The sequence below is a fragment of the Patella vulgata genome, chromosome 5, assembly GCF_932274485.2.
Source record: "Patella vulgata chromosome 5, xgPatVulg1.2, whole genome shotgun sequence".
Classification (NCBI taxonomy): domain Eukaryota; kingdom Metazoa; phylum Mollusca; class Gastropoda; family Patellidae; genus Patella; species Patella vulgata.
Window position 1 is genome coordinate 49,094,266 of NC_065883.2, and position 143,955 is coordinate 49,238,220.

General features: G+C 34.6%; 2 protein-coding genes across 2 annotated transcripts; one reads left to right on the forward strand and one right to left on the reverse strand.

Annotated features, from left to right (window-relative positions):
- Nucleotides 1-3,492: 3,492 nt before the first annotated feature.
- LOC130012897 (uncharacterized) lies at nt 3,493-6,270 on the reverse strand (the record flags this gene model as incomplete). The annotated part of the gene is made up of 2 exons (XM_056101002.1): nt 6,029-6,270; nt 3,493-5,225 (listed from the first exon to the last, which is right to left on the reverse strand). A coding segment is annotated over exon 2 (1,713 nt), but the record flags the coding sequence as incomplete, so codon positions are not given.
- A 2,311-nt stretch (nt 6,271-8,581) lies between these two features.
- LOC126821174 (dihydrolipoyllysine-residue succinyltransferase component of 2-oxoglutarate dehydrogenase complex, mitochondrial) lies at nt 8,582-79,138 on the forward strand. Its single transcript, XM_050549560.2, has 13 exons — nt 8,582-8,693; nt 28,012-28,042; nt 45,533-45,575; nt 56,490-56,560; nt 56,929-57,000; nt 62,067-62,122; nt 64,877-64,985; nt 73,776-74,011; nt 74,580-74,677; nt 76,584-76,782; nt 76,997-77,080; nt 77,288-77,455; nt 77,965-79,138. The coding sequence occupies exons 1-13, from the start codon at nt 8,613-8,615 to the stop codon at nt 78,097-78,099; spliced, it is 1,383 nt and encodes a 460-aa protein (XP_050405517.1). The 5' UTR covers nt 8,582-8,612; the 3' UTR covers nt 78,100-79,138.
- The last annotated feature ends 64,817 nt before the right edge of the window (nt 79,139-143,955 follow it).

Genomic DNA, 143,955 nt, shown 5'->3' on the forward strand with positions numbered 1-143,955 from the left:
ACACGATTCCTCTATCGACTTTCAGAAAAATCTTTGCTTTTAAGTAACTGAAAGCATAGCTTTGGCAATATGTACCTAATCAATAGTCAACATGGTAAAACCATAATTTTAAAATAACATGTCTCGATTTCTTAGTAATCTTAAAATAGAACTAATATTTTAAGTGATAATATTAGTGTAAAATATCTTTTGTGTCAATCTAGTATGCAGCTTTCATGTCCACTATCATCAACAACATAAACTGTTTGACAACCGAAAACCTTCCCTATTTTGAACAGTAAATATATTGCAATTTTAAGTAAAATTCTGTTTAACATTCAATAAATTCAGGATTTTTTTCATAAAAGTAAATTAAAGGCACAATGTGCCTGATCATTTACAAATCTCAAAAGTCAAAAATATATGTACCATTTTAATGAAAATATAGCAGAATTATTATTCCAGTATTTGTCTAAGACATATCATTAGGAAACAGTTTAAACTTTCAATGGCAATAATTGTTAGAATTTATCAACTTGAATAATTTTTAATTATGGTACGTTTGTTTAGGCTGTAAGACAATAAATAATCAATACATAAACTTCACAGATTCTTAAAATTACCACTTCATATCAATTTGATTCTGGAGAAAGTGGCACTATCACTTTAAGTCAAATATCAGTAGCCTATATTATTTAAGTATAATAGTCATTATTGATAACATGTAAATATGACATATTATCTAATTAAATATAGGACTTTACACACTATGACAGGTGTAATGCGGGTGTAGAAAAGATCTTTGAACTGATTGAATATCTTTATCAAGCTTTTGAGAAAATCTAAGGTCACATGTCAGTTAACAAAATACAGTTCTTTTTACATCTTCTAGTAAGCTCTATTTATAGTTAATCTAATCAGAAATTGATATGTTATTTTAAAGAAACACCAAGTAGGTAATATTACTAGCTTATCAAACGCTACTTTCATTTTTCTACCAACTATTAGGTAAGTACATACATGTATTAAATCATAATCTAACATCAAGAATTTGGCAAGCTTTCTTACTTTTATCTTTATTGATGATGATAAGTGAGAATTGATGATTGAAATGTTGACTTTGTACATTAAAGACATTAGTATTATTAACCTATTTATATCATAAGTTAAACCTTGATATACTGTGTAGGTGTGTAATTTAACATGTACCTGGTACTCAGTTTGACTTATCACAAGTTTCAAATATTTCCTATAAAATATAAGTCTATCTATAATTTATCAACAATTACAGATTTTCCAAAAAATTCTTAAATTTTTCCTTTTTTTTTTTTAGAGAGTGTTATTCTATAGAGTAGTGTTTCACAATATTTGAATGTTCCTCTCCAGATGGCCTTTCAAAGAAAGAGATATGAGGGTAGATTTTAAAAGGAGAAATTTTAAACCATCATTTAATTAATATGTGGTGAATCTGGGACCACTATTTACACACAATATAAGAGCCATTAGTCCATCAAAAGAAACAAACACTTCTGCAGAAAAATCAATGTCTGGCATATTTGTTTAACAATACTGCTACAAAGTCTTCTTTCTGAATAAAAAACCCTTTACTATTAATTCACATTTCTCAATTAAACTTTTCAACAATAAAAACCTGTATTTTTATTAAATAAGAAACTGAACTGATGAAACTCTTAACATAAATTAATAAATTTACTTTTGAATTCAGATAAATACAATTTCAAAATAAAAAAAACAACACTGAAATTTGTTCAGCTGGTTTTCAGAAAACTAAGTAAAACATTTGATTTCTAAGCATAAATTTTACCATAAAGTTCTGAATCTAACCACACATTTTACCATTAACATTGGCATAATTTTAATAATTTTAATTATTATACAAGTTTATAGTACATGTATGTGTCAACCTTCATTTTTTTTTTATTTGGTTAATGACCAACAATTTGATCATCATTAACCAATAACAACATTTAATTAATAATGTTAGTTGAATAGTGCCTTTATAATAATTGTTATTATTTTCTTATTAAATTTATCATAATATAATTTATGATATTACAAGGGTAATTTTCTAAGAGTAAATGATTTCATTTTATCTTTGGAAAATGGCTAAAAGATTTGAGAGCCCTCATCAAACCATTTAAAGGCAAATAAAAAATGGGAATAAAATAACAATTTCCTTTGTCTTTCTACTAGCTTGAAATATTAATTATAGGGGGCAACTGTCTTCAAACTGTTCTATTGTCAATAACTATTATAGGGCTATTTATTTATTGTTTCCATCCAAATACCGACAAGAATAGAAATGGTTCGATAAAGACCATCAAATCGTAACATAACTCATACAAAATCTATCAATACATCTTACCAATATATTTTTATATCACTTTCTTAACTGGTGAATCAAGTTCAAGTTTTGTATATAAAAAAATTAAAATCTAATCATAGGTAAATTTAATCTAAGGATTTCTTGAACTACCAATTTTATCATTGACCTTGCATACACAATACTAATAACCAATGACAAATAAAACCAGTGATACATGATTTTAAGGTTATTTACATTCATAAGTTTATTTAATATTATTTTAATGATCTTTTTAATTTGACAAGTTTTGAATTTTTCTTTAAATACATTTGGGTTACCAAGGTGAATACCCTTTCTGTTTAAATTGTTTGTGTATATCTCTATATAAGTAAGGTAAAAAAGAACTCTTTCATGGACTACTATAACTGATTAATACAGATTTTGATGAAGAATTTGATTTAAATTTCGATTTAAAAAAAGATATCACTGATATACATGTACCGAAAACAATGACCATCAAACACTATTTATATAAAACTGTCAATCAATATTTAATATAAATGTTCTGCTTGTTTTGAAATCGGATTAAAAGTCATTTGATTCTTGACACAAAAGCTATTAAATCTTTTTATGCTATCATTAAGAAAAATACACACATAAAAGTCAAATGATTAGAACCAAACTATTGCTTCAGGCTACAACTCTATCCAAATAAATAATAACAAAAAGGATAATTCCTCAGCAATGAAGTGTAATATCATCCATCTTCAAGAATTGAGAATTGTGGGGTTTTTTTTGTGACAGCTAAGGTTTAATTTTGAGATAAATTACAAATATTTTGCCAGTTAATAGAGCAAAGAATTTATTAATGATAGAACTTGATTCCTTTTGAGCCAAAACAACAATCATATTTGTTCTTACAAAACAAATGTTCTGGTATAGAATTTGTTACTTGATGCTACTAACACTAGTGATATTCCATCATTTCTTTTAATTAAAGTTTACAGATATTGGTTTCATGAAGTTGTATACATTATTTTAAAAATTGAATATATTGTGTGATGCATGAATATATAGTTGCATAAATATAGTTTGATGCATGAATATATTATAGTGTTATGTATGAATATAATACTAAAAATGTCTGAATAATATTCTTGAAAGAATATCTTTTTAAAGGATATTATTTGGCCTTGATGACTACCATCATTCATATCTTGCGAGTTGTCAAAAATATCACTCTTTCTGAAACTACTGTAGCTATCAGCTGGTGACTTGGGAGAAACTCTGTCAGAGTGAGGTGGTGACTGGTTCATCATTCTGGACTCCCAGAAGTTGTGTTCCCTCATGCCAAACGACATAATATCTGAGTGGGTTAGACTAGGATTGGGAATGGCAACACTTGTAGGCAGCATAGGTGGAAAAAGATGTGGAAATGAAGACATCATAGATGGACGATCGTGATCCAGAGAAAGTTGTGATGGCATGAAACTATCCTGGAGTAATGCCGATTTGGCACGTGGCGACAATCTGGTATCTGTTACCTTTGTTCGCTTCTTTTTGGGTGTGCTGACAATAAGAGGTAGTGCTTCCGTCTGTTCTGGCTCAGTAGCATACATTGGACCCATGACTTGGGCAGGCAGGTAGTATGGAAACGGATGATGGAATGGCAAGGTTGATTGATTACTCACGGAAATTCGAGGAAAGTCATTATCATTTCTGTGAAGAGGTTCAAAAGCACTTATTTTATCTGACAGGCGGCTAGATATACTATGTCTAAATTCAGATGACTGCTCACTCAATGAGGATGATGTCACTTCCGCTTTTCGTTCTAATTTAGCGGCGGACAATGTCTCTTTCACAGAATCGACTGATACACCATTAGTAATGGTGTCACTGACTTTGTTTTGAGGAAGTGTATTTTTTTCCAATAGTTTATTAACAGCATTATCTACCACTTTATTTATAGCCTCAACTATTTCAGTTTTTATAGAGTTAGCTAAAGCATGTATATCAGGAGATTGGGCAGTATCTGTTTTTTTACCCGAGCTCTTGCTTAAAACTTCTTGTTCTTGGACCAGTTTACTAGCCTGTCGAATGAAATGACTTGGATCCCATTCATTTCTACATGTGTTTCTTATGATATCGTATCCATTTTCTTTGACGCAGTTTTCCTTCTCAATTTTGCAGCCATGGCTGAGATGTTCATTATTTTCCGAATAACCATGAAGAAGTCCATCAGAATGAGCACTATGTAATTGTTGTTCATCTTCACATAGATCATCACATTTTTGTTTGACGACTCGTAGTTGATTTTGGAGTTGTTGAATGTGTTCTTGCAATGCTGCCCTCTCAACTTTACGATACTTTGTTTCGGGATCGCCGAAGTTTTTCACATCATGTTGTTGGGGCTGGTACTGTTTTCTTTTCTGGCGCTTGATTTCTGGCGATGACCGGTTAATTTCGTCACAATTAATTTGAGACATTGGTCTCATACTAGTGATAATGTTTTCTACCCTCGCCCTCTTTGCTTCCTTACTGTCCTGTTCTGTGTCGCCAGAAAGTCCATTTTGGATATCATCGTTTGCTTCCGGGGAACCTTGTGTGGTTGCTATCTCTGAGTTATTTATTTGTTCTTCTGTATCGACGTCAATGTCACTATCGTCTACCGAATAGTTGTCTGCATTCACAGACCAGTTATCATTGTCGGAATTAGCAGCACTAGTATTTGATTTAGCACGTAGCATGGAGGAAATCATTTCAGAATTTTCACGATCTTCTACTACGCAATAACTTTTAATGGTGTTGTTATTCTCTAACTCTTTCCTATCTTTACTTTGAAGTATATCTCTCAGCAATTGTGTTGTATCACCCGATAAGGTATCTTCTTCAGGCTTCATACTTTATTGTACATACACACCTGTAAAATATATCAGAAAAAATACTTAAACGGTCCCGTTATTGTTTTGTTGACACGTGACTAATATCCTTAAAAGAGTGAAGAGATATAAAATATTTAAGACAGAATGCCACCTGGGAATAGTTAGAAGAGATTTAATTTCAATATAGATTTAAATCCCAAGAGAAGAAATATATTTCATACATAACGTCGCACAGGAACTAAAGACCCAGAACAATAGCCCTCAATCTCCAGCTTCTCTGTGTGTATGATTTTACAAGATACAGAATATTTTCAAAAGATCAAAGAAAAATGACTTTTAAACAAATACAGTCTTCATTTAAGTGCAGTATAATGGCATCTTAGAAATTCTTAAAAAATTATAGGTATACTAATGTGTCTAACTACTGTAATATACGTTAAAATATATTAATAAATCAAAAGATAAGAATAAGTGACATCAATGGGACTATTTCTTGCATTGTATTATTGTTCTATACACTGTAACATGCATCATGCATATCACGTATCAATTACCTGTATAATGCAAAATGGACGTTAACTTACCGATATCAAAATCATAAATATATATATCGTTATGAAAACATCACATCCATACCAATTCAATCAATTTATCATGGAATTCAAAGCGATCAATATTGAAATATTTCGGCTACATTTACTTACAAGGAAGTTAATTTTAAAAAATACCAAGAATTGTAAGACAATAAAATATAATTTATGTAATAATAACATTACATGGCAAACCATTGAGTCTAACCATAAGAATACACTGTAAGTTTTAAAGTGTGTTGGCCCCTTACCGTTAAGTTTCGCCCGTCCTCTTACGGCGATGGCTCTTCAATAAATGACTTATCCTAAGGCGATACGGTACGATATAAGCTCTATATGGTTTAGTGCACCCTACGAAAGCAGCTGTTGCCTATCGTTTGGATGATCAAGGAATCAATCAAGCAGCGGAAACTTAATTTATAAAGTGACAAGTAAAGTAATGGTCAATGGCTATTCGACCACCTGTCTAGCACGAAGGGGCTGGCGCAAATACCTTTCTCCAAGTGTCATTGGCCGCTTCAAGACAATCTGACAGCAGCAGCTTGTGACAAGCTATAGCCGAACCCTTTTCGTCATCAAGTCGAGAAAGCTGCGGTGAACGACAGAAGAGTGGTGACATTGTTGCCATTGTTTATTGCACTCACCATGTTTCATGCCCACAAATTATTTTCAGTTTGTTTGCTGTGATGTTGACTCCTCCCACATTACCAAACAATTTGCGGAATTAATCTCCGTCCTTTTTGTTTACCTTAATGAATGTCATAAATCTGCGTTTTACTAATCTTAAGATATATATTTTCAGGTGTAATAATAAAACCAAAATCGATCATAAAAAAATATTTAAACAGTTTTGTTCGAATGAACAATACCCTTCACGCGTTGCTGGTTGATTCGTTCAAAATTGGATTCAAATGAAACTTTTAAACATGCTTTAATTACAATTTAAAATTCCAAATTCTGTTAATGTGTACCTAGACATTTAAACTTTCGAACAGAACAGTTTAGAAATATCAACTGTATAGTTTGAATTCCACTATAATATCTGAGAAATATAATAGTATTCGGCATAATATCTGGGAAAATAAATGAATCTGGCCCAAAGTATATTTCGTGATCTAGTTAAGTATGAGAATATGTTTTCAATTTCTTTATTTATAACTAATGAATGATATCGGTATTGTAAATAATGTGTGTTAAATAACGCCCATTATCATTCATTGATTAAAGCATCTAAAATAATATGAAGGTAAATTTATTTATTTCAAAATATCAAATAAAATTGGACCCGTTTACCTTTATATCGAGAAAAAATACGTCTTTACCGAATTTCAATTCAATAATTAAAAAGGAACTTGAAACGCAGCCCCTATCTCGTGTTTTATTAAATATATTGAAAAGATATTTTAATAAATACATGTAAAAAAGGTCATAAAACAATACTCGTTTATTGTTTCATAAAACAAAAGATATCACATATGGTTTAAGATTGCCAGTCAGTTTGAAATGCGGGTATGCAAAAATTGAAATAAAGCCTCGTAATAAATAAGATAAGGCTATTCAGAAAATATTCTGGTGTTAAATAAAGTTGAAAATGAAGAATTTTTAAAATGAAAACAAAATATACTTATCACTCTATATATACATATATTGTATTCAGCGCAACAATAATATATCCACTGATGCGTACGACACAATATCTTTACGAATCCGAATAAAATATTAAAATGCGGAAGAAATTAAAATTTAAGTACAAAACGATCTTGTCCCTATAATGATATTGTAACAAGTCAACGCGTGACAAGGAAGGAGGTGGTTAGATTATAACTATTTTCTAAAGTTGAATAATCGCTTAAGTTTCCCTCTTTTTCTTTGTACATATAATGATTTCCTTTAAAATATTAGCAGTTATAATATCATAATCGTGGCATTAAGCATCTTTATCGTCGGAGGGTACTAATATATATCGCACTAATCCCCCGACTTTCCTAAGGTGTTATCTTTTTATGTTTCATTTTCAACTTTTTAAAAAATATTGAAATGTTATTATTAATTTTTATCCTGTATAAGGACTTCAAAGCGCACTGCATTTGCACTTTCTTTTTTTCTTTTGGTGCATACATAATCAAAAGTTGGAAATAAAGAATAAGTCGATGTCCATACGAAGATGTTGTTTGAGATTCAGATAACTAGTTTAAATAATAATTAGCGCCCAGTCTTTTGTTCTAATACCGACCCCCACCCCCTTCATCTTTTCAAAACACATGTTTTGCCTTTAAATATCTACGAGATTTAGATGACGGAAAACATATTTCTTAATTAAAATGAGTCTTTGGGTTAAAATGGTCACCTATGACGAGGGCAGCGCTATAAATTATTTAGAAATATATGATCAAATCTTGCAATCTCGTCAAATTAATACTGAATATTAAATAGACCCTCATTAGGAATAGTTATACGGTGTCATTTATTATTATTTGGTGAACCTTTGGTGGCCCTCAACACGTTCCTGCCTCAGTTTATCTACCCTTAAATATCATAATATACACGCATCGGAATAGCAGACGACGTGAAATAATGGGCAGGTGCGGGTTTTACTTGAAATTCAGTGGTATCTTTTTAATCCTGCATCATTGCATAAGCGATTTATTCTAAACAAACTATTTATCAATTATAAAGATTGTCTTACCATTAATAAAGAATGTCAAAAAGTCCCTCTCGTCCGGACTAATCATAACCGTGTGAATCTCGATTTGGAATACATGAATAACATCTCTTGACCTCATTATATTCTGTGACCTTTTGCGCCTGCGCATTGCGTAATATCAATTGGCCGCCATGCTTTCGTCAAGACTTCGGTATCTACCTCGATGTTGCAGGTGGTTTCCTGCTTCTACGTTACAATTAGGACATCATAAGGCAAGTGACATGGATATTAAAACTGTTTGTTCCATGTGGAGCACAATTAGAGTGCAATGATTATACAATATGAGCAAAAATAAACCGAAAATATAAACCGGAAGTTGATATCTTGTCATGACTTTCGATTTTGTTTGCAATGACATTGAGGTTATAATAAATGAAATGTCGATTGATCAAATTATTCTTGACCAATGTTAAGCACACAGATCCTATCTGATATATTGCCACATTTTAAATCATATTTACTCTTTATGTACCTGCTATGTTAACTATTATTCAATGACTAGATAATAAATTCTTTGTTTTAATACCCAGCCTACCTTATCCTATAGATCTACTCACGCACTCCATTTAAAAACATTTTCTAACTAGGCTACCAATTAACTGAATAACCGTGAGATTTAAATGTGTGAAGAATGTTGTTTTTTTTTTTAAATTAAAGTTAGTGTTTCAGTTGTAATGGACACCTACAATTATGCCACTATAAATTATTTAGAATTATATATGATCAAATGAAGCTTAAGATTATTTCGTAACTTTGGGAATCTTTTTCTGATACAGAAACACTATCTTGTCAAATTACTACTGTCTAGAATATTAAATAGTCCCTAATTAAGAATGATTATACAGTGTTAATTGTTAGTAAAGGCCTCTACACATCTTCGTCTCGACGTGTCTTTGTCTTGCTTTAACTACGGATTGTACTTTGTAAGTAAAGGCCTCTACACATCTTCGTCTCGACGCGTCTTTGTCTTGCTTTAACTACGGATTGTACTTTGTAGGCTACCATATAGGGATAGCAGACGACAAAACATCGGCAGAAGTGCCTTTTTTTTTTTTTAAAAACCTGGGGGGTTGGATGGCTGAATGGTTAGCATGTGCGCACTGTATCATAAAGTCTGTCATTGAGTCAACTGGCGTGGTTTCGATTCCCCGGTTGTACGTGACAAGGGTTGAAGGGGTAGGGTCGCCTGTCCAACCTCAGGGGTTTTCTCCGAGTCCTCCAGTTTCCTCCCACTGCTAAAGACCCCTACGGACAAGCGTATAATGGAAATAAAATTGAACCATATGTTAGTCCCGAAATGACCTAGTTTAAACCCCATTGCTCTCGCTTTTTAAAACCTACATCATTGCATAAACCATCTTTTTAAAAGAAATTGTGCATTAATTTTAAAGATTGTCTTACCGTTGATAAAGAATGTTGTGTGCAAAGTCCCTCGTGTTCACGAATCTGTTGACAGAACTATGGAATCTAGATTTGGAATGCCGGTACACCTTATCTATTGCACCTACGCATTGAGAAAACTCCATTGGTCGTAATGCTTTGTCAAGAATTTGGTATCTGCTGCGATGCAGGGGTCGAAATACATTTTGCCGTTTGCCGACATGTAATTTTTTTTACGTCTGGCATGTAATAAGTATAACTATCTGTTGTGACAGGTGCAATAAATTTACTTAATATTCAGTAAATTGACTTCAGACCACAATACTCACAGAACACCTCACTCATATTTAATTATTCCTTTCCAAAATGAATGTGAGGTAAGAATTAACTATGAATAAATACTGCGAAAAGCCTCCATTTGCTCATACTACTACTCGCAATTTCTGTTCCAAATTATGACTGGTCAACAACCAATACATTACAGCGATTCTAATGACAAAACTTTCACGGTTAAACTCTTTGAACGTCATTTAAGAGATTACAACATTGTGAGAGATGAATGTCTGAAAGGAATACCAGTCGAAAAATTCTTCAATTCCTTCCAGATTATACAAAGATATGTCTGTAGACAATATAAATGGGATATGGTCGAAAGCCAATGCTACCTGTAATCTTTGCTAAAACATTTTGATGGGCCTCTTGATATTCCGATTGATTCCAAACCGGGATATTTTCTGCCGGGAGATTTTGATTGCGTTTTCTTACATATTAGATACTGAGTTTGAGTGCGGTACATTTTGGCATGGATTAAGCCATTGAAAATTTGATGTTTTCCAAACAATACAAATGACCAACAGAGAATTTAAATAAGGGATTATTTTAATTGTCTATTGATGGAAAAAAAATATATATAGTGCTAAAAAAAAGTAAAATCTAGTTCATTTATCCAACTGGGATAATGAAGACCGGCGTACGCCATACAGTGCGCAGTTAGGTAAATTTTTCCTGGACAGCGGCTCTATAGCCTACTCTTGTATCAAATTCCAACTGTCAAGGGTTCTGTTAGCTGCAAGCCAAATCATCAATGTGTACATATAGGACCTTAGTTTTTTGTCACATCTCAACGGAACCATGCCGGAAAATCCTGATGAACCTTTCCAGCCAACACCAATATCAAACATGGAACCTCTAGGTTAGCGAGCTAATGTCTTACTCACCAAGCCACAGCAGCTCCTCAGTGTGTATAAAGCACTGTGTATACTGATTAACCTTTTGGGTCAAATTTATCAACATTCGTTTGTGTCCGCTTCATGTCTGCCATATTGTCTCAATGTCGCACGCACCGAGAATAAGATTTAGGGTATAATTGTATAAGAGTTATACTACTTCCGGTTTCGGCCCTGGCTGTTCAACTCGAGGAAAACTTATAACTACAATACACAATAAAATGGTTAACCACTGATCAGTTGTTTTAAATATATTGAATTTTGTTATTAATGATCTTCTATATCTCTAAATTTAATGAAAAAAATTCATATATTGCTAAATCAAAGCAGAGATAATAAATAATATAGCAAGGTTTGATCCATTCCCAGTGATTTATGACATAAATTAATGCACAAATTTCACACAATGCCCAATAATGCTTTGTCAACAGAAAAATATGGTCAGAATCATCTATTAATATGCCCAAATATATGCACAACAAAAGGGTAAAACAGCACAAAAGGTTCAAATCACAGACTTTTGGACTTAAAATTTATTGGTGTTAACTTTTGTTTTTTGTTATTATAGGTCCACAGAGGCTAAAGTTAATATCTGATTGACTTTAAATTTATACACAGTGTTTAAGGTCGCGAGACGAAGAATCCGATTGAATTTCACCGATTTCCGATAAATACTGCCAAAGTTATGGCCCTTGATCACTTAGAAAAACCTTGTGGACGCTCTCGAGGCTAAAGTTAATATCCGATTGACTTTAAATTTATACACAGTGTTTAAGGTCATGAGACAAAAAAGCCTGTTGATTTTCAACGATTTCCGATAATTACTGCCAGAGTTTTGGCCCTTGATCACTTTAAAAATGTTGTGAACGCTCTAGACCCTAAAGTTAATATCCGATTGACATTAAATATATACACAGTGTTTAACTTAAGGTCATGAGACGGAGAAGCCTATTGATTTTCAATGATTTCCGACAATTACTGCCAGGGTTATGGCCCTTGATCACTTTAAAAAATATTGTGGATACTTTAGAGGCTAAAGTTAATATCCGATTGACTTTAAATTTATACAGAGTGTTTAAGGTCATAAGACGAAGAAACCTATTGATTTTCAGTGATTTTCGATAATTACTGCCACAGTTATGGCCCTTGATCAGTTTGAAAAATCTTGTGGAGGCTCTAGAGGCTAAAGTTAATATCCTATTGACTTTAAATTTATACACAGTATTTAAGGTCATGTGACGAAGAAGCCAATTGATTTTCAGTGATTTCAGATAATTACTGGGAGAGTTATGGCCCTTGATCACTTTGCAAAAAGTTGTGGATGCTTTATGACTATAGTTATCATCTGATTGATTTTATATTTATTATACACCTTGTTTATGCCCATATATAATTGTTTTGATTGACTTTGGCTTGATACAGAGTTTAAGGTGTTGAAACGAACAAGTATATTGATTTTCAATGGTTTTTGATAATTTGAACAGCTAAATCCATGATATTAAATGATGTATACTAAATGTTACCATGGGCCAAACAAATTCTAATGATTTTCTGATAATTACTTAATGAGTTGTTACTCTTAATCAGATTTTAGTGTATTATAAATGTTCCATTAACGACAAAAGTAAAAATATGCGACTACTCTTGTTGACTGCCTGGATGATTTAGCTTCTGTGGGCGTATGTTTTGTTGCCTGGCAACCTATCTTTATGTATGTAATGGCAACATTTTCATAATTCAAGAGGCCAATAAAACAATTATTGTACTTTCCATTGGTTATCTAAAACTACATGTGTATTATCAAACTAGTTTCAGTAGTATTTTTTGTTAAACTTGGAAGTGAGTGATCCATGGGAACATGAGCAATAACGTTTGGGTTATGCTATGTACTGGTATATGAATTTTTTTTTTTAACCTTGTACACTCTCTACTGGATACATGATATATTTTTGCAACTTGCTTGGTTATATTATGGTTATATTATACTGTATGTAAGCTCATTTGGATTTATTAAGACTAAGAGTCTTGCCTCTGTCAATAAATGAATTGTGATTACCCTTCCATTCCGAGTTTTTCAGATCATATGAGAACTAATAGAAGCAGAAAATTTAGGTAGAATATGCACAGCATGGAAATGTATCTTTGATTATTGAAATTTGATTAGGGGGAATCGCTATAGACAAGTCTTTATTCTGCTCTATTGCCTCACATTAATAGTTACAGGAAAACAAAATACGTTTTGGGCTTAATGCTTAACTCAGGTTTTACCCAAATGTCAATGCCTGTGTTCAGAAATCATCCATCAATCTTTTGCTAAAATATAAATAAATATGTTCTGATGTTGTAGTCATGAGCCCTTATTGGCAAGAATTTTTATCACAATTACAGTTCAGACCTTTCAAAATCAGGGCAGGAATTCCATGTCGAAACGCTACCTGAAGATTTTACTGGAGATTATCTCAAAAATATACAAAAGAGACTGTACAATTTACTTGTGTTAAATTCAAACCTTTCTTGATTATTTGTCAGTTTGAACTATTTTGTAATGTGAACACAGCTTTAAGATTGGTTTGGTGTAAAGTTATGAAAGTCTTTTATTTCTTTACTAGAGGTACTATATTTCAGGTGTTAATTGATATTTCTCATATTATGATAAACACCTGTAACCTGTTTTATTCTATAATGTTATGTCTCATCTTTTTCTGATCTATTGCTTGCATTCTTGTCTGTATTGTTATGACAGGACCAGGCTTGTCATCATGTTTGGAAGAAAACTGTCAAATGTTTTCATCACCAGTCATTGTTTTCACTTGAGGTCATCAATTCACAAGACCTTAGATTGTAAAGTCAGACAAACATGCAGGTCTGGTGACATCATATTTGGAATATTCTCTATGTGAAACATGATGATGGTTACTTTTCTAATACATCGTGTGACCTTTGTTCTTGTTTTACATCCATATTTACACCTGCTGAAGTTTATGTGCAGTGTGTATGCCCAAAATATTGCTGTCACCCTGTCTGCGGTCCTACATCTTGAAATCACATATGTATGTAGGTCAGATATTTTTAGCAGGGTTATTGGTTCTGTAATAGTTTTACAGGTTTCTTTGATTATACATGCATTGATTTAAGTTCAGATAGGTTTTTGCTATAGTCATATTCACTCTAATAGCCATAACAAATCTGAATCATGCATCTTTGTGTACAATAAATTTTAAACAGTTTAGTTTAAGGTTAGAAACAGACTATGGTCCTAATGTTTCTTCTTACTGGTTGGACAATTTGATCATAAGCTAAAGCTCAAATAACTATTATGGATCACTACTACATCAACACAATGGCTGCAACCATCATCATCTCATGATAAATATTCTTGATTGCTCAAATAAGTACTCTGATTTATTAGATCAAAGTATAGACCGGTGGTCCAGCAGATACAAATTCATACTAGATCTCCAAAGGAGAAGTGAAGGCTTTCACAACACCGAAAGTTCACGGTGAGATCAGATAGCATTCTTGACGACATTTTGTAATCGAGGTTAAGTTTGAAACCGAAGACGTAATTAGAGTTTACGCCGAAAATCTTAAGTTATGGTTGACACTGCTGAAAAGCAAAGTTGTTGTAATGAAATGAAATGGGGTTTAATGTCTAACTCATAAATGCTAACTGTTGACAACTTTCATGAGGAAAAATCTATCGCTTCTTACAGTTTCTGAGATCTATGCGTAATGGCAAAGAAAAGAAAGAATAGTTTTGTGAAAGGGATGAAAAGCAGTATTAATTTCCCATTGTCTTTAGCACTCAACATTAGTTTTTCTTTTCTATTTATTTCGGTTATAAATAGCTGCAGCGGAGCGCTTTTATTCATTGGTGTAAAGTGATGACGTCATCTAGGGAAAAAACCTGGGACATTAATTTCAGTGGAAACTATTACTTACTAAAATGACATATTTTCACTCTAGAATCACCAACCCAATATTTTGGTTGACAGTAAAACACTTGTACATCAAATATTGTCACTGTACATAAAAAAAGCTCTATATATAAATATCCTTTATACGTTGATAATACATACAGATTTTATCCCACTCCTACGGCACAAATACGCAGTTTTCAATTCTCGATCTCTTTTCTCCTACACTGATATTTCTGACTGTTGTTCAAAAATTTCATACACAAAAATACTGATTAAAGTCTCTACAGAGTCTTAAAGATTTACATCATTTCCGAGCTGCTCACATCTTTCACAATACTTACAAGTGTTAACTGTTAACAACTTACATGGGAAAACATCAGTATTCAGAACTCGATCACTTCTTACAGTTTCTGAGATCTACACGAAATGGAAAAGGAACAGTTTCGCGAATCGGGCGAAAAGCAGTGTCATGGTCCACAACAAAGTTACGGTAAAAACCGGAATCGCAATAGATATTAATATCAAAGTAAAAATTGTAGTCATAATTAAGAGTTTAGGTTGAAAATCAAGGTGTAATTAGAAACGTTCTGCTCAGAGTGGGCCATGAGGGAAGTTTTGCCCGTACAGCAGCACTAGTCTACTCTTATATAGAATTCCAACTGCCAAGAGATCTTTTACGGTCACACCAATGTGTACACGGGACCTCAGAATCGCGTTCATGTCAGCTACTTAAATATGTAACTGGTTCAAAAATTGATTGAATATTTAATGAATTATCGCCAATTTTCTGGTTTCGTGCTCGTGAAAGATTTGACGTCACTAACATGTAAAAACTTAATAATAATTACAGAGAGTCCATCCTTAAACATCAACAGGTTTACTGTCACAAGTACAGTATTCGATACTACTCCAAACACGTAATAAATTGGACTTGCTTATAAACACCTTGAGCCGTCGATTCGGTCTAGATGATTACGGTTATGAGATAATTTTGACAAAGAAGCAACCATATTAATTCAAAGACTAATTATTACACACAGAAATCAACTAATTCTGTTATATGATTTTATTTCAAATATCGTCAATGTGAAAGAAAAGGCACTCTTGAATATGCTCTATACGTTGACAAAACGTACAGATTGTATCTACCCTTACTGCATGTTTCGCTTAACAATGAAAGGTGTCGTTTTCAATTTTCGATCCCTGTGTTCTACTCCTGATATTTGGGACTGTTGTACAATGGCTTCATACTTAAGACTACCGATTAGACTCTCTGTAGAAGAAGTTCCCCAAAAATATTACGTTGACTTTTTGGGACACAATAACTCTCCTTCTAATTGACCTAGAATGTTCAAACTTGTTGTAGGTGTTTATTAGGTCAATGCCTTGATGAAGTTCGAAGATGAGCATTTTCTGCTTAGGGTAAGCAGAAGCAGGGGAATATTAAAATGGGTTCGTCTGTCTGTCTGTCCGTCCGTCCGTCTGTCCGTCACACTTTTTGGAACACAATAACTCTCCTTCTAATTGAGCTAGAATGTTCAAACTTGGTGTAGGTGTTTATGAGGTCAATGCCTTGATAGAGTGCGAAGATGAGCATTTTCTGCTTATGGTAAGTAGAGATAAGCAATTTGATTGGTTGATGCTTTGGGACATTGATAACTTTAGTTCTAATTAAGTGAGAGTGATGAAACTTGGTGAGAATTGTCTGCTTAGGCTAAGGAGCAATAAGCATTTTGATTGGTCAAGACTTTGGAACATAACAACTCTGCTTCTAACTTGATGTTCGTCTTGACCGAATTCAATGATTAACATATCGAGCTAAAGCTAAGCAGAGATAAGCAATTTCCTTGGTCGATGCTTTGGGACAAGATAACTTTGATTCTATCTGATAGAGAGTGATGAAACTTAGTGTATAGTTGATAATCAGTTTGATTGCTCGATACTTTTGAAAAAAATAGATGTGCGATTAATTAATATGTGTCATCTATTTATTTGGGGATTTCGGCGGGGGACATCAGCCTCACTGTTGGCTTGTTGGTTGATGCTTTGGGACATGATAACTTTAGTTCTAATTAAGTGAGAGTGATGAAACTTGGTGTATAGTTTCATTACATCAATACCTTGACTAAGTTCAATGATGAGAATTGTCTGCTTAGGCTAAGGAGCAATAAGCATTTTGATTGGTCAAAACTTTGGAACATAACAACTCTGCTTCTAATTGAGGTAGAATTTTTAAACTTGATGTAGATGTTCATCTTGACTGAGTTCAATGATTAACATATCGAGCTAAAGCTAAGCAGAGATAAGCAATTTCCTTGGTTGATGCTTTGGGACAAGATAACTTTGATTCTATCTGATAGAGAGTGATGAAACTTAGTGTATAGTTGATAATCAGTTTGATTGCTCGATACTTTTGAAAAAAATAGATGTGCGATTGATTAATATGTGTCATCTATTTATTTGGGGATTTCGGCGGGGGATATCAGCCTCACTGTTGGTTTGTTAAATTTCTGATAGAAACATGTCGCTTTACTACCATCTGATAGACAATTCAATTGGTTATTAAACGATATAAAACTTTTACTAAGCGGCAAAAACACAATTGATACATTGCATTTTCCGCACATTCACTTATTTTTCAGAATTTTGTCAATTTTCAATCTCTATTTTGGGCTACCCCAAATGATACGGACAGTTGTACAAAGGTTCCATAGACAAGAATATTGATTGAACTCTCCATATAAGGAGTTAGAAAAAAAATAGGTGGACTTTTTGAGAAATCAAATTAAAAAAAAAACCCACAAAAATCGACCAAAATCAAAATCAGAATTTCACAACAAAACTTACATCATTAGAATCTGATAGATGCCAGCTATCCAAAAATGTAATGAGAATTTAAAAATTCGAAGAAATAAAATTTTTAGAAAATTTTAATAATTTTCTCCAAAAAATGAAAGTTTCTAAATTCGACATTTTTGAACTGCTGTCCGCTCAGAAACGTCTCCAGCTGTCCAAAAATGTAAATATCAGAACAATTGGAGGAGAATTAACAGAATTATGGCCGATTTTTTTGCATGTTCAATATTTGACACATTTCCTATATGCGCACAAATTTCGTTTTACAGGTAAGCACTAACCACCACCCAGTTTCCCGAGAGAAAACCAAACTTCAGACCTCTATCTCTTATAGTTGCTGAGAAATAGGCTCCCCCAATAAAGAAAAATAATAATAATATTAATCTTAGTAACAACAATAGTATTTCACTGAAGGTGAATGCCCAACTAGACTTGCTGGCAAGGCTGAAGGCTTTCCCCATACCCAGACGTCACAAGTCAGCTATCCCAAAATGTAATCAGAATTTAAAAATTCCAAGAAATAAAAGTTTTAGAAAATTTTCCAATTTTCACTAAAAAAAATAAAAAGATCAGTTTTGTAACAGAGGCGAAAAGCACTTCAGCTTTATCTATGCTAGCAAGGCCTGCAGCAATCCGAACAGCACCTGTTTTTCTTTATGATTGAAAAGCATTTTGGCTAATAACGGCTGCAGAGGAGCGCTTTATTTTCACTGGTATCAAGTGATGACATCATGAAGACAAAAAATCTGGCACATTAATTTCAGGGCAAACTGTTACTTACTAAAATGACGTATTTTCACTCTAGAAGAACCAATTTCATATTTTGGTTAAAAGTAAAACACTCTTAGTTCAATAGGGGGGGTTGGATGGCCAAATGGTTACCACGTGCGCGCTGTATCATAAGGTCTGGCATTGAGTCAACTGGTGTGGTTTCGAATCCCCGGTTGTACGTGACAAGGAGTAGGGTCGCCTGTCCAACCTCGTGGGTTTTCTCCAGGTCCTCCGGTTTCCTCCCACTGCTAAAGACCCCTACACGCAAGTGAATTATTGAAATAAATACAAAAAAATAAACCATATGTTAGTCCCGAAATGACCTAGTTTGTGTCAAGTGGACCTCTCTGTATCTCTCTCTCTCTCTCTCTCTTTCTCTCTCCCTCTCTCTCTCTTAGTTCAATATTTGTAACAGTGAAAAAAAAAAGCTCTGTATATAAAAATGCTCTATAGGTTTGCATTACATTCCGATTTTATCCATTCTAACATCTCTATTCGGCTAAAAATGAAATACTCTGTTTCCAATTTCCGATCCCTTTGTACTCCTACGCATGATATTTGGGACTGTTGTACAATGGTTTCATACATAAGACTACCGATTAGACTCTCTGTAGAAGAAGTTCCCAAAAAATATTACGTTGACTTTTCGAGAAAAAGACCCCTAAACATATCCCAAATCATAAAAATACTCTGTTTTCAATTTTTATACGCCCACATTGAAATGTGGTCGTATATTGTCGTCGCCCCCGTCCGTCCGATTGACTTTAAATTTATACACAGTGTTTAAGGTCATGAGACGAAGAAGTCTATTAATTCCGGCGATTTCCGATAATCACTGCCAGAGTTATTGCCCTTGATCACTTTAAAATATCTTGTGGACGCACTAGAGGTCAAAGTTAATATCCGATTGACTTCAAATTTATACACATTGTTTAAGGTCATGAGACAAAGAAGCCTATTGATTTTCACCGATCTCCGATAATTACTGCCAGAGTTATGGCCCTTGATCACTTTCAAAAATCTTGTGGACGCTCTAGAGGTCAAAGTTTATATCCGATTGACTTTAAATTCATACACAGTGTTTAAGGTCATGAGATGATGAAGCCTATTGATTTTCAGTGATTTCCAATAAATACTTCCAGAGTTATGGCCCTTGATCACTTTGAAAAATCTTGTGGACACTCTAGAGGCTAAAGTTAATATCCGATTGACTTTAAATTTATGCACAGTGTTTAAGGTCATGAGACAGAGAAGCCTATTGATTTTCAGATTGGTACACAGAGTTTAAGGTCTTGAGACGAACAAGTATATTGATTTTCAATGAATCTTTATGACTTGAACAGCTAAGTCCATGATGTTAAAAGTTTTGTATACTAAACATTAGCATGGGACAGAACTTTATAAAAACCAAACAAATTCTAATGGTTTTCTGATAATTACTTAATGAGTTGTTACTCTTAATCAGATTTTAATGTATTATAAATGTTTCATTACCGAAAAAAGTAAAAATATGCGACAACTCTTGTTGACTGCCCAGACGATATAGCTGCTGTGGGCATATGTTTCGTTGCCTGGCAACCTATCTTTAATCTCTTTTTTCGTTTACCCTTGACATTAAGAAAAATTGTACAATGGTTTCACACAATAGACGACCCATCAGACTCTCAATAAAGTTAAAAAAAAAAAATAGGCGTCATTTTCGAGAAATTTGCTTTGAAACTTGCTCAAAATTGTAAAAAAAAAAACATACTTTTTAGTCACATAACATTTTTGATTTATAATAGGGGGGATCACGTGGGTAAGACGCTGGCTCGCTAGCCTGGAGGTCGGGTATTCGATCCCTGCATTGGCTGAGAAAGTTCATCCAGATTTTCCGGCGTGGTTCCCCCTTGTCAGTGATGCAGGACGGAGGGCCTGACAAGGACAGCTGTCTATAGTCCTTCGGATGAGATGAAAAACCGAGCTGCCTGGGCATAATTTCCCTCATAGCACACTGTATGGCGTATGCCCGTCTTCATTAGCCCAGTATAGGAGCAGAACAGTAGGACGTTAAACCCCATTTCATTTCATTTCATTTTTGATTTATAATAGAAATTTGTGGCTTTAGTACCATCTGATAGACAATTTAATTGGCTATTGCACGATATAACAATTTCACTACTTTGTAAACCATATTTTCCTCACAGACACCCATTTTTCAGAATTTTGTCAAAGTTTGGATACTTCTCTTGACCACTTCGGATGATAAGCGCATTTTCATTTATAGTTTATGCACTAGATTGGTCCTTTGTCTTCATATTCTTGAAGTTTCAGAAAAATCGTTGGAGTTGTTTTAAAACAAATAAAAACTCTACAATTTGACTAAAGTGCAAAAAAAAAAGCGAAAAATCAAAGTTAACATTTCAGAACGAAACTTATATTGTTGGAATCGGAGCGATCTCAGCTATCCAAAAATGTAAGTGAAATTTCAAAATTCAAAAAAATAAAAATTTTCCAATTTTCACCAAAGAAATGAGAACGACAAAGTTTCAAAATTTCACAGTTATGAACTGCTATCTGCTCGGAAATGTCTCAAGCTATCCAAAAATGTAAATATCGGAAAAATTGTTTCAGAATTAACAGAATTATGACCGATTTTCAATTTCTGTGCACCTTAAAGATTTAACACATTTCCGCTATGTGCACAAATCTCGAAATAGCTTTAAGGAGTAACTGCACACCACTTTTCCGGCAGAAAATCAAATTTCAGAGCTCTATCTCTAATAGTTGCTGAAAGATAAGCTCCCCCAATAAAAAATAATAATAATAACTAGATCTGCTACTGTCCCATGCAGATATGAAAGCTTTCATATTCATTATCACAGATTTTTACAAAATTTCACGTCAGGTGTTACTGACTTTATCAAAATGATGAAATTATTATTGACTAAAGTATAATGGTACTAAACATTTCAACGGGGTAAAATTTCCCGTTTTTAGATATTCACGGTCACTTTCTGTTACATGTCATGGGTTATATAAAGAATCTCAAAAAGGAAAAAGAATTATTAAAATCGGCAAAAAACTTGCTGAGTTATAATGAGAAAGATTTCAACCGGGCAAAATTTGCCATTATTTGTTACGAATTAAATCAGTCAAAAACTGCCTAAGTAATAAAAAACAGGCATCACTTCATATCCGATGTTATTGATCTTGTCAACAATCTTAAAGAGAACAGAATTTATTAAGTTGGTGATCAGGGTAAACATTTCAACCGGGCAAAATTTTCTGTTTTAAAGTATAATTTGCGCAGTGCCTGTGATTAGCAACCGATTTTTACAAAACTTGAAAAATAAGCTCCCACTTGACTGTCCAGCTTAATCATTTGCGATCAACGCTTGACCTGAATTTCTGCAGTTTTTTTAAAAAATAAATTGAATAACGGGTATTTAATACAAGCAAAATTGGATAAAATCTGACCGGGTTAAAAAGGGAAATGTTTCAACCAGACATCACTTCACGTCAGGTGTAACTGACTTTGTCAAAAAGATGAAAGTATTATTGTCTAATGTATAACGGTACTAAACATTTCAACGGGGTAAAATTTCTCGTTTTTACATATTTACGGTCACTTTCTGTCACATGTCATGGGTTATATAAAGAATATCAAAAAGGAAAAAGAATTAAAATCGGCAAAAGAGAGAGAAATGAGGTTTAACGTCCACTCAACACAAACTAGGTCATTTCGGGACTCGTAAACAACTTTGTCGGCACGAAAAACGTCAAAAGGGGAAATTCGAATTTTTGAAATATTCAAATACCAAAAATCGACCATGAGCAGTGGCGGCGCCAGCCGTCAGTGATTGGAGGGGCAAAGTCCAAGGTTAAGGGGCCAAAGGCACAAGCTTCAACATGGGGTAGGGGGCCTCCCCCAGAAAATTTTGAAAAACAGGTTGGTGGAAATGCAGCCTGGCAGTATTTCAGGTACTGATCGATGAGGTAAAGTGTCAAACGAACGGACTTGGGAATCACGACGAAGCCCACTCACGAGCATCAAAGCAGGGAGTCCTCCCCAGAAAATTTTGAAAAATAGACTGCCAGAAATGCTGTCTTACAGTATTCTGTCAGGCAGCGATCGTCGAGATAAATAGATCTGACCAGATACCGTCCGTCGCTTGATCACTAGTTTATCCGACTAGAGAACAAAATGTCAAACGAACGGACTTGCGAACCTCAACGAATTCCCCTTGTGAGCGCCAAATAGCGAGTCCATTGGGGACCTCGCCAAATAGCAAATCCATTGGGGACCTCGCCAAGAAAATTTTGAAAAATAGACTGTCGGAAATACTCTACAACATGCAAGTTTGTGACTGAGTTGGGATGTGGGATTTATTCACCGTAGAAGGCACTGATTACCAAAACGTATCACAAATACTTTTTTTTATTTTCTAAAATTATTTGGGGGGGGGGGGGCAAACAGAGGGCAGACCAGATTAATGGGGGGGCACTTGCCCGCCCCCTGGCGCCGCCACTGACCATGAGCCAGGCTACACAGAAATGTATTAATTTCACTTCAAAATGGCGACCATCGGTTGACCTAAATCAAATTTCTTCTCTGAACGTTTTTTAGGCATTCCTTCAAGGATTCAGAAAATGTAACTGCCATGTCTGTAAGTATAATATCTTAAACTTAGGGACTTTCCACGTTTCAAGATGGTGACACTTCCGGATTGAGCTACAAACTCCATTTTTTGTGTACGGATCAGTATTGTCGTAGCTAGTAGAGAAAAAATAATTCAAGGTGATCTGACCTATATTTCGTCGATTTTTTTGAAAATTTTATCCTTAATTTCTCCAAGGGGAGATAGTTAGAAAGTTTCTAATGACATTTTTCAAGTCGCATCGGTATGATCTACTTACATTCAGGAAAATTGTGCAACTATTAAAGAAGTTGTCAAATTGGTCCTAACTTCCTGAACTAAATCACAGCGACGAATTCTCGAAATTCGAAAATTTGAAATTGCAGGTGAAATTGCCTTTCGTCAAGGTACTCAAAGAGAGAGAGAGAGAGAAAGAGATGGGGTTTAACGTCCACACGACACAAACTAGGTCATTTCGGGACTATCCTATGGTTTAATTTTATTTCAATAATTCGCTTGCTCGTAGGGGTCTTTAGCAGTGGGAGGAAACCGGAAGGTACTCAAAGAAAAAAGAATTAGTAAAATAGGTCAATAAACAACACAGTTACGATTATGCAGTGTTAAATATTTTCGTTCGTAAAATTCGGTGATTTCGACTTCTTAAAACGTTTCCAAAATATATTTAAACAATACTCACCATCCATTTTTTTTTGGGGGGGGGGGTAGGTTCAAGTTTCAGAAACATTCTATGGTTCGATTCTGAGAAATCCGATTTGCAGAAAACACACACACACAAAATATAATAATAATCTTAACAGAAACAATAAGCTTTCATATGAAATATGAAAGCATAATAACTTTAACAAAAACAATAAGCTTTCATATGAAATATGAAAGCTTAATAATCTTAGTAATAACAATAGTCTTTCACCAGAGGTGAAAACCTAAAAAGTTCTAAAATATATGGAGAAATGCATATAAATTCTTATTAGATTTATGAATAGTTTCCAATTAAAAGACATATTTTCAATGGCTTTATGTGTTTGTTGTAGATTTCATTTGACAAATGTCTTGCCTGAGTTTGGTGATGAGCATTTTCTGCTTGGTTTATCAATGCAGAGTGATAAATGGTTTGATTGATCAATGCTTTATGAAAAGATAAATGTGCAAGTAATTAATGAGTATCATCTATTTATTATGGGATTGAGAAAGAGGACAGCACAGCCTTACTGTCGGCTTGTTCTATTTAGTATCACAGTCATACTACAGTACAACGATGCAGTTTAAATTTAGTATTAAAGATACATTATGGGAGATTCAATAATGAGTTGTCAGTTCTCACTATAATAGTTAAAAACTAGATAATGTAAAGGCAATTTGCTGAAAATTTCATTCAAATTGATCCACTAAGAACAGAGAACAAAGCGCTTGAATTTCCGCCTAGTCTTGATCATCATTACTAAAGTCAGTACGATAAACAGCATAATCTTGATTATCCATTTAATCGTTAAATCGTGAAGGAAAGTTATGCAGTAAATCGGCTCAGAATCCACTAAAGATCGCAGACTAGCGATGCCATCTAGAGTTGATTATGGTCTGGATAGGTTATTTAATGTCTAATTAATAATTTAGATAACATTTCAGGCCTAAAGAAAGACCTACAATAGACAGATTTAGCTCTTGCATAATGTATGTTTAATCTAGAATATAAAGAAACTATTTAACTCTGTTCTATATCACACTACATACAGAGAAATATTTTATTCTGTGTATTGATTTTGATTTAAAAGCATTATTTAGGGCGAGAACAATATGTTTCATCTTAATATCGTTTAGTCTAATTATTATCTTTATGGCCTGAATAAGGCTGAGTGCTTCATTATTTTCTCACAGCTGTAGGAAATATAATTGGAAGATTTTATATTAGAAGTTGGAATAATTTAGATGCATGAATGATAACTCAATGGTCCTACCATGATTATGTCATCTACAAGTAAAGTGAGAATTGTGCTGTAATTTATGAGAATATTAAAAGTATGTGAATGTTTTGTTGTAGATGATAATGATGGTATGGAGGCTATTAGTTACCAGTTCTTGAGAATATTATACTATATTAATGTGTTAGATCTTAATTCATATCAAATAAGAATATTTTATGATAGTTCTCCATATTACATTTACCTGCAATAATCCAATTTATAGATTGAGGCACTAATACTGTGGCAATTGTCACGAGTTGGCAAAAAAATAATTTTGAGATATATACCTGTCACCCGCAATTTAAAGGGGATGGGAATATGCATACAATATAATGCAGATCTGGTGTTCGGCAATCTGATTAAAATACAGATCTATATTTCGTTTCTTTTTTCATACTTTCGATGGCCTAGACTACATGAAGATCTGACCGGTTGTAGTGAGAGGTTGCATCAGGGGTCATACAAGCGGCTTTTGACCCTATGACATCAGATATTTTATCAACTGTGTATATCCCACCATGGACCATATAATATATACGGTCAATGGTGTGATATACACAGTTCTGTGCACCGTACGCCAAGAACTCGCCGTAACAGACCAGTTCATTGGCTAATCCCTTATTACAACAACCAGAATGAGAGTTATATAACAGCTCTTCCAGATCCTAGTGACAAGTAAAAAAACGAAATTTTGAACTAAAAAAACGAAACGAAACAGGATCTGTGTTTTAAATCAGATTGGGTATTCTGTTGTAATAATTGCATGGAGGTCAGTGAATGTTCCTGCAGACAGTATTGCTCAAAGAGACATTGCAAAAAATGAATCTATCACTGCTACAAGGTTGCTCAGTTATTTTGGGCAACTTCTTGTGTGGGCTCAACCTAATAGGTTCCATGCTATACAAGGTTACCAAGCTAGTACCATTATAGAAATAATAGAATAATAGGTTATTAGTAGTACCATTATACAAAGTTCTAACAATGAACTGAATGTTCTACATTTCTCAAAGATTCCAATGAGACATTCAAAATGTACCTATATTTTTGGAGATTTTACTCAATTAAATTTGTCCACGAATGTTGTCATAGTAGACATAGAGATATGTTAAAACCGAGGGGTACCTCTACTCCAGTAAACTTTGTTTAAAGTAACACCTTGTTGTTAGACAAGGTCACACTGGTGTACCGTAACTATTCTAAAGATCGTTTTAGCTTTCTTCTTACAGAATGTACAGTTTTCTTTAGTTGTATTGTGAAGATATCTTAATCTCTTGAGCATCTGATATGTTAATGACATGGAGATGACTCTGGTACAAATACACAAACTTCTAATTACACTAGGAATAAATCTCAAGTTGAATTGCAAATTAGTGTAAAGTTTAGAGACCACACAATTTGTTAAAATTTGTGTGGGTGTGAGGAGGAAGTATAGTATAAGCTATATGGTGTGTATGTTTTGGGTTGTTTGCTGGAGTGACAATTTCTATATTGACTAGAGACTTACTGTCCTAGTTTATCAAACTAAAGAACAGACGAAACATTTATATACTGGTGAATAGAGACTATACATAGCCACATTAATTTATTGTCAAATATGGGTAGATGAGGGTAGACCTAGTTGACAGAGTACTAGTCTCTAACTAGCCACAGGGTGGGAAAATCACTCCAATTTGTTGACACTATGCCTGAAACTGGGAACTTAACCTTAGAGTTTGATTTCAAGAATGCAAAGATTCTCTTAAGTAAGCAAGAGATGTAGCAAGCTGAGTGCAAGCTAGCTTCTGAGGTCTTGTGGCTATTAACAAATGGTGGGTATGTAATGATAAAATGGAATCTTGTGAAAATTTTGACACTAATTGTCTAGATGTGACCCCTAGTATTTGAAAATGGACAACATTGTCGACTCTAATCGTGTTTGATGTAGGCTTATTGAGAAGGAAAAAACCCATTGTTTTTTAAAATTATCAGAACAGAATTTTTTTGTTTTTTTTATTCTAAAGATATCAATAATCTATTAGAACCTTCCCAATGCATTTTTATCTGAAAGTATATAACCTCTTAATTTGATTATTTTAGATCATCATCTAGGCCGCGATCTTAGTGCGTTCTTGGGCCAGTCCTTAACACTTATCTATTACTTAGCAGGTGTAATTCTTAATTGCAGCTACTGTAAAATGGTATAATTGTCAAAATAGATCCCTTAGAGTGTATTAACTAGTAGAAAGATAATCCTTGAGTGGCATTTAGCGATTGAACACATTAAAAACACAACACAGTTTATATGGAAATACAATCACTGGTTTATAAGTATAGCACGACGTTTCGACAAGTATTCTCTTATCGTTATCAAGCACAAATCATTTGTGCTTGATAACGATAAGAGAATACTTGTCGAAAAAGTATTCTCTTATCGTTATCAAGCACAAATCATTTGTGCTTGATAACGATAAGAGAATACTTGTCGAAACGTTGTGCTATACTTATAAACCAGTGATTGTATTTCCATATAAACTGTGTTGTGTTAGTAGAAAGATATACTGTTTTTAATAACAAATAAATTTTTCCTGGTAGTCTGGATAAGTTTAAATTTGTGCCAGTTGTTGAGGAATATACATGTCTTTAACAATGATATACCATAATCTTTATTATTATCTGTTTATTAAGATGAATGCTAACAGCCTACTCATCAACACATTGCTTCTCATATTCCATCTTTTGAACATCTTATATTTTGACAAAATGGATTTGAAGTTTTTAAAAAAAAAAATTTCTTTTTCAGCTGCATCCAAAAGAACTAAACCAAATACTTGGTGAGTCAGATTCCTTATTCAATAAATATACTATGTTTTTAGCCTTTCATACTGACTGTTCCTGATCTTACTTATCTGTCATCCAACCGCTAAGGTTTTACATTTTCAACTTCTTCTTGGGGTGAACTGCTTGATGAATATCAACCAAATTAGTTAGACATGTTGTTTGGGTAGTGCTTCTTTAGCTTTCTTCAAATGAAGGCACCTTATAATTTAAACATGCGAATTTAAACAATTTTACTCATTTTGAACTTTCTCTCCAAATCTAGAAATTGGGTAGTTTTTTTTTTTAGGGCACCTTGAAAGAGCCAAATTAAGACAGAATCAAAACCTATCACTGTTTGATTTGACCAGAAATGCTGGTGAGACGTACATAATGCAGCTGAAATGTGATTTTTGGCATGACTGTAGGCTGGACATTTACAGAAACAACATCTTTACTTTATAGAGGGCAATCTAAACACCCAAAAGAGTTATAAAAAAATCAGAAAAGTACTCAAAAATACATCGACTCCACTGAAGTCCATTGGCAGCCCATGAGCACACTAAGATGACTTGGAGCACAGAAACCCATTGGGGTTCCCAAATGTTTCAGTATTTAAGTTTTTTTTCCAGTAATTAGGCTTTCAGACTTTCAGAAATGCCTGAATGTTCGAAAACCGGAAGTCAACCTTGGTTTCAAAAGTTCATTAGCTATTCCAAAAATAACTAAAACTGCGATGCAGTAATGACAGGTTTCACCGATGCCATGTTACCCGTAAACATATGTCACTTCCGGTACCAATGAAACCATTAAACATGTTTCCACATAAGCATTGCACACATCAAATAAAATGGACGCAGAATCAACCAAATCCAGCAATATCAATTCATTTTATACATTTGTTACATGTAAGTGTACAGTACTTCCGGTGATAATGAAAATGTTCAATTAGTTTTATGAAATCAGAAATTGCATAAGGCATCACATGGTGAAAATTTTATTTAAATCGAATAATAATTGCCACTTTTATAGACCAAAAACCTTGAAAAGTGACTTGTGGAAAATCGTCTATTTCTCTGTAACCGTACAAGTTAGACACCATTTTGTGGTATCTGTATCATCGTATGGGTTCATTCTATTTGTTGATTGGAATCAAATATCATAATTTTAAAAACGTTACAAATCAGACTCATTTGAATAAAATATCTGTTTTGAAGGCTAAAAATACAGTTTTTGCCAAAATGACATTACTTCCGGTGATACTATAAATGTTAAATTAGTTTTATAACGTCGTCTTTGACATAAGGTATCACATGATGAAAATTTTATGAAAATCGAATAATAATTGACACTTTTATGGACCAAAAACCTTCAAAAGTGACTTGTAGAAAATCGTCTATTTCTCTGCAACTGTACAAGTTAGAAACCATTTTGTGGTATCTGTATGATCGTAAGGGTTCATTCTATTTGTTGATTGGAATTAAATATCATCATTTTATAAATGTTACAAACCAGACCTTTGAATAAAATACCTGTTTTGAAGGCTAAAAATACAGTTTTTGCCCAAATGACGTCATTTCCGTTGACAGTGAAAATGTTAAAATGGTTTGGCCTAATCAAAACTGCCATTAGGCATCAAATGGTAAAACAAATTTGAAAATCGAATGATAATTTACTCTTTTACAAGCTAAATAACGTGAAAAGTGACGCATGCACCGAGGCGAATTCAATAGGGGGCGCGCGCCCCCCCTAATTTTCGACCGTGCCCTTTTTTACTGCTGAATGTGCCTTTTCTCAGACTCAAATATGTCCGTTCCCAACCCGTTGTAGGGATCCAAAATGACTCAAACCATCGACTCAAACACACCAGTCTGGGAAATAGCTCTTGGAATGGCTACAGATGCAAGGAAATGACGGATAATTTTCTTGGAGCGCCCCCCCCCCCCCCACAGCGGTGTGCCCCCTCTCCGCGGTCAATGCCTTCATTTTGCAGCGCCCCCCCTTTTCAAAATTCCTAGATCCGCCCCTGATGCAAAATTGCCTATTTCTCGGCAACTGTGCAATATTATAAATTAAATTTCACATACATTCACTTCGTATGGATGATTGCTACAAGTTTATGAAAGTTACAAAGAAATATTTGAAAATATGAAGACGCTGTATGGGTTGTAAATAGCTTAAATTTACACCCTTTTTCACCTTTTAATCGAAATAGCCCGAAATCGAAATTGAAAAAATTGAGCCTGATGTTTTGTGCGCCTTCAAAGTGCGCACCCTTTCTGTTATACCAGATTTGAAAAAAATAATATTTGCTTTCAAAAAGTGGTACTGAACTGCCGAAATTGTAGTTTTTGGTAAAATTATGTCACTTCCATTGCCGACAGGAAAATGTACCGGTAACCAAAAAAATGACATTTTGGAAAACGGACCTTATGAACTTTATATTATACAAATTGAACCATAAATAATTAATCCAGTAGACGTGGTACAAGGGTTAATCAGCGAACTGGATGTATGAGATGTGTTGTTGACGTTTGGGAAAGTAGGACGAGGGGAAATGTGTAGGGAGTGAAGTGCTGTAAAGGGATAGTTAGATGTATTATGAATGGTTAGAGTGGCTGTGGTGTTACGGTGAAATACTATGCCGCCACCGTAACACCACAGCTTTATGATTTGTTAGACAGGAGTGATGTAATGGGTGTCAACAACTGGGTATGCTGGTACCGTCGCAACGTAGCCGTGAAATATATATTGTGGGGGGGAAGGGCGGAAACGGAAAAATATACAATGTTGACAGTATGTGCCAGGCATGAGGCTGCGCAGACCGAGCGGCAGCTCGATAGGGAGTGTGTGGGAGGGTCACCCTCATAAAAAATTTTTTTTTTAAATTTCAGTTTTCTGTAAGCAGTGAAAACACTATTTTGGCATTGTTTGCGGGGTTAAACCTAAAAATCACATTAATACACCTATTGCACGATATTGTGAAACTAGCTGACGAAGACAGCTCGGGCGGCGATTGTTCGACTCGGGGCTGCTCTGTCAGTATCTAACAAACGCATTTAGTTCGCGTACAACTTTTAAAAACCGAATGTCAGTATGGTATTTCTCACATAATTGGTTATCGCAAAAACAGAGTAAACTGAAAGCGAGTAATCTCGACTCAAACCTATAGTCTATAGCCTACTTACTACACTCGTCACTAGGCTTCCTGTATTAGTGTTTGTGGACGGTTTACTACTCAGTGATAAGCCTGCGCCGCAAAAAGAGGTCTCGCCTTTTATTATTAGTATAATGACTTCCTCATGTGCGGCAGGTTAGTTTGCTTCTAAAAACACTGTTTTCCGTTCCAAAAAATACAAAAGTAATTTTCTACCAGATGACCATGGTTCTTTTCACCGAGACTAGATAATTTCTCTCGGTGTAAGAATATAGCTATGGATAAGTTCATACAAGGTCAATAAATCCGCGGTCACTTCGGGTCACACTGTTGAGAAAATAAACCGATGGGTTTGTTTAGTAGCAAATCGAGCGTGAATCAACTGAGTTTGTACTGAAAAATTTTTGAGTGATATGTATGAACTGTCTTCACACATTCGGTTTATAATTAGCGATACACAGGTACAGTGGAAAGTGTTGTACTTCACAGACTGTTTACCTCCGAACTACCTCCGCACGAAATCCCCGATTTGGGTACTTGTTAAAAGAAAAAGAAATAGTACCTGTGCGCATGCCAGTAAAAAAAACCTAAGAGTTCGCGCATAAAAATGCCCGAACGTACCAGGCGCCAGGTCATCTAGGACCGAAAAACTGAATTGGCCAATGGCGGCCAACGCGAATAAATGAGACAAAAATTGTTCACATTTTTGCTCAAGTCAGATGACCCTTTAATCCCGTGTAAAATACCATCAAAAAATATTCATAAAAGTTTCCTCAAAATCGAATAAAAATTGTGACCTGTGGAGTGTCCACAAACAATTTATGGACGGACAGACGGGGGCATTTTCATTGGTTACTTACTTACCTCTAAGTTAGCTGATGAGACTTTCTAATGGGAAATTAAAATGCGAAAGGAATCTTTAAATGTGGCCCAGACAAAATTTGTTATTTCTCAGTTTCCGGTGTCGACACAAAACTTTATCGGTAACAAAATAAGTTGAGAATTTGCACCATGAAACATATGAACTTTGTATTATACAAATCGGGCAATAAATAATTAACCTAGAACCTATAAACTGAAATTAAAAAGGCTAAAAATCTTAAAAAATGATCCTGACAAAATTTGTTATTTCTCGACAAGGGAAGATGCTAAAAGCAATTGTTTGACATCTATATGATCGTATTGATCAAATCTATATGTCCATTGGAATCAAATATCATAATGTTAAACGAATACTAAATAAAACTCACTTCAAAAAGAATATTTGGTTTGAAGGCCAAAAATATAGTTTTTCCTAAAATGACATTACTTCCAGTGAGAATGATAATGTTGAATTAGTTTTATCAACTCAGAAATGGCATACGGCATCGCATGGTGAAAATTTTATGAAAATCGAATAATAATTGCCACTTTCATAGACCAAATACCTTGAACTGTGACTTGTAGAAAATTGTCTATTTCTCTGCAACCGTACAAGTTACAAACCATTTTTTGGTATCTGTATGATCGTATGGGTTCAATCTATTTGCTGATTGGAATGAAATATCATAATTTTAGAAACATTACAAATCAGACTCATTTGAATAAAATATCTGTTTTAAAGGCTAAAAATACAGTTTTTGCCAAAATGACATTACTTCCGGTGATAATGAAAATCTTAAATTACTTGAATGAAATTGTAAATGGCATTAGGTACTACACGGTGAAAATTTTATGGAAATTGAATAATAATTGACACTTTTATGGACCAAAAACCTTGAAAATTTACCTGTTGAAAATCGTCTATTTCTTCGCAAATGAACAAGTTAGAAACTATTTTGGGATATCTATATGATCGTATGGGTTCATTCTATTAGTTGATTGGAATCAAATATCAAAATTTTAAACAAATAACAAATACGACTCATTTGAATGAATTACTGGTTTTGAAGGCTATAAATACAATTTTTGCCCAAATTACGTCATTTCCGGTGACATTGAAAATGTTAAATTGGTTTGACCTAGTTAAAATTGACATTATGCATCAAATGGTTTCACTTGTATGAAAATCGATTAATAATTGACTCTTTTACAGGCAAACTAGCGTAGAAAGTGACTCATGCAAAATTGCCCATTTCTCGGCAACTGCTCATATTACAAACTAATTTTCACATACATTCTCTTCGTATGGATTATTGCTACTAGTTTATGAAAGTTTCGAAAAAATATGATAAAATATGAAAAGCCTGAATGGGTTGTGAATAGCTCATTTTTTCACCTTTTTTCACCTTTAAATTGAAATGATCTGAAAACGAAATAAAAATTAAAAAAAACGGCAATACTATATACAGGAAAACAACCGTAAAACATCATTTTATACTGAATACCGGAAAACACCGGAAAAACACTAAATACCGGAAAACACAAATTACGGGATGATATACGAAAATGCAGGTTTACTTTGAAATAGTGCAAATGATACTTTTCCATCTACAATCTTCAGATCAAAGAATGCAAGTTCTTACACAGTGCAGCATAATTTGTGCAACAGAAGACATCTCGAATATCGATTGTCTGAAAAAACATTTTCTCAAGGACATTTTTTTCTGAATAAGCATTCGGTGTAAGTCTTCAGCCACCAGGAAGTGGTTAACATAGTAATGTTTTATTATGATAGTAGTACATAAAACAAATTGGTTGCCTAAGGTAGTGCTGATATCAAGTAAAATTTTACGCATCGATGCATCGGACGCAAACATCGATTCTCGTATCGATGCATCGGGAATTTGCCGCCATTTTGTTAATCAAAAATTACAGAAATAACATTAGTATTTCTGATAGAAACATAAATTTCCCTAACATTATCATTAGGCCTATTATAGAAATGTCGATTTATTTGAATAAATTTATTTCCACAATATTCTTCTGTTATTTATTGACATTAATATCGTCCGATTCACTTCAATTGACACTTGTTAGCCATTGTTCAAATTTGTTGTGAAGGCATGAGGGGTGAGGTGATTACAAGAGACAGCGTTTGCATTATTTATACGGATCGTATCAAAGCCTGTCTATAGGGGTTTATGAATTCTCTATTGCTCGTGGCAGAAAATAAGACTGAATCGTTTTAAAACTAGCATTAAGAACTGGCCGCGAAATATTATCCTTCTGACAGTTTGTTTGGTCATTTAAATGAACCGTGAAATTGACCTTGGGGTTAAAGGACACAATAGCAAGGGGACGTAACCAGCAAACGCAGTCTTTGTAGTCACTGGAAAATGGAGACAAACATAACGGAAGCGTAGGGTAAACAGGTCAAGCCTAATAATAGTTTGTGCGGGATTCATTGAATTGTTCCGTTACATATATATTGTTTTATTTTGAATTATAAAAACATATTGAAAAGATGTTTTTGTCCCCCGCCTTTCGAAGAAAGCAGGGGACTATTAAAATGGGTTCGTCCGTCTGTCTGTCTGTCCGTCACACTTTTTGGGACACAATAACTCTCTTCCTAATTGAGCTAGAATGTTCAAACTTGGTGTATGTGTTTATTAGGTCAATGCCTTGATGGAGTTCGAAGATGAGCATTTTCCGCTTAGGGTAAGCAGAGATAAGCAATTTGATTGGTTGATGCTTTGGGACACGATAACTCTCTTCCTAATTGGGCTAGAATGTTCAAACTTGGTGTATGTGTTGATTAGGTCAATGCCTTGATGGAGTTCGAAGATGAGCATTTTCCGCTTAGGGTAAGCAGAGATAAGCAATTTGATTGGTTGATGCTTTGGGACACGATAACTTTTAATTGAGCTAGAATGTTCAAACTTGGTGTATGTGTTTATTAGGTCAATGCCTTGATGGAGTTCGAAGATGAGCATTTTCCGCTTAGGGTAAGCAGAGATAAGCAATTTGATTGGTTGATACTTTGGGGCACGATAACTCTCTTCCTAATTGAGCTAGAATGTTCAAACTTGGTGTATGTGTTGATTAGGTCAATGCCTTGATGGAGTTCGAAGATGAGCATTTTCCGCTTAGGGTAAGCAGAGATAAGCAATTTGATTGGTTGATGCTTTGGGACACGATAACTTTAGTTCTAATTAAGTGAGATTGATGAAACTTGGTGTATAGTTTCATTACAGTAATACCTTGACTAAGTTTGATAATGAGCATTTTCTGCTCAGGGTAAGCAGAGCGATACGCAATTTGATTGGTCGAGACTTTGGAAAACAATAACTCTCCTACTTTGATTGTCCCCCGCCTTTCGAAGAAAGCAGGGAACTATTAAAATGGGTTCGTCCGTCTGTCTGTTTGTCTGTCTGTCTGTCCGTTCCGCTTATGGTAAGCAGAGATAAACAATTTGATTGGTTGATCTTCGAATTGAGTAAATGTTCATGCTTATTGTCCCCCGCCTTTCGAAGAAAGCAGGGAACTATTAAAATGGGTTTGTCCGTCTGTCTGTTTGTCTGTCCGTTCCGCTTAGGGTAAGCAGAGATAAACAATTTGATTGGTAGGAAATACCTGTTAGCAGACACAGCATGTACAAATTGTAGCCTGGGAGTGGGAGCAGTTTATTAATAGATACATTTGGTACCGTAGTTGTGTAACCAAGGTAGCCTATTCTATAAATAGCGATAGAATGAGTGACAAATAGAATGCCGATAAACCATGAAACAAAATATTCTATGTCATAGTATTTGGTTTTGTGCATAAACAGCTTTATACCGAAGACAACATATTAAAAATAGTAAGTCTACTAAGTGATGACGTCGAGTGAATAATAAAATAAATTAAGCGTCACAAATAGAGCGCTTGCTTTCGCCGTAAAACGGTGTCGTCTGCTAGAAAGACAAAACGTGATTTATCATCACCCAGTTGTGCAAACGAAACGTCTTTATACAAACTTTTCCTTTTTATAAGCTCGTTTATATAGTTTATGCTTTAGTTCTTGAAGAAGCTTTCCAATGTATTACCCCTGTAATTCCTCCTCTTTTATCTGTACAATATTTTCGAAAAAAATGAAACGAAATCCACTTATGTATACATTTAGGTTACATTATAGCCTACATGTCCCGACTCAACTTGCCACATTACATGTCATAATATTATAACCAGGTATTGATAAAAGCATCAATTGAGCAATTCCAATACAATCCAATACAATGAATATAGGCAAGGTAAATAAAAAAATAAATGGAAAAAACAAATTGAAAAAGAAACTATTATAAATTAATTAAATATGTAGTATGCAATAATGAATTGACATTTAATGACAGAAAGAAAACAGTGAACTTTGCACAACTTGCAGCAAGATGGAAAATAGACCCGTTGATACAACCAAACTCTAGATCTGTAGGCATAGAGCATGTTTTCCCCTTAATATGCTATAATTATTCCATCAAAAACATTGTATGCTTAGACTATAAGTAAAGATATACTGTTTGATTGTTCAATACTTTGTAAAAGATAATTTGTGATAAATTTATATGTGTCCTCTAATTATTTTCCTATTTCGGCGGGGGACATCAGCCTCACTGTTGGCTTGTTTTTATTCTAGTGGACGAACTTGTGAACTCCTCAGAGTCCTCGCACTCCTCGGTCACATAAAGCTAATTAAATACTATTAGTATTTTTTGCCGATGTATCGATAATACAAAAAAGGACTGAGAATCGAATCGGCGTCAGCACTAGCCTGAGGTTCTCTGGAGGGAAAGTAGCCTCATCGGCTAGAGTCCTCTATTTCACAAACAAAAACAACAATTGCTTCCTTGAAAATTTATCAATCAACCCTTTTCACAGACGTCCAGCTTACCACTTCCCGTCAATGCAGTAAGATAGAATATGTAGTTTTCTCATGGACAATTGGGCGAAAGTTGGGGGTTTTCTCAAGGAAAACTGGTCAACAAGTTGGGGAAAAAAGCTTGAAAAGTAATCCAGAAAAAAATCCTGTGTGCGGCCCTTGGAATATGATGGAATATGTTGAATATTATTATGGTTCAAGCGATTATATTTGACCCTAGAATGAAAGTAAGCTCAGAAACAAGTAGATTTTTAGCCCTTCCAGCAAGATGGATAGCTCTTGTAAAGGATAGACACTTTTCAGATTACAGCCTGTCCGAGAATTGCGTGGCATCCATTTCGTTTGGTGATTAGGACACATAGCGGTTAAACCTGGAACTTCAACTCGAACTATTCAGAGATTTATTAACTCGCTTTTGATGATACTTGCTGTTTTATGATGCGATTTTTTGTAACCTAGGGAGGAGTTGGCCTAGTCGTGCCTTCCACTAATTCGTACCACCCTGATGCCACCCTGATGCCAGCGTTTTTGGGGGGGGGGGGCATTTGTAAAACGAACATCGTAATGACCTTGACCTTCCTTCATCGGCGCTCACTTGGTCCAAAACCGCACACAGGACCAGTCACTGGGTTACCTATTTAGGGTGTTTTCTGGTATTTGGGATGTTTTCCGGTATTTAGAGTTTTTCCGGTGTTAAGTATAAAAGGGTGTTTTCCGGTTGTTTTCCTGTGTTTTGCGGTATATAGTATGGCCAAAAAAAACTGAGCCCAATGATTTCTGCGCCTTAACAGGGCACACCCTTTCAGTCATACCAGATTTGAAAAAAATAATATTTGCTTTCAAAAAGTGGTACCGAACTGTCAAAATTGTAGTTTTTGCTAAATTTACGTCACTTCTTTTGCCAAAAGGAAAATGTACAGGTAACAAAAAAATTGACATTTCGGACCACAGAGCATATGAACTTTGTTTTATACAAATCGAGCAATAAATAATTAATCCAGGACTGAAAAACTGAATTAGCCAATAGGGGCCAAGGAAAAATACGGTGACAAAAAATGTTGCCATTTTTGGTAAAATCAGATGACTCTTTAACTTTAGGTAAAATACCACAAAAAAATATTCATTAATAAAAAAGTTTTTCGTAAAAATTAAAATTTTCAAAATTTGACGCCTAATATCTCCAAAGATTCGTCGAAAATAAAAAATCTAAAGAACTGTAGCTATGTGCCTTGTCTCCGGCTATGTCAAAATGTATCAAATATTACAATCCGACAATTATTGATAACATTACGGCAAAATTTCGAAAAACAACAACTTGGTGATTTTGGACATTTCGCATTGTCGCAGAACGTTAGAAATAGCTTTGAAATTTAAGTCAAACCCACTTTCCCAGTAAAACCGAAGACATCGAATCGATCTGACAAGTAGTTTTCGAGATATGCTCAAATTGAAAAATAATAATAAGAATAATAATCCGAACAAAAACCCTAATAATAATCTTTACAAAAACAATAGTGTTTCACACAAGCTACGCAGTGTGAAACCCTAATTACATTTTTGGATAGCTTGTCACAGGATCTAAATGATAGCAGTTGAACATTTCGAACTTTCGAAACTTTGTCGTTGACTTCTATTGTTCGAAAATTGAAAATATGTTGTTTACGAGCCAATTTTGTTATTTTTCAAAATTTTCTAATTTGACCTACATTTTTCGATATCTGAAGTCCAACCGATTCCAGTAAAATAAGTTTCATTCAGAGTTAATGCCCTTTATTTTTCAAATTTCTTTAAATTTTTCAACCCTTATTTTTTTTAAACGGCCTAAGCGATGTTTCTGAAACTTCTGGAACCTGAAGACATATGGCCAAACCGACAGATAAAGCAATCCCAACAATATTTCGTGAACCGGAAGTAGTCAAAATAATGTCCGATAGGCAGAAAAATGGATGCTTTTGGCAAAAACGTGATTCCTCCGTCGCATATTACCGGATGAAAATAATTATATATCATTGGGTAGCCAGATCAATGGACTATCATATGATACTCAATTCATACAGGTACAATAAATAGGAAGCTAAATATGACACGTCGAAAATCAAGTATTTTCTGATTTGGAAAACTACTCCAGCGATTTTTCTTAAACTTTCTCTATCGAAAATCCTTTTGGTAGTCTTGTGCTGGAAGACACCCAATAAAACTTTGAAATAACTAGAATAGGGGAAAAAAGCACTGAAAATCAAAAAAAGTCGAAAAATCATTAAATTTTTGAAAATGCTCTATTATTGTCTTATTTTTACAGATTTTCAAAAAAAAGTTTACACATTTAGATAACTGATCTAATGACGATTCTAATAATATATAATATGTAAGCCTATTGAGATACTGAAATTTAAATATATTTTGACATTTTTGCATTTATAGCACTTTTGAACATAGAATTTCTCATTATAGAGCCCTGTGACCATTCAAGTGCTCAAACTGGTTGTTAAAACTATCCCGACAATGATCTCCATACCGGAAGTATTCAAAAAATCAAAAAAAAGGGTTAAAAAATTGGCGCTCTTGCGAAAAACTTGATTTCTCTGTCAGATATTAGCGTACCAAAACAACTAAAGCGTCATTGGATAGTCCCATTAATGGACTATCATATGACATCTAAATGATACGATTTCGATGGTTAGGAAAACAACACCTACGATTTTTCTTAAACTGTTTTTACCCAGTCTATGGTGGTCTATGGTGCGATTCTAAAAATAAAAGTATTGAAATAATATACGTGGTCCAAAAAGGGCCTCAATCTTGTAAGAAAATTGAAAAATCGTTAAATTACCGGTACTGAAAATGCTCTTCTATTTTTATTCGCCCACATTGAAATGTGGTCGTATATTGTCGCGGCGTCGGTCCGGCCGTCTGTCCTGCGTCCACAAAGTTAATATCCGATTGACTTTAAATTTATACACAGTGTTTAAGGTCATGAGACGAAGAAGCCTATTGATTTTCAGCAATTTCCGATAATTACGGCCAGAGTTATGGCCCTTGATCACTTAAAAAAATCTTGTGGATGCTCTAGAGGTGAAAGTTAATATCCGATTGACTTTAAATTTATACACAATGTTTACGGTCATGAGACAAAGAAGCCTATTGATTTTCACCGATTTCCGATAATTACTGCCAGAGTTATGGCCCTTGATCACTTCAAAATATCTTGTGGATGCTCAAGAGGTCAAAGTTAATATCCGATTGACTTTAAATTTATACACAGTGTTTAAAGTCATGAAACGAAGAAGCCTATTGATTTTCAGCGATTTCCTATAATTACTTCCAGAGTTATGGCCCTTGATCACTTTCAAAAATCTTGTGGACGCTCTAGAGGTCAAAGTTTATATCCGATTGACTTTAAATTCATACACAGTGTTTAAGGTCATGAGACGAAGACGTCTATTCATTTTCAGTGATTTTCAATAATTACTTCCAGAGTTATGGCCCTTGATCACTTCAAAAATCTTGTGGACGCTCTAGAGGCCAAAGTTAATATCCGATTGACTTTAAATTTATACGCAGTGTTAACGGTCATAAGACGAAGAAGCGTATTGATTTTCAACAATTTCCGATAATTACTGCCCTTGATCCCTTCAAAAAATCTTGTGGATGCTCTTGAGGCTAAAGTAAATATCCGATTGACTTCAAATTTGAGGTCATGAGACAAAGAATCCTATTGATTTTCAACGATTTCCGATAATTACTGCCAAAGTTATGGCCCTTGATCACTTTGAAAAATCTTGTGGCGCTCTAGAGGCTAAAGTTATCATCCGATTGACTTCAGATTGATAATTACTTCATGAGTTGTTACTCAGGGTTCCCGCGGTCCTTGAAAATCCTTGAATATCCTTAAATTTAAAATTTCATTTTCAAGGTCTTGAATATCCTTGAATTTCGCGGAAATAGGAAAGTATCCTTGAATTTCAGTTGAGATCCTTAATTTTGTTTCAAATGTCTTCAATTCCTTTTAAATATGAGATTAAAACGATAGTTGGTAATGTTTTGGTTATTTTTAAGATGAAAAATTGTAACTTTAGGCTAAGAAATGTCCTTGAAAATCCTTGAATTTGACGTATATTTATCCTTAAATATCCTTGAAAAAATGTTTGACGAAGCCGCGGGAACCCTGTTACTCTTAATCAGATTTTAGTGTATTATAAATATTTCATTACCAAAAAAAGTAAAAAATATGCGACAACACTTGTTGACTGCCCGAACGATTTAGCTGCTGTGGGTGTATGTTTCGTTGCCTGGCAACCTATCTTTCTTCTTTTTTTTTTGAAAAAGCTCAATGGAAGTAGTCGAAAAAATATCCGTTATTTTGAGAAAAAAAAAAGTTTTAAAAAATGCGCTCTTGCGAAAAATAGTGGTTACTATGCCAGATTTCATTGAATGAAAACAACTAAAGTGTTATTGGATAGCCCGAATAATGGACGAACTTATGTCATCCAAATAATACAAATTCGCTTGTTAGGCAATATATTATGGGATGCTGAAAATCCAGTATTTTCCTTTTTGGAGCCCAATCAGATGCTTTTATCTTGAAAACTACTCTTATTTCTTTTCTTAAACTTCTGTTACTCAGAGTTCTATTGGTGTTCTAGGGTACCCTAGTGAATCCAAATTTAAAAAGCCTCAGTATGATATAAAGGGTCAGAAAAGGGACCTCAATCTTTGAAAAAAGTCAAAAAATCATTAAAGTCTCAATACCACTCTTGTTGTAACTGAATAATATGTCCCAATCTTTATTCTGGTCAACAAATTGTACTATTTTACAATATTTTAATTAATTGGTGATACAAATTTCATCTTAACACAACTAATTAAAAAAATTGGAAAAATTCAACTAAATGATTTGAAAAGCCTAACATAAACCTTTTCAAATGTCACTTGGATTTAAAAATATTTTCGAACCCTCTGGACAAGTAAAATAGGATTTAATAGATAATTTACACAACAGGTAGGACACTTAAACATCTAGTACTTAGAATAAGGCTATTATTTATTTTCTGGAGCTGTCAAGCCAGCAAGAGTGTTATTGTCCCTTTAAATATACTGAAAATGCTCTTCTAATTTTCTTTTTTTTTTTTTTTTTTAACTGCTCAGAGGATATTTCTGAAACTTCTTCTGGTACAGATATTTAAGTTCCCATCCCACTTTAAAATCTATCCTGACAATGATCAAACCGGAAGTACGAATTTCTTAAAATTCGACTCAAAACTGACAGATAAAATGGCCACCCTTCTTTTTCAAATAGTGTAAAAATATGGTGTATCAAGGTTGTGGACCCTATAGAGGTCACAATTTTTATCCGATTTTGTTGAAACTTGAAATTTAAGTTTATAACCAAAAGATCTTGGTTCCTTCTGATATTTGCGCATATCGAAATGTAATTTCCTGAATTATGGCCCTTGATTGTAGGAAAAATCACCTTCGTTTAGCTTGTTCTCTATCCATCTCTCGTAAATGTGGGCGTATCCTGCCTGGCAGCCGCTGGTTATGTAGGCCTACATTTTCAGATCTCTTGAAAAGTACTATTATAATTCAATGTTTTGATTGACAAAATTAATACTGAACGAAAAAGCAAATGAGAAAACACTTTTCAGGTTAATTTTGAACCAAGTGGTTTCTGTTTCTGTGCAAAAGAATTAAAAAGTAATGTTTGTACCAAGCTCTAAGAAAATCATCATTTAAATCAACGTGAACTCATTTCCCGCAAATTCACAGCTCGGTGACGCCCCCCCCCACCTTTAGCCACTGGACTAATAAGAACATTTTATAGATATAATATCATGTCCTTACTTTAACAGTGTTTATACCATGCCATTTCCAGTCAGATTAAAATATTCTTATTTAGCCAAGATATAGACTATACTCTTTATGTCACTAATTACTTTATAACTTCATATAAACGTAGACTTACAGCAACAACTATTGACCTTATTTGGTAGTAGAAACTCTTATTATCACTTATCTTATTCCCTTTTTCGTCCCCTACCTCTACCCACTCCTTCACACCTGCCTTTACTTCACACTTTTTGAGTGATTAAAAGGTGACTGTCTTGATGAGTTCAATGATGAGCATTTTCTGCTTAATCTGAGCTTTGGACACAATAACTGTATTAAAGATAAGTTGCCAGGCAACGACACATACGCCCACAGCGGCTAAATCTTCCGCGCGGTCGACAAGGGTTGTCGCATATTTATTCCTTTGTAGGTAATTGGGGGCCTTTACAAGACAGTTCCATACAGATCAGATTATAATTTTTGCCGTTTGAGGGTTCACAAGGTTCTACAAATTGAAACAAGGGCCTCAACTCTGGAAGTAATCTAAAGAAATTGTAGAAATTTGACAGTCTTTTTCGTTTTACAAATTTAAATGATGCATATAAATTTCATACATATCAGATGATAACTTTCATCAGTCGAGCATTAACAAGGTTGAACAAAGTGAAACAAGGGCAATAACTCTAGAAGTAATGAATGGAAATGGCTGAAATTCAATAGGATTTTTCTCTTTACTAATGTAAATGACGCATGTAAATTTCATACAGATCGGCAAATAACTTTTGATGTTAGAGCATTCACAAAGTTCAATAAAGTGAAACAAGGGCCATAACTCTAGATGTAATAAACGGAAATTGCTGAAATAAGCTTCTTCGTTTCACTTATTTAAATAATGCATATAAATTTCAGAAAGATCGAATGATAACTTTTGGCGTTAGACCATTCTCAAGGTTCAATAAAGTGAAACAAGGGCCATAACTCTAGACGTTATAAACGGAAATTATTGAAATTAAATAGGCTTCATCGTTTCACTAATTTAAATCATGCATATAAGTTTCAGAAAGATAGGATGATAGCTTTTGGGGTTAGAGAGTTCACAAGGTAAAACAAAGTGAAACAAGGGCCATAACTCTAGAAGTAATAAACGGAAATTGCTGAAATTCAATAGGCTTTTTTGTTTCTCTAATTTAAATATTGCATATAAATTTCACAAAGATAGGATGTTAACTTTTGGCATTAGAACGTTCACAAGGTTCAACAAAGTGAAACAAGGGACATAACTCTAGACATTATAAACTGAAATTATTTGAAATTAAATAGGCTTCTTCATCTCACTAATGTAAACAACATATATCAATTTTAAAACAATTGGATGATAACTTTTGGCGTTAGAGCGTTCACAAGAAATTGTGGATGATGGACGGACGGGAGTGACGGCAATTTTCATCCACATTTCTATGTGGGCGTATAAAAATGAGAGTAAGGAAAATTAAGTGTATAGTTAAGTGTATGAACATTTACTGCTAGGGTTAAGTAAGAGTTATAAGCAATTTAATAGGTCCAGACTTTGCAGTCCAATAACTTGGATTCTAATTGAGTGAGGGTGGTCAAACTCAGAGTATACTATAGTTTCATTACATCAATACCTTGAATAAATTCAGTGATGAGATGATAAGTGATTTCAATTGAGTTAGAATGTTCAAACTTGGTGGAGATGTTCATAAGGTGTACAGTTTCACTACATCAAAACCTCAATTATGAGAATTTTCTGCTTAGTCTAAGTATAGATAAGCAGTACGATTGCTCAATGCTTTACAAAAAGATAAATGTGCAATTAATTAATGTGTCATCTATTTATTTTGAATTGAGGCAGAGCAAATCCCTCACTGTTGGCTTGTTGATCGCTGAATGGTTGATTATTAGCCCATCGCTCCAAACAGTTTATGTCTTCACTGACTTCTTCTAACTGTTTGATGGACTTCAACCAAATTTGTAAGGTTTGTTGATGCTTTTTAAGATTTGTTCAATTGAAATAGTTTCTACTTTTTTCCCCTAACCAACTCAATAGCTTATAAGCAGAATTGATAGATGTGTTGCATGGATATACTTATAATGTTGCTATGTTCCATTAAGGCCAAACATCTTGATATGCATATTTTGATAACTCATAACTTTAATTTTTTCATTAACATTTTGTACTCCTTTTAATATAATAATTAAAATATAATAATTTTGAAAATTCACATACTCTTAACCAGTGCTCTTATTCCTTTAATACCTTCTTGGCCATGTTGGGTTCTGTATTAAAAGTGGTATTGGGTGTTCAAGAAAGAATAAACATAGGCTGTTTATATATATATGCCAACCAGCAAGTAATGTGGATGTATATTTTTGTCACCTGTATACATCAATCCGTCCAACTTTCCTTGTGCACACTTTACACACTATATTCATTTCTTTTCAATGGATTAATTCGAATTACAAATGGTAATTTCGAACACATTTTGGGAAGTTAACACATTTGGGGCTTGTTAAAGGATGCAGTTTAAAGTTTGTTTGGGCATATTAAGGGCTCTAACAAATCTGTTTGTACAATATGGCTAAATAAGGTATAGTGTTAGGAAAAATCACTGGTGCCATAGTTTGAATTTGAGTTTTAGATACGGAGGCTACTTGGTAGAAATTAACCTAATGGAAAAAGGCCTGAAGTTATTTTTTAGCCCAGTGGTAAAAGTATAATTTATATTGCAGGTGTAACTACTACACGATGTCTATCTACTATAAGTACGAACAGGTATGTTACCATTTCTATATTCATACATTAAAATTATTAGATCTATTTCATTCTGTCTTTGTTGAAACTTTTAAGGGCCAGTGTTGAGATATAAACAATTTTGTGTTCTGCTTAGTCTTTCGAAGCAAAAATTTAACCATGTAATTGTAATAACATGAGATAAGCCCAATTCAACACTATATATTGAGGTAAATTAAAGACATTTATCGTGTTTAAATATGGTACATATCACAGTTTAGTTTAAACAATATTTTATTCAAAACAGAATAGGATCATTGTTACTATGTAAGTTCTTTCCATAAATACAGAATTACATGTATGAATATAATCAAGAATATAATAAAAATCAAATTAAATCAATGCTACATAGTATTTACATATTGTTTGAAAATCTGTTTTTATTGATAAGAGGTTAAAATCAGTTACTAAGTTTAATGAATGTGTTTAATAATTTTTGTATTTTAATAATTAGTTAAATTATCTGAGCATAAGAAGGAGTTTTAAGTTTAGTGAATGTGTTTAATAATTTGGGTATTTTAATAATTAGTTAAATTATCTGAGCATATGAAGGAGTTTTAATATTTTAATCATTAGTTAAATCATCAGAGTGTAAAAAAATAGTCTTTATACTGGTAGTCTTAGAAAGTTGATGTCATATTTGTAAATCTTTCAGGCTTATAAAAAGGTAGTAGTAAGCATTTTTAATTTCTGAACAGAAAATTGGGTAGTTTCTGAACAGTTAGGGTATCCCGTAACGTCACAATAGGGACGTTCACTACTATTCCTACTAGAGGCCTGGCCAGTTTTTGGCACATCGAATCGCGATGATTTGGCAGAATCAAACATCAGTAAAGAAGACTGGGTATTTTTACAACATTTCAATCGAGAAACGCAAAAACAACCTCGTGAGCTCCTTGTTGAATTCAAGAAAGATTTTCCTAGAGCCACTTTTCAAAGTATGCGAAATAGTAGCATAATTCTTAGCCTAACTCAAGGCCGAATATGAAAAACAAGGACAAGTTCCCAATAAATTTAGCCGTGGTACCCCTACGGCGAAAGCTGATAAAAAATTAGTGCATACACGCCCATAACCTAATAGTTATTTTTAAGCCCTCGTTAAGCCCTCCGGTCCATCTGTGACATCACATGTGCTCCAGTGCCCACCGACACTATATATATAGAGGGCCACCGCACATCCTCATTTAAGCCTGAAGAGTTCGAATAAGAACAAAACTAGTAGCTGAGAGAAATCTGGGAAGGCTGTTCGCCTATTTACAGATTTTTTAGTTTCTGAACAGTTACAGTATTAGGTAGTTTCTGAACAGTTAGGGCATTGGGTAATTTCTGAACAGTTAGGGCATTGGGTAGTTTCTGGGCAGTTAGGATATTGGGTAACATCCCCGGTGAGTTGCCGGCAGGGTATATATATATAAAAAAAAGTACACGGGTATTAAACATTATTTAGGGAAAGTACACCCATTAGGCATCAAAAATATCAAAAAATTAAAATTGGCTGTAGAGGGCTTTTTCCATGGTGAGTATGAAATGAAATGAAATGGGGTTTAACGTCCTGCTGTTCTGCTCCTATACTGGGCTAATGAAGACGGCATACGCCATACAGTGTGCTATGAGGGAAATTTTGCCCGGGCAGCGGCACTATGACCAGGTAGTATTTAACACAGCCATTCACTCAGTATAAGGTAATAGACTTACACCATAAATGGGCACCCAAGATGGATTATCTAACGTGAGTGAACAATAGTCAGCTATGACAGAGATAATAGACAATTAGTAGTAATGAGATAATCCATCTATAAACATTACATAATCAAGGCCCAATAGTCAACTTAGTAAATGAATGAATGGATGTCACTTAAATGCTACCCCTTAACAACTATGAAATATTATTAAGTGTAAATATATATAATTACTATTCATTGTTTATTGTTACCAAGTAACCTCTAGTATATTTAAAGAGGAAAGATTGTAGATCATAGGTACTTAACTACAGGCAGGCAAGGGACATACAAAAGGGCAGGTCTCTGATAAGTTATTTCTTAGATGCTGTTCCTTATTAAGTTACCTAGCCTGTGGGTCAGTATTGTATATATATTATTATTGTTTAAGTATTGTTACAGAATATAAGATTATACCAAGAAGAAAGAGTTATTGAATTATTGTATGTTCAATCTCACACCCCCAACTAGATTAAACATATAACCCATCGTCGAAGGTTGGACCATAAGCAGGTCCAAAACCCCGGATGATATATGGGGAGTGCCAATTGATTAAAGGAATCTCACAAGCCAAGCGAGTGTTCTTCTTTGTGTCTACACCCTAGAAAAGAAAGCTGATATTTTACTGATTTTTCTTCTTTTCGACTAAACAAAGAATGATGGAGAGTTGTAACAACCATGCTACATATTTACAAGTTATTGTGTTCTTCAAAACTGGGAAGAGGACAAATATAAAGTAGCCGGCCTTAGATTAGCTATGAAAGACAATGCCGCTGTATGGTTAAAATGTCTGCCAGAAGAAACAAGAAGTGAGTATAAATCCGTGAAAAGTGCTTTTATAGAACAATACTGTACAGAAGTGGATGATGGTAAAGAAGTGTTTAGGCTAATTACACAGAGAAAACAACAACCAGGAGAATCTGTGGATGATTACCTTACAGAAATGAAAAGACTTCTTTTAATGAGATCCAAATATTTTCCAGAGGATTGGACAGCAAAAATTATGAGAAATGGACTACAAACAGAAATACAAAAATGGGTTGCGTATAAAGACAAGTCTCATACAGTAATGGAAGTCGAAAAATGTGCAAAATTTACAGAAAGTATATGTAATTATTATGCAAGGGAAGAAAACAGTGAAAAATTAGAACTTCATCAAAACGAACAATCAAAACTAGAGGAGGTCGTGAATAACTATTATGCACTGTCGAATCAAGGCAACCATGAATATGAACAAGTTTCAAGACATTATATGGAGTATGAACAAGGCCCAAACAATAGAATAGATTATAATGAATAAAAATCAAGGCTAGCAGAAGGTAGGTGTGATTACAATTATCATAGTGGCTATTCATCATATCAGAACTATAGGTTTTCTCAAAATTCACACATGGATTTGTGTCCCATTTATGTATCAGATAACACTAACCATGATAGTGCTAGGAAACGTCCTCAAAAATATAGCTACCTCTGATGATGTGGGCCCAAGAATTCATCATCCGCAAGCTAAATTGTGAATCGTAAAAGGCGATTAAAATTTGCAATAAGGAAAGAGATCTGAGTTTTTTTGTTATTTTTATTTAACACATATCATATATTGGCGTACATAGAGGTATATAGAGTCAAATGGCCTAGCTAACCAAATGATTCAACATACAGAAATGCTTATATATCATCGGTGACGATCATTGCTATATAAGTACTATAACAAAATTATTTTTTGTAAGTAACATTGATCTCATTCCTTCAAACAAAGTAGGGATCTAACTAGCACATCCAAAAAAGAGTGTTCAGAAGATACATTTATCCAAAATTGAGAAAGCTATATTTGTCTGATATTGAGGCTATTATGGTAATATACATCACACCTATTTTTCTGCTGTTAAATGATAAATATTCTTGTATTTTTTTTTTTCCGATTGTATATGTATTCACAAGATGAGTGTTCATACTTTACTATATTATAAAACCATGTATATATAAGGTGTCATTCTATATTTTCAAAGCAGATTTTAACAGATCATAACAAGTGACTAATGATCGAATAGTAGCAGAATTTGGAAGAATAATCCTTTATTATCTGACATGCAAATCAAGATCAGAGTAGGACTGAACTGAATAGAGATAGTAATTACATGTATACGCATTATGAAGCATGGTACCTTTTTTTTTTTTTGCTTATGGCTCTATTCTTTTGGAACCAGAAATATTGGAACAGTTCAAATTGAATGGTAATCGTTTATGCCTGCTTAATGCATTCTACACTTTTAGTTTAAATTATTATTTTGTAATTTGTGGATCAGCCTTTCTAACTACTTCCACATTGTGTTGTAGGATATGTTTTTATGTGTTCATTATAAAATGATACCCAACACCATAGTGTACTTATTATAAAATGTTAATTATGTCTTAAATATTGGATATTAGGATCCTATAGTTTAACAGCAAGATAACATCAATATCGACTGAAATTGATCAGTAGTGAATTCTGATTTGTGTTTGGGAATTCGAATATCATGGAAAATATTGAGTTAGACTTAGCTCCTTCAATATAGGCCTACCAGAATGGTGTCGGGGAAAGAGCTTAAGTGCAACATCTGAGTGTCGGGTCGACACTTTAATAGGGGGCGTCCATATATGATCAGGTAGTATTTAACACAGTCATTCACTCAGTATAAGGTAATAGACTTACACCATAAATGGGCACCCAAGATGGATTATCTAACATGAGTGAACAATAGTCAGCTATGACAGAGATAATAGACAATTAGTAGTAATGAGGTAATCCATCTATAAACATTACATAATCAAGGCCCAATAGTCAACTTAGTAAATGAATGAATGGATGTCACTTAAATACTACCCCATAACAACTATGAAATATTATTAAGTGTAAATATATATAATTACTATTCATTGTTTATTGTTACCAAGTAACCTCTAGTATATTTAAAGAGGAAAGATTGTAGATCATAGGTACTTAACTACAGGCAGGCAAGGGACATACAAAAGGGCAGGTCTCTGATAAGTTATTTCTTAGATGCTGTTCCTTATTAAGTTACCTAGCCTGTGGGTCAGTATTGTATATATATTATTATTGTTTAAGTATTGTTACAGAATATAAGATTATACCAAGAAGAAAGAGTTATTGAATTATTGTATGTTCAATCTCACACTCCCAACTAGATTGAACATATAACCCATCGTCGAAGGTTGGACCATAAGCAGGTCCCCAAAACCCCGGATGATAGCACTATCGCCTACTCTTATATCGAATTCCAACTGCCAGGGGATCTTTTTAGTGCATTCCAATATATACACTTTCTCGGCCAATGCAGGGATCGAACACCCGACCTCCAGGCTAGCAAGCCAGCGTCTTAACCATCTAGCCACCATTTCTCCCTCCATGGTGAGTCATTGGTGAGCCAATAACTTTTTTACAAGGCTAACACATAAAAAAGCTCGATATTTTTGTCACATTTGGGAGACATGAGGTGTTCAGAGCAAAACATGTTAAAGATTTGGTTTAGGCGTTCGTCCAGTGATGGGATTTCAAAATTTTTCTTGTCAGACATTTTTACCCAAAATAAAGGGACATAACTCTTATTGTTATTTAAGCAGGCAGTTTTAGACCACACACAGAAATCAAGTGTCAACAAAATATTCAAATTCGCACGTAATAAAAAATAGGTACATCTCACTATTTTTGATATATAATTCCTGTACAGTATTTAAATTTATGTCAGTAATATTCCTACAAAATTATGTGATGTAATACGATAGAATGAAAGCTGTTTTGGGTCATAAGTCGATACATTTTTCAGCAAAATTCTGGCAATCATCTTATACTCCGTTTCGACTTACATACAGAAAGTAAAAAAATGACACCGAAATTTTTTTGCCAGTAAACGTCGCTCTACCACAACGAGCGAGTGACGCCCAACTGCTAAATAATCACATTCGACTCTAGCACACAGTATCATCTAAAACAATTAAATACTTACACTATTCCAATCGACATATTCCTCAACATTTCCTAGTGTACTTATTTCTTTATTTAAAAACATAAACCCAATTCAAAATGTCAGAAATCCAAGAAATGCCATCAAAATATAATCTTTTCTCTGGCATTAGACATGTGAAATTTGTCACGTATTCATTTCATAATTTCACGCATCTCACGGGATTTCTACTTCCGTTTTTGTTATTGTACTATAACTGCGTGCGATCAGAAACAGAGCTTGCCTTGTCTAGTATTTTTTGGATGTGTGTGTGTGTGAATTAGCTTTATTTAACGCTCGCTTCCACCGAAGTGATAACACAGACAAGTTATCGGATACAATGTCTATTGATTTGGGGTGTTATATACTATTAGGATATGTGACATAGATGACTCATTTCTACGTGTTGTTGTCCGACATCAAGGAGATTAAAATGTCCAACAATGGAGGAATTACATAGATTAAGTTTATAATCACTCTTATTGGACTGATACATAGTATGACAAAGGAGAAGCAATGACTTCTGTTCAGGATTGGCTTGATGAATTGTCCGATAAAGGCTTAATTCAGGCAATCTAGGCAGATTAACTTGTTAATCTAGGTAGGTGTATAGGTGGTATAATACGATAGGTACGATGCTCACTGAATTACCTAATCAATCCATCCTATTATCAACAAGCAGGCCGAGTGGTATATATACACTCAGTACACTATATTAATTTTGGAATCTTGAATATTTTCACCATACCTTGATATCCGATTGGGCATATTCCTGGTCTAAAAATTTAGGACGTTTGGAAAATAGCGTCAGGACATGTCCGTAATATACGGGCGAAAACCCATCACTGTGTTCGTCTCTCCAGAAACTGGTTGATATGGTCAAATATAGCATGAACTTTTGTTCGTTACTGGAATTCCAAGCTCATTATATGAACTTAAGAAAGACTTTATCGCTGGTTTGTCGAAACAAGTCTGTGGTGCAGGACGGAGGACCTGACAAGGACAGCTGTCTAGTTGATTCATGGGACGAAAAACCGAAGTCCCGTGTATACATTGGCGTTGCACGTAAATGATCATTTGCAATGCTTTACGTTTGACGCGAGTGAGAGCTTTTTATCACTCTCCTCCAAGGATAAAATTGCTCGCGTCAGATTTGACATATTTGTCAAAAAACGACCCCCCAAACTGCAAATAAAGCCCATGTAAACCAATCCTCGAATAATTATCCAATGGGAATTTTGTTTCTGGCCCACAGAAAAATATCGCTAAATTTGATTCTGGGTGCTGCAAACATGATGCGTCAAGTAAATATTTTTGTTAACGTGAAAATATTCTTTATTGTCCCCCGCCTTTCCAAAAAAGCAGGGAACTATAAAATGAGTACGTCTGTCTGTCCGTCCGTCACACTTTTTGGGATACAATAACTCTCCTAATTGTGGGATCACGTGGCTAAGTGGATAAGATGCTGGCTCGCTAGACTGAAAGTCGGGTGTTCGATCCCTGCATTTGCTGAGAACGTTCATCCAGATTTCTCGGCGTGGTTTCCCCTTGTCAGTGATGCAGGACAGGAGGGCCTGACAAGGACAGCTGTCTAGTCGTTTGGATGGGACAAAAAACTGAGGTCCCGTGTACAAATTGGCGTGCACGTAAAAGATCTCTTGGCAGTTGGAATTCGATATAAGAGTATGTCGTAGCGCCACTGCCCGTGCAAAATTTCCCTCATAGCACTCTGTGTGGTGTATGCCCGTCTTCATTAGCCCAGTTTAGGAGCAAAACAGTAGGACGTTAAACCCCATTTCATTTCAATTCACTCTCCTAATTGAGCTAGAATGTTCAAACTTGGTGTAGGTGTTTATTAGTTCCATGCCTTGACGGAGTTCGAAGGTGAGCATTTTCTGCTTAGGGTAAGCAGAGATAAGCCATTTGATGGGTTGATGCTTTGGGAAACGATAACTTTAGTTCTAATTAAGTGAGAGTGATGAAACTTGGTGTATAGTTTCATTACATCAATACCTTGACTAAGTTCGATAGTCAATAAATATAGAGTTTAATTATGATACAAAAATGGTTGGAGTGCCCAAGTTTAGATTCGTCGTTGATTCCATAAAGTAGTTAGGTTTTAGAACGTTAAATACTGTGTGATTCAACATGGCGCCCGAAGTGTTTGGTATGATATAGGTACGAAATAATACCAAATGGTTTATTTGTATGAGAGTCAAGGTTTGGACTATAATGCCTTGGAAATTGGAAGTAGGAGGCGACTAGTAAGTGTCTGTCTTTTGTGGACTGATGTGAGATTGTCTGTTGTATTAACTGGATGGGTAGGCCTATTCACCTTCGGTTATGTGTCAATGTCAAATAAGCGGCTTCTTATCAACACGATTGGCTTTGGACCGGTTTGATTCAACGTATCTCTCGTAGCTGGGAGAAAAAAGATTTCTTAGCCAAGAGATTATCTTCCGTCAAAGTGGTGGTTTAATTAGACAAGCCTCGAAAAGTCGCTTTAGTAACTTAATTACCTATCATTTATAATTTCCCACGTCACGATTAAATTGTTTTGATTCTTATTTTGATCAGCAGGACTGAAAATTTGCACAAATTGCCAAATTAGCTTTTAGTCTGGGATTCAAGATTCGTGCAATTTCATAATCCGAATTGATCTAGATTCCGCCAAGTAAAACATACGTCCGAAATCATGCTTTAAATTTTATAGAATGGCCTTGCCGTTACGAAATGTGTAGAATTGGGATTCTAAAATATCGGTATAAAATTAAATATCATACACGACGTCGCACCCGTACATGACACTATTCTATTATTAACCTTCGGACCATAACTTCATGGATTATGGCCCCTGATTGTACGAAAAATCATCAAGTCAGTATGGGAGTGAATGATTGATACTGAAATTTGATTTTTTAAAAATTTATTCTAATAAATATTGAAACACATATCGTTATTTTCTAAGTATTAATGGTCAATAAATGACTTCAGCTATGGTCAAAGTATGAAATAAATGAATAACTCTTCTAAATAATGGATTGCTCCTCTAATTTAAGTTGAGAAGAGCTATTTTTGCAGGAGCGATTTTCAGCTGTTGTATTTTTGAAGAGCTTTTTATGGCTCCTCTTATGTTTTTCTAACATGGAGCACTGCATTTGGAATTAGACCTAAGAGTAGGCCATAGTGTCGCTGTCCGGGCAAAATTTCCCTCATAGCACACTGTATGGCGTATGCCCGTCTTCATAAGCCCAGTCGGAGCAGAACAGTAGGACGTCAAGCTCCATTTTATTCATTCCGATTGCGCCAAAAATATTGAGCGCGTTTCATGTGCTAGCCTTGTAAAAAGTTCAAGAAAAGAGTTATTGGCTCACCATGGAAAAAGCCCTCTATAGGTGATTTTTATTTTTGATGCCTAATGGGTGTACTTTCACTAGATAATGTTCAATACCCGTGTACTTTTTTTTTTTATACCCTGCTGGAAACTCAACGGGGATGTGGGGTAGTGTTTGAAAGATATTGATTGAAAAGATGATTTTTTTTAAAAAGTTGTTTGATATTTTTTTTTAGCTGATAGTGAATAAGGTTTTCTTTAATGTTCCAAAATTGTAATATTTCTTATTGATTGATGGATACACGATTTACTAAGATCTTTATATTCTCATGGCAGAAATGTTACTAAAATAAAATCTGTTTTCAAATGGTAAAAAAAAGTTCCTCGAAGTAATTCTATTTATTAAACATAATTTATCACCCAATAATACATTCTACAGTAGATATCGCTTGTGTGATATATTTCATAATCTACTGCGATATCTCATTATGAGATATCGCTTTACATGAATTTGATTGGTCAGTTGAAAAGGAACTACTTTTTTTTATATTCAAAGAACAGTTCATTTCTATTTTATTAAAAATGAACTATTGTAATTCAATTGACATTGATGGAAACACGGGGCCAATATAAAGAACTTTGCAAAGGTTGAATTGCTGTCAAAAAATTATGTATCACTACACCGTAATGTGCAGTAAAAGTGAAATCTACAGCAAAAAATTATATTTATCTATTTGTGCATGTAAGAAGGGATTGGGTGGTAAATAAAATCTCCTACTCATCTTTTTTAATATCAAAAAAGACTGGTAGGAGATTCTCTCTCTCTCTCTCTCTCTCTCTATATATATATATATATAACATAAATTTTTTATATCTCTTAAAATCTATTAGAGATTTGACTTTAATAAAAGTTGAAGTTATTTCAGTGAATAACTTATTTCAAATGTCAATTTCTAAAGTGATTTCCTAACAGCTTTGATGCACATGCATTTTCAGAAGCATAAATAGTCATGTACATGATACTGTCTATACATCTATTAACTAATAAACACTAAAAAAAATCTAATGTTAACAAGTCTAAATTACAGTAATATTTAAATTGTGACAACAATTTTTGATAATTACTTCAGGTTTATTGTTCAATTTTGCTCTTTTATTAAGTATGCTTTTCAGAGCAATATGTTTTGTTTAGGTATAATTTATATCTTTAATGATTGTGCCGTCAGTAAGAATATATAATACTAGTCATGTTTTTCTTTTGATTTTACAAGGTTCTTATAAACTCCCCTTGCAACAGTTTAAAAATGAATATTAATTTTTAATTTATCTTTTGAAACAAGTTTTAATATTATTATTTAACACATCTGGTGACAGCAACAAAGGGATACTCAATCAATCATTCAAACTATATACAACTAAGAATTAATCACTACACTTTTTCCAAAAATATGTCATTAAACTAATGTTAGAATAATGTCTTTATACAATCTACCAATGTTCAATATCTATGTTACATTTGTAACAATAATAATGAGAGAAAGGCTTGACAAAGGATTAAATTATTTCTCTTTATGTACTTTTAAAGCATTATTGGATTTGCTTAGAATTGAACTTGGTTAATAGATTATAACAGTAGGGCAGTAAATAGACACTGGCATCATAAATTCTAACAATTGAAACAGATACTTTGGATTGTGTGAAAACAGATGAAATTTGTCATACAATTATAATGGCTTGGTAATAATACAAGATATTAATACATTTGGATGCTTAGTGACTAAAAAAATAAAGAGATGGGATATATTTTAATGTGATTAGTATTTTATATTGATTTATTTGGTAGGTTACACCTTCATACCGCATTAACAGGAACCTCTTCATTACAGACTTTCCATAATTCAGCATCTTTAAACAGTAAGTTTTGAAATACAAAATGTACCTAAGCAGTACATTATGACATCAAATTCATTTTATATATTTCTCTAGTTTTATTTAAACAGTTATCTTCTTCTAAATCTAAATGTGTTGTCATTTTTAATAAAAGTTTGAATTAATTAAAATTCTTATCTTGTTGGAATTGTTCTTTTTATCATATTGCATTTTAATATTTTCCAATATAAAGATATAGTTTTGGATATTGATTTGAACAATATTATAACCATATTATCATCATATATATTTGAATTTAAAACTAGGTTTCATAAAACTTGTTGATTTGGTCATAGCACTTCATTTATTTTTTGAGTAAAATGTATAATAAAATGACCATTGACTCTATATAGGTATTGATAAAACGGTCAACTGTCCACCATTTGCTGAATCTATTACTGAGGGTGATATAAGATGGGAAAAAGGTCAGTTTCTCATTCACATTTCATTTTAATCAGGATATAATTATATGCAATAATTGTTCCCCACCTTACGAAGAAAACAGGAGACTATTAATATGGGTCTGTTCATCCAGCCATCTGTCTGTCAGTCACACTTTTTGGGACCCAATAACTCTCCTAATTGAACAGAATGTTCAAACTTTGTGTAGGGGTTTATTAGGTCAATGCCTTGATGGAGTTCGAAGATGAGCATTCTCTGCTTACGGTAAGCAGAGATAAGCAATTTGATTTGTTGATGCTTTGGGACACGATAACCTCGGTTATAATTAAGTGAGAGTGATGAAACTTGGTGTATAGTTTCATCACATCAGTACCTTGACTAAGTTCTATAATGAGCATTTTTGGCTCTGAGTAAGCAGAGCGATAAGCAATTTGATTGATAGAGACTTCGGAGCTCAACATCTTTGATTATAATTGAGTGATAAAGGTGAAACTTTGTATATAGTTTCATTACATCAATATCTTCACAAAGTTTGATGCTGAGCATTTTCTGCTTAGGCAAAGTAAAGACTTTGATCTGATTGCTCGAGACTTAAAAACACAATAACTCTCCTTCTAATTGAGGTAAAATATTCGAACTTGGTGTAGGTGTCTGATAGGTAAACGCCTTGACAGAGTTCGATCATGTGCATTTTCCACTAAGGCTAAGCAGAGATGAGCAATTTGATTGGTTGAGACTTTAGAACACAATAACTTTGGTTCTAACTTGGTGAGAGCGATGAAACTCTGAGTATAGATACATTATATCGTTACCTTGATTTAAGTTCGATGATGAGCAGTTTGATTTGTCAAGACTTTGGAACATAACAACTCTGCTTAGGCAAAGTAAAGACTTTGATCTGATTGCTCGAGACTTAAAAACACAATAACTCTCCTTCTAATTGAGGTAAAATATTCGAACTTGGTGTAGGTGTCTGATAGGTAAACGCCTTGACAGAGTTCGATCATGTGCATTTTCCACTAAGGCTAAGCAGAGATGAGCAATTTGATTGGTTGAGACTTTAGAACACAATAACTTTGGTTCTAACTTGGTGAGAGCGATGAAACTCTGAGTATAGATACATTATATCGTTACCTTGATTTAAGTTCGATGATGAGCAGTTTGATTTGTCAAGACTTTGGAACATAACAACTCTGCTTTTAATTGGGGTAGAATGTTTAAACTTGATGTAGATGTTCATTAGGTGAATGTCTTGACTCTGTTCCTTTTTATACGCCCACATTGAAATGTGGTCGTATATTGTTGTCACCCCTGTCCGTCCGGCGTCCACAATTGCTTGTTTATATCCGATTGACTTTAAATTTATACACAGTGTTTAAGGCCATGAGACGAAGAAGCCTATTGATTTTCAGCGATTTTTGATAAATACTGCCAGAGTTATGGTCCTTGATCACTTCAAAATATCTTGTGGACGCTCTAGAGGTCAAAGTTAATATCCAATTGACTTTAAATTTATACACAGTGTTTAAGGTCATGAGACGAAGAAGCCTATTGATTTTCAACGATTTCCGATAATTACTGCCAGATTTATGGCCCTTGATCACTTTTAAAAAATCTTGTGGACGGTCTAGAGGTCAAAGTTAATATCCGATTGACTTCAAATTTATACACAGTGTTTAAGGTCATGAGACGAAGAAGCCTATTGATTTTCAGCGATTTCCGATAATTACTGCCAGATTTATGGCCCTTGATCACTTTTAAAAAATCTTGTGGACGTTCTAGAGGTCAAAGTTAATATCCGATTGACTTCAAATTTATACACAGTGTTTAAGGTCATGAGACGAAGAAGCCTATTGATTTTCAGCAATTTCCGATAATCACTGCCAGAGTTATGGCCCTTGATGACTTTGAAAAATCTTGTGGACGCTCTAGAGGCTAAAGTTAATATCCGATTGACTTTAAATTGATACACAGTGTTTAAAGTCATGAGATGAAGAATCCTAATGATTTTCAGCGATTTCAGATAATTTTTGCCAGAGTTATGGCCCTTGATCACTTCAAAAAATCTTGTGGACGCTCTAGAGGTCAAAGTTAATATCCGATTGACTTCAAATTTATACACAGTGTTTAAGGTCATGAGATGAAGATTTCCAATAAATACTGCCAAAGTTATGGCCCTTGATCACTTTGAAAAATCTTGTGGACGCTCTAGAGGCTAAAGTTAAAATCCGATTGACTTTAAATTTATGCACAGTGTTTAAGGTCATGAGGCTAAAGTTAATATCCGATTGACTTAAAATTTATACACAGTGTTTGAGGTCATGAGACGAAGAATCTTTTTTTTTTTTCAACGATTTCCGATTTTTACTGCCAAAGTTATGGCCCTTGATCACTTTATACACAATGTTTGAGGTCATGAGACGAAGAATCTTATTGTTTTTCAATGATTTCCGATTTTTACTGCCAAAGTTATGGTCCTTGATCACTTTGAAAAATCTTGTGACGCTCTAGAGGCTAAAGTTATCATCCGATTGACTTCAGATTGATACACAGAGTTTAAGGTCTTGAGACGAACAAGTATATTGATTTTCAATGAAGTTTTATGACTTGAACAGCTAAATCCATAATGTTAAAAGTTTCCTATACTAAACGTTAGCATGGGGCAGAACTTTATAAAAACCAAACAAATTCTAATGGTTTTCTGATAATTACTTAATGAGTTGTTACTCTTAATCAGATTTTAATGTATTATAAAAGTTTCATTACCGAAAAAAGTAAAAATATGCGACATCTCTTGTTGACTGCCCGGACGATGTAGCTGCTGTGGGCATATGTTTCGTTGCCTGGCAACCTATCTTCTTTTTTTTTAAACAATATTTTTATTCAGTAAATCTGAACTTTGATTGGGGAACAGGATATGTCTATGTGTAACCCCTCTCTTTGATTTTGATACATGTACATATATACATACATGATAACATAAATATAGAGCATATAGGATACATAGTGGATAATACAGAGATATTTTTTATTTTTAGTAGGTAGAAATCTATTTTGAAAGTACTGCTTGGTAATATTGGGTATGGTAAGGGCTGCACAACATACAATTGTCCAATACCTCCAAATCTCGCAAACCAGTTGAGAAGGGCGAAGATATTTGATGATTGTACCATGTGCAGTGCTGGAAATAACGTAACAGTTGTTTTATTGTGATTCAAATCTTTTTGATAACTGAGTAAATTGTTGAACTTTTGGAAAATAAGTGTATTTATCTCAGGACTAAGTTTTGTTGAGCCATACAACAGACAACTGATCGTTTTTATATGCCCACCTGGAAATGTGGACGTATATTGCCATCTGCAAAAAGTTATCATCCGATTGTTTTAAAATTGATATATGTTGTTTATATTAGTCAGATGAAAAATCCTATTTAAGTTCAATAATTTCCCTTGTTTCACTTTGTTGCATCTTGTGAATGCTCTAACATCAAAAGTTATCAGCCGACTGTATGATATTAAAATGTGCCATTGAGATAGGTTAAAAGAAGAATCCTATTGAATTTCAGAATTTCTGTTAATTACATCTAGAGTTATCTTGTTTCACTTTGTAGAACCGTGTAAACGCTCTAACTCCAAAAGTTATCATCCGATCTTTGTGATATTTATATGCATTATTTAAATAAGTGAAACGAAGAAGCCTATTGAATTTCAGCATTTTCTGTCAATTACTTCTAGAGTTATGGCCCTTGTTTCACTTTGTTGCATGTTGTGAACGCTTTAGCATCAAAAGTTATCTGCCGATCTGTATGAAATTTATATGCGTCATTTGAATTAGAAAAAAGAAGAATCATATAGAATTTCAGCAATTTCCGTTTATTACCTCTTGAGTTATGGGCCATAACTCAAGACGTAATAAACGGAAATTGCTTATGGCCCTTATTTCACTTCAAATGTTGAACTGTGTGAAGCTTCTAACGCCAAAAGCTATAATCCGATCTTTGTGAAATTTATATGCATTTTTTAAATTAGTGAAACGAAGAAGCCTATTGAATTTCAGCAATTTTCGTTAATTACTTCGCATACTTCTAGAGTTATGACACTTGTTTCACTTTGTTGCACCTTGTAAATGCTCGACCAACAAATGTAGATTAGTGAAACAAAGAAGTCTATTTAATTTCAGCAATTACTTCTAAATTTATGGCTCTATTTATATGCATTATTTAAATTAGTAAAACGAAAAAGCCTGTCAAATTTCAACAATTTCCGTAAATTACTTCCAGAGTAAAAAGGCCCTTGATTCAGCTTCTAGAACCTTGTGAACCCTCAAGCGACGAAAATTATAATCTGATCTGTATGAAATTATCTTATAAATGCCCCCAATTACTTACAAAAGAATAAATATGCCACAGCACTTGCCAGACTATGTAGCTACTGTGAGAGTATGATATGTTGAAGGTTTTGGATTGTCTGTTTGATTGCTCGATACTTTTGAAAATGATAAATGTGCAATTAATCAATATGTGTCATCTATTTATTTTGGGATTTCGACGGTGGACATCACTGTTGGCTTGTTTATTGTTAAAACTGGGCTATATAGCAAGAAATGAAATGAAATGAAATGGGGTTTAACGTCCTCCTGTTTTGCTCCTAACTGGGCTAATGAAGACGGGCATACGCCATACAGTCTGCTATGAGGGAAATTTTGCCCGGACAGCGGCACTATGGCCTACTCTTATATCGAATTCCAACTGTCAAGGGATCTTTTATGTGCACGCCAATGTGTACACGGGACCTCGGTTTTTCGTCTCATCCGAATGACTAGACAGCTGTCCTTGTCAGGCCCTCCTTCCTGCATCACTGACAAGGGGGAATCACGCCGGAAAATCGGTATGAACTTTCTCGGCCAATGCAGGGATCGAACACCCTAGCAAGAGAAGTGAGAGATATATCAATTTATGATCAGAAACCTGTCAACAGAGCAAAATAAAGATATAGCTTTTAATACTTCTATTAGATTGAAATGAAAAGTTAGTTATGATGGAGAAGATATGTATTTCTCTTTAATAGAATAAAATAATGTTAAATTACAGGGATAGGTGATTTTGTAAATGAAGATGAGTTAGTGGCCGAAGTAGAAACGGACAAGGTAAATTAACTCTATACACTAAATCTATTACCGCCTGTGGTGTATTAAATCATCATTCTTGTTAGCTTTAATCAACGTCTTGGCTAACCAGGAAAGTGTGTCTTATCGATCAACTTCGCGAAAATCCAAGTTTTGATATGAAATGAAATGCAACGGGGTTTAACGTCCGACTGTTCTGCTCGAACTGGGCTAATGAGGACTGGCATACGCCATACCGTGTGCTATGAGGGAAATTTTGCCTGGACATCAGCGCTACGGCCTACTCTTATATCGAACTCCAACTGCCAAGGGATCTTTTTTGTGCTCTCCAATGTGTACATGGGACCTCAGTTTTTCATCCTATCCGAATGACTAGAGAGCTGTCCTTATCAAGCCCTCCGTACTGCACCACGAACACGCGACCTACAGTAGGGATGATGATTTTCCACTTTAGATACGGGCAAATTCCATTTCATATTTTAGTGAATTACATTTTTATACGCCCATATTGAAATGCGGTCGTATATTGTCGTCGCCCCCGTCCGTCCGTCCGTTAATATCAGATTGACTTTGAATTTATATACAGTGTTTAAGGCCTTGAGACGAAGAATCCTATTGACTTTTAGCGATTTCCGAGTTATGGCCCTTGATCACTTCAAAAAATCTTGTGGACGTTCGAGATGCTAAAGTTAATATCCGATTGACTTTAAATTTATACACAGTGTTTAAGGTCATGAGACAAAGAAGTCTATTCATTTTCATTGATTTTCGATAATTACTGCCAAAGTTATGGCCCTTGATCACTTCAAAAAAAATTGTGGATGCTCTAGAGGCCAAAGTTAATATCCGATTGACTTTAAATTTATACACAGTGTTTTCAGTCATGAGACAAAGAACCCTATTGATTTTCAGCGATTTACAATAATAACTGCCAGAGTTATGGCCCTTGATCACTTTGAAAAATCTTGTGGATGCTCTGGAGGCTAAAGTTAATATCCGATTTATACACAGTGTTTATGGTCATGAGACGAAGAAGTCTATTCATTTTCAGTGATTTTCCGATAATTACTGCCAGAGTTATGGCCTTTGATCACTTCAAAAAATCTTGTGAATGCTCTAGAGGCTAAAGTTAATATCCGATTGACTTTAAATTTATACACAGTGTTTGAGGTCATGAGACAAAGAATCCTATTGATTTTCAAGAATTTTCGATAATTACTGCCAAAGTTATTGCCCTTGATCACTTTGAAAAATCTTTTGACTCTCTAGAGGCTAAAGTTATCATCTGATTGACTTCAGATTGATACACAGAGTTTAAGATCTTGAGACGAATAAGTATATTGATTTTCAATGAATTTTTATGATTGAACAGCTAATTCCATGATATTAAAAGTTTTGTATACTAAACGTTAGCATGGGGCAGAACTTTATAAAAACCAGACAAATTCTAATGGTTTTCTGATAATTACTTCATGAGTTGTTACTCTTAATCAGATTTTAGTGTATTATAAATGTTTCATTACCGAAAAAAGTAAAAATATGCGACAACACTTGTTGACTGCCCGGACGATTTAGCTGCTGTGGGCGTATGTTTCGTTGCCTGGCAACCTATCTTTTTCCATTTCACAGTAGAAAGACTTGGATATCACTGAATCCATCATGGCCGATTGATGTTTCTTTGATGAAATATGATCCTTCACCGTATTATTTCATGTGAACAATAAAAATGGTTTTGAAATTATTTAGCTCGATTTTCTGCAGTAATTTGTGTGATAGAGATTGATCTTCTCGCCTTTTTAGCAAACAGCTCCATTCCTCATTCGTATTTTGAGCCAATGAAAGGCTTGGAAAAGTGTAAAGTCGATGCCATGACCTCGAAGAATGTTCATGATGTACTCTTAACTCGAGAGACAAGAAACTTACCTACTTTGATAGTTTTTGTAAGAATTTTAATAATTCTTTGGAAAAGACAAGTTTGATTTAGATGAAATTAAGATATTTTTTTTGGATATTTCGCTTTTACTGCTTGACTGCTCATTTATGTATGAAATGTTTTGGCATTATTTGTTTAGAACTCGCTTCGTCTGTTTGGGGGTGGGGTGGGTGGTGGATGGCTGAGTCGTTAGCCTTTGCACGCTGCATCATAAGGTCTGTCATTGAGTCAACTGGCGTGATTTCGATTCCCCGGTTGTACGTGACAAGTAGTAGGGTCGCCTGTCCAACCTTGTGGGTTTTATCTGGGTCGTCTGGTTTCCTCCCGCTGCTAAAGACCCCTACGCGCAAGCGAATTATTGAAATAGAATTGAACTAACATTGAAATGACCTAGTTTGTGTCAAGTGGATGTTAAACTCCCTCTCTCATCTGTTCAGACTTTAACTACGTTATATTTCATTTTCAAAGTCATTGTAAATGGATTATTTTATAAATTTTTGTGATTTTTACACAGAATAAATTTCATTTTCAGATGATTCCGTGATTTTACATGAATCCATTTGACAATGTGAATTCCGCATTTTCTGTGGCTTTTCCACGATCGCAGAAAATCATCATCCCTACTACAGGCTAGTGAGCCAGCTTCTTACCCACTTAGCCACTGTGGCTCCCAATTTTGATATGATTGAATTGTCAATTGGAATTAAGATCAAAGTAGGCGTATACACTGTTACACAGGCATATATTCCCAAATGTAACCTCACAAATAAACAGCATTACAAATAAACCACATTTCACCCATTTTCTTTAGTTATTTACTGTTGATATATTGTTTAATGTAGACAAATGTTCAAGTAAATTCACCATGTACTGGTGTTATTGAAGAATTATTGGTAGCAGACGGGGAAACTGTATCACCTGGTGCACCAATATTTAAAATAAAACCTGGAAGTAAGTACAGACATTAAACACTTCGATGTCAGTTGATTATTACACATGGCTATTAACTTCATTCTTGTACGCCCACATTTTCATGTGGAGGTATATTGTCGTCGCCTCTGTCCATCCATAATTGTTTGTGGACACCCTACAGGTCACAATTCTTATTAGGGTTTCACACTGCGTAGCTTGTGTGAAACACTATTGTTTTTGTTAAGTTTATTCTTATTATTATTATTTTTTATTTTTTTCCAATTTGACTGTATCTCAGAAACTACATGTCGGATCGATATGATTTCTTTGGTTTTATTGGGAAAGTGGGTTTGACTTAGAGATTAAAGTTATTTTGGGCATTCTGTTACAATTCGAAATGTCCGAAATCACCGAAGTTGTCGTTTTTTTTAAAAAATGCCGTAGTATTAACAATAATCATTGAATTTTAACATATGATGCATTTTGACATAGCCGGAGACAAGGCACATAGCTGTGCAACTTTTGATTTTTGATTGTCGACGAATCTTCGTAGATATTAAGCGCCAAATTTCGAAAATTTGAAATTTTACAAAAAACTTTTTTATTTATGAATATTTTTATATGGCATTTTACCCAGGGTTGAAGAATTATCCGATTTGACTAAAAATGTCAACATTTTTTGTGTCCGTAATTTTCCTTGGCTGCCATTGGCTAATTCATTTTTTCAATCCTAGATTAATTATTTATTATTCGATTTGTACAAAAGAAAGTTCATATGCTGCGTGGTCCAAAATGTCATTTTTTTTGTTACCGGTAAAGATTCCTGTCAGCACCAGAAGTGAGGTAAAATCAGCAAAAAGTACAATTTTGACAGTTCTGTACAACTTTTTGAAAACAAATATCATTTTTTTCAAATCTGATTTAACTGAAAGGGTACGCCCTGTAAAGGCGCACAAAACATCGGGATCAGTTTTTTTTAATTTCGATTTCGTTTTCAGGCCGTTTAGATTAAAAGGCGAAAAAAGGTGTAAAAATAAGCTATTTACAACTCATCCACAGTCTTCATATTTCAAAATATTTCATCGTAACTTTCATAACCTCTTAGCAATAACCCATACAAAGAGAATGTATGTCAAAATTAGTTTGTAATATCAGCAGTTGCCGAGAAATAGGCAATTTTTCATGAGTCACATTTCGCGTTATTTTGCCTTTACAAGAATCAATTAGTATTCAATTTTCAATTTTCTTTCACTATTTGATGCCTAATGACACATTTGACTAGGTTAAACCATTTTAACACCTTTACTATCACCGGAAGTGGCGTCATTTGGGCAAAAACTGGATTTTTAGCCTTCAAAACCGATATTTTTTTCAAATGAGTCGTATATGTTATTTGTTGAAAAGTATGATATTTAATTTCAATCAAGAAATTGAATGAACCCATACGACCATACAGATACCACAGAATTTTAACATATGATGCATTTTGACATAGCCGGAGACAAGGCACATAGCTGTGCAATTTTTGATTGTCGACGAATCTTCGTTATATCCATGAGACTAAAACACCATTTTGTTATTAACAATCTTGACAAACAATTTCAATCAGCATATAAGAAGGGTCACAGCACTGAAACAGCACTGCTGAGAGTATATAACGATATTGTTACTAACATAGATAATAAACAGTCTGTCGTATTAGTGTTACTAGACTTAAGTGCCGCCTTTGATACTATTGATCATGATATTCTATTAAACCGGTTACAAACACGTTTTGGCGTCGATGAACTATGTCTAAAATGGATACGCTCTTATCTAACTGACAGGTCACAGTATGTAGTCATTGAGAAAGCAACATCGTCTCCCAAAACCCTACGCTTTGGAGTTCCGCAGGGGTCGGTTCTTGGTCCCCTTTTATTCACTGCCTACACAACACCAATTGGCGATATCATCCGAAAACATGGAATTAACTTTCATCTTCATGCTGACGACTCACAACTGTATCTTGCTTTGAAACCACCGAGTGACTCCACCGAAATCTGTAAACTTGAGGCTTGTATAGATGACATAAAAAATTGGATGAATCTTAATTTCCTAAAATTAAATGATGATAAGACAGAGGTCATCTTAATCAGCAGAAAATCTCTTTCTCAATCCGTTAAAATCGGTGATTCAACAATAACATCCTCTCAATCAGTTAAAAATCTTGGAGTTGACTTTGATCACGATCTTAAAATGAAAAGTCACATCTCTACTACCTGCAAATCATTAAATCTTCATCTTTACAACATTGGTAAACTTCGACCATTTATAACGTCAAATATCGCTAAAATGTTAACTAACGCTTTCGTTCTCTCCAAACTAGATTACTGCAATTCGCTTCTATACCAATTACCAGCATCAGATATAAACAGACTCCAGAAAATTCAGAACAAAGCTGCACGTATCGTTTCTCTAACTAAACAATCTGAACACATTACTCCAGTACTCCAAAATCTTCATTGGCTACCAGTTTATCAACAAATTAATTTTAAGATCGGTCTTTTAACTTTTAATTGTCTAAATAATAACTGTTCCCCACAATATCTTAATGAACTTTTAACCCTGTATAAACCAAGCAGGAACCTACGCTCTGCTGATAAAAACTTACTTCATGTTCCTACAGTAAAAACTAAAACTGGTGAACGGGCTTTTGTTTACGCCTCTGCTAACGTGTGGAATGAATTACCTAGACATGTAAAAGACTCTACTAACGTTGCTGTTTTTAAAAAAAATCTTAAAACCAAACTTTTTAAACATGCTTTTAAACTATGAACATGTCGACATTTTAATGTTTTAGAACTATTTGTTTTATATTATATGTAATATTTTAATTGTGAAAAGCGCCGCGGAGCAGCTGTTAGCTGGAGCATTCAGCGCTATACAAAATGATTATTATTATTATATTAAGCGCCAAATTTCGAAAATTTGAAATTTTACAAAAAACTTTTTTATTTATGAATATTTTTATATGGCATTTTACCCAGGGTTGAAGAATTATCCGATTTGACTAAAAATGTCAACATTTTTTGTGTCCGTAATTTTCCTCGGCTGCCATTGGCTAATTCATTTTTTCAATCCTAGATTAATTATTTATTATTCGATTTGTACAAAAGAAAGTTCATATGCTGCGTGGTCCAAAATGTCATTTTTTTTGTTACCGGTAAAGATTCCTGTCGGCACCAGAAGTGATGTAAAATCAGCAAAAAGTACAATTTTGACAGTTCGGTACAACTTTTTGAAAACAAATATCATTTTTTTCAAATCTGATTTAACTGAAAGGGTACGCCCTGTAAAGGCGCACAAAACATCGGGATCAGTTTTTTTTAATTTCGATTTCGTTTTCAGGCCGTTTAGATTAAAATTGAAAAAAGGTGTAAAAATAAGCTATTTACAACCCATCCACAGTCTTCATATTTCAAAATATTTCATCGTAACTTTCATAACCTCTTAGCAATAACCCATACAAAGAGAATGTATGTCAAAATTAGTTTGTAATATCAGCAGTTGCCGAGAAATAGGCAATTTTTCATGAGTCACATTTCGCGTTATTTTGCCATTACAAGAATCAATTAGTATTCAATTTTCAATTTTCTTTCACTATTTGATGCCTAATGACACATTTGACTAGGTTAAACCATTTTAACACCTTTACTGTCACCGGAAGTGGCTTCATTTGGGCAAAAACTGGATTTTTAGCCTTCAAAACCGATATTTTTTTCAAATGAGTCGTATATGTTATTTGTTGAAAAGTATGATATTTAATTTCAATCAAGAAATTGAATGAACCCATACGACCATACAGATACCACAGAATTTTAACATATGATGCATTTTGACATAGCCGGAGACAAGGCACATAGCTGTGCAACTTTCGATTTTTGATTGTCGACGAATCTTCGTAGATATTAAGCGCCAAATTTCGAAAATTTGAAATTTTACAAAAAACTTTTTTATTTATGAATATTTTTATATGGCATTTTACCCAGGGTTGAAGAATTATCCGATTTGACTAAAAATGTCAACATTTTTTGTGTCCGTAATTTTCCTTGGCTGCCATTGGCTAATTCATTTTTTCAATCCTAGATTAATTATTTATTATTCAATTTGTACAAAAGAAAGTTCATATGCTGCATGGTCCAAAATGTCATTTTTTTTGTTACCGGTAAAGATTCCTGTCGGCACCAGAAGTGAGGTAAAATCAGCAAAAAGTACAATTTTGACAGTTCGGTACAACTTTTTGAAAACAAATATCATTTTTTTCAAATCTGATTTAACTGAAAGGGTACGCCCTGTAAAGGCGCACAAAACATCGGGATCAGTTTTTTTTAATTTCGATTTCGTTTTCAGGCTGTTTAGATTAAAAGGCGAAAAAAGGTGTAAAAATAAGCTATTTACAACCCATCCACAGTCTTCATATTTCAAAATATTTCATCGTAACTTTCATAACCTCTTAGCAATAACCCATACAATGAGAATGTATGTCAAAATTAGTTTGTAATATCAGCAGTTGCCGAGAAATAGGCAATTTTTCATGAGTCACATTTCGCGTTATTTTGCCTTTACAAGAATCAATTATTATTCAATTTTCAATTTTCTTTCACTATTTTCACATTTTTTTACCATGTGATGCCGTGTGAAACCCGTCATTACTGCTTCGCAGTTCTAGTCTGATTTTGATATTGGCATGTGTCGGATCGAAACTTCATGGATTATGGCCCCTGACTGTACGAAAAATCACGTTTTTAGCTTGTGGACACTCTAGAGGTCACAATTTTCATCTGATTTTGATGAAACTTGAAATGCATGTTTATAACCCAAAGATCTTATAAAAATAACGGTTTTAGCTTGTGGTCCCTCTAGAGGTCACAATTATTATCCGATTTAAAAAAACGTTTGAATATATCACCATTACACCTTAATGATGGTTGAGTTCAAGTTTTGTGAAAATCAGACCAAAACTGCCGGACAAAATGGCTGCCCCTCCTTAGTGCTGATATCAAGTATCAATGCATCACCAAAACTGCCGGACAAATTGGCTGCCCCTCGTTAGTTCTGATATCAAGTATTAATGCAGTGTTTAAGGCCATGAGACGAAGAAGCAATTTCCGATAATTACTACCAGAGTTATGGCCCTTGATCACTTCAAAAAATCTTGTGGACGCTCTAGAGGCTAAAGTTAATATCCTATTGACGTTAAATTTATATACAGTGTTTAAGGCCATGAGACGAAGAAACCTAATGATTTTCAGCGATTTCCGATAATTACTGCCAAAGTTATGACCCTTGATCACTTCAATAAATCTTGTGGATGCTCTAGAGGCTGAAGTTAATATCCGATTGACTTTAAATTTATACACAATGTTTGAGGTCATGAGACGAAGAATCTTATTGTTTTTCAACGATTTCCGATTTTTACTGCCAAAGTTATGGTCCTTGATCACTTTGAAAAATCTTGTGACGCTCTAGAGGCTAAAGTTATCATCTGATTGACTTCAGATAGATACACAGAGTTTAAGATCTTGAGACGAACAAGTATATTGATTTTCAATGTATTTTTATGACTTGAACAGCTAAATCCATGATACTAAGAGTTTTGTATACTAAACGTTAGCATGGGGCAGAACTTTATAAAAACCAAACAAATTCTAATGGTTTTCTGATAATTAATTCATGAGTTGTTACACTTAATCAGATTTTAGTGTATTATAAATGTTTCATACGATTTGAAGAATGGCTAACGAATGTCAATTGAAGTGAATCGGACTATATTAAAGTGCACATAAGATGGGTCTGGAAATTTTGGGATACGTGTAGCCAATGGTTACTATATCAACTTTACGGCAAATTCACGTCAATCTGGTTGAAATTAATTCAGTTATCTTCACTCAAGTAGAACTTCCGTAAAAACGACTTTGCCAATTATCAAAAACACTCTTAATCCCCTCAAACGCCAGTGACGTCACAGTGACTGAATGCATATTCGGAATGTTTATTCCTTAATTACCTATATACAGCCGGCGTGTGTATTCTTTAACGCCTGAAGGATTCCTTAATCCCCCTAATTAAATAAAACAACTGACTACCGAATAATTTGTTTTGTAATTCATTTTAATTTAAGATCCAATTTAGAGTGCCTACAACTTTTAAACTTTGAAGTCTTGAACTCTTAATTAATTTTTTACAATATGGAACTTATTGGACGAACAATTTTAATATGTAAATAATATACGGGTCCAGCTATGTGGTTTTTACTGCGAGCACTTCGCTTTTCCACATAAAGTGTAGTGTCGTTAATATCTGTCATTAATTAATCAATCCGACTATATAAGTTATACAGGCATGAGTCATAAATTAATTTACACGTTGGTTTTAGCAGTGAGTGTTAGTGGGATTAAGAATGTTAATTAGGTAATTATCGTTTTTTTACGCCGGCCAGATCAAAGACATCACTCTCAGTGGAACGTGTGCGTAATACCTGAACTGAACTGAATACCTCACGAACGAACTAATGGTAGAATCATACACACACACATTAATTGTATAAATTAATTAAGTTTTACTATTAAGTTGTTTACAATTACTATATACCCAATAATTATTGCTCACCGGTGTTTTTGTAATCAAGTAGCCTCATATTATTTGTTGATTGGCGTTTAAACAACATTTAATTGATGGATGGATTAACGTTTTTGATACGATTAGGTTATAATGTCTAACATCGGTTATCTTCTTTATAATTAAAGTATTTTACCCTTGCATTGACAGTTTAATCACTCACCAAACGGCACCAGGAACTCCACAAATGATCCCGTGCAATTTTCGCGGCAAAGTTTAACCTCATTTACTACACCCGTAGTACATGGAACGGTACATGATAATAAGATACCAAGCGTTGATTGGCAGAGAAATGAGTGCGATCTATTGTACATGTTATGCATAGTCATCGGAATATTCCATATTCACTGTAATTGTCCTTTATGTATAGAAATGGTTATTATTATTATATATAGCTAATAATGAATATATCGACAAATGACTGGCACCATTGTTAAGTTTTGGATATCAAGTATTACGGGGTTATCCAAATTACCGGTAAATGCGCTAATTTCTTGAGTCATCTTCATTTGACACGTGGCCTATTTAAACAAAGGCAGCTTAAATTGATCTACGGCATTTTAAATTCATTCTAAAATATTCCAATCACAAATGTCTAATCTATACCAATGAAAGACGATAATTCGGTGATTATGATTAGGCCAGTCACGTGGTAATTGGACCGTCAATAAACGCTTGTCCAGTTGCCGTGTGTATTGATAGTGCTATATTGTACAGACAGTGAGATATTGTATAGATAATGTATATCCTATGTGTAGTGCCTGTGACGTCACCAGCCAATCAACCGGATTAAGGTCGTAATTGAAAAATCGAAAAGCGTTTTGGCGTGTCGGATACTTAAACGTTAACAGCGGACTTAATATAGTAACCATGGGCTTTACATACATGCAATTTAGATTTTTGATCTTACGTGGTCTTTAATGTCATAATAAATAACAGAAGAATATTGTGGAAATTTCTATAATAATAGGCCTAATGATAATGTTAGGGAAATTCATGTTTCTATCAGAAATACTAATGTAATTTTTGATTAACAAAATGGCTGCAAAAAATTCCTGATGCATCGATGCGAGAATTGATATTTGCGTCTGATGCATCGATGCGTAAAATTTTACTTGATATTAGCACTACCCCTCGTACGCTAATAGAGGTCACAATTTTAATCAGATTTTGATGAAACTTGAAATACATGTTTATAACCCAAAGATCTTGGTGCCTTTCGATATTCGTGCATATTGGATCGTAACTTCCTGAATTATGGCCCTTGATTGTATGAAAAATCGCATTTTAAGCTTGTGGTCCCTCTAGAAGTAACAATTTTTATCTTTAAAAAAACGTTTGAATGTATCACCGTTACACCCTAATAATAGTTGAGTTCGTATTTCGTGAAAATCGGATCAAAACTGCCGGACAAAATGGCTGCCCTGTAAGCAAATAGTGTATACATCTGGTATATCAAGGTTTTGGATCCTTTAGAGGTCACAATTTTGATCCGATTTTGATGAAACTTGAAATGCATATTTATAACCTAAAGATCTTGGTTGCTTTCTATATTCGCGCACATCGGATAATAAATTCCGGAATTATGTCCCCTGATTGTACGAAAAATCGCGTTTTAGCTTGTGATCCCTCTAGAAGTCGCAATTATTATCTGAATTAAAAAAACTGTTTTAATATATCACCATTACTCTGTAATGTTGGTTGAGTTCGAATTTTGTGAAAATCAGACTTAACTGCCAGACAAAATGGCCGCCACTCTACTCAAATTGAAATAAAACTTCCCAACAAAATGGCCGCTGTTTGTACGCAAATTGTGTAAAAGTATGTAATACAAAATTGTGGATCCTCTAGAAGTCACAATTTTTATCCAATTTTGATTCAACTTGAAATGTATGTAATACATGTATGTTCATAACCCAAACATCTCGGTTCCTTTCGATATTTACGCATATCGGACCATATCTTCCTGGATTATGGCCCCTGATTGTACAAAAAATCACATTATTTTTTTAGCTCGTTCTCTGGCCATCTCTTGCAAAATGTGGGCATATCTTGTATGGCAACCGCTCGTTAACTTGTTTACACCAATAAGAATTTCACGATGCAGTCTCAGGGCTGCACAAACAAAACCCTTACCATATGGGATTAATGATCCTATTATAAATATTACAGAAGCCAGTGATGCCCCAGCCAAGAAAGCAGATGCCCCAGTTCCACCTGCAAAGACCGAAGCAGCCGCAGCAGCTGCCGCACCTTCCCCCTCATCAGAAGGTCCAATCCCCTCGACGCCACCACCAGTACCTCCACTTCCAACAAAACCAACTAGTTTTAAACCTACATCATCCGTGAAGGTGAAATCAGCCCCTAGCCCAACACCATCAGTAAGTGGAGGTAGAGGAGAACAGAGAGTAAGTGATATTAACTCTTAATATCTAACATTCAAATTTTACCAGTTTATAGAAAACACTTTAAAATTAAACTATAAAGCCAAATCATTCACAGATGGTGGTGTGAAGTCAATATAAACAAATGTAAACTTTAAATGGCCATAACCTGAAATATAATTCATTGATTTGAATAATGTTTTGACCAAATTGTGTTTCGATATACAATAAATTTTGATTGTATAAATTGTATATGATCTTAAACCGTAGATTTAACATTTTTCTGGTATAATGGGGCTTTATTATTTAAAGTACAGGTAAGCTGTACAATAAATCTATCAGTGAACATGTCATAATATGTATTATGAATGTACCTGAAGGAACATATTGTTTATTTGGTCTGTATTGATTCAAGTGACTAAGAGATCTTTGTCTTTATAGTGTTACATTTATGTAGTGATATTTCTTACAACATACAACAGATGGTAGAAAGGAAACCAAACGAATTTATCATCAGTTTATGATTGATATTAAAAGTTATTTACATAGAAATATATTGATATTTTGGTAATATTTTGAAATATTTGACTAGGTGAAAATGAACAGAATGAGACAAAGAATAGCTCAAAGATTAAAGGAAGCCCAGAATACATGTGCTATGTTAACTACCTTTAATGAAATAGATATGAGGTAAGTATTAAATAAAGCAGCAAAACTCCTAACTTTGTAGCCTAAAACACCATCCACTGTGTAAGTTGTCACCCACCTGTCTAAACTTGATGGTTTTCTCTTGATACTCAACTTTCTTCCCACTTCTGAAGTCTAATTCCCCTGCATTCAGTGAATTATTGAAATTAAACATTGACCACATTTTATCAAAAATGGCATAGCTATGGTCTCTCTCTCCCACTCTCTCTCCCTCTCTCTCGGACTCTGATCGTAGTAATTTCTCTGAGAATTTTTCCTGTACTACTGCCTGCAGTATATTTGACAATGTTATCGGGTTCAGATTAAGACCCATAGATGCCCTAGGCACTTTAAAGAATTTGGTGCCCCCATATATAAACCACAAAATACATTTGCATTTGTCAAAATCAGGTTTATACATGTCAATATTAACTGAGTCAAAGCCGGTAACAGTAAGAAAAGATAAAAACAATGAAAAGCTAATTAAAAGTTCTTATTTAATTTTTGAATTAAATATTTTAAATTTGGCATCTAACATGCAGAAATTATGTGGTCCCCCCTGTCCTATGATGCCCTAAGCATGTGCTTAGTTTGCTTAATGGTTAATCCCGCCCTGAGTGTTATTGTCAGTTTATAGTCTTGATTGCTTTATTTATTAATGCCATTGAGTGCATGTTGAATTCACTTTCTAATTGTAATGTGTTCAGTTAACCATGTCCTAGACACTTAAAAACATTCTTTATATCTATCTTAGTGAATATAAATCAAATTCTGTTTTATTAGACCTTGTTTATTATTCTATTGAGAGTTATCTAGACTGTTTTCTGATTTCTTGATAGTTTTAAATTATAAATAATCAAGTTATGTGTAAAAATATTTGGTACATAAAAGGGATTTATTGATTAGCTAAGTGAAGAGCAATGTGCAGTTATAAAAACTGGGTAATAATAAGATAAGTATAATAATTATGGAGATATCATGTTTATATACATATGTTTTGGAGTTGTCAACAATAAGATAAGGTGTAGTAAACACTAAAAACCATGTTCAATAATTGATAAACGAAACAATAAGTAGAAAATAAAACCTACTTGCTTATCTAATATATGTATGCCAGTTATTGTTGAAGAATTTAATTTTCTTTCTCAATTGTGTATTCAGCTTTATGTTAATATCATGTAGCAGATGTGTTCTAATATCTCTCTATTAATTTTACTTATAAAATACTGTATACATTAATATAGTTATTGGCAATGAGGAATAAATGAATTACATATCTAGAACATTTTAATAGTCGAAGCAGTGAAATTGCTGTTCAAAAACATAGACAAGAAAATTAGTAGAGACAAAAGGTATATTTTGGTCAACTAGACCTGTGATGCAGCTATGGCAGTTTTATTACCTATGACCTTTATACGATATAACTTCCCATATCCATGAAACTTGTCAACATATTTCAAATGCATTTTAATTTGTTTTTGGACCTTTTAAGTCAAAATGGTGTGAAATCGAAAGTAAAATTTAAAAAGTGAACTAATGTTTTGTAGGTACATCCATCTAGATACAGTAGATTTATCTGAAAAGGCATTACGAGCTTGTCAAAAATGTGACAGAGCTTTCGAAATAGATTTAATCTCAAAGTCACAACTGCGTCTTACCCAATAATATCAAAGAGTTTGGAATGATCTGAGAAAACAAGCAAACTTGATAATAGGAATAATAATCTGAAAAAAAAAAGTGATCTGGGACTTCACCTTTAAAGCCTGTTACGAGTTTATGGAGCTGCAATATCCCATTTGATAAAATAATCACCTCGCAATACAAATATATCATATTTTCATACTTTTATCTGATAATTTATAATAATTCATGGCATTTAATTTTAAACCATCTTTATAATTTCTTACAGCAATGTTATGGAAATGAGAGCCAATTACAAAGAAGCGTTCCTTAAAAAGACAGGTCTAAAATTAGGATTTATGTCCGCTTTCGTTAAGGCTACAGCCTATGCTTTACAGGATCAACCAGTTGTTAATGCAGTTATAGATGATTTAGAAATAATATATAGAGATTATATAGATATTAGTGTAGCTGTATCAACACCAAAGGTATTGAAAGAAAAATTCTAAATATACTATTATGCTCAATTGTGTGACTAACATTACTTTAATATAAAGATGTTTCTTTAAAGTGATCGGAACGTACATAAACTTGGTGTGAAATGTAACTGATCAATATAAAGTTGTAACTATATATTTGTGTATAGCATGTTGTAATATTGATCATCAATATATGTATATAAATATATTTATTTTTAAACAGGGTCTTGTAGTGCCTGTTATAAGAAATGTAGAAACAATGAACTACGCTAAAATAGAAAAAACTATAGCCGAACTAGGAGACAAGGTAATATAAATTAATATAATAATAATTTACATGTGTATGCCAGTGTATTATAACAAGGTAATGATTAACAGTAAAATATCTAATAGTCTCTAAGATTGAAAATGTCTTCAACACAGAATTAACTAGTTTTTCATCACAAGAATATATCTGATCTCTCCTTTAAATGTTCAAGTATTTCTCAGAATGTAATTATTTTGTTATATATAGGCTAGAGATGGTTCGTTAGCTATAGAGGATATGGATGGTGGTACATTTACTATAAGTAATGGTGGAGTATTTGGATCACTGTTTGGTACTCCTATAATTAATCCCCCACAATCAGCTATATTAGGAATGCATGCTATAGTTGATAGACCTGTAGTGGTTAAAGGAAAGGTAAGAATAGGAAATATTTTATATAATTTGAAATGGGTGAGAAAAGTAGGTCTATGCATTCAATGGATGTGCAAAATCTAAGTCCCAATGCAGTGAACTATATATTTAACAATTCCTAGGCTGTTTGTTGATGATTTGGAAAAATCCTTACACTTATCTTTTGTTAAGACATTTAACTTATTTAATTTTATTTTAATACATTTGTATTTAAAATGTAAAAAAAAAGCATTAAAGGAATTCTCTAGTAAATTTGGGAAGAATTGTACCTTCCTTTGATATCTCATACTCTGATTGACTTAATTGACCGTTATCTGCTTTATACTAGCTGTCGAGCTGGCACAAACAAAATAGTTTTGAAGTCAAACACACTATTCACGATTATCAGATGTTGAGGAAATAAATTATTGTGGATAAGTATATTTTTGAATATCGCCTTTGACATAATTTTTACTCATATAACCCATACTCACATATACACAATAACAGTTTCTATGTAATTATTATTTCAGGTTGAAATTCGCCCTATGATGTTTGTGGCCTTAACTTATGATCATAGATTAATAGATGGACGAGAGGCTGTTACTTTCCTTCGTAAAATAAAGACATCTGTAGAAGATCCAAGAACTATTTTACTAGACTTATAATTTTTAGGAAATTAAAAGATTTTGTATAATTAAGTAGACTATAAGAGACAAATGATTTGAGTGTTACAATTCAAGGGATAAGATATCAAGAGTAAATTATCACCAAGGAATAAAACCCTTTTCATTCTTGAATCTCATTCAGTTTTATTCACAGATTTTACACATGCATTTAGATACAATCAATAAATATCTGACATAGTCTAATATAGTCGGTCATCGGAACATGTTAAGATTTATCTCTACTTACCTTTGGTATTTTCGAATTTGGAAGAGTTTAGGGGGTTAGTTTAGGAATTTGCCTCATACATGTATCTTATAAGATCAGCAATATATCTGGATGAGATTGTACCTGGAAAGTTGTTTTAAAGATGTAGAAAAGTTTATAACAATTAGAAATATATATATAGAGATGTAATTAAACAAATGTATGCAAGAAGTAAAAAAACAACTATACTGTAAATTTCTGATCTGTTTGTGTTTTCTACATATGTTTTCCAGTTTATAAATTGGTGAGTTTTTATTTATGAGTACATACCTACTGCTGTATAAAGATCCAGTCAATAAAACCCTAGTTTAACTCAGCATGAATGTTGCCTATTTATACCACACTGTAAAAGTTAAAGTTTATTTTCGAATAAATATTTTATTTATTATTTATATTGAAAATCAATGTGAAAATTTAAATATTAAACCAATTATTGTAGATTTTTTTCTGGAAATGTGTAATATTTATTACATAAAAAAAAAGTCATACCATGGCAAACACAAACACTGTATTACAAAAATAATAGATAGATTTTAAAACAACATATTGAAAATAAATCTGTAAAATAAATTTTAGACAGATTTAGTGTAAATGAACATATTTATTCGTAAGTATATATAGTACAGTTTTTGTCCTTCAGAATAAAACAAATTTTTGACAAGAAGAACTCATTGAATATCATATTGTACAAATATAATAATGTATTGTTTCTGTTCAATTATTTATGGTTGAAAAAATTGAGTATCATTGAAATAAAAAAAAAGAAGCTCATTATATGGGATTTTTGCATAATTTCTTTGAAACTGATCTAACTGCAATGTACACAATATTAGTATATAATACATTGTTAGAAAACTATAGCAAAAATGTTTTATTTACACTCGACTTTATCGATGGTTGCTTGCTTAAATATTAATGGGAGACCTCAAGTAATGGCTGTAAGTTGGGAGTTATTTTACCATGGTATGTTTAATATAAGGAAAGAAGTAAGAATTATTAAAAGAAACTTAAACATACATTATGTAAGAGCTAAATTTACCTATTGCAGGTCTTTCTTTAGTTCTGAAATATTATATAAACTATTAATTAGACATTGATGAACAAAACAAGACTATAATCAACTCTTGATGGCATCGGATACTTGAGATGTTTTAACTAGATTAAAATGGTTTGCCATATAAAAATTTAATTTTAAAATGGGAAAGCGAGGCTAAGACTCGAATATACCAGTGCCATGGTTACCACAATTCTCACATCTTGTCAAAACTACAAATAGTAATAACTTAGCTCAGAATGAAGGAATTTGAATGAAATTTTCAACATTTTCATTTTACATTATCTATTTTTCAGCTATTATAGCAAGAATGGTCAGCTCTTTATCTAAATCTTACATAATGTCTCTTTAATTTACTACTATGCGTGCATGTGTCTCTTCAGACATAAAAATACAGTTGCCATTGTGTTGTGTTATTTTCATTAAAGCAAAGAGCCATGAGGAACATTTATTTTATTGCTAATGCAATTGTTCGGATGTTGAATTTGACCTTTGTTAAGAGGGGATTGGAATTATTGCTCTGTAACAAAGTGCTTATGTCTTGGAATTTTAGCCATTATAATTGACACAATGGAGGCTCTTTGTTACATATATTTTGTGGAGATTGTATTTAAATTGGTCTACGGGTATTGAAATTCGTCCACCTGCTCGTGCGGCGACATGGCTAAAAGGTATAAAAGAGGCACGCGAATGTTTCACCCTAAGGGGCCTGACTTGTTGATTTCTTTACACCTGTCACTTGATGACATTACGTCACGGCACGAGACTCCCATCCCAATCTCTTATATAGAAGGTGGTGATTTTTTTTCTTTCGGTTGGTTAGTCTACACACTAATTCCCTGTTATATCGTCTTTTGTACAATTAGAAAATTGAATGTTAGCCATAGAAAAACACGTAATTCTACACGACCAACTGTGTAATGGTAGAAAAGAGAGGTGATTTGTTGCCCAAAGGTGTTTAAATTTGTTAGCATTGTTTTTCTGTATTGTACTAAACATGCCGTGAGTTCTACTCGTTTGTTCAACTGTCGTCTGTATAAATATAAGAACTCGACTTTGTTTAACTTTTCAAGAAATTCAATTCTAACATTAATATCTTATCTTCGTAGGTGTAGAATTTTTTTTCTACATGTATTTGTAACATACGCCGGACTCGGCCATCTTGTAAAGCTGACCAAGCTGTGCATGTTGTGAGTCTTAATTCGTTTATTTGGCTCTATATTTTCATAAACGTGCGGCGTGTTGAAAGTTAATTTTCAGACTCTTTTGAAATTTGAGACATAATACGAGATCTAAAAATATCTTCTGTATCTGTTAATAAAGTCGAGTTGCCACGCGCTCTGATACAAATGGTTATTTAAACTGCCAGTTGGATGCCACTTATTATATTTTTCAAATATTACGTATTGTTCCACAAAACCCTTTTTTATGAATGTTATATTCTGTTAAATTCTTTTTTCTTTTTTTTAAACACCCAATAAACAAAACAGCTTGCGTTTCGTTTGAACTGGTGAGTTTTACAGTTTTAATCTTAAACTTTGTTCCAATGAAAAAAGTTAAAATCCTTACAGGTGTAGTAGTTAGGACCTTCACATAACTCTTAATAATTGTCCATGTCAGTGACGTGCTTGGCCAGGCAGTAGTGGATCTAGAAGCTGTGAATTGTGGCGGGGGGGGGGGTGCAATCTAGGGCGCCATTCACAATATCCCACCCCTCGATGAATGTCAACAAAAAAACTAATACAATGTTTGTTCCAAAGCATACTTCGTATTGTCTATGTAGTTAGTTGTTCGCCGATCGCTATCTCGCCAGAAAGCAGTTTTATTCTTTTTGAAATAAAGTTCATGTCGTATTATGATTGTTATTAGGGTTTCGCACTGTTTTGTTTTTGTTCGGATTAGTAGGGTTTCACACTACGTAGCTTATGTGAAACATTATTGATTTTTTTTCTTTTTCCATTTTGATTAGATCTCGGCAACTATTTGTCGCATCATTACGATGTCTTCGGTTTTCGTGGGGAAGTGGGTGTGACTTAGAGAATAAAGCTATTTTGAACGTTCTGCAACAATGCGAAATATCCGAAATCTCCAAAGTTGTCGTTTTTAACAATATTGCCGTAATTTTAACAATACGTCTGATTTTAACTTTCGATACATTTTGGCATAGTCAGAGACAGAACACACGGCTGCGCTACTTGATATGTTTGATTTTGGATACATCTTCGTAGATATAAGGCGTCAAAATTAGAAAATTAGATTTCTACAAAAAAAACAAAAACAAAAAAAATTATTTATGCATATTTTTGTATGGCATTTTACACAGGATTTAAGAGTCACCTGACTTGAGCAAAATTGTGAAAAAAAAATTGTCTCCGTAATATTTGCGTTAGCCGCCATTGGCTAATTCAGTTTTTCGGTCCTATATTAATTATTTATTGTTCGATTTGCCAAAAATTACAATTTTGACGGTTCGGTACCTCTTTTCGAATGCAAATATTATTATTTTATTTTTTTTAAATCTGGTAAAAGTGAAAAGGTATGCCATGTAAGGCGCAAAAAAGTCGGATCAGTTTTTTATACGCTCACATTGAAACGTGGTCATATATTGTCGCCCCGTCCGTCCGGTGTTCACAAGCAATTGTGGACGCTCTAGTTACTAAAGTTAATATCCGATTGACTTTAAATATATACATAGTGTTTAAAGTCACGAGACGAAGAAGCCTATTGATTTTCAATGATTTCTGCCAGGGTTATGGCACTTGATCACTATGAAAATTCTTGTGGATGCTCTAGAGGCTAAAGTTAATATCCGATTGACTTGAAATTTATACACAGTGTTTAAGGTCACGAGAAGAAGAATCCTATTGATTTTCAACGATTTCCGCTAATTACTGCCAAAGGTATGGCTCTTGATCACTTTGAAAAATTTTCTGGAAGCTTTATGACCATAGTTATTATCTGATTGATTTTATATTTATACACGGTGTTTAAGCCTGTATATAATCGTTTCGATTGACTTTGGCTTTATACACGAAGTTTAAGGTCTTGAAACGAACGAATGTTGACTCAATGACCGGCTTTATGATACAGCACGCACGTGCTAACCAATCGGCCATCCAACCCCCCGCAAAATGATTAGGAACCAGTGATAAATATACTCATGAGTGTAAATAACATTTTGGTTAATGCATTCGATGCTTTTCCAAGGACCAATGTAATATTGGTGGAGAGGTTGAGTGTTATTGCGTTTGAAATTCTAACACTACCATCAGTCCGTGGATTTTTGTAATGCACAATGCCATCATGACCAACCACGTTTCTTTCATTCGAACCAGAGCCTGATATTGATCTATATGAAGGAAGGTTGCATACGCTGGTGTCACACAAGGGAAATATTAAAATCCGGTTGAAGGAAAATCTGCCGTTCCAAAACATTAATTATTGATTTTCATGGAGTTTAACAAACTGCTCCCGTACAAAATACCCCACTTTACTTATATTTTAGAAATTCTGAGTGTATTTGACATATCTAATTAATTATGCAAGAGCTAAACATGTCTTTCTTTAGGCCTGAAATGTTATCTAAATTATTAATTAGACATTAGTTAACTTATCCAGACCATAATCAACTCTCAATGCCATCGGTAACCTGCGATATTTAGTAGATTTAAATACGTTTTGTGATGGATGATGTAACGTAAAAATGGATAATCGAGACTTTGATTATTATTGTACCAACGGTGTAATGGTGATCGGGGCTAGCCTAAAATTGAATCGCTAATGTCCCGGTTCAGAGTGAAGCAATTTGTCTGAAATTTTCAGCATATTCCGTTTTCATTATCTATTTATTAACTATTATAGCGAGAACTGTCAGCTCTTTATCTAATCTTTCCTAATGCCCCTTTAAATTTAATTACATTTATTTACTTAGTGAATGTATTAATGTAGCTTTCATGTAGTGATTTTGAATGATTATTGCTTTGAAAATTCATGTTCAGCAATCTTAACCGGATTTCAAGAGGATATAAAGCTTGTAATCGTTTTCACCAATGGGCTAGGGGCAAATAAATGGCTAATCAGAGCCTAGTTTGAACGGCTTTTAATTCAAATACAACTTAATCGACCAAAGATCACCAATGACTTCCGTGAAGTATATAATGTTGCAACTAAATATGTTTAACTGTTCTTGTTTCTGTTGAACGCCACTGCTGCCGATAAATATTGAGCAATTATTAAATTTAAAATAGTAATTATTGAGCTGCATGTATCGCCATAAAATCAACAAAAAAATTAAACTATTCAACAGCAATATTATTAATCATGATTATGGTGATGTGATATGATAAGAATGTATAGATTAGAATTGTACAGCATCGACAGGCATAGCAGAAAAGGACAAAGAAACGATGTCTATCGACTTACTCGCATTTCTTGATGTAAATTATTAACACTTCTATATTAATGACGAAATAATAGATACCATTCTATATAGAATACGCTTAAATGGCGATTATTTTGAAAATCTAGTCAAGCACGGCCATGATGGACAAGTGTTTAGACTCCCATTTAATATCTTTACTTTGCACTGTAATCTTACAATCACCTCGTCGTCATTAATGGATTTTGCTTCAATCAAAAGTTCTTTTATAAGAGACAGGTAGTTTCTATTATTTGATATTCTGTTACCTTTAATTTGGTTCCTGCTAGTTAAATAGAAGGGAAACAATACCCAAATCCCCGAGAGGAAACGCGCGAAAATGTCACGACTTGCAAACTGTGGTACTGTCTGTACATTATCAGACATATTTCTCTCACGTGACCAAATATACTCAAGCAAAAGTATAAGCAATGACGGGTCCCAGGGGACGCCTAGATTAATATCAGTCATCTGCATGAAATATTCTTAAGTGGTATTTGGAATAATTGCGAAACGACACTTGTATGATAGCGATTAATAACGAAATAACTTGTGAATTATTTAACAATCTATAAAGTAATGGTTGGATAGAAGAGCTTTCAGGTGGGGGACAATATAAAGACAAACTAATTTATCTAATGACGCTTCATTAAAAATGCCAACAAAACAACTGTAAAGTATATGGAATATCTTCCTATGGGACATAAGTAGTGATATATATACACCCCTTCATGTAAAGCCCAATAGAACCTACTTTATAGACTTATTGATAGCTTCACCTATAATCCAACATACCTAAATCAACATATATATATATATAGATTTAGATAAGTTTACTGACATATTATAATCTAAAAATAAAGGTTATAGTTTCATTCACTTGTGGTATCCTTTCTATAAAACAGTGCTTAATAAAATTTCCTCTTGCTTATATCTGTTTTTACTTCAATTTGTTATTAAATCTTGCAAACTTTTTCTCCCGGATCCATTCACTTGATTTCTTGTTTATTACTTGCAATGTGTAGTACGGTCTTCCTGCACTTACTTTTATATACAACAATATAAGATAAGTGGTTGATCAGTATATTGTTTTGGGTTATATTGTGATCCGGTCATTTCATCAGTAAGTGTTGCAAGAAGCAAACTTTCTACGGATCTATTTTACCTGTGATGTGATTAACGGTTCTTTCATTAGCCATCAACTTATTTGATAGTTTATCGATGATACGACTTTGACAGGAATTAGTTCTTATTAGCATATGTATGTAGCCAAGATTGTTCTATAGTTCATTTCATTCATTCATACAGCCCAATCGCCCATAAACCACCTGTTCTTGTACTCACTCCATTAGGCTAAAGCAATCGATCTTGTTTGTACACGGTCAAGGGTCATTCACAAAGATTCTTTCTGTTAATTAAAATGGTATGATAATAAATTAAATATTATAATTTTAAAGTTGAAATTCTGCAATCAAGTTGATAAAACTATTACTGAAAACTAGATAAGTCAGTGTTGCTCTTCTCCAAGGTTGAAACCCGGATATAGTCGCTGTTCAATTTCGTTATTTCTAGTTACAAATTGCAGCGCATTACGCCATGGGAAAAGTAAGGACTAAATAAATAATGCATCTCCCCACCCGCTGTTCTTATATCATCAATAAAAAGATATACGTCCAAGCCATGTAATATATGACAACTTTAGGAAAAACGTTTCGCAGGTATCTCTGCTTATCTTCATCGAGAGGAATTTTACTGTTCTATATATTATTATTCAAGGATAAACATGATCATGTCAAAACTGTGGTAATTCTTGGGTTTCTCATCTGCGCTGTCATTGGTTCTACCCCTGGTTTTTTTTCCGGGATCATCAGTTTCCAATTAAGCTAGAGTAAAAATAAAAGAAAGAAATATATACCCAGCCAAATTAAAAACTTGACACTCGGGATTTTTGGGACTAGATTTTTAATATTTGGTTTAAGGCAACTATTTTAGTGTTATGTTGTGCACAGATGACCTTGACATCAACAGAAAGCAAGAATGCGTCTCGCCGAAAGTCCTTGACATTGATAACGTTCGTGATGTCACAGAACCCCCCAAAATGAAATTCACAGACTTGGAGAACAATCGGAATAAAGTGTTTAGTAACGGTTGTGGCCTCCTCTAGCGTCTCGTACTGCCACACAACGTCTTCTCATGGATCTCAGAACATTAGTAAACACTACCCGAGGAAGACGTCGCCACTGCTCAGCAAGAGCATGTTGAAGGTCCTGCAACGTCAGTGGTGGATTCACTTGCTGACGAACACGTCGACCCAGTTCGTCCCAGATGTGTTCAATAGGATTAAGGTCGGACCTAAGCGACGGCCAATCCAGGACTTGGACACCGGCATTTCTTTAAAAATTCTGGGTAGCAATTGCTGTATGAGGTCGAGCATTGTCTTGTTGAAACGTTAGTCCAAGCCCATGTCTCTGCATAAACGGAAGAAGAACAGGTTGCAAATTCTGATCCCTGTACTGGACAACATTTAAGTTCCCTTGGACAACAACAAAAGGAGAACGTCCATGTGCACAAAAAGAACCCCAAACCATGACGCTGCCGCCACCAAATCGGTCAACTTCTCTGACGCATACTTGAGCGTAACGTTCACCTCGTCTGCGGTACACTCGGGCCCTGCCATCGGCAAATCTCAAAGATTCGTCACTAAAGACAACCGAATTCCACTGTCTTTGAGTAAATCTTATGTGTCTTGTAGCCCACACAAGTCGGTTACGGCGATGAAGAGGTGTCAATATTATTGGTCCATTATAGGGCCTCTGAGCTCGAAGACCAGCAGACTGCAAGCGATTTCGAACAGTTTGTGCAGTTACCCTTCCACCAAACATCTCTCTACTTGTGGAGGTTGCAGTGACAAATCTGTTTCTAAGATGACGTAATCGTATTGCTTGATCTTCCTGGAGTGACGTCACACGTGGCGCTCCCGCCCTTGTGAAGCACTCTCATTCTAAGATTAATTATTGTCTGGCGTGAACAATTAAAGGCTCTTGCAACAGTGACCACAGACTGACCAGCATATAGCCTACCTATAGCACGTAGACGTTCTACATTTGAAAGGCGCGGCATTTTCTAACAAAGATGAAAATAACAATTTTAATTTGTTTTTCCAGTTCAAGTTACGTGTGCGTGTTCAGTTTAAGCAAACTTGCATCGATTGACCTCACGAGTTTGTGTTTGCACGTGTTTTTCAGGTTTTTCATCTTTATATGCTCAAAAGTCATGTGATCCACGTGACTTTACAATTTTATGAAATTAAAGGCTTCTTAGCCTAGTTGGGTTGAGTTGACTTTAACTCCCCACCCCTTCTTTCCTTCTATATTATTCATCTGCACCAGGACAACAGTTATATTATATAAAATTCTTGTGGGAAATTTTCTAGCGGTATTAAAGACCAGGAGATACGCCCGATCTCACTCAACAAGACACGTTTCCATTTTCTTTACCTCGTAATTAAGATGTTTTTTTAATCTGTTAGCACATTGATCGTTTATTGCGTGTGAAACCATGAAAAGGTTATATCCCAAGACTTCTTAAAATCGTAAATACAACACCTGAATAACAGCATTCGGTGAATTTCCCTATGCTTGTGCAGCTAATGCAAAAGAAGTTCCGGCAACGTATCCGTATTTAAAGGCGATCAATAAAAATAACCCATAAAATATCAATTGCTATTAGGATAGCTGGTCGTCTGTTGACTACAGTAAAGAAAATTATAAACACAACTTTTTTAGTTTTAATAACCATGGTCATATCAATAGAACTAATCCGCCTTTCTAACAAATACAACTACAACAATTTGACATGAAGTAAAAACTCAGCTAGTCCATGTATGCCAAGTGCTTTTGTTATCATTTATGAATATAATGAATAACAAGGGATATAAAACAGAACCCTGTGGCTTGCCTTTATCATACAAATGATATCCACTCTGATACACTTCTATTGTTTGCTTGCAAATTAAACAAAGTGCCAGAATAACCGTTTCAATATGTCAGAACAAAGGATTTTTCAGAGGTCTGAGCTTTCCACTATCTTCTCTACGACTTAATCCAGATATTTGCTATAAAGCCAAATGAAGGTAAAAATAATGGGGCGAATAATTTCTTTGTTTCACACCATGGCAGCGTGCAATGATATTAGAATCATGTCCAGGTGAGAGAGACGGTGATCAGACACGTGATGGGGGTTATCGAAGAAAAATCGATCTGAGATGGCGGTTCTTTGACAGTAAGAATTTTCGGAGGGTTCCTGCATAGACTCCGCTACCCAGCTGCCATCATTCTGGTTCAAGTCAATTAGGCACCATGGGCTTTCTTCTTTTCTTTTGATCACTTAACAGAAGTTTTCTCTAAAATAATAAAGACCATTATCGAACAATTTTTATAGCTTGACATTTTTTTTTCGGAAGGTAATGTCATTAAGGCAGTGGATGAAAAGCGATTAATCGTTCCAGCAACTTGAATAATAGATCACTTTATACAAGACAAAAAGGAAAGTAAACTGTGTAAATAAAGTTTTAATTGTATCGATGATTACTTGTTGATAATTAGTCGAGAAGAACGTGTTTGTTAACCTTTGATTATGTTTATTAATATTAAGAAGGGTTATAATTAAAGGATTGTATATTAATCATGACGTTGTTAGCAAGTGAGGTACACGCTAAATAAAAGTGATTACGTAAAAACGAGTGTAACAAGGCGTTTACCGCCTGTTGATAAGTCCACCCTACTCGGTGACCAGCTGTCTCCGCCATTTTTCTTGATTAATTCCATCAGATTACAAGTTCATTAAGCCTAATAATATATTGATTTCCGCTAAGAATTAACACTGTATATACCACAGTTATAATGACGACATTATGGTTACCTGTATATTGTTAATCTTATCCCCCTAAGACTTGCTGGTTAATATTTTATTATTTATAAACAACGGTGTTATTGGCGATAAAGAACTTATAATAAGTACTATAGTATTGGACGACCCACGTCGTGAAAATTAATCCATTTTAAAGGGGGTCCTCTAGAGGTAAATGGCCCATGTAAATCGGTATAATAATGATGGATTTCTTTGACAATTTGTTAAGAATTATATATTAATTAGGCTACATTACGTTCATTTTGTTTCTGGAACAAACAGCTTCAAAATGTTAGAACCCGTTTATCATTGACATAATTCAAGAAACATTCTAAAACGCATTTGTTTTCCCCTGTAATATACCAGTCATTTTATGTACTTTTGATATATACAGAACAATGTAATTTTTTTTTAAAAATCCCTATTGATTAGTAATGCTCGTTTAGGTATTAATGCATTTTGTAATATTTTAAACCGATTTCAATGTATGTCTTGTGATTTACTTTATATATAATCTTATTGGCCAATGCGGTGTCCCGTTTTATAGTGATTTATGGGAATTTTAAAACCTACACATGACTGGTGGATTTAGGGTGGTTTGTCTGGGATATCACCCCCGGTGGACGCGGACATAAACGGCGACTTTATATATAAACCAAACGAAATTATTATATAAATCTCTAAAGTAAAAAGTTAAATATAAGACTACCCATGTATGTTTTATTGAACCATAAACTTCTTAATGCTAATTCGACACTGTTTCAATTTGCATAGCTGGAAGTTAATGAGGTGGCGAGACTTGAAGTGGGCCTGTCCACCACTGTATTGCCAACCAACAGATAAGAGTCGGGGTTATATAATAGAACTTTGGTACGGTACATGCATTCTGAAATCATACACATGGTCATTTTGCTATTACAGACGGCTACATAATGTCTGATTTACATGTACATTTGCATATGTCTTATATGTGCTTTGAGCGACGGAGTGAACAAGGTGTTTACCGGTTGAGATACCTTAAAGTAAATATTTAGTGCTTTTCAATGAATAAAGTTATTGCTAGAAAACAGTACCCAACTATTCATCATACTAATGCCCTGGGCACATTAACAGTGGACGTTAGCCGTGATCATAAAGCTGAAAGACTATCGTTTAATGTTTTAGGTTAAGTTGAAAGGTATTGGTTATTACACCATCTACCTTACTTCTATCAGTGTAATTAGATAAATACCCCTCCAGCTATACACTCTAAAATAAGATGTGCACGTGTCGCATTACACACAAAAGAAATGTACATACGGCCATCACTTCTAATTTCATCCATAGTAGGGATGTGTGTCGAGATTCGGGGAGTCGGCCCTCTACTATTTCATATGATTTATTATAACGAACACGTGCATCTGCGGGCGGTTTCGCTTGATTGAGATTGTCAACATGATGGCGCCTTAAAAGCGAATTAGTAATTCATTCTTGAAGACAAATGGTTAATATGACCAAGTGAATAGGTGCACTTTTGCCCGTACCCTGTTAACTTGAAATATGTTTGCAATGAAGGCAATTTTATGAGACACGAGTAATTATGAAAGAGGAAATTCTTATGATTAAATATTTAGCACTGTATCCTGGAGAATATATGGGTATTGAGATCTATTGACATATTTTATTTGTAACGATATTCACAAACCTAGCCTGTGACGTAAAGTGCGTTTTTTTCATACGACATCATTAAATATTAATATGAATTATTAAAAATATATAAATTGGTTTTGACAAAAGTATACAAATAGGCTTATCATATTAATATGAACATATCAACAGTTACATAAATGTATATAGGCCTGCATTTTAATTTTTATAGACAGATTGTTTATTAAAGCCAATGATGTGATGTTGAAGATTTCATATCAACACACTGACTTAGTTATCTGTAAGAATGAAAATAGACTTATTATAAACATTGACATTCTGTTAGCATTATTATGTTGCTAACGTAACTTACAAGCTTAAGGTTCATATCGGACGTCAATCAAACACAAAAGGCGCTGATTAAAGACACGAGTCAAATTAACTGTCCATTTCTCGCGTCAAAGATGCGTGTAAAAGATTTTTTGTTATCGCTAATGTCATATTGAACTCGAAGAGACAACCTGCTTAGAATAGATATTGTTTTGGTGTTGTCGCGTTCGGCCACGTATTATTATTGTTTATTTCCTTATATGTAATAAAGTAGGTCGCTAATGGATCTTTTCATTATTAGCGGACAGAATAAGAAATTATCAAATATGTGGCTTAATGACTTGTAAACAAGTTACGCACGTTTCAATGAGAAAATCGAAGAAATGGTACGTCTTTCAACAAAACATTTTTTATCAAAACATACACTGTCTTCACTTAGCTATATATGTCTAAATTCCAGTTTTGAAAATATTATCAGCATTTTTTTTTAGTCTGGTCTTGCTTTAACTAAGAGTGATGTACCAACCGAACCTGGATCCAATTGAGAGACAATTATAAAAGCTATTATATTGTTTTGATATATAAAAAAATAAAGTAGCGATGTTATAGATCCGTAGGCTAGCCAACAAAACGAAGAAGAAAACAAACATTATTTTTTATACTAATGCGCTATTAAAGATACATTATGGGAGATTAGATAAAGAGCTGGCAGTTCTCACTATAATAGTTAACCAGCGGGTGCCAGACAGGATACGCCCACATTTTGCAAGAGATGGATAGAGAACAAGCTAAAAACAAACGGGATTTTTTGTACAATCAGGGCCAATAATCCAGAAAGTTATGGTTTGAAATGCGCAAATATCAAAAGGGACTGAGATCTTTGGGATATAAAGATATGTTTTATTGTGACCTCCAGAGGGTCCACAACCTTCGTAGCATACTTTTACACACTTTGCGTACAAAGTGCGGCCATTTTGTCGGGCAGTTTCATTTAGATTTTCCCGAAATTCGAATTCAACCTTCATTATGGTGGAATGGTGATATATTTAAACGGTTTTTAAAATCGGAAAAAATGTGACCTCTATAGAATCCGCATGCTAAAAATGCGTTTTTTCGAACAATCAGGAGCTACAATCCAGGAAGTTACGTTCGGATATACGCGATTATCAAAAGGAACCCTTGATCTTAGTGCGTAATGGTGATATATTCACAAGTTTTTTTTTTTTAAATCAGATAAAAATTGTGACCTCTACATAGACTGCAAGCTAAAAACGTGATTTTTTGTACATTCAAGGGTCATAATTCAGGAAGATACAATCCGATATGCGCAAATATCGAAAGGAATCAAGATCTTTGGGTTATAAACATGTATTTCAACTTTCATCAAAATTTGACCAAATTGTGACCTCTAGAGGGTCCACAACCTTATAATCTTTGAATGGCATTTAGCGATTGAACAAAATATAACACAACACAGTTCTATGGATAACAATCACTATATTATATACACACGACGTTTCGACAAGAATTCACTGGTCGTGATCAAGCATACATTTACAAATGAGGAAAAAATTGGGACAGTGTTATATATACGTACATTGAACACTGATAAGAGAAACCATAAGTTAACAATCCTGAAACCCTAGCTTGATTGGGTTATCAAATTAAATATGCTAAGATTAATTATGATAATAAAATGACAACTTTTTGGATAACATTCACTAGGTTTATTAACTGCACCGTTTCAATGAGGATCCTCTCACCGTTATCAAGCAATGATACAATCAAACATGTTACAGAAGGTTATATACAAGTGGATAACAATAAACTAATTAAGAGTTTAAATCAGAAGCTCATGGCTTGGATTTGGTATGTGAGTTTACCATTAAATGGAATAAATACTCTTATTGGTGATTGATCTGGTTTTGGCTTATTTGGTTTATTCTGTTCATGTAGGGTTTTATTGATAACGCTGGTAACAAGTTGTTCAGGGTATCCGTTCAGGGTGGTAAAAACAATTTTAAGATGCTGGATTTCAGCTGCTAAGTTTTCTTCATGACAGATATTAATTGCACGTCTAGTTAGAGTGGAAACAGTAGATATTTTGTTACTGGTAGGTTGGTTCGATTTGGAATGTATATATTGGTCGGTGTGTGTCGGTTTCCTGAACAGGGATGTCTTTAGATTACCACCGTCGTTAGTAATGTTTATTTCCAGAAACGGGAGGCCGTGGTATTCTTCTATTTCCATCGTAAATGCTGGCTGTTGAGGTGTTGTAGAAGGACTGCAGGGTCGTCATCTTCATTGATCACAGCGAACGTATCGTTAACTTTTCTGTACCAACATATAGGTTTAATAAGGGAGGATTCTAATGCTCTTTTCTTCGAAAGCTGACATGAAAATTTCCCTTATTAAGGGGGATAAGGGACTGCCCATGGGTAGACCATATAACTGTTGGTAGAAGTCGTCTCATCAAATAAAATATGTGGAATTAATGCATTCTTCGATAAGAAGTATGATGGTTTTAGTTGTGAGGGTGGGGTGAATTGGAGATTCCAGTCGTTTTAGTTGATTCCGTATAGTTTCTAAGGCTTGTTTTCCGTGGTACATTAGTGAATAAATCAACTACATCATAGGATATCATTTGGCCAGGTTTTTGGATGGTTTTCAGGTTTTGACACAGATCGCTTGAATCTTTGATAAACGAAGATAATTTCCCTAATGGTGACAGTGGTTTTGACAAGTATTTTGCGGTATTATAATATACTGAGTCTTTAGAACATATTAATAGACGCGCTTTCATGGGATTCTTATGGATTTTAATTGTTGCTCTTGCATATGGTGGTCGTGGGTGGTTAGGTCTCAACTGGTAATATACATCAGCTTTAATTTGTTTTTTTTTTAAATTTTAAGGAGTTCTTCATGTTTCTTCAAATGGGCTTCAGTAGGATCCTTGCGGATGCGTCTGTACGTGTTGGTGTCGTTTAGGAGGTTGGAAACCATAGTTTGGTACTCTGGGGTGTTCAAGCTTTACCTTTATCAGAGGGAACTATAGTAGTAGACCGATCTGTTTTCAGTTCTTTTAGGGCTTGTTGTTCTTTCTTACTTAGGTTACTAGGTTGTTGTTGGTTCTTGGCAAGTAGGTGGGTCCACAACCTTGATTTACCAGATGTTTACACTATTTGCGTACGAGGGGCGGCCATTTTGTCCAGCAGTTTTTGCTCAATTTTTACGAAATTCGACGTCAACAAACATTACAGTGCAAAGGTGATGTATTCGAACGTTTTTTTAAATCGAATAATAATTGTGACCTCTAGAGGGACCACAAGCTAAAAACGCGATTTTTCGTACAACCAGAGGCCATAATTCAGGAAGTTACGATCCGATATGCATGAAATTAGATAGGAACCAAGATATTTGGGTTATACACATGCTTTTCAAATTCCATCAATATCAGATGACAATTGTGACCTCCAGAGGGCCCACAACCCTGATACGCAATATTTTGACACTATTTGCGAACGAGATGCGGCCATTTTGTCCGTTAGTTTCTGTCCGATTTTTACGAAATTCGAACTCAACCATTCTTAGGGTGTAACGGTGATATATTCACGCGTTTTTTTCAATCGTATAAAAATTGTGACCTCTATGGGGTCCACAAGCTAAAAACGCGATTTTTCATACAATCAGGGGCCATAATTCAGGAAGTTATGGTCCGATATGCGCGAATATCGAACGGAACCGAGATCTGTGGATTATAAATATACATATCAAGTTTAAACCAAATCGGATATGAATTGTGACCTCTACAGTGTTCACAAGGCAAAAACGTGATTTTTCGTACAATCATGGGCCATAATCCATGAAGTTACAATCCGATACATGCCAATATCGAATGGAACCGAGATCTTAGGGTGATAACCTATATTTCAAGTTTCATTGAAATCGGATAAAAATTGTGACCTGTAGAGTGTTCACACGGACAGAGGCGACGACAATATACGTCCACATGAAAATGTAGGCGTATAAAATCTAGATAATGTAAAGGGTATTTATTGAAAATTTCAGTCAAATTGATCCACTCTGAACCGGGAATTTAGCGATTGAATTTTGGGCCTAGCCTCGATCATCCTTACTAAAGTTGAGCAGCAAATCGGATCCTAATCCAGTAAATATAGCAGGCTAGCGATGACATCGAGATTTGATTATGGTCTGGATAAGTTAATTAATGTCTAATTAATAATTTAGATAACATTTCAGGCCTAAAGAAAGACCTGCAATAGGCAGATTTAGCTCTTGAATAATGTATGTTTAAGAATACAGAGTTTTGCATTAGACATTAAGAAGACAGGCGCGACAACTTTAAAAGTCTTCATATCTTCAAAATTAATTGGCAACGGTACTTAGCCGACTAATGCGTTGTTGGCATTTTCTATTAGAAACTTATTTTGACAACGGAGTTTGCAAGATGTAGATTATATAACTTGTATCGTGACTGTAGCGCTAATTGTAAATCGGACATATTACTGTAAATACGAATGCGGCATAGTTCGAATGCAGTACCATCGTTTGCACGTTCACGGTTCACTGCAATACAATCACAAAAGATGACAATGTGACCAAACCGGAATGTGTATACCGGAGAATAGTTTTCAACCAGCTCCATACCATACAGATTACATACTATCTTATTATCATAAAGTGTTGGCTTCTGAACATGGTGACGGAAAATTAGCAGAATTTATGTTTATCACCGGTCAGTTAAGCAGATAAAAATGCACTGCTTAATCAGGCCCAGAGGAGCGAGGGGAGGGGGGCTTTAGCCCTTAATAATTTGGCCGCAAGTACTCTTTTCTACGGGTTATTGCACGCAAGTAATTATGCCGTTAGACACAGCGAGGTTTGACTCTAACATAGAAGTGAGACTTCTAGAACGTAAGCTTTCAGAAGAAAACCCTATTATGCTCTATACTGAACCCTGGGTTGAGAGACCCCCAGTTGCGGGCAAAGGCGTACGGGCTCGATGAATGGGCAGAACCTGAATTGCCCCCCCAAAAAATAATTACGGGTTACAGATGGTTTTGCCGGTCGGCTGCGAGAGGCGAAGGAGCCCCCCCCCCCTTAAAAATCATCTGGAAAGTTTGACGGTCGCAGACACGTTTTTTTGGCGCGATTCATGATAGTTGGAACCTAGCATTAAGACGGCTGTATTAACATGTATTTCTATGTAACGCCTCACTTGTTTGCGCAAATAAAATTAATTATCAGACCGTTTATACCCCTAAGTTTAAAAAAAAAAATAGATATTTGATTAACGTCCTTGTTGAATAAGTATGCCAATAATAATATATAATATAAAGAAGATGAGTGAATGTGTATAACATCAACGATAAATAAATTCATTATTTCTACATTTGAAGGATGACGTTATTTTTAAATTTTTTAATAACCAGAAGCCTTTTCTGAAGGGTGTTTCACGTTTGGCCGGTGTCCTTTTATCAAGATAAATCTAGAAATATCAGATAAACCTGTGCATAAAATGATCCCGTTTTGCATAGGCGTACGAGCTCGATGAATGTTTGAAAATTTATTTACAGCAAATGCGTTTTCCTGCTAGCCCATCCCGTGAATACAGATACTTCAATGTGGTCCAATATAGCCTACCTTAGGTGACTTACCTAAATCCCAAATCCCAAACCTCCAATTGATCGTCGCGGGGTATGGGGGCCTTACGCTCCCCGGGAAATTTTTTAAAATTCAATCGCCGTAAATGCATTTTTCTGCTTTTCTAGCCCGTGAATTAAGCAACTTCAAAGTTTCCAATCGGGTTTCAACCAAAATCCCACTCTATGCGGACCCCAATTCCAACCATCCAATCAGACTTTTGCAGCTGCATTCACAAAACATAATCGATGCCCGAAAAATGTCACACAAAGTAGAGTGACTCCAGACAATCTATAGTCAATTCAGTACAAATTCGTGGTATTCAATTTAAAGAAAAGTATTATTAGTGTGTTATTTGATTTCGGGGACTTTATTTTGCCAACTAGATGAAATATTAATTTTTGTTTTCACTTTACCCGTATGCCCTAGGCGGCCCCTGGACCCTCGCCTAAAGTCCTAAGATGGTAGCCCCCCCCCCCCAATCAAGAATTGCTTCCTCCGGCACTGTTAAGAACTATAAATCTGCCCAATTGCAGGTCTTTCTGTTTGCCTCAAATGTTATATAAATCATTTATTAGACGCTTATTCACATGACAGGCTAAAAATCAACTCTCTAGAACATCGGATGGTCGTGATTTTTAATGCATTGAAACACGATCGCTAATGGATAATTGACACTTTGTTTAGTATATAATCGTAACAATGTTAGCAATGAAAATCAAGATTACACTATTCTTATCAAAACTTTCCTAATTTGCTCAGAAAGTAATTTGACTGAAATTTTCAAAATATTCCTTGTTCATTATCTATTTTTTCAAAACTATTATAAACGTGCGATTCCGTACCCTTTGAATAGAAATCAGAGTTCCGATATTGTAGTTAAACGTATAAAGTATAAGTGACGATTAAACGATTGTCCGCGAATTTAAAGGCTTGAATTTCCGAATAACACCAGAGAAAACCAGAGGCTTGGCCATTGATTGGTTAAAAAAACAATCTTGCCTAACTCAATCCTTCAAGTGTCATATTGAGTAATTATATTGCCTCCAGTTGTTTGAAAAAAGTCTTACGCGTCTCCATTAATTATACTTAAAACCAATCTAAAATGATACACAATAAAGGACTCTTCTAGTGTCTCTTTAATCCGTCAATATTCTTATATAAAAGAGTTAAGCTGTTATCTCTCAACGTCAGCCAGGAAATGTTACTTTAGTTTTAAAATAAAATACGCAATTTAAATCTTATTAATTAAATACGTATGCAAATTATATATGAAAATATACACTACTACAATACCCCCACTGCGTATTTAAAATGTTGTCTACAAAATTAATAATATCAAATACAGTAACCATTTAAACTATGATATATAATATAATATAAGATAACATAATACAAGTAATATAAGTTTATATACAAAAAATAAGACAGAAGTAGAACGATACTGGGCTTATTATTGCTCTAGACAATTTAAAGGCCTGTAACCATATTTTATTTTTAACAATAAGAGTTTGGTTGGTAATTCTATTTGTGACAGTAAATTTTGGCATATCTAAAGTGAGATATGGAAACCAAGAATATTTTATCTGAAAATTACCAATGTATTCCGGTTGGATAATATTCCAATAATTTGAGCATAAAGGTATTGTAAAATGGGTAAATGCACCCATGAATATCCGGAAGTTACTTCTAAAAAAAATGTTGTATGCGTTTTTCTTGCTTGCCAAAATCTATACAAGATAATGAAAGTTGTAAATATACAAAAACTTACAGCTAGAATGCTTATATATTGTGTGTATACTGTAGAGGCAATCTCCTCTTGTGATTTTACTTCTGAGTGATAGACCAACGACGGTAAATTATCCAAAGATGCTGCTTGAGCCTTTTTCAATAACCAAATAGGTGTAGTAATTGTTCTCATTTGTAAAATAGCAAAAAAAAAAAAAAAAAATGGTAAACACAGATACAATTAGCGATCCTATTGCTAGCATGGTTTTAGTGTCAAAATAAGATGTAGTCATTTGAATATGACTATCTAACATAGTTTCTGACAAAGATTTATATATTAATTCTTCATTTTTGGCGCTTTTGACCATACGTTCCAAATTTATCATTAGCAATCACATCATTCATTGCACGAGAATATAACTTAATTGTGGCATATTACATATACTCAGCCAAATTAAAAACTTGACACTGATGAATTTCAACAAATTTATTTTTCTGGTAAGTAGCCTTTAATTTCATAAAATTGTAAAGTCACGTGGATCACGTGACTTTTGAGCATATAAAGATGAAAAACCTGAAAAACACGTGCAAACACAAACTCGTGAGGTCAATCGATGCAAGTTTGCTTAAACTGAACACGCACACGTGACTTGAACTGGAAAAACAAATTAAAATTGTTATTTTCATCTTTGTTAGAAAATGCCGCGCCTTTCAAATGTAGAAAGTCTACGTGCTATAGGTAGGCTCTATGCTGGTCAGTCTGTGGTCACTGTTGCAAGAGCCTTTAATTGTTCAAGGCAGACAATAATTAGTCTTAGAATGAGAGTGCTTCAAACTGGAACTATTGCCGACCGTCCAAGGGCGGGAGCGCCACGTGTGACGTCACTCCAGGAAGATCAAGCAATACGATTACGTCATCTTAGAAACAGATTTGTCACTGCAACCTCCACAAGTAGAGAGATGTTTGGTGGAAGGGTAACAGCACAAACTGTTCGAAATCGCTTGCAGGCTGCTGGTCTTCGAGCTCGGAGGCCCTATAATGGACCAATATTGACACCTCTTCATCGCCGTAACCGACTTGTGTGGGCCACAAAACACATAAGATTTACTCAAAGACAGTGGAATTCGCTTGTCTTTAGTGACGAATCTTTGAGATTTGCCGATGGCAGGGCCCGAGTGTACCGCAGACGAGGTGAACGTTACGCTCAAGTATTCACTTTGAGATTTGCCGTTGGCAGGGTCCGATTGTACCGCAGACGAGGTGAACGTCAGCAAGTGAATCCACCACTGACGTTGCAGGACCTTGAACATGCTCTTGCTGAGCAGTGGCGACGTCTTCCTCGGGTAGTGTTTACTAATGTTCTGAGATCCATGAAAAGACGTTGTGTGGCAGTACGAGACGCTTGAGGAGGCCACCACCGTTACTAAACACTTTATTCCGATTGTTCTCCAAGTCTGTGAATTTCATTTTGGGGGTACTGTGACATCACGAACGTTATCAATGTCAAAGACTTTCGGCGAGACGTAGTCTTGCTTTCTGTTGCTTTCAAGGTCGTCTGTGCACAACATAACACTAAAATAGTTGCCTTAAACCAAATATTAAAAATCTAGTCCCAAAAATCCCGAGTGTCAAGTTTTTAATTTGGCTGAGTATATATTTAATGGCTTCAGATATGTGGTACTGCCTGCAATAGCCTTAAATCCGAATCGCTAAAGAAATGTTGTAATAATGCGAGATTAATTGGATGCAACTTAGAAATAGTATCCGACTTATTGACACATTCTCCCAAGCTTTTAGTAATTATTAATTCTTGGGTAGATATACTACATCTACAAGGAATGGACATAATACAAAAATTACACCCTTGAACCATCTTTTGTCTATCATTACATATAAAAGCTAGAGCTTTAATGATGATCTTCACCTATACAATGTTTAATGATTTCCGAATTAAACGTAACATGATGTTGTTGATCGTTAGTTACAGCGATATATTCTTTTTGTCGCCAGCCTTTCGAAGAAAGCAGGAGACTCTTAAAAGGGGTTTGATCGTCTGTCTGTCTGTCTGTCCATCCGCCTGTCTGTCTGTCCCTCACATTTTTTGGGACACAATAACTCTCCTTCTAATTGAGCTGTTTATTAGGTCAATGCCTTGAAGATGAGCATTTTCTGCTTAGTGTAAGCAGAGATGAGCAATTTGATTGGTTGATGCTTTGGGACACGATAATTCTGAAACTTGGTGTATAGTTTCATTACATCAATACCTTGACTAAGTTCGATAATGAGCATTTTCTGCTCAGGGTAAGCAGAGCGATAAGCTATTTGATTGGCCGAGACTTTGGAACACAATAACTCTCATTCTAATTGAGCTAGAACATTCCAACTTGATGTAGTTGTTTATTAGGTCAATGCCTTGATGGTGTTCGAAGATGAGCAATTTGATTGTTTGATGCTTTGGGACACGATAACTTTAGGTCTAATTAAGTGAGAGTGGGGACATTTGGTGTATAGTTTTATCACACCAATACCTTGACTAAGTTCGATAATGAGCATTTTCTGCTCAGAGTAAGCAGAGCGATAAGCAATTTGATTGGTCGAGACTTTGGAACACCATAACTCTACTTCTAATTGAGGTAGAATGTTCAAACTTGGTGTAGGTAAATGCCTTGATGGAGTTCGATGATAAGATAAACATTGTCTGCTTACGGTAAGCAGAGATAAGCAATCTGATTGGTTGATGCTTTGGGGCCCGATAACTTTGGTTTTAATTAAGTGAGAGTGATGAAACTCCAGGTATAGATTATTATGTCATTACCTTGACTAAGTTCGATGATGAGAATTTTCTGATTAGGCTAAGGAGCGATAAGCAATTTGCAAGACTTTGGAACATAACAACTCAGCTTTTAAACTTGTTGTAGATGTTCATTAGGTGAATGTCTTGACTGAGTTCAATGATTAACATTTCGAGCTAAAGCTAAGCAGAGCTAAGCAATTTCATTGGTCGATGCTGGTTTAAATATCACTCCATAGTTAATTCTTTGAATAACGTCCGTGGCTTAGTTGTATTTTGTAAAGTGGGAAATAAAAATTAGGAAAACTATCCAGAATCTGGTTTAGACCCTATAAAAAAGAAAAAAAGGTAAAGATAAGAGATGTATAGCTTGAGTAGTTGTGCATACTACTCGTGGCACTAATATATACTATTCAAAAAAAGTAGGGGATATTTGATTTTGGGGGCATAATACTAAAATATGCAAATGACTACGAAAAAAGTCACTATAGAACCTAACAGAAGAAACATTTCCAGTTACATGTGACGCCCAAACGCACCAATAGCTACCGAATGGAATGCATGTGATGCTTGGGATCATCATGGGGGTCCAACCCAAGATTTGCACGACTCTGACTTTGAATGTTACAGTCATTGTGGCATTGAATTCCAGGGTGGAAACATCAGTTTAATTGTTTTAGTGACCAGAAAACAAATTTTGATATGCGTCGGCTTACCCAAAATGAAAGGTTACGTGCCCTTGGCATGCTACAGATCGGCACAACACAGGCGGTTGTGGCGCGGACGATGAATGTTTCTCAGTCTGTCATAAGCAGGCTATGGTCCAGATACCGTGATACACAATCTGTACAGGACAGACCACGCTCAGGTCGACCAAGGGCGACAACTCAAGCCCAGGATCGATTTATCCGTACCTTGGCCTTGAGAAATCGTGTCATCACAGCAAATCAGATCAGCGCTCGTCTTCAAACAGACACTGGTGCGAGAGTGAGTGACCAGACGATTCGGAATCGACTGCATAGGGGTCACCTTCGCGCCCGACGTCCTCGCGTGATCCCTTGTTTGAGAGATCATCACATTCAGGCAAGACGTCGTTGGTGTAGGGATCGTCAACACTGGGATAATCGACGCTGGAGCAATGTGATGTTTTCAGATGAGTCAAGGTTCACTGTTGATTTTTTGGACAGACGTAGGAGGGTGTGGCGTCGTCGAAACGAGCGCTTCCAAGACGTTAACGTCATCAGACATGATCGATTTGGGGGTGGTTCTGTTATGGTGTGGGGAGGCATCACTGTTGCTGGAAGAACGGCTTTACATGTTGTTGCAGGGCGTGTTACAGGCCAGTACTACCGGGACAACATCTTGGCAGTCCATGTTGTGCCGTTCGCACGACGTCATGGCCGCCGTTTCATCTTCCAGGATGACAACGCAAGATGTCACAGGGCCAGGATCGTTACAGGTTACCTCCAACAACAGAACATCACCACATTACCTTGGCCAGCACTGAGTCCCGACCTCTCCCCCATCGAGCATGTCTGGGACATGCTTGGACAGAGGTTACGTCAACGTCAACAAAGTCCTGCCAATGTCCAAGAACTTGCTGCTGCGTTGCAACAGGAATGGGACAATCTGGACCAAAATGACCTTAGACGTCTCATTAGGAGTATGCCACGTCGGATCAATGCTTGTTTGGCAAACAGAGGAGGATTTACCCGTTACTGACTTGGTTGTGATGCTGTGGTAACTTTGCTGTTTGACCCCGGGTATCATTTTACCCTTATAATGGTCAGTCTGTGCCTTACTTAGTCTAACGATCATTTGGAATAAATCGATGAATGTGAACTTCATTTCATTTTGTCATTTGTTTCTTCGTCAGTTTCATTAGGTGACTTTAATAACACTTAAAAGCAAATATCCCCTACTTTTTTTGAATAGTATATATAGACGAATCTATAGGGGTTTGGCTTCGCTACTACATAGGAAATGGGTAAAAAAAAGATAGTCTGCAAGTATGTGATAGTTCGCATTTTTAAAAATTTATTTAAAGAATTTACTTTGAAATGGGCGTTTCTCCGTATTTGTCTTTCGTTCATGAAAATCCCTACGAATATGCGCAGGAATACATGTAAAAGGTTCCCAAGTCCTACTGTTATCGTCCCAGAGTATTAAATATTCCTTTCTTCCGCTACATAATTTTGACTGAACAATCTTTTTCATATCGTATAGCTTAGAATCATCTGGATTACTGTTCTTTTGTAAATTTTGAGGTTGCTTTGGTATATTAATTTTATTATTTTGCATTTGTTGATGTATATTTACTTTGAACTCCCTCTTATTAGTGACACAACTTGTAACTTATACGTAAAATTTGGCCCTTTCTGGATTATTATATATGGTTCTATATATATATATATATATATATATATATATATATATATATATATATATATATATATTTATTTGGGTTGCAATTTGGGAGATAAACCCTCAACTTTTCTTTCATTTTTAAAGAATACAGAATCTCTTAATTGAAATTTGGGTATATGTGCATTACGATCATGATAAAGTGTATTTCTTTCTTGAGAAGTTTTAATATATTCTGAAGCAACTTTATTTTATTGAAATTTTAAGCCTTTCTATACACTGTTCTAAATACATATGTGTATTCTTCCCTCGGGAACTATGCTATTTTCCAAATATTCGATTATGTTTTTAAAGTCCGGACATTGCCTTTGTTTAATTGCTATTTCTTGTAAAGGAATATCAGTTACCGCGATACTATTTATTTCTGGAATTAGCGGTTCATCATGATTATATACAAATTCTGTTTCTACCATATTTGATTCTGTATTCCTAATGAGTTCTAAATTATTAATTGATGGTATATCATCTACACATTCATTCACTGGTTTATCTGGATAAACTCTACGAGATAGCGCATCAACGTTTTGATTTTTTCTTACCAGGCCTATGTACTATTTGGTATTTATATTCCTGTATTTGAATAGCCCAACGTACTGATACCCTCAAGTACTCTTGTTCAGTAACTGTCCATTTTTTTTTTCAAAGGGGTGAAGCGATCGTCTGCAATAGTGCATTACATGTTCACGACCGTTTTTACCGATAAAGGACAAAATATAGCCTAAAGCGCACCCAGAAAATCCGTTGTCAGGACGAAGGGCTTCGACATACCCGGCATCGCCACCAGTTATAAACCTGCGATTGCGTACCCTTTGAATAGAAAGGGTCTCAAAATTCTAGAATTACGAAATATATCTTCTATTAATTCAGTTCACCGATGCTATAAAATAAGAAATCGAATCAATATCAAATTAATTCAATTCACCGATGCTATAAAATAACGAATCGAATCAATATCAAATCTTATTCTTACGAATACACAATTCATACAATATAAAAACATAGAAATAAACTTAAAACATTTTATATACAATAAAAAAAGAGACATACCTTTGAATACAAATCAGAGTTCCAATATTGTAGTTAAAAGTATAATTTATTCAAGTGACGACTAAAGGATTGTCCGCGAATTTAAAGGCTTGAATTTCCGAATAACATGTCTAGTTATTTTCTAGTAATTTGATTGGTGGATGTTTAAAACATCCAGAGAAAACCAGAGGCTTGGCCATTGATTGGTTAAAAAACAATCTTGCCTAACTCAATCATTCAAGTGTCATATTGAGTAATTATATTGCCTCCAGTTAATCCCAACGTATTGTTTGAAAAGTCTTACGTGTCGACATTAATTATACTTAAAACCAATCTAAATGATACACAATAAAGGACTCTTCTAGTGTTTCTTTAATCCGTCAATATTCTTATATAAAAGAGTTAAGCTGTTATCTCTCAACGTCAGCAAGGAAATGTTACTTTAGTTTTAAAATAAAATACGCAATTTAAATCTTACTAATTATACTTAAAACCAATCTAAAATGATACACAATAAAGGACTCTTCTACTAGTGTCTCTTTAATCCGTCAATATTCTTATATAACAGAGTTAAGGTCAAGGTAAAGTGACAATTAAATTGTCACAACACCTAATATTGGGGGGGGGGGGGTGTCCTCAAAAAATCATTCACAACACCTTTAGTGCCTTTTTTTGTGTCTAGACGTGCTTGAGATGATACTGAACAATAAAAAATGGATGAAAATCAAATATAATGACTTTGGAATTTGTAAGTTTGGAAAATATGACGCAAATATACTATTCAGCACTGCGCAGCTACCGGGTAAACAACACAACACGGGAAATCGCAAAGTCTCACAGAGATACCTGAATATATACACTTTAACCATCAAGACTTCAAATTTTGAAAATTATCATTGTTTTAGCACACCACGTCGATATAATTTAACTTTTATTTTTCAAATATCCTCCATTTTTTTAAGAGACATTAATTATACTTAAAACCAATCTAAAATGATACACAATAAAGGACTCTTCTACTAGTTTCTCTTTATTCCGTCAATATTCTTATATAACAGAGTTAAGGGCAAGGTAAAGTAACAATTAAATTGTCACAACACCTGAAATTGGGGCGGGGGGCCTCAAAAAATCATTCACAACACCTTTAGTGCCTTTTTTTTATGTCTAGACGTGCTTGAGATGATACTGAACAATAAAAAATGGATGAAAATAAAAAATAGTGACTTTGGAATTTGTAACTTTGGAAAATATGAAGCATATATACCATTCAGCACTGCGCAGCTACAGGATAAACAACTCAACACGGGAAATCGCAAAGTCTCACAGAGATACCTGAATATATACACTTCAACCATGAAGACTTCAAATTTTGAAAACTATCTTTGTTTTAGCACACCACATCCATATAATTAAACTTTTTGTTTTCAAATATCCTCCATTTTTTTCAAGAGACTACTTTCAGACTTTGTGTATGGAGTACCATCATAAACATCATTTGGATTTAATGTTTCGGGTCTGTATGGAATATTGTAAATACTGCGTCACATTCACAATTTCCTTGAAACTGCTTTTGGTTTTCAGCCATTTTTATACGCCCACATTTTCATGTGGACGTATATTGTCGCCGCCTCTGCCCGTCCGTCCACAATTGTTTCTGGACACTTTACACGACACAATTTTTATACGCCCACATTTTCATGTGGACGTATTATGCCGTCGCCCCTGTCCGTCCGGACGTCCGTCCGTCCACAATTTGTTTGTGGACACTCTAGAGGTCGCAATTCTTATCCGATTTTGACGAAACTTGAAATATAGGTTTATCTCCAAAAGATCTCGGCTACTTTCGATATTGGCATGTATCGGATCGAAACTTCGTGGATTATGGCCCCTGTTTGTACGAAAAATCACGTTTTTAGCTTGTGGACCCTATAGAGGTCACAATTTTTATCCGATTTTGTTGAAACTCGAAATGTAAGTTTATAACCCAAGGATCTCCTGAATTATGGCCCCTGATTGTACGAAAAATCGCGTTTAAAAAAACGTATTATTATATCACCGTTACATCCTAAGGACGGCTGAGTTCGAATTTCGTGAAAATCGGGCCAAAACTGACAGACAAAATGGCCGCCGTTCGTTCTCAAATAGCGTCAAAATATGGTATATCAAGGTTGTGGACCCTATAGAGGTCACAATTTTTATCCGATTTTGTTGAAACTTGAAATGTAAGTTTATAACCCAAAGATCTCGGTTCCTTTCGATATTCGTACCGTAACTTCCTGAATTATGGCCCCTTATTGTACGAAAAATCGCGTTTTTAGCTTGTGGAACCTATAGAGGTCATAATTTTTATCCGATTTGGTTTAAACTTTTTTAAATCGGATAAAAATTATGACCTCTATAGGTTCCACAAGCTAAAAACGCGATTTTTCGTACAATCAGGGGCCATAATCCATTACGTTACAGTCCAATACGTGCCAATATCGAAAGTAATCGAGATCTGAGGGTGGTAAACCTATATTTCAAGTTTTATTGAAATCGGATAAAAATTGTGACCTGTAGAGTGTTCACAAACAATTGTGGACGGACGGACAGGGGCAACGACAATATACGTCCACATGAAAATGTGGGCGTATAAAAACCAGCTTGTATTAAACATTTTGAGTGGTTACTTGTTGAAAACATACAGATACATGTAAGTTATAAAACATTAACCAATTAGTTCCGTTAGTTGTATCCCGTTTTTTACCCCCACCGCCACTCCAAAGAAAACAAAAGAAAATCACACCGACCGGCCCTATTTGAGTGGTAAGGGGTATTATGTTTCGGAAAATAGGTCTTATGGCAAGCACTGAAATTGCGCCCAAGTCTAAACATCTGACACTTATTTTTTTCCAGATAACTTTACCATAAAATCAGCTTAAAAATACAAGTCAATATTTCGTTAAAATAGTCTTACTGTCAATATCTCTCAGTGAGGTGCCCTCTTCAAGTGGTCTTTAGCGGTTGGAGGAAACCAGAGGACCTGGAGAAAACCCATGAGGTTGGACAGGCGACCCTACTCCTTGTCACGTACAGCCGGGGACTCGAAACCACGCCAGTTGACACAATGACAGACCTTATGATTGAACACGTACGCGCTAACCATTCGGCCATCCAACCCCTCATTTTTTTTGAGCGAAGCCCGTATAGTCCGGGTCTCTACAGTGCAGTTGACGCTTTCCTTGTTTTTGTTTAATAGGGTGAAATTGAGAGTCATACGCCGGTTTCTATCTGCTGTCATTACTTTCTGGGTTAGAGTTCTGAAGACTTCTTCAAATTGTTTGCACAGTGATGCCAATTATTTTTCGAGTTACTGTCCATGTTATCGAAACCCTGCAATCAACGTAACACTTTAAAAGCTGAGACTCTTAGACTTAGAGCAATTCTATTCAAAGTGTCAAATTATTACAATGGTGACAAACAGTTTGGTGGCTGTAGGCCTATGTTTCGTTGTCTGGCAACTCATTTTTAATCCCTAGAAAGTAATGGTTAATATTCGATTATTCGTTTCACCAATAATAAAGCATTATCTTTGCATCATCTATAACCTCATTTGCATAACCTAATCATTCTGACTAGAGAATTATCATAATGGGAACAACGGCATTTGAACATTTTAATAGACACTTGTATTAATTTATATTTCACTTCTCTGTATTTTTACCTTTTCAGATTACAACAGCGACATTAATTAAATGGCTTGTCTCCGCTTCATTAAAGCGTATACTAACCTCTTTGAAGCTTGGCTAAACTTAATAGGCGTTGTATAGTTTCAATCGTGAAACAGCTTGAACATAAATATAATTGAAGTATTAATTTAGTGAAGAATACTATAAAGATAGTCGTTTATATAATGGACTAACATTTATTATGCTATAAAAAGTCAAGATTGCCTTGTTTTGATAGTTTGTTTTGCATTTTATTGGGTTTCTCTAATTAATTGAAATGTTTAATTTTTTTAGAACTAAAACTATATAACAAAATAAATTAAAACTTTTTATGTAAACCTAGTGACACCTATGTAATGCAGAACCGGTCTCCCGATTTGACTCAAATCAGTAACCGGGATGACTTCTTTCCTTGAGAATGGGATGTTAGTGATAAAGCATCTGTTGTGGATCTGGTAGGTCCCATGTTTTATATGAAATCTATTTCATAACAATAGAAAATTGATTTATCATATTGCGTCACCCTTTCTTCAGTTGTTTTTATAAAACACTATACTAGAGATGTTTACGTTATAAAATGGATGGGTTTAGTACGTTTTTCGTTATTAAAACAATAAGGAACAGGTTCAAACAGAACTTTCTCTTGATTTGTTTGTTTCATATGGTGACTCTATGTTTTGCTCGTTCTCCAGATTTGAGATAGTTTAGTGTCACTCCCACTCCACTGCCGGGCTAACTTAAAGTAGCTAAGTCCCTAACTTAATTTCATGCAAAAGTCTTCGACATTGAAAACACGAGTTATTTGTCAATTTAAATCAACATTGATATTGTGATCTTACCGGGGAAAGACAGGCTTCTGATATCTAATATTTAAGACAAAATAAGCATTTTACCATTGGTACACGAATCGTGTACTATAATGCGTTTCAGCGCCATTTGTAACAAGGGACTCGAAGAACGAGGCTAGACATATTCCACAAGTCATGTCAAATGATGGCCGTATATTCTTATCTGGAGAGCATGGGCAATAAATACTATCGGTGTAGACTGGAATAAGCAGACGCTAGAGATTGCCATTAGATTGCGACTTCTGGCGTATTTCGCCGAACATAACTGATTTGAAATTAGAGTAAAAACGGAAATGATTGAATGTAAATCAGTTTATATACATTCATATTACATTATTACATTGCGACCCATTTGTGTCAATTTCTACATCCCAAATATTAGCGATTTAGCTCCTTTAAGCTGCACCTGTTTATAATATTATTAAACAGTTTTCAAAAATGTTCATTACATTTTTTTTTCTTTATTTCTATTTGCATAATGAAGAATAATGTGTACTATCAACTGAATTTTGTAGTTGGTGCTTTTATTTATATCTTTATTCAAACTTTTATTATGTAGGTAGAATTTTCAAATAAAATCGATGATTTCATCCAAGAATAAACGTGTTTACATTCCATATTATTTTTTTCTACAGTTTGAAATATTTTCTGAGATTCTTAAATTATATAGTCTTAGCTTTCAGATTATTTTATTATTGTTTTTCTATTTTTATTTAATTAGAAGAAAACTAACCTACCAAATTTGACCAGTTTTCATCTATGCGCTGACTTGTTGTAAATTCCAAGCTATGTGTGAGTTAGATGGGATATAGCTAAATGATATATCATTTGGACGAAATTTATTTTAAAACATTGACTTTAATTCGAATTTTTAATAGAATTTAGAACGAAACTACAAGATATGCTTCTTTCATTTTATTCAAGTTTATTTTCTAAATGGGATTTAAAAGCTGACCTTATATTGATATAACACCAGTGGGTTTTAAGTAATTATCAATCTTTGATTATTATTAATTGAACAGTTTAGGAAAGGCACCAAAGCTTTATATCATTACAAAATCAACAAGAGACGAAATTAGTGCCATCTAATTTTGATAGGAAACGGAATCCGGGAGCATAATGAAATCAACAATTATTATCAATGTATAATGTCTAGCAGACGACAGCTAGCAAACGGCACCGCCAGAAGGAGTAGTGAATAGTCTGTCAGGATGTCTTCAGAGACGCCATTTACGTCCTCCGAATTACTTTAATTTGCTGATGGGTTTTGTTGATGTAAATCAATGTTTGATAAGAGAGAATAAATATTTGATGGAGGGAAATGTCTTTTGGTTGTGTCAGATCTTTGCATAAAATAATTAAACCCAGTGACGGCCGATACATCACACGAAGACTGGAGCAGACGAGGAACATATCTTCAAGGCCTATACCGCAATACAAGTATTTACCATAAACGCTTAATGGCCGGATTTTTCTCCATGATGAAGCTATAAAGTCTAGAATCTCCTCGCCCCTGGCTGATTGGTATTATTATATGAAATATTAAGACAAGGGGACAAATAAAAAAAATATCATAGCTGACGAAATATTGTAGTGTACACAAAGAAGAAAAGAATGCTGGAAATATGATTGACGGCTATCGGAATATTTGCTCGTAAATTATACGGTGTTTTCTTTATTCATAGATGTACACAAAACGAGTCGTTATGGCTGTGACAATAGAGAATATTGTCTATAGGTTATTGCTATATACACAATCAATCTCGTCCATTTTATGTTTGAGATATTAACACAAATTTACGGATGAAAAGAGAAAGGAAAGTTGTCAAACTCTAGAGGAGTATGATATAGACAAATCAATACATACGTCTGTCAATCCTACCCGCAGGTGAATCTAAAACTTAATTAGATGAAACCTTTTTTTTTTAATTTTAATAAAACAGTGAAAATTATGATATAGCAAATGCGGTATTCTGGTGATGTTTACTTTCATAACGCAACAGGTTTCTTTTATTTTTAAATAAATACTTTAAATTTCCATTTTGTCTGATATGAAATGAAATGAAATGGGGTTGAACGTCCTACTGTTCTGCTACGAACTGGGCTAATGAAAACAGGCATACGCCATATAGTGTGCTATGAGGGACATTTTGCCCGTACAGCGGCTCTACGCTCTACTCTTATATCGAACCCAAACTGTCAAGGGATCTTTTACGTGCACGCCAATGTGTATACACGGGACCTCGTTTTTTTTGTCCCATCCGAACGACTAGACGGGCCCTCCGTCCCGCATCACTGACAAGTGGGAACCACACCGGAAAATCTGGATGAACTTTCTCGGGCCAATGCAGGGATCGAACACCCGACCTCCAGGCTAGCAAGCCAGCGTCTTACCCACTTAGCAACCGTGTTCTCTTGTCTGATATGAGGGTTATAATTATTTCTATGTAACCAAACTGAATAAATAATGCAAACGTGGTATTTTCAGTTATGCGGTTTAGCTATGGTATTTAAATCAATCATAAATATTTTGATATGTTTACGCCCACATTATCTGGACGCATAAATGACGTATATTGTCCTCACCTGCCACCATCACCCGTCCAAGGTTTATGACGATTTTTTTTTATCTATGAAAACGCTTGTTGAGACTCTTCAAAATGATGTAAAATGTGGTCCTACTTGTCTGTACCAACCGGGGGAAGGAAGACCGGCACACTCCGTTGAGTGTGATATAAGGAAAATTTATCCCGGAGAACGGCGTTTCTGCCTGCTTTTCACTGAATTCCAAGGGTTATTTGACGTGTACACCACTAAAATCCAGAGAACTTTCTCAACCAACACCGGGACCACGCCATTGTGGATTCTTGAGACTATGAGGATGAGCCCAGTCCTGTAAACCCTTTTTTATACCATGGAGTTATTTACGGAAATATATTTCCAAAATTTGTGGAAGAAATTCCCAATCCTTCAATTTCTCCCAAATAAAAGTTACTCCAATGCCGAATTGACTAGAAATGGGTTAAAAAGAAAATTTCACATTTGATTAGACAAACTTTCCAGATCGCTGGAAAATGTATGCACCACCACCACCCTGGCGCCGCCTTTTTGCTGTTGTGTGTGTGGTAGCAGGTATGTTGTATGGATATTCTTATTCTACCTTCTTGTGCATATTATTTAAAGTTCTCAATGTTTGACGTACTGTTATGTTAAGAGTTAGAGTTTATTTTATTTTAAGTTTCAGTAAGTACCTGTTAAACCCAACAAATATATCTTAAAATATATTTATTGGTTTTGAACAAAAACACACAATTGTCATTTATTGTACAAGACTGGGATTCATTTTCAGATCATGCAGGTAAAGTAATCTCTTATTGAAAATTGCTTTTTTTCGTATGGTAAATTTGTTTATCGGACATAAATTTAATATCCTGTGTCTTTACAGCTTTAATCTAGTAGAGACAATATTGTCGTCTGGTTTTTACCAGAAAACACGAGTAAAACTCTAAGTACCAGAAATCCGTTTATTGTCTTTAGTTTTGACGGCAGTAAAATTCCACTTAGACCTCTCGTCTACTTTATTTTCCATTTGTCATCAATCGTTCTATCTTTATAGCAGCCATTCCCGATCGTTTCCATTGTCGTAAAAAGAACGGAAATGGAGGCAAGCAATTGAAAAGGTATTAAATAACTAGAAATGTGCCCATCTTTCTAAACCAAACGATTGCCTCGGCTTAGTAATCTTTCAAACAATAAGTAAAATTGTGCTGCTAATAGAAATAATACCACGGGTTCATTTGCTTTTAATATTGCCTTACAAAGCCTTGATATTAAGTGATATAATGCGGCTTCGTCGGTAAATTATAAAGGTTTAATGCTTACTAATATAATGTTTTCTGTGAGTAGGTTTAGAATATTGTAGGGGCGATTGGTATGTGTTTAATTCTCTTGACGAGAACTCAAAGGTGTTGTATATCTTTGTTTAATAAATTGGTAGCAGTGCGTGACTCGACCATTGTTTCGAGAAAATTGTCTCTCGCTATATCCACAATCATTCATCTAATCCTAACACACGTTTGACAGATTCTCCATTTGCAGAACGCTAAATTGATAGAAAGAAAATTTGCTTTGAATATTAAGCCTCCTACCTTTATCTAAAACGGCACTTAATGTTATTGTAAGAGCCATCAAGCAACTTTGATGCTTGTTTTTATACCTGAAATTCATTTGACAAAATGTAATGAGATAATGTTGTATTATTAGTTTTACCTGGCGAGCTACTCGGATAGTTTGGTTGGCATTAATAGCACCGTTAACAAATAATCTTAATATCACCGACAAATCAAATAAATTCTAATGCTGATGAATTAATTGATGCCAATGTGTTTGACAGAAAAAACGCTCTAATGATCTTCTATAAATTACAAGCTAAAAAGGTAGAAATAATTATAAACACAACTTAGAGAGCACAAAAAAATACCAGAACACATTTTGATTATTATTACTATTATAATATAAAATGTTTTTATTTTACTCGTAAAGATACGCAGTAGTCACGATAAACACACAATTCGTGATCATCTATATGTATACGCCTATCAAAATTGCAAATAAGGTTTCCATCTGATTTGAATTTTAATAACGCACACAGTTTTAGTGCATAACCCAATCATTGAAACACAGGATGACAGTCATCCTCTCGCCATGGTGATCTTGTATCATCATTGAGATACATCTAACAATATGAAGAAATCTTGCCATTTCATTCCCTTAAACACGCTTCACTTCCAAAATCACACAACGTTTTACCAATGTACATCTATATATACAATAAAGTAACAGACCACTATTATGATATATCCGATACAGAATGAATGGGTATCAGATTGGAATTTTTGTAAAATGCTAAGCACCAAAATTTGTAATTGGATTTTTTCAAGAATCCATTTCCTACAAATGAATATTCCTAGATGGAATTCTCGACGGAAATTGTAAACCAATCAAAAAATAACCCCAAACAACATCTTGTAAACACACTATAAAATAGTTTTATTCCTTACCAGATTTTTAAAATAAGAATCCTATTTAACTTAAAGTAGAGATATTGCATTAAGTCGAGTTTGGCATATAATTAAGATTATTTTTTATACTGATCTCGAAGTATACAATTCTAAAGAGATCTAAAGTTCTATTGTATCGTTAATTTATTGACAACAATCAACATGTGCGACATATGTATCTCTTTATGTGGGTACAACTACATCAAGATGTTCAACAGGATATTAACAAAGTTCGATAACAAGCTGTGTCGATTGCATCTCACTTTTCCTGTCAATTAAAACAAAATTAATGGTGTAAAGGCTCTCAATCATAGTAAGGCTACTCCGTGTGAGTCTAGTGTCACTTTGGTGACAGCTGACAATCTTAGCCCCGCGGCTCAAATCATCCAAACTGCCCATTTCTTTACCTTTATAGCGGGCGCGTGCCTTTATTCTCGCCTGCTACAGGTGTCGTGCGGCAGTCACGCGCATTGAGAAAGAAAACCGCTCATTTCACTCTCGCTTCATGAACAAAGACGGCCCTTGTTTTCTAGCCTGCGACAAAGACACATAATACAGTTTAACAGGGAGTTTATCATACAGATAAACGTGTTGTAAAATAAGAGTTTTATTTCAAATAGGGATAGTTTGGTCACCGTTATTTATCCTACATCGACGCGCATGACGAATGTTATTGGATAAGTGTCGCCTGCTGCTGCTCTTGTGGTAAATCAGACCGCCATCTTGATTGCTTTTCCTGGATACGGGATGAATCGACTGATAGTTGCTTAAGTAGTTTGATATTTGATTAAACTTAACATTTAATATAGTGAATGAGGAAAAAGTTAATTACATATTTTGAGAACGTGACCGCATGGCAATGTGACAGGCTAATGACTGTCATTTCTTACACAATAGTTCTCTCACCACTCTGAATGGGGGCTTATTAAGAAATTTGGAACATTTGAAGAAAATCTGCGATGCTCATTTAGAACTATAATTGTAATTTGACCGTGTTTGTCAGTGATACAAACTTCTAAGATAAGTGATTTAGATAGAATGAGATGTCGTTATTTGTTTCAAATCGTTGCGTCTTTTGGCTATAGAATTTTATGCTTTGTACATTTAGTGCAATCGTTATATTTTTAAAAGAGACTGACAGAGAATTATAACTTCTGAATGTCACAAGCCCGTTGGTGCGGTTTCTCTAGGTACAGTTCGTTTCCTTGTGAATGAAACCACAGTTAGCCTTCATTGAGATCCCTGTTTTCATTATACACTCTTCAAAAAACGTAGGGGATATTCAGAAACAATACAAAGCTGTGGAAATGCACTGCTGTTTTTATTAGAGGCAACCAGTGTATGTTAATAACAGGCCAATTGCCTACACATGAACATAAACAGTTCATATGGGCGGCTTATCCGACGGCCCCATTTCACTCGCAAAGAGATACACTGTCAAAAGTGAAAATGGATGTTTTTGATTTTTGTGTTAATAATTGCTCCACCAATCCTCAGACATTTAGCAATTCGTCGTGGGATGCTCCTAATAAACCGTCCAATCAGGATTTGGGGTAAATTGACCCACTCCTCTTGCAGTGCCACGGCCAATTCTTGCAGTGTTGTCGGTTAACGTTGACATCGACGAACACGTTCCCCGATCATGGGACATGCTCTATAGGGGAAAGGTCAGGACTCATGGCTGGCCAAGTCATATGGACAATATGGTGATGCTGGAGGTAGTCATTCACGGTACGAGCGCTGTGGGCACGGGCATTATCATCTTGAAAGATGAAACGTCGACCTGCACGTTGAGCAAACGGCAGAACTATCGGTGCCAGGATGTGGTCACGGTAGTACACACCAGTGACCCTTCCTTGAACAATATGCAAGTTCGTTCTGCCAGTCATGGTGATTCCTCCCCACACCATAACAGACCCACGCCCGAATATCTCATGCTGCCTGACGCTAACGTTAGCATGACGCTCATTTACACGCCTCCAAACGCGAGCATGACTATCGGTGAAATCCAGAGTAAATCTGGACTCATCTGAGAACATTACACGCGCCCATCGACGATTACCCCAATTTCTACGCTGTTTACACCATTGACGCCTGTTTGCCATGTACTGGCGAGTTAATGGAGGCACAACACACGGTCGTCGCGCATGCAAATGGGCTGCATGTAGCCGATTTCTAATCGTTTGGGGGGTAACTCGAATTCCTGTAACTTGGTACAAGTTTACAGAAAGCTGATTGGCCGTTTGTCCTCGATTTCGCAGTACCAGTCGACGAATGTATCGATCCTGGGCTTGTGTAGTGGCTCTAGGACCACCTGAACGAGGTCTATCATCAACATTGTGTGTTTGTTGGTACCGGTTCCACAGTTTGCTAATCACAGACTGTGACACATTAAGCATGTTTTCAACTGCTCGCTGTGTAGAACCAATTTGAAGCATGCCAATAGCAGTAGACGTACATCATGTTCAAGACGTCTCATTGCAAATTAAACGTAACATACTAAAGCAAAGATACGCTAAACAGTAAATCTTATGCAAGAAACGATAGGAAAGCAAACATGGATAGGATAAACCAGCACGCGGCAGTTTTTATCAACCCTTCCTTGAAGTGTCAATTTGACAATGAACCTCTTCCACGTGTGTGGCTGGCGCTATTGCGTGTCGCACCTGCAGCTCAGTGGTTCTGTTGGGGTGATAAGTTCTTCATCTGTGAACAAACCCTCAAAGCATGTCAAGTGTCCATGACTATTTATCATATCACAACCTGCATAGGTATTTGCATTTCAATATCCCCTACTTTTTTTTTGAAGAGTATATAACCTATTTTACTACAGCTGAAAATAATCTCAATTGTTTATTATTACATGTAACAGTTTAAATCTTTGATTTGATGTCGCATCTCTTACTTATTTACATAGTATTACACTAGATCTACTTATCTCTATCGATTACTGCATCATATAGTGTGCATGCCTACCATTTTACGGGGTGCCGGCGTTCGTCGACTCTCCAATGACAAGATAAGTGAAAATGTCATAATGTCAAACTAATGGCAACCATACGAGCGACAACTATGTATGTTTCTTCTTATTCGTGTCATGGTTCTGCTTTATCAACTTTACAGATGCCTCCACATATTTGGACTAAAACCATATTCAAACAAATTAAAAATCTGCTTCAAATCCCTCTCAAAAAATTCTATTCGCGAGGAAATACCCCAAATTCATTGCATATAAAATAGCATGTTGTTTTTAATCGCTGTCCATTTACCATAAATATCGAAGCCCTAGTAAATTCTGGGATTATCCCCGCCACACTTCTTTTTCCACAGTTTAGTCCCAGAATGTGTTGTACGTTTAAGACTCTCGCTATTTCCACGCCCGCTCGTCACCATGTTTATCAACATATACATTAAGCACCCCCTAATGTAAAAAGGTCAGACAATCTGTGCGTGCATCCTTTGACGTCACTCGAGCAGAGAGCCCTAATATTCGGGCTGACATTTGGTGACACCCTCTCATTTTTGTCCTGTGCGCTCTCCATTGGGTGTTTTTCAGGGAGTATTTTTTTTAGTAAGATTGGGTGTCTCTACTTTCCATATATACCAACATTGCCATACTTTTATAGGAAATAGGGATCACGTGGCTAAGTGGGTAGGACACTGGCTCGCTAGTCTGGAGGAGTGATGCAGGACGGAGGGCCTGACAAGGACAGCTGTCTAGTCGTTCGGAAGAGACGAAAAACCGAGGTCCCGTGTACACATTGGCGTGCACGTAAAAGATCCCTTGGCAGTTGGAATTCGATATAAGAGTAGGCCGTAGCGGCGCTCCTCGGGCAAAATTTCCTTCATAGCACACTGTATGGCGTATGCCCGTCTTCATTAGCCCAGGTTAGGAGCAGAACAGTAGGACGTTAAACCCCATTTCATTTAATTTCATTTCATTTATAGGAAATAACCACTCGATAAATACTTTTGTGCGAATGCATCTTTAAAAGCGCTTAAGTAACACTTACACCAGCAAATTTGGACAATATAATTATTATTATTATTTTTTTTAATTTTTTTTTTTACATCTTGGGGTTTAAAAATTGGATAAAAGATCTAAAAACAAGAACATTGGTTATTAATTGTCAAGGAAAAAGAAAGTTTTTTCCGGTTCTTATATTCACCGCCAACAATTCTAACTAAAATTTGTTTCAAATATTGTAAAATATAAATCATAGGGGATCTAAAATCAAAAAAAAATCATCAAGCACGAAATATGATTGAAAGATTGAGTGACTTTTAAATTTGATAGTTTTTATAACCATCTCATTTTATGAACGATATTTCCAGTAATCTATATGACACCATTACCAAAGAACAAGATTTCACAAGACAGCCCACGTCCGCCTAAACGTTCTTCTTAACAAGATAAAAGTGTCTTCGGCGACATTAACTAATTGACGATATCCGGGGAAGGTTTAAGTAACGTATTTAACAGTCATTATATTGCTTTAATGATAAGTTAATCTACTTGTGTTATTCCTCTCGGATTCTATCCAAGAAAACGGATCTATTTAACTTGTCTTCAGAGAATTGTACTTGTCTTGCTTGATATAATGGATTTAAATATATTGTAAAATCTGTCTTTGAAGCTGTTTGTAAAGTTATATAATAATAAAACACTGTTTTACTCGCCAATCTTTAATTATTGGTCTGTTTTTTTTATTTGAACAATCGTATAAATTGCTTATTCTTCACGAATCGTGAATTCCTAAATAAATATTTGGACGGCTTGTATACGCACTGGTCTGGTTAGCTATTAAATCTTTGGGTTTTTACAATTATTATCTTCTTCTTCGTTCCAAGTGGAACACATGGTCATATCAGAAATTATATAAATGAAATGAAATGGGGTTTAACGTCCAACTGGTCTGCATCGACTGGGCTAATCATGAAGACGGGCATATCCCATACAGTGTGCTATGAGCGAATTTTTTCCCGGCCAGCGGCACTACGGCCTACTCAATTAATTTCAACTTTTTTCATTTTCCTAAATTCATTTAGCGAACTAAATAAAACAAAGACAGCTTAATTGATTCTGAATATTATGGAAATATTAATCCGGCTGTGAAATATAATCTGAAAACGTGGGAATAGTGAATGAAGCTATAGTTTTCTCCACATGTCACGCATTCTTCACTGCGATTGGGGCCCTGGTTAGAGTGGCCAGAGCTACCCAGTCTGCCCGTGACTGTTTTGATGCAGGGCTAAATGCAGATTTGTGACCATAAAACAACCACAACATTCTTACTTGGGTTAAAGCATTCCCTGGTCACGCGTGATCCTGACTTCAAACACAGTAGATTTGTATTAAGATATGTGTACTCGTTACTACGATTAATTAATATAATAATTATGCTGTGTGTCGTAATTAACTTTGTAACACATGTATGTAATGTTGTCCAAATTACCCAGGATTCATAACAGGGGTATTTTTTCTAGATGTTTTATTTATCATAAAGGTTCGTAATCTAAAGGCACAGCATACATCATAAAGCTGTATCTTCTATACCCATCATGCATCTTAATCGTGTTCTGTTTCATACTATTGAATCGTGTCTTTCTCATATAAAGGAGCTGCCGCCTATTTTCCTCGGGGGTAAACGCTCAATTTAATAGATTGAAATTAATTAGGTCTCTCGTATAAAGTGTTCAGTAATACGGTAAGATGTGGTGTGACTATTTCAAAGCGTATAATTTAAGTTCTCCCAGGTTCAAAAGACCTATAATAACAGCTAATTCACAAACGTCAAAACAAATTAATTTACGATTTAAAGTTCTTAGCGTGCATACATGTGAATAATTTAAACCGAACAGTTATTTTCTTTTTATGAAAGAACGGATACTTTATGTGAATTGTTACAATATTTTAATTACTTTTCCACCAGTAGGTTACAAATCGGACTGGAGCGAGATTATTTAAAAAAATAAAGATGCTGCGCATTTTTAGTCTCATGTCCAAGGGCGTGGATTTAGGGGGCGGAAGGGGGGGGGCGAATAGGTTTCTGCCCCCCCCCCCATGTTTTGATCACCAGGACAGATTTTCAGGTTTATATCCACATGAATGTCCCATTCTGAAGTCTATCTAACCACTGCCTTGGGTCTCGCTACAGTAATTCATCTTCACGATATCATCCTCATTAATTGTAGGTAGTCAGTTTTACCATATCGTCATCATATTACCCCCTAGTTACAGCTTTCATCGAGATAACACTGGTAAACTGTTCGTAATTATTATTTTGATTTGGTAATGAAAGGTTCCATGGTTCATCCGTCCCCCCCCCCCCAAAAAAAAAGTTATGACAAATCCACGCGTCATGGCACGCGTAAAATTAAGATTTGTGTCAACTGCCATAAGCAAAATAACCGGTTGTTTGAAGTACAAATACTGAATAAAATGAACTTTAAGTCACACGTTAAAACTCTTTATTTGGTTGGCAAATGTTCTCGCCCAATCTGTCATGCCTCATAGTCAATGTCTTATCTGCGAATAATAGTGTGTATATTATGTCTATGTATGTCTTTGTATTTCAAAATTATTTGTTTATATGTAATTTTGGATGTGCTGTGCAATTTATTCTGTGCTGCTCTTAATGGGTGTATGTAAGCAGCTTACTTAGTTCGTATGTACTATACTTAGTTAACTTACTTATCTCCGACTAAGAAATGACACTCCCCTTACCATTATAAACTTTACCATTATGCATAGTAAAACACATTACAAGCCGTCGATGACTAGGGGCGTTACTGTACATAATTAACAATCAGAGTCCATTCCTTAAAGTCTTCCATTTTAAAAAAAAAAAAAAAACAACAACAAAAACAACAAAACAAAAAAAACCCACTTTGTTACCAATAGCGAACTCCAGGATTTGTTATTTAAATGCTTTAAATTAATACATTAAAATCATAGATTTTAAGCTTTATAGAAAATAAAAGTAAAGCAACATAAAATTGTTTGCTTCAAGGTTTTTTTTCTGACCTGTAGTGAAGTTATAGGGTTTCCGCGACCAGATATATAAACCCCGAATATCGATAATGAATAATTGGCATGTCTTATCTGTATAGTGTTTACAGTGTCGATGATACGAACAAAAATCCACCCCTCGAAATTTCGAAAATTCTGTCCTTATTGCCATATTAAAGATACCTCTAAGTTTACCAGATCTAGATGGCTATATAGTGACAACTCGGCGATAAATTAATTCACGACTCCAAACAAATTAGTATAGGGAGCATCCTAGAATGTGGCCTAAGGGCTATTTTTTTTCTTGTTTTGAATCAGGAAATATGGTTTAAAATGTTTACAGCGTTTCGATAAAAGGTTCAGTAACTTCCTCCATAATTAACCTATAGGACCATTTTAATCAATCATGCTGTTTTTGAAGAAATATCTTTTTAAAAAATTTATAAAGAAATTTAGAGGTCTAAGGACGGGATATAAATATCAGTATTACCAAGATATACCTAAAAACACTAAGTCAGGTAATCAAAAACATTGCAGGCCCCAAAAAAGCTCAGTTTCCATGAAACGATCAAAGAGAAATTGTATTTATATAATAAAACAAAGCCAAACTTTCTCTTCAATTTATTTGTTGAATTTCTGTTGCTTGGTGCAATATTGTAATATATTAGCGTGAACACATGTTAACGGTCTGACCCAAATTAGGACAAATAGATTTCCTGTGAACGCCTCCAAATAAATCGCTCTTTCAATATCTTCCGTTTCAAGAAATGGGTATCTAATTGCCAGTAATGAATTAATGCATTGTCATTTCCTGTATCTGTCACTACAAGAAGCTGAAATCTCATCCTGATGAGGCGTTAAGTCAAGTCAGCCAAATTAGATGTTTGCCGCAAATATTTGCCAAAGAATATTCCCGGCTGCAACAAGGGAGAACGGAGACCTTTTTCACGCCGTCTAAGAATCGAGAGGGACGTGGTGCTCTTGAATTACTCGCGAATTATTGTGATTAATTCTACTCGTGGGATTGAATTCAAATCAACTAATGCTTCCTTTATCATTTTCTTAGCGTGCAATATCTTCATATAGATGGTCGAATGATTGCCAATCATTTTATTGAAGGTGATAAGCAGTCCGTGACGCCTTGCACTTCTCCTTCAGGTCCAGCCAAGACCAGACTTCAAGACTTGTGTCAATTTAGTCTCGTGGCTCGTGACGGCTGGTTCTCGTCAAGGAAGGCCACGTGAGATGTGGTAGTAGGAAGAGAGATGTTATCCTGGTAGTTGAGCCTCTCAGTCGATCTCCTCTTTCTTTCTATCCATTCCCAGGGGCACATAACCCATATCTTATAAAGCAATTGCTTTATGCCTCCGATATTTTTCTCTCCTCACATTAATTTTCTTAATTGAGACCAGGGAATTACAATTGGATTTGAGCGGCACTCTCTCGGCTTTTCCACAGCAGGGGTTGATAAGATGATAGACCAGAATTGTTTTGATGGAATCTGAGTGCTGGCAAACAGCAGGAATCAACCATAATCTCAGACGATCGTCAAGGCTGTAAAAGGAGTAGTGGGTTCTTGCGACTACTGCTTCGTGATATATTTCTTTTAATGAACAGAATGTCTTCATAACACCTACTATAGGGACTCGTTTTTATCTTAATGTGTTGCCATTATGAGTTTTGATCAAGTAATGATGTTCCATTAGTGCATATTGCTTTGCAATAAAAAGAAATTTAGCTTTGTTTCTCAGAACCAATGCGCGATTAATAATCGTGTTTTCCGCTTTTTTTTGCAATTGATAGAAACAGAATATAATACAAACCTTTTAACACCGTACATCATCAGATAGCTAATATTTAATTACATCTCGACAACTTGAGACCAATGTTTATAGCTTCAAATACAATAAGCATTATACACTACTAAAATCTTTGACAGTATTACGTGGTCGTATAGCAATCTGTGGTGTATTATGGTTAATGATATTTTTTATCTTCTCTAATGATTGTAAGATCAATATTTGAAGTATTATGAATATTACAATACGAGTATCATCTTTCATTAACTGTAGAAACAAAGAGATGGCGTAGAAATAAATAGAAAATCAGGTTATGTCGATACTCTCTCAATTCCATTGATGGCGGATGAAAATTGAAATTGTTGGGGCACGACAAAGGCACAAAGACTAACTAACAGGTGCCCCTTGTACCCCCTCACTCGGAGAAACCAACCTATGTTCAGTTCCTGTTATTAGGGTTTCACACTGCGTAGCTTGTGTGAAACACTATTGTTTTTGTTAAGATTATTGTGAAAGCCTATTGTGATTACTAAAATTATTAGGGTTTCACATTGTTCGGATTATTATTTTTATTGAGGCTTTCAGGAAAGACTATTGTTATTACTAAGATTATTATTCTTTTTTACCGGTACTCTTTATTTCTTAGTGTTTGCTTTAGATATTGATTATCAGTTACAAACTTTCGATGGATATATGCCACCATTACCGATTAAAACAATTTCGATAGTTAGACTGGAAGTGCCCGAATGCTCGAAAACCGGAAGTCGGACGTAGTTTCAAAATTTCTTTGGCTATTCCAAAAATTATTTCATTTTTGGATAGCTTGCATCAGGTTCAAATAGATAACAGTTGACAATTTCGGAATTTCGTCGCTGTCTATTTATGTCCGAAAAGTTGTTTACGAAACATTTTTTGTTATTTTTCCAAAATTACAAATTTGAACTACGTTTTTGGATACCTGAAGTCAGCCCGATTCCAGCAATAGAAGTTTTATTCAGAGTTTTATTTTTCGAGGTTTTAAAATTTTTCTGCCCATTTTAAAATTTTTTTTTTTATAAAAACGACCTATTCGCTGTTTCTGAAGCTTCTTGAACATGAAGTCATGAGCCCATGCCTTCGAAAAAAAAAACAACCCACCCCGATGATGAAATGATCCGTTAACCGGAAGTAATCGAAATAATGTCCGATATTTTATATTTTGAAGAAAAATACCAAATAAGTAGCTTTGGGTAGCCCAATGAATGGACTATCCTATGATGCCCAATTGATACATATTTAATGATACGAAAGCAACATATGGCACCCCGAAAATCAATTTTTAGCCTTTTTGGACGCCTTTATCTCAAAAATTACTCCAGCGATTTTTCTTACACTTTCTGTATCGAGAGTCCTTTCAGAAGTCTTGTGCAGGATAACATTCAATATTACTTTGAAATAAGTGGAATAGAACAAAAAGGACTGAAAATCGAAAAAAGTCGAAAAATCATTAAATTTTAGAAAATGCTCTGTTATTTTTTTATATATACAGATTTTCAAAAAAGGTTTAGATATTTTGACATTTATGACACTTTTGAACACACGATTTCTCGGGGTAATTTCATCTGATCAGATAATGTAATATGTTATTATAGAGCCTGCTACGGTTCAAGTTCCCAAACCGGTTGTTAAAACTATCCCGACAAAGATTCGCATACCGGAAGTAGTACAAAAGATGAAAAAAAAAGTAAAAAGGTTGGTGCCTTGCGAAAAACTTGATTTTTCCTTCAGATAGCAGCGGATAAAAACAACTAACGTGTCTTCAGATAGTCCCATTAATGGACTATCATATGACATCCAAACAATACGAATTCGATTGTTAGAATTTTCCCTTTTGGAGCCTTTTGAGACGCATTTTTCTCTAAAACGACACCTACAAATTTTCTTAAACTTTTGTTATTCCGAGTCCTATCGGTGGTCTAGCATGTGCATTCAAACATAAGAGCATTGAAATAATATAAGAGGTCCAAAAAGGGCCTCAATCTTTGAAAAAAGTTGAAAAATCGTTAAATTACTGAGAATGCTCTTCTATTTTCCTTCATTTCAAAACTGCTGAATGGATGTTTCAGAAACGTCTGATGCAGAACGTTAAGTATCCAAACCACTTGTTAAAACTATCCCGACAATGATCCAGAAACCGGAAGTAGTCGAAAAAATATCCGATATTTTGAGAAAAAAAATAACACGTAAAGAAGGAAGCCTGGTAAACCTTCTTGTGTGATGCGAGTAGCCTATCTTTCTTTTTGTTTAACGATTTCAAGCGACCGTCGATTGATATTGTAATTCGAAGAAGTTCTCAACCTAATGACATTCACGTCATTGGTTAATTTTTGTTTTTGATGAATCAATTTTCGAAGATTAATTATTGAGAATAACACTTTTGACAGTATAGACTAAACAGCCTAAGAATAGGCCTAGGCCCTAATAGTAGATGTTTTTTCGATGTCTGTATGGCATAAAGTGTTGCGGTTTTGATCATTTTTTTATAGATAGCTATGTTTAATGAATTCATCTATGAGTGAATTTTCGAAAATTTATTATGAACTTGAGAATGACACTTTTGAGTTTGACACCGTGTAGGCCTATGTATATAGGCCTAGTCTAGTACTAAATGTTTTTGGATTTAAACTTCATCGATAAGGTCATTTTATTTATTTTTTATAAGTCTTTATGTTTGATGACTTCAAACTTCATGCAGGAGAGAATTTCCAACTGTTTATGAGCTTGAGACACAGTGTAGGCCTAGCCAAGTACTAAGTAGGCCTAGGTGTTTTTCGATTCAAATTTCGTCGATATGGTATAAAGTTATGCGGTATGTTACTGTTTTGGCAAAGTGTCGGTTCGACATACCGGTACTATATTATTATGGTAATTGGTATTGTCAACTTCATTCAATATAGGATTAACAATCGATGGTCGCTTGAAATCGTTAAACAAAAAGAAAGATAGGCTACTTGCATCACACAAGAAGGTTTACCAGGCTTCCACCCGCTTCTTTTTACCTTAACCTCCCACAATCTCCGCCTTTCTGCGTTTTTTGGGAACCTATGCATGGCAAATTGGCAATGCCTTGCCCATCTCTTGTGTGGCATTTTACGGCCACGCGACTATGGAAGGGTACCGCTGCCAATATTAAATGCTCTGCTAAAAGTTCTTTTCCATTGCCAGGTTGAGCTCGGCCTCGTTTCCGTATATGTGAAGTCACGTGATATCCTACATTTGCATATCAAAGTTAGTGCTCTGCGTAAGATGCTATGTAGAAAGCGTGAAGGACAAATTGGATGCAGCACAGCTCAAATGTAAAATGTAATGAAGGAAATGTAAAGTGTAGACACGTCTAAAACAGCATTTTACATTAAACATTTGACATTTGACACATTGCATTTGACGTTTCACATTTAACTTTGCACTTCGAGGTATTTTGATTTTATCATTACCGGTATTAAGATTTTGTACATTGTACTTTTTACACATAATCAATGGAAAAGACATTTTAACAGAGCATTTAATATTGGCAGCGATACTCTTCCATACACAACAGATCATTTATTTGAAATTATAGGCTACTATCTGTATAAGATAAGGCTCTGGCTACTATAGCAGACGATTCTTTGACTGGGTAACGTAATGGCGTCCAAATGTCATGTGACTACCATTAACCAATCAGAATTGGGAAACGGGTTGGCCAGACTCTATCTCTCTATATATAAGGCCTTTGTGGTGCCTAATGCAATTTATGATTTCATGGAATAATTTAACATTTTCATTATTACCAGAAGTAATGTCATTTTGGTAAAAACTATATTTTTAGCCTCCAAAACAAATATATATATATTTTTTTGAAGTGAACGATATTCATTATTCGTATAAAATTATGATAAATGATGTGAAAAAAATAGTATGATTCAATACGATCATATAGATATAAAAAAATGTTTCTAGCGTCTTCCTTTGCCGAGAAACAATCAATTTTGTCAATATCACCTTTTATGGTTTTTCGCATTTTAATAAGGGTTAATTCTGTTAGAATTTTAATTAATTTTCTGTCATACAAAGGACAATCGAAGTATTTATTTCTGTAATCCATTTTGTTTATAACGGAAGTGATGTCATAGTGTCGAGACTTCGTTGTATAAATAGAACTGATTTTGCTGGACTTATTGGCTAATTCTGCTACGTCCATTTTAAAACACGTGTGCATTGCAAATGTGGAAATCTGTTTAGCGGTTTCATTGTTTTGGGTAGTGACATCCGTTTAAGGTAACGTGGCACCGGTGAAACCCGTCATCACTGCATCGCAGTTCTAGTTATTATTATTATTATTATTCTTTTTCCATTTTGATTAGATCTCAGAAACTGTTTGTCATATCGTTACAATTTCTTCGGTTTTACTGGGAAAGTGGGTGTGGCTTAGAGGATAAAGTTATTTTGTTCATTCGGCGACAATGCGAAATGTCTGAAATCACCGAAGCTGTCGTTTTTAAAAATATTGCAGTAATTTTAACAATAATCATCGGATTTTAACCATCGATGTATTTTGGCATAGCCGGAGACAGTGCACATAGCTACGCTATCTTTGATTTTTGATTTTAGGCAAATCTTCGTAGATATTTTTTTATGAATATTTTTTGATTGTATTTTCCACAGGATTAAAGAGTCATCTGACTTGAGCAAAAATGTGAAAAAAATGACTTGGTAATTTACGTTAGCCGCTATTGGCTAATTTAGTTTTTCGGTCCTAGATTTATTATTTTATTGTTCGATTTGTATAAAACAAAGTTCATATGCTCTATGGTCTCAATTGTCTTTTTTTTTTTCTTCTTCTTTTTTTTTGTTACCGACAAAGTGACGTAATTTTACCAAAAACTATATCAAAATCTGATATAACTGAAAGGTGTGCCCTGTAAAGGCGCGCAAAATCTTGAGCTGAGATTTTTTAATTTCGATTTCATTTTTGGTTAACTTCGATTAAAAGATGAAAAAAGGTGAAAAAAATTAGGCTATTTACAACCCAGTCAGCGTCTTCATATTTTAAAATAATTTTTCGTAACTTTCATAAACTTATATCATTAATCCATACAAAGACAATGTATGTTAAAATTAGTTTGTAATATGAGTTGTTGCCGAGAAATAGGCAATTTTGCATGAGTCACTTTTCATGTCAGTGACACCAATTGATGCCTAAAACAGATGTGCTTTATATCAAATTGATTACAATTAAAAAATGACACCGGGAGTGGCGCCATTTTATCAAAAACTGTGTTTTTAAAAATTTAAAATCGATAATTACTGATAATAGACTGATAAGTAATTGATAATTACTTAATATGTTTTGAAAATTTTAACTTTCTGTTTAAATCAACAAATAAATAAAAGAATACGGTCATATACATGTAGATATCACAAAATGGTTTCTAACTTGTTCAGTTCGGGAGAAACAGACGATTTTCTAAAAGTCACTTGTCAAGGTTTCTGGTCCATAAAAGTGTCAATTATTATTCGATTTTTGTAAAATCTTTATCATGTGATGCCTAATGCTATTGATGATTTCATAAAACTAATTTAACATTTTTATTATCACCGGAAGTAATTTCATTTTGTTTGCAATTATGATATTTGATTCCAATGGACATATAGATTAGATCAATATGATCATCTAGATCAGATATCAAAAAATTGTTTCTAACATCTTCCCTTGCTGAGAAATAACGAATTTTGTCACTTTCACTTTTTAAGATTTTTCGAATTTTAATTTCTTTTTACGGGATCTCGGTTAATTATTTATTGCCTGATTTGTATACAAGAATGTTCATATGCTCCATGGTGCAAATTCTCAACTTTTTTCTACCAATAAAATTTCTGTCGGCACCGGAAGTGACGGAATTTTGCCCAAATCATAAATTTTGACCGGTCGGAAGGACTTTTCAGTAGCAAATAATAATGTTTACAAATCCAATAGATCAAGATGAATGCCCCTACTAAAGGTGTAAAATATGTCGGGCTCGGTTTTTCTTAATTTAGGTTTTGTATTTGTGATATTTTTGTTTTCATATTTTAAGATATTTCTTCGCAACTTTCATAAACTTAAGGCATTAATCGGCAAGAAGACAATGTATGTCAAAATTAGTTTGTAATATGAGCAGTTGCCGAGAAATAGTCAATTTTCCATAAATCACTTATCACGTTATAATGCCTGTAAAATAGTCAATTATTAATGGATTTCCATAATAAAAAGTGATACCATTTGATGCATAAAGCTAATATGATGTGATATATCAAATTGATTATAATTTAAAATTTGACGCCGGAAGTGACGCCATTTTGTGAAAAACTGTATTTCTATCCTTTAAAATCAATATTTTTGCAACTGAGTATTATTTGCTACGTTTTGAAAATCTTAACTTTCAGTTTAAATCAACATTATAAATAAAAATAATACGGTCATATAAGTATCACAAAATCGTTTCTAACGTGTTCAGTTGCAGAGAAATAGACAATTTTCTACAAGTCACTTTTCAAGGTTTTTGGTCCATAAAAGTGTCAATTGTTCGATTTTTATACAATTTTCACCATGTGATGCCTAACATTTTCATAATCACCGGAAGTAATGTCATTTTGACAAAAACTGTAATCGTAGCCTCAAAAACAAATATTCGTTAGAAGTAAGTGATATTCAGTATTCAATGGACAAATAGTATGAATCAATACGATCATATAGCTATCAAAAAATGGTTTCTAACATCTTTTTAAGTATTTTTGTATACTAATAAGGCTTTATAAAGTATTAATTCTGTTCAAATTTTAATCAATTTTCTGTCACGCAAAGGACAATCGAAGTCGTTATTTCTGTAATCCAATTTAAATAATTGTGTAGATAACGGAAGTGATGTCATTGTGTCGAGACTTCGTTCTATAAATGGAACTGATATTGCTAGATTTATTGGCTTATTCTGCGTCCATTATATTACAGATGTGCAATGCTCAAGTGGAAATCAGTACGAGAAATCAGGTCAGTTCAAGGGTAACGTGGCACCAGTGAAACCCGTCATTACTGCATCATATTTCTAGTTCTTCTTATTATTTTTATTTTTCTTTACACTTAAGCATATCTCGGAAACTACTTCTCGGATCGGTTCGATGTCTTCGGTTTTAGAGGAAAAGTGGCTGTGACTTACGAGTTTAATGCTATTTCGAGCTTTCTGCGACAATGCTAAATGTCCGAAATCAACCAAGTTGTCGTGTTTTTTTAAATATTGCCGTAATATTAACAATAATCATCAGATTTTAACATCTGATACATACAGGACAAATAGCTACGGTACTTTAGATTTTGATTTTCGACGACTTGTCGGAGATATTAGGTGCTAAATTTTGAAAATTTAAATTTTTACAAAAAAACTTTTTTATTTATGAATATTTTTATATGGCATTTTACCCAGGGTTAAAGAGTCATCTGATTTGACCAATAAAGTTTTCTGTCTTTACCGGAGTGACGCAATTTTGCCACAATTTACAATTCTTTTCGCAAACAGATATTAATTTTTACAAATCCGATAGGTCAAGAAGAATGCCCCAATGACAGGCGCAACTCATTTTTTGGGTGAAAAGGGTGTTAAATTAAGAAATTTACAACCCATTTAGCCTTTTCTTATTTTAAAACATTTCTATGCCGAAATTAGTTTGTAATCTGAGCAATTGCCGAGAAATGGGCAATTTTGCATGAGTCACTTTTCAAGTTATTTTGCCTGTAAAAGAGTCAATTATTATTAGATTTTCATAAAAGTAACACCATTTGACACATAAAGCAAATGTGCATTATATCAATTTGAGCAGAATTTAAAATTGACACCGGAATTGACGCCATTTTGTCCAAAACTGAATTTTAACCTTCAAAACAGATATTTTATTCAAATGAGTCTTATTTGTTATGTTTTTAAAAGTATGATATTTTTAAATCTGGGTTCATTCTATTTGTTGAATGGATTTAAAATTCCATTCAACAAATAGAATGAACCCAAATGATCATATAGATATCACAAAATGGTTTCTAACTTGTTCAGTTGCGGAGAAATATGCGATTTTTTGCAAGTCACTTTTAACGGTTTTTGTTCCATAAAATTGTCAATTATCATTTTATGCCTAATGCCATTTGTGATTTCATAAAACCAATTTCAAAAAGTCATTTTTACCGAAAGCAACAACTGTACTTTAAGCCTTCAAAACAAATATCTTCTTCAAATGAGTGTTATTCAATATTCCTTTAAAATTATGATATTTAATTTCATCCAACATATAGAATGATTTAATGCGATGCTATAGATACCAAAAAAATGCTTCTAACTGCTTGCGTTACTGAAAAGTAACCAATTTTGTCAGGGTCACTTTTAAAGATTTTTTTCGCATTTTAATTTTCCATTAGAAAGTGACATCAGCTAACTTACTAGTAAGTTAGTAACCAATTTTGTCAGGATTACTATTTTGACATATGATATTGCTGGATTTGATTGATTCTGCTTCCGTTTTATAACACGTGTGGAATGCTTATGTGGAAATATGTTTAACGGTTTCATTGGTACCGGAAGTAAAGTAAGTTCAAGTGTACTGTGGCACCGGTGAAAACCGTCATTACTGTATCTCAGTTCTAGTTAACCTAATTTTTTTAGTGTTCTATAACAAATTATAAAATATCTTGACACTTTTAAATAAAAATATTTTAAATTTACATGAAGTCAATTATAAAGGTGGCGAGTCGACACAGCAGTTTTCAATTTTGAGATCGTTTGAATAAACTTTATTGGGACAATTGCCAACTTTCTTGAGGAACGTTATCAGCAACCAACGTACTGGTGAAGAAGTTCGCTGAGTTCCTGGTCAATAGTACGCTTGAACTTGATAGTATGTGTTAGCCATGTGACCCCATCAAAAACCTATTTAACTCACCCAAAACAGTTGCAAACTCAGTTAGTGCGTTTATATTTCATGTAATGATTCTAAGAACATAAAATGTGTAGAGCTACATGTAGCCCACCTCTACCGTTTTATATCAAAATTATTATTTAGATTCAAATTTCATTCAAATTGATCCACTATGAACCGAGAACTAAGCGACTGAAATTTTCGCCTAGCCTCGATCATCATTACTAAAGTCAGTACGATAAACAGCATAGTCTCGATTATCCATTTAATCGTTAAATCGTGAAGGAAAGTTATGTAGTAAATCGGCTCATAATCAACAAAAGATCGCAGGCTAGCGATGCCATCTAGAGTTGATTATGGTCTGGATAGGTTAATTAATGTCTAATTAATAATTTAGATAACATTTCACGCCTAAAGAAAGACCTGCAATAGACAGATTTAGCTCTTGCATAATGTATAATGTATGTTTAATGGAAAGTAATATCAGGTGGTCTAGAAAAATACCCTTCACTATCTTATAGTTATGGAGCGATAGTTTGGACCTGGATTTCAGAAGCTGGAGGTATTGGCAGAAGATAATCTAAGGGTTATAGACCACCCAGCAGTGTCACCAGCTCAGTGATTTAAATACAAAAAAAAAGGTACAACCAAATATGTTAGCCATGTGAACACCTCAGTATGTGAACACGACAGGGCGGGGGATATGGATACAAATAGGTAGATTTTCATTTACAAGCCGACTGGCGGCACACGGCAGACATTATAATAATATCATAATAATATTCTCTTTGTCGTATTTGAAATTAACTAAGCCTTTATATATTTATGACGGGATTTCTGTGTTTTTTCTTTTAAATCTTGATGATAAAATTAATCATGATTGCATTGTTTTATCTTCGTGCGTAAAGCAATATTCGTTCTATATCAGATAAAAGATCTAGTTAGTTCCAATAAAACATGTATAATGTAGGCTAAGTGGTTATGGTCTTATTGCTATCCATTTAATTGTTATTAGATCTTCAATGATTTAAAACGTGATACTATTGTCTGTTAACACCACTTTCACTTACTAGTCAATAGAATAGACTTTTTAATGAACCTATATATACAAATTTTATATTTGGCTTGTTTTTTGGGCGAAGTTTTCCTCGAGCATTAGACAGTTGTTTCTGCTTGATTGCATTCTGTCCAATCTGCGCGGCCATTTAATTAATTTAATATTAATATCAATTTATTCCCAATCAATTTTTAATTGTTTATCAACCAGATTATAAGGCGTTTTAACCAAAGTGCTGATTTGATAATGTATTCGTACTGATATCAGTGAAGTACAATTCCTTTTGATTAGAAACATCAAGTGTTTGATTCAATTTACACCTTAAAAGGTAGGCCTACCATGAAATAAATACTTTGTGATTTTTCAGCTTCAAAAAATATTTTAGATGTCTTTTTTTGCCCGAGAGCTGATAAAATATTTATAAGAATCATAAAAGATTTTTGATATCGCAAATATATCTTCAATGATATCAACTGTGCTATAGGACGAAGATTATATCTCTGGGGACATGTCGAATGATAATTCATCTTCAATAGAAATAAGTTCTTAAAAGCCTCTATAGACACACACGTCTGGAGGTGTGACAAGATATGCAAGAGTGTCCTCCCTTGGGATCAAAGAACAATAACTCATACTACCATCTTCAAACTCCTTCCAAATTATGATGTGTCGACCAAAGACCATATTGACTTTTAAGAGAGGCTTCTAATGTTTTCTCACTCCAGATAACTTGTAAATTGGTTTTAGAATACAAGTATCTTAAATAATAGAAGACACATAGTGTGAGAAATATTGATAATCATATCGAATATGAATCTTGATCTATACCGTCTCAAATGAAACGAAATAATTGATAAAGTAGGCTCGCCGCTTTACAATAACATTTCCCCATTACTTTTGCCAGGGAAGGCGAGAAATTAACACCATAATAGATCTAAACATATAGGCTATAGTGCGTTCAGTGGTGGATTAACTGGGCTGGAGCCAGTGGTGGGGTGGGCAAATACTTAGAAAGACCCAAAAAATCAGTTAACAGATAACAAACTAACCCGGCTCTAAGTACACCCCGTATTCTATCAGAGGAATGATGTTAGTAAATCTTGAATTAATAACATGACAGCTTACACTTTATGGGCGCCAGCAACGTCAAAATATTATTTAAATGTCAGTAGTAGAAGTACCTTGTTTCTTTAACGACTGCTTCCACTAAAGTGATATCGCAAATATTTAAATGTCAAATGTTAGTTGCTGATTGAGTTCATAGGAGTTTGATCGATCTGCGATTAAGTGTGTTGAAAAGAATTTAATGTATGATACACCCGACAAATTATCAGATTATTGTATAAGAATATTACATATTTAGGTAGATATGGCAATGCAACAGCTATAACGAGCTCTTTCTTTCTACTCAGTCTTGTTGACATTACACGGGATTCTTCGGATATCTGAAAGGTTGCCTGGATTATTAAAACAAATAATTTTGTTGATGCATTTGCTGTTATATTGTATAAAATTCTAGTAAACCATCCCGTGAAGATTTTTCTTCCGTTTCGTATTACTTTCATTAGTTACCAGAATCTGTCCACCACTGAAATTAGCTTTATTACAATCAACAATCAAATGGCCAATTAGTATCTGAGCCATTAACCCGGGTGGAGCAGAAAAGTAGACCATTGAACCCCATTTCTCTCAGTATTTGAGCCGTTCGTTCGTTCGTTTCTGGTGTTTTACGTCCACTTCCACCTAAGGTGATATTTGAGCCGATGGCTGTAAGTTTATATATGTTTTTTTCTTCTCCAAAGCTTGCCTTTTACGCCATAAAGGGTTTTACTAACTCGTTTAGCTAAGTGTATAGACAGGTGACAATAAAATTACTTTACAGTTTTTATAAGAATATAAGTCTACTTGGAGTAAGTTTTAGTTATTGTAATGATATAAAAACGTCAGGTTAACTCCGAGTGACATTTAAATCATTATAATCATATCATAATGAGTTTGGTAATAAAATTTTAAACAATGGTTACAGTATTTGATATATTTTGATATTCTAAACGCCGAATAATTTAAATATGTAGTGTCTTAATTTTGGGAGAATGTATTTTTTGATTACATTTATAGTTTGAGTAAATGTAATAATACATAATTTAAGATTTATAACAAATACATTACCAATACAAATGAAATGAAAATGAAATGGGGTTTAACGTCCTACTGTTCTGCTCCTAAACTGGGCTAATGAAGACGGGCATACGCCATACAGTGTGCTATAAGGGAAATTTTACCCGGGCAGCGCGCTACGGCCTACTCTTATATCGAATTCCAACTGCCAAGGGATCTTTTATGTGCACACGGAACCTCGGATTTTCGTCCCATTCGAACGACTAGACAGCTGTCCTTGTCAGCCCCCCCCCCCATGTCCTGCATCACAGACAAGGGGAAACCACGCCGGAAAATCTGGATGAACTTTCTCGGCCAATGCAGGGATCGAACACCCTACCTCTAGGCTAGCGAGCCAGCATCTTACCCACTTAGCAACCGTGATCACCCATTACCAATACAAACCATAATGTATTTGTTATAATTGTTAACTTATGTATTATTAAATGTCACTCGTAAGTTAACCTAACGTTTTTATATCATTACAATAACTAAAAACTTACTCCAAGTAGACTTATGTGCAGTATAATAAACCAAGTGATTGTATCCATAATAAGTGTTCTAGTATTACGACTTAATGCTTCTTTAACACAAGATGTTTGTTTGTGCCTGTAGTGCAATGACTTTTTGTTGAACACCCGATGGTTGGTTTGAATAAGGTCATGACTTACTATTTGTTGAACACCCGATGTTTGATGTGACAATAGAACCATGACTTACTATTTGGTGTGACAGTAGAGCAATGACTGAATTCTTCTTGAACACAAAATGTTTGGTGTGACTGACAAGTAGAGCAATAACTTACTATTCGTTGAACACCCGATGTTTGGTGTGACACTAGAGCAATGACTTACTATTCGTTGAACACTCGGTGTTTGGTGTGACAGCAATGACTTACTAATTGAACACCCGAAGTTTTAGAAACCAAAACCATTCTCTGCGGGATACTCGTCAGTCTAACAACCTATAATTACTGGAAATTTAATCTAATAATTTGCCTCCCCTTCTTGGCCATGTGTTGATTTATGATAGAAGAATCAGAGCAGTTTGGTCCCACCTTATCACCGATTAGGGAAGGATTCGATGAAGTTGTGACATTTTGATCAATGAAGGCCCGTGTGAATTCCCTACCATCTAAGCTTTATATTGTCTTAAGATTAACAGATGGGCGTATGAACAAGACATATAATAAATATTTAGAGTAACTTATATACAGGTTTTACATAAGCGACGCATATATTCCGACAACGTTTGAACGTGTAGGTAAACATTATAATTACTATTAATGTATAGAATACATGTCATTGTGGGGGAGGAATTATGTACTTTCAGAAAAGTTGTTACAACGAGTTATAAATTGTTCACATATCTAAAACGTCAAAACTGTAAAATAAATGATGATTTAATTCATTTGATTTGTTGGACAGTGTGCTTAAAATGTACCTTTTTAATGTAAAGGTGGTTATTATTATGTAATAAAGCACATCGGGGTATTAAAAAAAGTTAATGATAAAAGGTTTGACTTGAATGATCCTAAAGTAAATGGTTGTCATAGTTTTAATCCTCCTTTTGGATTAAAACTTGAAAAATGTAAATGGCGATCGGCGACTTTATGTTAGAATTGATCGATTTGAACCACAATTATTTTTTAATAAAGGTACTTTTGATTGTGTATACTATCGCTATTTTGGTACGTTGGGGCTTAATTTGAGCTAGAATTTTATTTATTTTTTCTTTTAAAAAAAAGTTTTAATTCAATCTCCAAAGACATCGGCTCTCAGTGAAGATGGCCGAGTCAGTGTAGGAAAGGAGGAAAGGTAATCAAATCCAGTTTCAAAATGGATAATTTCAGATTTTATTCCGTTTTACAATCGGATTGAATTTAATTTTTCAAATCATCTTATGAAGAAAAATAGAATGTTTCCAACAAATGGCCTCCATTGATTTGAAGAGAGATAACAACATGGTATAAACAAGCTATTCTCTCATCTTCTCTCTAACGATCACAATACCACGCCTTTAATTGTAAGATGAAATAATGACACACACAACCTCACGCAATACCGCCATTAATATTGAGTTTTAGTTCAAAGCGGAAAACTACAAGATTTATCATTATTTTCTTTTGGCAGATGGTCGTCGTCCATGATGCATAACGTTTACACAAGTACATGTATATTTGAACGTGTATTTAACCGATGTATATAATATAATATGTACATAATTCCAAAGTAGATTACCGGTACTGGAAATTCAATCAAATAATGTGAAAATGTAATAAATTTAGATCTGAATTTGATTAACTGCTGGTCGACTAAATGGAAAGTAAGATTTTACCCCCTAAAAACAGTTTCCATTACATTCTCTAGAAAACAATTCCAAACCTCTTTTGAATTAAATTTTAACAATGTAAGAATAAAGGAATCAATATACCACAAACACCTTGGTCTTATTTTACAAAGTAATTGTCAGTGGGATAACCATATAGAATATGTAATATCTAAAGTTAAACGCTCTATTGACTGTCTCCGTGGCTTAAAATATCGTATTTACAGATTATTTACGATGCATTTATTTTGCTCTTATTCGACTACGCTGACGTCGTTTGGGAGAACTGTAACAAATTTGAGTCACTAAAATTAGAAAATCTCCATCTAGATGCACTGAGAACGATAACAGGTCTTGTTCGAGGCACTTCCCATAATGTACTTTACTATGAATCTGGATATAACCCACTATCAACAAGACGTATAAGGCACAAGCTTATTCTTATGTATAAAATGGTCAATAAATTGGTTCCCGATTTATTAAGCCTTCTAAAATTTCTGAAGTAAATCCTTACCCTGTTCGTAATAAGAATGAATTGAAAAATATATCTTCTAACACTAATTATTATAAAAACTCATTTTTGCCTTCAACAGTTGAACTTTGGAACAGCCCTTCTACGATACGCAAAACGCCTCCACTACAAAATTTCAAAATTAAGATAAGGGTGAACGATCATAAAATACCCAAATATTATTACTATGGAGAACGTAAATTTCAGATTATACATTCCAGACTTCGTAATTGTAAAGGTGCTCCAAACTTCCATAGATTTTTAATGCATATTTCACATAATCCGAAATGCAGATGTGGCCATACCCAAGAAGACAGCGAACATTATTTTCTGCACTGCCCAAATTATTCGTCTCAGCGTATCTCAACATTAAATACCCTCCAATTTAAATCCATACATACAAAAGCGTTCCTATATGGCGATCCCAACGAAAGTAACTCGTACAAGCGCTTTGAATAGATAAGGTAATTAGCAGGTGACGATGATTGATGTTAAATAATGATGATGACGATGATGATAACCATGAAGATGATTTATTTATTTATTTGTAAAAATGTAAGATATAATACCTTTGAAATTTGTACATTTTAGCAATGTTATTAAAATTGACAATTTACATGGAGATGAATTTATATAAGCGATGGCTTGTTTTCAGGTCCACAATATCAGTATTGTAAATAATCTGATATAATAGAAATAAAATATTGTTTAAACCAATCAAATAGTTAGTCCTCCATTTTTTTGTTGCGTGAATTGGGCATGAAATGTTCGAGTAGTCTGCAATGATTCCGAATAAAACAAAAATGTTCTCACATGTATTGACGTACCGTTTAGAGCACAAACCATTCATACATATAGGCCTACATAAATTATTATTACTCGTAATTGATTTAATCATATTTTTGTTTATCTTCTTTGCTTGGTCGTTTCGGTAAAGACTGGGTTTATCCCCAATACTTGGCTGGGGTTATCATGCATTAATGGCGACCGTTAATAGTTATACTGTCTACAGAATAATGTAGATTATTAATACCTTGATTTCATTTAATTTATCCGCGAACTTTATCGCCCTTTACGCAGTCTTGGGTTTCACCTTCCCGGTTTGGTCTAAATAATACATACCGCTGCTGATTTTGAAAAACCAAGAAGGTCACTGTGGTTAATTGCAAGCAGTTGTTACGAAATATAGTCTTTCATCGTGACGTGGGCGTAATCCTGGTGTGGGCCGAGAAGAACCTTTGCAATTGTTCAAGCCCGGCTCTCAGTTGTCTTAGGGACTGAGAAAGAAAAAGTGATCCCGTGTACAAATTGGTAGTGCACGTGACCCCCTCCCCACGAACCATCCCATTAGTTTAAATTTAACAACCTTTCCCACGAATTGCACACGAAACCAAATTGTGGTATTTTAGTCTGAACATATCCTGTGTCAATCCTATTCCATTCCTTTTCGTTATATGGAATAATTTTCCACGGCATTTGTGATTCTATTCCGCCAGTCTGTGTATTATCTGTTGGATGGGGGCTGGGAGATCTTTCTATTGTCACCTTCCTGGAACTCTTTTTAAGAAAGGTATGGTATGGTAAGCAGTACAGAAATCGTCTTGATAGTGCAGGATAAAGACATTATTGGACTTTTGTATTGAATTATTGTGTATACATAATCAAATATTGAAAAAAATGTATATATACACGTCAGCGTATCGAGCATTGAAAGAAGACTATTTTAAAAAGTATATCTTAAAACTGGCCTCGAATCTTGTCATAGCTTACCAAATGCCTGTGTCTGGCCCATTAATAATCCGAATGAACATACATTTAAGGGACATTCATCTCTTTTGTTTGATCCATTTTATTCAAACCAAGATCATATGTTTTAGTAACCATTCTTTCTGGAAAAGTATACAATACAAACTCTAATTTCACACAAGAATATTCTTTTGGTTGTATAAGGAAAATATCTACGTTAAATCATCACAGCAAATAATTGGGCATTATCTTAGAATTAAGAATGCCATTTATTGTATGAAAATCTTACAAATTGAATTAGCTGGCAAATAGAAATCCAGACTGCTGTCAGATTTTTATCCTCCTAGAAGTTAGCCAGCCATGGAACGTTCACGGTTCTGGCTGAGTGATTGTGTAAGACGAGATTACTAATTTCCAGATGACTTCTACTTTTGGTGATTTTTTCTTCTCCGCTACACGTGTCACGGGTTTGCCAAATTCACTCCAACAGAGATGAAATCAGTTAATCATTTTTCTTTATTTCATTAAATTTCTTTCTTTTAGCAGATTTGACACCCGATTCTACCAAATGCTGCCTATTTCTGAAGGTAGGTCACGTGTCGTTTTGCAAAGATTTCGGCGCCATACTGCAACAATAAATGTGTATTCTGTAAAGGCAACCGAGTGTTTTGTAATTTCCCTGGGGATCTTATCATATTTCATATAAAAATTTCTTATAATGGGAACACATATTTAACAGCATCAAAAACATTAAACCAATAAAACCCCAAATGCATACTCTTGATCACGGTCACTCTATGCGGTCAATGACGTGGCAACGGATAAGTCTTATTATAAATGGTCGATACTTAAAATAATCCAAACCTACAATAAAGTGGAATTCTTGAAAACAGTGTCAGTGGATCCGTGGGCCTATATTCCTAAAGTAACGCTGTTGTTATAGTTTTTCAATGGAACTTGTTCCCCTGAATTTGGATCACCAAGAAAGTGTGTTTTTGGTAGGCTCTATAGGAAACATTTGAGGCTGTCGTATCGGTCAAGTATACTCAACTTAATTATACTGTCATGCTCGAAACCTCGCTTATGGGCATTAATATTCAACAAATTTGGACGTCACGTAATTAGCATATCAGCTAGTTTGCAAATTCAGCGTTTTATTTGGTGATGTCACACGTCTTCGGATATAAATTTCTGAACAAATGGAAACAAATATACAATCAGGGTATTGACCCTGATCCTTAATGGGGCGGGGCGGGGCGGGGCGGGGCGGGGGGGGGGGGATCAAATTAGCTTGCATGGCAGCCTTTAAAACACAGATAATAAATATAAATATTTAATAATGACGAACTAAACCAGTTTAGACATTTTACACTCACCATCTTGTAATGGTTGTTCAACGTTGAAAGTGAAGGTGAAGTGGAACTCAAGGGATAAGTTGTGTTTTGTTATTTAAACAAATATATTTAAATACATATTTCACAGACTTATTCATTTTATTTAATATGTAGACAGTCTAGATATCTTTTTCGTTTGATGGCAATGTTCACGATCGCGACATGATTTACTTATAGAATACCACCGCATCTCCCCATGTCATGCGTCGCCATCAAAAATAATTATCTCAAACCGACAAAACTATATGCATTGCGAAGCCAAGAAGCTTCATTATTCTCATTTTTGGGAAGACACGAATTTTTTTTATTTTTTTATTTTTTCATTACTTTTTTTTTTTTTTAAATAATTATTTTTCCTTTATAACTCCGCTGATGTGATTGTAATTGTTGAGGGTCTGTAATACAATGGGTGTATATACTTATATTGTATATGGCATTGCGTAGGTAATTTTTTCTTCTTTTTTTTGTTCAGTACTAAGTGGAATTTTCGTGCCCTTTTACATAATGAAATAATGTTTAGCTAAATTAATCGAATGAGACCCAGCATATCATTTGTTAGTCTATATTTATTTAATGAAGTTTGTTCTTGTTTTGACATCTTTGAGAGAGATAGTGTGAAACATTAGAGAGAATGGACGTATTTAATGATTTCTGTGTTGTGGAGGTGAGCTTTCCTAGAGTAATTAACGAAGCTTACCTGAGAGACGATGTAATTAAACACGCTCTTACCTCGTCCCCTGGGGATAGTAATCAGACCGTATAGAGCTAAAAGCTAAGGTGATTCAGGTACTTTCGTTACATGTCATCCATTAAACTTATTGGCTGTAAATCCCGAGATTCCCCTCAAATAAACTTCTAATAAACACATCTATAATATCTACGGTGGCCATTAGTAGAGAGATTTTTAATATCAGTAAGCAGAATTCAAATCGACAAAAACCCTAGGCCTCGATAACCCTATACTGTATACGAGAAAGGCGAAGCACTTAACTAGTATTGTTTAAAACCTATAAACATAATTATAGCAAAGCGATTCGCCAGTAATTAGTTTTTTCGAATAATAATTTTCTCTCTTTACATCAAAGGCTCTGATAGATATATTTTGTTTATTCGGTGAAATTTAGCTGATTGATATTGATTTCTTACTTACATTAATATAAACAGAATTTATAAAATTATTCTTTTACAAGTCATGTATTGAAATATCTTAAGTCTGTACAAATATATATCGTTCAAGACGAGTGCTTACTAATATCGAATATATACTTTCATGTCCTTTTGTACAATACTGTCATAACTCGTCTTCTTTTAGATTTATTAGTTTTAGTAATTGCTTTTCTTTTGTACACAGACTTCCATTTATTGAAGAAATATGAAGCGTTAATGATGAAAATATATTAACCCAACATTAGATATTCCCATATACATATCCATGTGAATTTCTTTTTATATCCCTGAACCTCAATATTGGACTTTTTCAGTAAACTGTTATCGACTGTTCTGAATTTGAATCAAGAAGAAATCTATATTTATTCTTTTGAAAGACAAATTGTATTTGAAAATTACTTTGTTATTTAATTTTCCCTTTTGAATAATTGCATAGTTATTTAATGCTAAAGTTAGTTGATAACGAATGCAATACCAGAATGACGACTGCAGTAAATTTCATAAAAGTCTTCGCTGTCCACAGGCTTTCCTGGTCATTTAGAGACTGGTTGTTCAAAATTAATTTAAGAGATGTTACCTGACAGGACCTTTCCTGATGTATATATGTATTTATATATCACTAAATATATTTGAATGTTCTAATATATTATATATATATTCGTATATATTCTAGTCATGTTTATTTTCTTTCTTATTGTTGTGAGCATCTTTACACATCGCCCTTGAATCAGTAGTGAACAAGGCAGCGTTTATCTATGTTTATGAATGTTCAAATGTTTCTTCTTTCATTTTGTAATCGTATGCTGCTCCCCGTGGGCGTTTTTATGCAATAAACTTACTTACAAAAAAAAAAAAAAAAAAAAAAAAATCCCTTACTCCAGCCCTGAAATATCGTTTTCCTGCAGGCGAACAATGGGGGCTAGGACTTTTTTTTAACACCAACCCACAATATGATAGGAATGCCGTTGGTCTATCGTGAAACGATTCTTTCTTTAGCCGTGGCTAACGGGCGCTTGTGTTTCTGGCGCTCCAGATAAATTAATGAATACTTGGGGCGAAGCAAAATATTACCCGGTACTACTACTACTACTACAAATAGGGGTTTATAGGGGTTTGCGTCCGCTTCCACGTGTGTTAAATAGCAAATTTATATAACTATAGTATTAAAGAGGTTGTGGTTACTACTATTACTACGAGGGATTTGCGTCCGATTCCATGCAGACAACACCTATTAGGCTAAGCACACCAACGTGTAAACATGACTTTTCGTCCAATTCGAAGGACGAATGGGAAACCAGTCTGAAAAATCCCGAGGGAACTTTCTCGACTAACACCAGGATCATATCCGGCACTTCCAGGTCAGTGAACCACCAAATTACTCACTGAGTCACCGCGACCACAGCATTAGAGAGACAAATGCTAAAAAGACGTCGCCGCCATTTCCGATAGGGTACGGGGGTGGGGGTGGGGGGTAGTAGCCTATGGCTATGTGCCCTCCCTTCCGAAAAAGTGCCCTCGAATTTCGAAAGAGTTACTTTAAATGCTCATATGGAAATGCCCGCGCCAAAATCATCATATTCCTGTTGTCCTAATGACCCCTTTTCATACTGCCCTTCCCGTTTTCCAACAGGATCCAACGACAATAATAAAAACCAATAATTGCGCTCAATGTAGCCCACGTACACGCGCCATCAATCACTCCTCGCCTCTGATTGGCTTCCATCCTCAGTGGGGCAGGGTACCAGTCAACTCTTGCTTGTGATCGACTGATTGTGGCTGGTAATTCTCTGATTTCGGATGGGTGGGTATAGGGGTGGGGGTTGATGGCCAAATGGATAGCGCATGCGCGCTGTATCAAAAGGGCTGCCATAGGGTCAACTGGCG

Bases quoted from the DNA above. Each gene is read 5' to 3' on its own strand.
- LOC126821174 (XM_050549560.2), top strand. From the start codon at position 8,613: ATGCTTTCGTCAAGACTTCGGTATCTACCTCGATGTTGCAGGTGGTTT. The intron at 28,043-45,532 runs GTGAGTCAGATT...TTTATATTGCAG, and splicing joins AGAACTAAACCAAATACTTG to GTGTAACTACTACACGATGT. The intron at 76,783-76,996 runs GTATTGAAAGAA...ATTTTTAAACAG, and splicing joins TAGCTGTATCAACACCAAAG to GGTCTTGTAGTGCCTGTTAT.